General features: G+C 33.2%; 2 protein-coding genes across 8 annotated transcripts in view; both read right to left on the bottom strand.

Moving 5' to 3' along the window:
* The window catches only part of LOC118185705 (uncharacterized), a 60,606-nt gene extending 6,541 nt beyond the window's left edge, over nucleotides 1-54,065 (bottom strand). The window contains exons 1-3 of one of the 6 annotated variants that reach the window (XM_035355595.2): nucleotides 53,939-54,010; nucleotides 52,196-52,263; nucleotides 11,567-11,689 (exon numbers count right to left, since the gene is read on the bottom strand). In XM_035355595.2, the coding sequence (XP_035211486.2) occupies nucleotides 11,567-11,646 (80 nt within the window). In that variant the 5' untranslated portion in view covers nucleotides 11,647-11,689; nucleotides 52,196-52,263; nucleotides 53,939-54,010. Of the gene's footprint in view, nucleotides 1-11,566; nucleotides 11,690-13,544; nucleotides 13,871-31,879; nucleotides 32,145-52,195; nucleotides 52,264-53,938 lie in introns of those variants that run through there. The other 5 variants (XR_004757629.2, XM_035355598.2, XM_035355594.2 and 2 more) reach the window with 5 other exon arrangements.
* Nucleotides 54,066-70,796: 16,731 nt separating this feature from the next.
* On the bottom strand, nucleotides 70,797-143,279 carry LOC118185706 (serine/threonine-protein kinase 32B). 2 transcript variants are annotated; one of them, XM_035355601.2, is made up of 13 exons: nucleotides 142,698-143,279; nucleotides 141,309-141,419; nucleotides 128,020-128,075; nucleotides 119,894-120,058; nucleotides 117,213-117,376; nucleotides 107,350-107,387; nucleotides 104,334-104,423; nucleotides 101,466-101,569; nucleotides 86,379-86,495; nucleotides 82,886-83,011; nucleotides 76,153-76,287; nucleotides 75,352-75,419; nucleotides 70,797-74,286 (listed from the first exon to the last, which is right to left on the bottom strand). In XM_035355601.2, the coding sequence occupies exons 2-13, from the start codon at nucleotides 141,379-141,381 to the stop codon at nucleotides 74,214-74,216; spliced, it is 1,209 nt and encodes a 402-aa protein (XP_035211492.1). In that variant the 5' UTR covers nucleotides 141,382-141,419; nucleotides 142,698-143,279; the 3' UTR covers nucleotides 70,797-74,213. The 2 variants fall into 2 exon arrangements, with proteins under 2 accessions (XP_035211492.1, XP_035211490.1); XM_035355599.2 differs by having other exon boundaries at nucleotides 141,309-143,279.
* Nucleotides 143,280-144,179: the final 900 nt, after the last annotated feature.

Here is a 144,179-nt window from a genome sequence, read left to right as displayed (position 1 = left end):
TTATTATCTTTTAAAACACAGTTTACTCTTTTTGGCATGGATTTAGCTAGATATCTGTTATTCATCTTCGATAAATAACTTCAGCTGCTGTTTTAAAAAAGTACGTTTTGAAATTGAACATTCTTTTTCTTACTAATTATGCTTGGTAGGTTTAAAGCTAATAACGAAACGGCGCTTTGAGTATTTTAGGACCATGAGCAGGTATGCGAAATATGGTGGCTCACCTTACTTGAACGTTCAGAAATATCTAAACTAAAGAAAAATATGATTTCAATATCAAATTAAATGCATATAATATTTAAATAAATGTAATTAGCTTTAATATGGGAGTCTCTTGGTGAGCGGTCCCACTTGCGGTTGCCACTTGTGCCACTTCGTAAGTCACCCCTACTTAGGATAATCAAACAGCAAGTAGATTCGCATATTCATAGCAGCAATTTGGAAGTCAAGAATCTGGAATTATTTTATTGGTCAAATGTTTTTGATATCAAAACATCAGTATGTTTTCAATGATCTCCTGTATCATAAGTAAACTTAACTGTTTCAATGGACTACACGCCTTTTCGTCTCCTACATGTTCTACTAATGGTTTCAACGGTGACACGCCGTCCCGTCTCCTACATGCTCTACTAAGTTCTGTTTATGAAAGTTAGACAAGTTGTAAATTAACCATTCTAACCAAAGGTGTTACATTAACTTCCATTAGAAGATTTCACCTCATACAAATCGGAGTTCTTGCTCCGTTTAGATTTTAAAACGAATGTTGAAATTTCTTATCCTTTCACAAAACATAGATTATTTTCCACCCCATCTGCCCTTTATATAAAGCAGATCGAGTTATTCATTTAATAACCACTGGGTTAACAGATATTCAGTATGATTATAAAATGGTCTGCTGCAAGTTTTTGAGGACTTAATTTTCGATTGTTATAATGTTTATAAAAATATTGCGTTATGCTTTACAAAACAGCTTTGATGGTATCTCAAGTCTTTCATTTAGAATTCTATAATATTTTGAATAATGTTCATCGAAAAATTCTTAACTTCTTCAGATTAACCATTCATTAGCTATTATTCAAGCATTTCTAACAGGATTTTATATACGCAAATTGAGAATTAATTTACGATCTAGCAACTTCCTATGATCTCTTGAAAGTCATAAAGGGGAACGTAAAAACAACACGGATAGTACCGAAGAAGTAAAGATCATTTTCCACATAATGCTTATTACTATGATTCAAAATAATGTCATAAATCTACATGTTATACTTACTGCAGACGATTGTTTAACAGTCTCAGTAGTCTTCGTTGACTTTCCAAATATGATCTTCTCGGTTAAAATAGATTATATAAATTTTGAAATTCAACATTTTATTTCTTTAAACGTTCTTAGTAAAAACGAAAGAGTATGTAAGCGTATTCTTCAAGGAATATTCTTTCTTTTTATTCTTTCAATTTTATGTATTAATTTTTTTACGTTGCTTTCAGAAAGTAAAAGAATTCAGTCATATCTTTGTGATACTGTAAAAATATGAATGATATTCTGGCTTGCATTCTTGCACTGCATCTTTGAAAGCTTTTTATGAAAGTGAAAAAGTGGCGGTGTAAAAGAACATTTGACGTGCCATCAAAAAAGCTTAGTAAGGGTTGGCAAAAAAGCACTTTCTTCTAACTTGCAAAGGTCTTAAAAAATTCGGAAAGGAGAATTTCTGAAATATTTTCTAACCCATTTCCTTCTTTTACATTTTACGCAAACAGAAAGAAAAAGGAAAAGAAATAATAATAATAATAATAAAGAACAATTAATTTGAAGTGAACATCTGTTATGATTATTATAATGGTGTATATGTTTATAAAAATTATCAGTTGAATATATTGTGAAAGATGGCACTTGGTTATAGTTCTAAAATGAAATTAATGTGTAAATTGTTGAGAAATTTACACGTTTGTTAATTGCTCAGTTTGTTAAGCTGAGCAGTTACAGTTAGAATCTGGGAGGTAAATTCAGATTTTAAGTTACGACTTGTGGAAACACACTGAAAGCTAGCCGTATTGCGCGGAATTTAAAGTTCTTATATTTCTTGGAATGGCAACACTTACCTCTTGAATAATAAATACCATAGTAACCAGTCAATTAAATGTAAATCACATAAATACGTTTCATCAATCAAAGAAATTATGAATCATATGAACAAATTATATCAATTCGATACCTTATTGAAAATGAATTTAAGCTATACATTATTGAGAAGACGATTACTGCTTTTAAATTGATCTTTTATTTAAACAATATACTGTTTTAATATAAAAGATCAAGTGTTTATTGAACGTGGAATAGCAACAGCTCATAGAAATGACATGCCAGACTGCGAGTACTAAATACTGATAGCGTAACATAGCATAAAGCAACGACTAAATTAAGAACTAAGAAATAGAAATTCTAAGCTATAGACTCAATTGCTAACGCCAAAAGAATTTTTGTAAGTTTGTGTCTTTTGATTCTTCTTTTACATCTTATTTTAGTTTGCTTAATTTCCTTTTGCATTTAAAAAAATTTTTATTGCTTATTTTGTTTCCTTCTGAGTTACTTTTATTTACATTGTTATTGCAAGCAAGGTTTTAGTTACTTTTTTTTTATTTGAGGAGCTCTGCAATAAATAAAATAAACTCATAGCCGAAACCAGCAAGTAGTTTTTGCTGGTTTTCTAAGCAAAAACATTTTAATTTCATGTATAAATTTTAAAATAAACTATTTTTTTTCAAGCCAATAGGATTTCTTTTCACTATTAACATGCAAAATGTTTTCTTTTCCTCTAAATATTTTCCATGTTACTGCATGAAAAAATTGCGAAGTAACAACTATTTCCACTAAAACATATTTGTACTATTAATTTATTTCGAATCGTGTTCGTGTGCGAAGTTTGCAGTCTATTCATTCGCTATGAGTTCCTCGAAACTGCTAATATTATTTAGTGTATATACATACATGCTATTTTATGAAAGGATCATCTTTAATAATAACATTATTTAGAATAACTAACTAAACGGCAAAGCACATTTGGTTCTCACATTACCTAACTTCTGAATAAAGTTATCTCTTAATTAAATCAACTTAACCCGAAAATATTAATCCATTTCATATCAAATTAGTTTTTTACAATTACATATTTATGGAAAACTATAAATAACTGTTAAATTTAAAAATCTCCCAGTTCGCTCGTCTAATGAAGAACAGTGGTAGATAGCTAGAAAAATCTAATAAATCGAATTACTCTTTCCTGCCTTGCTGATTTATTTATTGTTACAGATTTGGTATTTAAATAGCTAATGTTAGTAGAATTAAAAATTAAATTGTTTTATTCGCAGCGCGTGACGAATATTAAGAGAAAGCTAAGCCGGAAAATTAAAAGTACAAGAGCGCGTGAATTTAACATTTAATAAATAAATATCTCTTTTTGATTTCAAAAAATTGCTAGAACAATCTAGTGAGGCCGATTTAAAAAGCTATAAAAGCCAGAGAAAGAACACCACAGCTCAGTTTTGTTTAGAAAACTGCTGTTGTTTACTGTAGCGAATTCGCGAGGAGATTGGATTAGCTTTCTTTCTCTACGTTTCTCTGTTTTGAAATAAGCTCTGTTGAACGTTACAGTAGTTTAAAAGATAACTACTGTGAGATATTGTACTATTATCTCTGAAGAAATTTTAAGCATTTTGTTTTATTTGTTCTGATAATAATAAATTTTTATTCACTTTTCATCGGACTTGTGTATTCAATTTATTACGAACCCCTACGCATGCAACATTATTTAACATTCCTTCTTAATATACATGTCCTCTGTATTTTTTTCTTAGAATGAGGAGACTAACATTTCCTAAAAATATAAACAAAACGTAGACGTAAAAGTAAAGAAAGCTGAAGAGACTGAGTAGTTAAGGACATTAAAAATACTTCACATGTTTAGATTTAAAAAAAAAAAAAAAAAAAAAAAAAAAAGAATTTCTATGCAAAATAGCCTTGCTTCTGGAGTAGATATAAATGAATAATGTTTAGTTTTGCGATTAAAATATAATTGTGATGCCTTAAAACTAATTAGACGACAAGCTACTCTTGTTTACCTTCTTGTGCTTTTGAAGAGTTTTTAGCTTCGTACTGAATCTAAAACTCCAGAAACGCAGATAAGAAGTAAAACTTAACTAAGAGGATAATTAAAAGCTATGTTTTGCAATACAATTAAAATTAAACTAAACTAAGCTACCTCTATTTTCGGAAGAACAAAAATGCAGACACCGAAGATAACGTATGCCTTACTGATCTTGTTCGAGCAATTGCGGCTTCGAACCCTGGGAGCTAACAAGTACTATTGAGTGAGTATAGTTTCGTAACAGGTTGAATGCACACAGCTTGATAAAATTTATTTTACCAAAAGTAACATTTCACAATTCTTAAATTTTCTACAAAAATAGTCGTACAACTCTTCACAGTACCACAAAGTACAATCAGTAGTTACAGTTCAAACTAAAGAACATTAAGCAAAACGCAATGCAAAGCGCATCTAAAGAGCGAAGCTAACCCAGAGGTATCTCACGCTTAAGTAACAACTTATAGCTGAGAGTAGATGCGCTCTCCAGTTTTATATAATTTTTATCCGGCCGCAGAGATATTTCTAATACTTTCTGCTTCTCGAAATAACTGGAAGGTATAGGGGGGCCGAATTTCGGTTACAGCTACATTGAGGAACAATTACAGTTATTCAATTACAATACTCATTTCAGTTATACAGGAATCGGAACAAATGACGAACAAGTTTGGCGATTTTTGGCGATTTCTCGCCAAACTTGGAGACAAAAATTAGTGGCCGAAACTGTTGCCAGCTTGATAATATCTCGCCAAATTAGCGAGATAGCCATCTACTCATTATTAAATAGACCTGCCTCTGTATTCTTATTCTTACAGAACATCGCCTCTCTCAGCTTTTCACGTTCCCTTATACAGAAATATGCAATTTCACATATAACTGTACTGAAATTATCTATCAATGTACAAAATTCGTAACAGAACTAAAACCACATCAGCACCAAGGAAAAAACTGCTTTCTGAAGTGGACACCGCTCTCTCTCTCTTTAAACACTTGTAGAGCCATTAGGTTATTTTGAAGCAAGAGACATGAAAAAATGAGTAATGCCGTCGCCGGGACTCAAACCTGGACCTCTCGAATACGCGCCGAGTGTGCTACCGTTACACTACGAATGCACGCAGACCATCGCCTGTCATGACCATAAGACCAATGTGTTTGGTTACGCGAGCCGGGCTGCGCCCACTACTGATACCTTATACTGTGAATTCACTCCCCATTTAAACTCAACTTAATTCGCATTCTGGTGAAGGCTGACTGAAGAAATAGATGTTACAGAAATACAGAAAAGATTTAACACTCAAATAACGAGATAGCTAAATAAACCTTGCAAGTAAACCTCAGTACTTTTTAACCGGTAAAGGAACCGGATTGTTTGGTTAATAATCTCTCTTGTACTTGATTCGAAGTGCATGCTTTACAATTTTCTAAGAAGTCTAGTAGATTTGCAAGAAGAGAAATAAGTCTAATTTATAATTAGTATTAATTAAATAACTAAGAAGCATTGTAAAAACTTTATGTGAATCTTTAATAAAACGTTTTGATTTCGTTTTTCTTTCCAATTATGTGACCGCTCTAGCGCTGTGCTACCGATGACGAATTTCAGCATCGCGTCATTTGTACTTCAGGATTTAAACTTGAAAGCAGTGTTTTCCCTAGAATTTCATTTAAATTAAGTGCGATTTTCTGTTTAGGTTTGTGTATGAGTAGGCCCGAAGCAATTCTATTAGTAGTTTTCTTCAACTGGTATTCGAATCAAGGACTCCTTTCCCAGAGTCATTTTTATTATTTCTATTTAAACTCTTGAAAATTCTTGAAATGCATTCAACAATGTGAGCAAATACACTTTTCATGTGCTTATGATATTTAATGACTTGTAGCGAGTTTAACACCTTCAGTAAGAGAATACACGCTAACTGAAAGATTCTAAGGAAGATTTCATTTCATTGATGATCACTTAAGAAGGTATTATTCTCTACCCTGGATTAAATCTACAGCATCTCAAGTACTTTCCTAAGGAGGTGCAATCATTTAAAATTCCATTTGATACTTTGTTTTCTAAATTTTATTTTCCGGTAAGTTTTGGTATTTGATTTTTCCTTTTATATTTTAGTTTACGTTTTTAAATTACCTTTTGCATTTAAAATGTTTTCATTGTTTTTTGTTTTGATTCTATTTGAATTAGTTTTTTTATAACGTCACTGGGAGCAAACGTTTTTGTAAATTTTGTGTTAAATGTATGAAATTTTTGGACAGTTTCGAAATTTCTCTTAAAGCCAGTGGACAAATAAATATTTGCTATCGCAGCAATAAATTTACTTCTACAGAAAACAAACTTTGGTCTGGAATCCGAAATGCTTATCAAAGACAAAACATTTTTTTGCTTTTAAAATACAAACTGTTAATTCAGATGATCAGAAGACTATATTTATTTTCATAGCCTTCCAAATTCTCTGTTCAAGACAGAATATTCGGATCGAATTTTGCAGAGAAAGATAAACCAGTTCTGGGTGAGATTCCGTCAGACCATCATGCTGTTATCTCCAAAGCTGATGAAAGGGGACGAATTGTTTCTATATGCAAAATTATACTAATTCTGTCGAAATCTCATGAATTTTAAACGGAGGCGTGCAGTTCTCTTTCCTTAAACACTTACTTCAGCTTCTAATCTCTCTAAAGTTTAAATCGATATTAAATCGTCTCATAGTCTTCCACATACTTTTTTTAAAATGATTAATGTTCCTTATTGTTAAATCTGACTAACTTTATATCTTTCAGACTTCATAAATTTAGCAGTCTACCAAATTCTATTACGTCTGCTCCATTTATACAGGGCGATCCACAAGTAACAAAGTAAAAAGATCAATAATTCGAAAAGCATGGACAGTAGCACGATGCGGTTTCCACAGAAATGCACAGTTAACAGTTAAAAGCAGAGTCTGAACACCCGTGCGGCTTACTTAAACTATTCGGGTCTAGTCCAGGCTCCGAAACTATCCGGGGCAACACCTTATGGGCCCCATAAGGGCATACATTAATCCTGTATCATAATACATGCTTACATAGTTCATACATACACATGCTTACATAGTTCATAATATATGCTTACATAGTTCATACTATATGCTTACATAGTTACACAGTTCATGACAGACATAGTACATAGTACATGCTTATATACAAGTAGTTCATAATACATGCTTGCAATACAAGTAGTTCATAATACATGCTTACATAGTTCATACATACACATGCTTACATAGTTCATAATACACTGAGCCTGTTACATAATACATGCTTACATAGTTCATAATAATTTTCATTGGCCATAATACATACATGTTTCATAGTATATACAATACTTAGGCTATATTTTTTAAGTAATGAAAATTTTACTGCTAGAATGAGCACATTTCTGTTTGAAGTCACAGATATAAGAGGTTGGCCTACGTTGGCCATGCTGGAAGAAACGGTTATGCGCCATATGACAGGACTTGAAGCTGAACCTTTTCGATACTGGGTAGTGTCATGTCACGTCTGACAGCCATTCTTATAAATGATAGCCGTGACACTGAACATTTGTAATCTTAGCTGAATTCAGATTGGGCTTTGCCATTGAACGAAATTCTTACATATTAGAAGTACCATCTGTCTGGAGTTACTATTCTGGCGATAAAACTTTCCATTATAAAAAACCCGTGTCTCTCTCTGCCTTTCTGAAAACCTCAGCTTGCTACTGTCTATAATTTTCGTAATGTTGAAGTTTTAATTTTTCTGCCAAGTTTGGATGATCCTATATATAATACCATATTTTCTCTATTACTTTCAACCAATATTTATATTACGAAAGTTCCAACGCTCATTTCAGTTTGTCTTCGAACTCTGACCGAGTGGTTAAAAATGAGAAACACTGACAACTCTTCCTGGGTTATGTTTCGGTCTACTAAGCGAGCTGCGAGGTGTGATTTTGGTTTCTTCTTTCAAGTGTAAGTACGAGGAAATTTTCGCAAAAGACAGCCCTTTGCTTCGAAAACTGTCTTCTCGTGCTTTGTCTTAATTAATAAATTCAAGTTATTTGAAATTTACCCTAAACTATAGAATATTATTCTCTAGATTTCACCTGTAGTCTCTTTTGATGTTAGATCATTATTTACTGACGCTTTAGTAAAAGAACCGATATATCTTGAAAGCAAATTTTAGGTATTCATATCTCTTCTAAAGAAATCCACAAAAATATCTCCATTTCTATTTGTTCCATATCAAGGGATATACTATGAGAAACATCCTAGTACACGTAAATACTCGTCATGTAAATAAAATAGTGAGCGGAACTATCTGTAAATAAAATAGTGAGCGGAAGTGATTACCTTGTAGAGACATTAGGTATTTTTTTCGAAGCAGGAAAGATGAAAAATTAGCAACGCCTTCGCCGGGAATCGAACCGCGAACCTCGGGAATACGGGCAAACCAGCGTGCAGACCACCACACCAAAAAGGCGGGAGAAATACCTTATATACTTCCACATTTAAAGGGCGACTGGTTTTTTAGGGGACCGAATCGCCAAATCCTGGAAAAATTAGCAACGCCTGCGCCGGGAATCGAGCCGCGGACCTCTGGAATACGCGCCCAGCGTGCAGATCACCAGACCACAAAGGCATGCCAAGAATGTGGGGGGAAATACGTTATAACCTTATGAGTTATAAACTACACTGACGCTGCTAATCAACTCAATTTTAATTTTAAAACTCTTTATTCCCTTGCGTTCTTTCACATTCTAACTGCACGCAGTAAATTTAACTTTAGCGATTAGAATTACAGAAAATTTGTTTCTTATTTCCCCCCTTCATCTCAAAATTTTATCAGCTTTCTAAAAAGATAGTTCTTTCCTGTTCTTTATTTTTCATGCTTTTAACATGTAATCTTTACTTCTTTTCTTTATTGAGGAATTTAATTATTCGAAAGCTGTTACTTTATGTGCAGACTTTGCCCCATTTTCCCTTTCTGTTAGTTTTAAAATTGTGTATCCTTTTACATTCGACTTCGAAATTCATTTCTCTCCTGTAACTAAAATTCGTTGTCTGCTCCTTAAAAGTTCTGTGCAAGATTTTAGTTCTTGGAAAATTTATAACATTCCCTGGAAAAGCGGTTAATTAAATAAATTTTCTAAAGTCTAAAAAAATTTAATTGAAAAACATTCCTCTTTTATCAAAAAAAAAAAAAAAAAAGTAATGAACCTTGCCTTCGCTATAGTTACAATTTGTCTCTTAACTTTAGTTCCGTAAGGATTATCCTAAAGAAGTTCTAATTTGATATTAGGAAGGTTAACACCAAATTAAGAATGATATTACATGTTAATATAAAAAGATTAAAAGAAAAAAGTATGAAGATATAATCTGAACAAAATGAGAATAAGAATTAAAACATTTATACCCAAAAACAAAACAATATAATGACTGTGTTTTGTCTAACTTTATGAGTTTCAGTTTTTAATTTGATACCTCTGAGAAACGTGCTGCTAAACTGCAGAAGACAAGCTCGGTTTCGAAATCTGTTGCAATATGATTCTTCTGAATTACTTGTTTAGAATTACGCAAATAACAAACTTGACCGCTTTTCTGAATTAAGCTAGTAGCAATTAGTTTCAACCTATATACGTATTCGAAAACAGGAACAAAAGAAAAAATATGTAATCACATGATTTAAAATTTAGATATGAAAGTTTTCTCCTCTCGCAGTATTTAAACAAATCTAACTAAATTTCCTTAATAAATCTTTTCTTAATTCTCTAATTCCTAATCTCAGAATGACTGACTTAAATTAAAGAGTGGTCTATTATGCAAATACGAAATTAAAATAAAAAATGTAGCATTATTGATATCATAGTGTTATTGATATGATTATTTTTATTATAATCTAGTTAGATCATAAAAAGCCACTTTTCAAAACGCAGGATTTCCTCTACCGTAAAGGTTATGATCGTGGTAAGCTTTCGATTTGGTATGCTAAGCAGGTATGCTACAATAATTCTCTGATATATAGAATATTTTAATATATAGAATAGAGAAGCATTGTCTCCTAGCGTGAACACACTGTTTGCTATTAAAATTGCTATCGAATGAAGGAAGGCGTAACAAGCTTGACATTTGCATGGAAGTTAGAATATGCTGGGATTTGCAGATGATTAGCATTTCACGACATGCGTGCTAGGATGGGTAGAACCCCCTTTTTTTTTCTTTCAGTCGCTATACCCGAAAAGGTTGCCTATTGCCTAACAATGCAAAATGAAAAGGAAAAAAAAAAGAGTGTTTCATATAAAAGTTTATCGTCCATTCGCGCATCATACTCAAAGTCTTGAAAAATAGCGAACTTTTGTTGTTTTTTCTATAATTACTAAACTCACTATTGTGGAAATTCAATCGTTCTTAATGTGACTTTTGGGAATAAGGAAGATGAAAAGCGTTTAAAACCTGTAATTCCAAATTATGTATTTTTTGGGCTTAAAAAGTTATAGTTATTATTTGTGAAAAAAGACGACAACATCTTGCCCACATTGCTGTTAATGCGCATACAGCCCCACCACACAGCTTGGATCAAATAACAAATAACTGTGTATCTTACACAGCATCAATCATCCGCATATGCAGTCAGACAACGTGTACGACACCAACATGTCCACATGACCATTGCTTTAGCTTCCATTGGAATTAAAGCAGAGTATCATAGCCTCGAATGGTGCTTTTAACGATGCAACACTCAAGGCGATGATACTCTGGACAAGTGGACACTTCATTAACATTTAATGGTATTTTTAGACGAGTTATGCTTTTTCTGACAGCATCATACTAATCGCATCCATAGGCGGAAGCAGCAAAAGTAAGAAATTTTGGAAGCTTGCATTCTTTATCGTCATAGCGGCCAGCACGTAGATCGATGATATGGGTGCCATTCGGTATACATCCCTTTCACCTCTAGTCCGTTTGACCAACATCTGTACGTTGCTAAGGTTTTAATGCCTATGGCTAGACCGTATCTTCCTGGCCTCCGCCTCCCAACCTTTCAACAAGACAATTCGAGACTACATGTTGCGCACGCTTATTTTCTTTCCTCAATACATAACGTTTTTGAATCCATCCTCGGCTACCGCGTACTCCAGAACTCTCAGCATTTGAAAACGTATGGTTAATTGGGGCATGGAAACATCCACATATTACTACTGATGAACTCTGGCACAGAAATGGAGCTGCATGGAGTATAATATCTACAACTGCCATCAAATATCTGTTTGAATCCATACACAGCCGTACAATAATTGCCTTATTGTCAGAGGCGGACGTCCGAAACTCTATTTTCGGGATTTTCTTATGACATTATCTGAAATATTAATCATTTAACCTTTTTATTATAATAAATTTGTACAACAAATATATTTTTACCACCGCTTTTCATCACGGTGCAGCAATTTTAATGGCCAGGAGTATGGCTTGCTAATAACTCCTAGTGTGATAGTGGACATTCTTTCTTCTTCAAATCGAGCATCTTTTAAGTCGTAGTGAGGGCTGTAAAAATAGAAATGAAATAAGTGGAAATATTCTATAAATTAAACCAAATGTCTATATGTAAAACTAGAAATTAATGCTAAGTTTCCTTTTTAAACCGAATTTTCTTTTACTCCATTTTTACTCCTATTCCTTTCAAATTAGGCTTATTGAAAGTTTGGGCATATAGTTTATTTTTTGTAGACACTATACAGACTGCTTTGTTAAGCTTAAAGAAACAGACTGCACAGCGCCGATATTAAGTTTGTAAAGTTTGGTTTGTTTCGTAAACATCAGGTTACTGTCCAAACGCTTGGCAGATGTTAAGCGAATTATCGCCAAGTCTAAAATAAATAAAAAATAATGCTACAGCATGCGTAAGTAGAGCACAGATTATCATATTAATATTGTATTCAGTGAAAAATTTTATTCATATACAGATTATCTCAGTAACATTTAAAACATCATTACAGTGAAAGTGCAATGTTATGATATTTTGACCATCGTGATTAAGAATTTTTTTCTTACTTGTACTGACTTGTACTTATTTACTGAGCTTTGAGACAGGTATAAAAGACTTTTTATTTAAAACTAAGGAATAACAGATGGCACACCTAGCTCAGCCAGCATTTTTAGCGAGATAACTTAAAGTAACAATCACGTGTAGTAGCCGAAGGCTAGAAAAATCAGTTTAACGAGAAGTTGGCTTACAAATCTAATTGGCGTGGAGATTCAGTGTCGGCAGTTATAATGCAAGACCGAAGACTAAAAGTTTTATCTGAGCTAGCAGCAACTTAGTAACGTGGCCTCAAGCGGCAGAACATGCTCTGTCCTACAATCTCAAGACCTCATCTTAAATACACGCTAAGTCATTTGCATTCTGATGTAGAAACGGAGAAAAAGTAACAGCAGAGGTCTAAATCATAACTGGTTAATTGAAATAATAAAAATCCTACAAGTTTAACAAAAACGAGTTCGTTTTGTTACTTGGGAGATTTTTGCCACTAAAAGTTAGTTTCTTGAGGGAAATATCAACTGCTCAAAATGCATTGTTTCGTAGTAAAGTTTCCTTCAGTATTTCTACTGTTAAATATGTAAAATTATTTTATATTGCTATATTCAATCTTTGGTGAATTTATTGTTCTCCTGATCTTTCTCTTTACAAAAATAAAGAATTTTGAGCAGAATTCTAATTCTGCTTTCAAAATTTTTTATGTTGCAGAAGCAGTACTGATTTGAAAAGTTCTATGAACGTTTACTTCTACTCTTTAAACGTAAGGAATAAAGGATGAATTCTGATTCACCATCTTGGGGCAGGGTTAGGTAACGTTTTAGAACTCCCCTTTTTAGTTTTATAATGTCATATACAGGTCTCATCCTCTCCCAAAAATGTATCGCCTTTTGCTGTCATATAGCAAAACATACATACAGAACTCCGATTGTTAGAACTCAAGTATACACAGCCATTTCGGATAACAGTTTTTTCAGTTAACATGTGAGAAATAATTTTAACGGTTAATAGGAGAAATAAATACATGTTAAGATTATTATATTAAAATACGTAATATGATAAATTTTTATATCTTAAAATTATTAATTAAAGAATTAAACAATTATTAATTAATAAAAGCAAACAACTTAAAATTAACATCGTGACTGGTGTTTATTTGTTGACGAGTAATATATTTAAGTACTAAATTTCTTGGACTGAGATTTCAGAATTGATTAGTTTATAAATGCAATATAACCATCAATAATTTTAATTGGAAAAATAATTTTCCGTTATAAAATAAAATTTTACTTCCAAACAATAATAATGATAATAATAATGTTAAAACTGATTTAAAAAATGAAAAGTATTAGTTACAAGACTCACTGCTTTTATGTTAACTTTTCGGTTAAATGTATTTTAATGTATTATATAACGAATATTTGCTGCCTTACAAGTAGGTTTTCATCTGTAAGGTACATTTCGGAAAGAAATTCATTTGTATTCCACCCTTTCTCGAAATAGAATTCTCGGAATATGATGAATATGAAGAGCTTTAAAAGAAAGTGCATTTCTCCAAAATCCTCAATAGTCATTTTTAAAATACTCCATTTTATATCAGCTTTTAAACTTTGAGGCTTCATTTTCTCAAAGAAATGGCTTTAGTCTGATTAACACAAAGAAGTGACCCCAAATGAAGCAGTGTAAAGACACACCCAGGTGTTATCGGGTTTAACTGATACTGTGTAACATCCGCAGCTTACATTCATGAAATCTACTTTTCTTTATTGTTTTCCTTTGGGTGGAGTGTGATCTAAACGGTAGGAAATGAATAGATAAGTGTAACTCGAAATCTGAGCATATTTATTTTCATTTTCCCTTCAGTTAACTTTAGTTAAAAGAGAAAAATGTACATTTAGCATATTTATGCATATAAATTAAGATTACATTATTATATTTACTACGATCGAAATATCTTGATGACATGACAATAAACCTAAGTTCCCCAAAACCCAACTTTCACACGATCATAAGCAACTTAAAAGTTTATTCCAAGTTAGTTTCATCTACAAAATAGAAGCTAAGTATGGAAAAATAATGTTGCAGCATGCGTAAGTAGAGCACATATTATCATAGTAATATTGCATTCAGTGAAAAATTTAATTCATATACAGATTATCTCAGTAGCATTTGAAACATCGTTACAGTGAAAGTGCAATGTTATGATATTTTGACCATGGCGATTAAGAATTTGTTTTTATACTTGTACTTTACTGGATATCAAAGCCGGGCCAAGGCTGAGGCAAGTGCGTTGCCACAGCTGAACAAATAAAAGCGGTGCCAAATTCACTACGAAAATTTAGAAATTCATTTTAGAAAATAAATTATGATTTTAAGTTAAATTCCGGAATACCCCAATGAATATGAAAAAGCTCTCTATAAAAACAACCAAACTCAAAAGAATAATTAACGACATTCATTTATCCCCAGATAAGATTTCAGAGTAGTGCATGTATTATTTTCTAACTTTAAAATGCATTATTGGAAGTTAATGTACACTTATTGTAGGGAGCTGCATACTAAACTTGCATAGAAAATATAATACGACCGGCATTAGTAATTCTTTACTCTCTTTGTCTCCCATTAATATACACTGCTGCTGATCGACAAAACAAGCTTTCTAGAGTCGACTAACTACTAAGCATAGAACGGTGACGCAATTGCTGACAATTTTCTACAGCATGACTCTCAAAGGCCCATTAAATAGCATTGGGAGACTCAGTGAGAGTGTTTAAAAATGAAATGTAATTTATTATTAATCTCTGATCTAATTTTTGTGTCAAGCTTGCCAATGAAAGAGATTTGTCTTCTTCTATCCATGTTTAATTTGCGCGGGAATTGTACATATGGTTTCATTTACTGTTATTTCTTAAAACTGCTAGACGGCTTATATTGCTAGACGGATTAAACGAATCGGTACATTAGTTTGTCTCATTCTTTGTAGACTGGAACTTAAATATATAAAGTAAAAATATAACTTCCCCCCTCTCTCTGTGTGTGCGTAATATATAGTGAAACAATAAAATGTTTTTTCTTTCCCTTCAAAAAATTAAAAAGGAGATTAAAATTTTGAATATTTTGTGAAGATTTAAGGAAAACTGTTCTGGTTAATTTTAATGAAATTGACTTAAGACATAAAAGAACATAATTTAAAAAAATCTAGTTTTGTTCCTTGATTCTAAGGTTATCGATATAAAAAGAAGAAACTGCTACTACATTTTACAAAAGAAACTTTTAAAATACAGTTTAGGAAACACTGAGGAAAGAATACAAATCAGTACTATGAACTGTTGATTTAAGATTTAAAAAATTAAACTTGTTATTAAGATTTAATAATTAAACGACAAACTTGTTCATTGCTGGCGAATAGAAATTGCTGGCAAACTCTTATCATATTCGCGAAATGCAATACATTCGAGCCCACTAAGTTTACTAAAAACGCGGGGTAAAAGATGTCATTGGTCTTAGGTTAAAGACGCTAAGTTTTGTTTAAACAAGAGATGTGAAAAATGTGTAGTTCCCTCGCCTGGGCTCGAACCTGGACCTCTCGAAATACGCGGCGAATGTGCTACCGTTACACCACGAAGGCATGCTGGAAGGTATGAAATACCTTTTATACTCCGCTTTTAAAGGGTTAGAGTATTAGAGGACCCAGTCGCGAAATGCTGGTGGTGACTAATTATTGTTCACCACTGTTTAGTTCGGGCGCCATTGTAGACTCATTAGTTTTTTTTTTTTTTTTTTTTTTTTTTTTAAGGAGGAGACATGAAAAATATTCAATGCCTTCTCCGGGACTCGAAACGGATATGCACCGAGTGTGCTATCGTTACACCACGAAGCCATGCCGAAAGGAGGGAGAAAATACTTTATATACTCAGCTTCGAAGCAACAGACTACGTCAACATGATTTGGTGGAATAGTTGCAATATCTCTGCTCTTTCGATATTAAGGAGTATTACGGATGAGGACGTCAAAAATCTTCTTCTGAGCGGAAAGCTCGTATTTACCGCCTAGAATATTTTTGTGACATCTTAAAGATAGTATATATATAGTTGCACTTTGAAATATATCTGAGAAATTAACGCAACAAATTAAAGAAACATGCGGAAAGGAGGAAAAAAATAGTTTATAAAGTAATGCTAAATTATGAAGCATCATTAAATTTAAAAATATTTCTTATGTTACGGTGTTAACTTGTTAATTTTAAAATTATGCATACATTTTAAAAAAATTTTACAAACAGTAATAAATACATATTGTACTGTAAAAGTATACTTATACATACTTATTTTGAAATTATACAAACTGTAGATATAGCATTGTTTTTAATAATAAGAACACACATATTCGTATAAATCCCTAACAGATACATTTTCTCTTCACTTTAGAGAATGTATACAGAAATTCCTTACAGAATATGTCTCATCTGTTTGAGTACTCAGGCATTTAATAAAGTTTATTTTGTTTGAGAGAATTCGAAGCTACTTGATTTGAAGTTAAATCTTCTCTAACTGAGTCTTTACATTTTTCTTCAAATGTTGCATTATACTATGCTTTTCACAGAATTAATCCTCCAATGGTCTAGCAGAAGCTAGTTTTCACACCTTTTAACAACACCGAGGCAAATAATCTTCAATTTATCTGTTGCGACAAACTGCCAGTTCTAAGCATAGTGGTAGTCTTGGCACAAGAGCTATTTAATTTAGCTTTCAAATTTTAAGGGCACATCGTATGAAATAGGAACTGGGTGATTTAGATTCCTTACACACAGTACAGAAATATTTTGAAGTCAGACAGACCAGTAGATTAATTTTCCTATTTTCAAGTTCCGTTGCTTTTACGTTGCATTTCACTACCCGGGCATTTATCATCCAATCGGCCTGGAAAATTTTGATTTCACAAAGGTGTTGACGTTTTAATAGGGCATAAGTACTTAACTTAGTTTTCAAATTAAAGCAGCTCTTTCCTTAACGGACTGAGAAATTAAAAGGTAATATACATGCTTGTTAAAATTGGCATCTTTATTCTATTTTTACAGAATACCTTCAATAGGTGTAATTTAAAACGTACCTATTCTTATGCTTGTATTTATGTACCTCCGAAAAGGATAATATTTTGCGAGACGTCTAACAGTGCACCACTTAATTTATTTTCCTATTATTGTAGAATTATTTAAGTTGCTTTACCCCCCCACACATATAATGTATGTTATGTTTGCATATATATATATATATACACATCATGTATATGCATGTTTGCCTGGATATGAGTAAATATTCCCATACACACATACAGACCTTCATACATGTACCTGGTATTCAGTAGAAAAAGGTCAGACACAAAACAGTAAAATATTTGGTTTTCGTGAATTTTTTCTTTCACCAAAATGCTTAAATATATTATCATCTCGAGCCGACTGAAAGAACTGAGTATAGAAAAGGGTACCTCACGCTCAGTTTTTTTCTTTTCAAAAATACGTTAAAAAGTTATTCATATTCTGATGTCTATAGCCTCATGGTATATACATGCGAAATAAGTCTTTAGCTCACGTATGGTCTGTTTTCAGATTCACACATATGGCATTATGTAAGTACAACATTACTTCGAATTTTCTAATCATGTTTATTCAATGCTCTTGAATGCGGAAATATGGAACATCGTCAAATATTCTGAAGAAATCACGGAAAAAAGTAAATGGCACACCTTGAAGTGCCATAAAGATTTTTACAAATTTCCTTCCCCCCTTTTTTGTGTAAAGATCTCTTCCAATTTTACATATACTCTTCGTATACTCTAGCAATACACATAAGTAAATTGGATTAGTTAAATTAATTCCTGTGATGCAAATTATTTATTTATTAAGTTTTTACAATTGAAACGCTATATTTCAGTTTAGGTTTTTGACTTATACAATTCCAATAGTCTCAAATGACCAGGGATTAACTTATAAAATTAGAAGTGCCATAGCCCTATAGAAGGCTATCAGGAAAAAAAGAGGAAAATAAATAATTAAATAAAATGACTAGTAAAATCATTAATAATCAAACAATTAAATAATTACTTATTAAAATCAAATAATGAATGATTAGAATAATTAAACATTTCATATTAAAATTTAATAAAATGTAAAGAGATAAATAAAAAATAAAAGTTATTAAATAAATGGTAAATAAATAGTAAAATACAGTACTGGATGACTTATTTGAGATTTCGACTGGAGTTACAATTTCACACAAAAAATAAGAAATAGCTCAACCGGTCTGCGGTTAAATTTAAGCTCTGAATATAATGTACTACTTCAAAGGATGATAGATATCTTTTTCCAGCACATCAATTAAAAATTAAAATGGTCAAAGCGTCAGTAATGAAAATAAAGAGAATGCGATAAACAGTAAGAGAGCATAGAGAAAATTTTAATGGATGACCTGCAGTTATGAAAACAAAAAGAGAAGAATCCAACATTTTAACATTTTCTGACCACGATCTCCTCTCAGTATAATTCTAGCTGTCAAGCAGAATTATATTGAGAGGGGAGCAAATTTTCATCGACAGGATGGACTGAGAGGGAAGCAAATACATGACAAGGGAGCAAATTTTCATCGAATCCGAGAGTTAGCTGAAAAAAAAGTAACAAGTGACAATTCTGACCCCCCCCCCCCGTCTTTGATTACATCGCTTCAGGAAGTGTGCAGGTGCTCTTTTCAGCGGGAAAACAATAGCGTTAGAACGAACTATTTAACCCGCTGTCATAAATTCATTGTACTTTCTGGAGGATATGTCTCTGACAGGTGGGGGGAGGCTTTTCTTTCCTTAAACGTCTCGACCTTCATCCAAGGTTTTGTTTCCCAAGAAAAGAGAAACATGCATTCAGAAGTTAGAATCAATTTTTAATATAATTTTATTATTAAAAATAAAATTTCCGAGATCGTATTTCTGCTGAAATTGCTGTACAATTACATTAAAGAAGTGCAGGAGCCTTCTTATTTAGGGCTCTGGTGCGCTCCGGCTAGAATTGTGATTTATCCCCAAAAGTAAGAATGACCGGAGCTGGGCTCCGGCGCAATTTAAGCTCTGAAAATGACACATTTTGAACTTCGACAGAAAAGGACATCCTCTGATTTTAAGAATGAAGTAAACATCTTATACCAAATTTCTATTTATTATCAAAGATTTGTGAAGAAGCGTGTTTTGTATTTGCACAAAAATAAAAAAAGAGAAGGGAAAGCACATTTGCCGTAATATCGGGCCAGAATTATGGCAAACTCTTATCTGAATTTACGGCGAATAAATCCGTAAAATCCACAAAGGTAAATTCGTAAATCCCTAAATCCACAAATTCCAATGACTGAGAGATAAGACCACTAAACTCTGACAGTTCAATATAGGTTCAAGTCCTACCGAACGGACTGATTATATAGGACATTTCGTAGTTTTTCTTTATGTGTAATGTGAATAAAAGCTGGTTTCCCCTCCTTGGAAGCAGATAGTCCTTATGAACTTAGGTTACATCTTCATGAACAGATAGTCCTAAACTGTCCAGTGTAATCGTGGGCAAACTAATGGAAAAATGAAGTGCATTTGCCATAAATTCAGACAAAATGTTACTAATTAAGACACAATAACACGCCGAATAAATACTAATTCAGAAGTCAAACAACAAAAACTTCAGTACAAACTTCAGTACTACGGTTTACCGTAAACCTTCATCGGTTTGCCTTCCACCACACTTTAAATAATGTCATCCGACTAAACAAAAGTTAGCTTCATTTTATTTCTATGTTTTCCGTGCTCTTCAAGTTTGCTCCTCCAAACTAGCCCTTGAGGAAGAACTAAATTATTTAAAAGCAATAGCTATTGACAGGGGCTTTTCACCCAACATCATTAATTTAGCTTTGGATTATTATTATGAATGATCTCTTACAGAAACTTTCTGATCTCTTCAGTTGTGAAGTCATTGCCTTTGCAGATGATTTGTTAATTTGTATTCAAGGAAAAGAAATGCAAAAAGCTTTTCGTCTCAAGATGTTTTAGATTTCATTTATCATTGGTCAATAGATTTTAAGTTAAACTTTAACCATGCAAAATCCAAGACTATGTTTATTGATAGAAAAAATACTACTTATGAAGGATATCAATTGCTTTTAAATGACAATCCCCTTGAGAGGGTGAATGAAATTAAATATCTAGGTGCTTTGTTGAACAGCAAATTTAACTGGAAAAAGCATATTTCCTACATTTCTAATAAATGTGAGAGACTTCAGCGTGGGCTGAATCGAATTGCATGTAATAGGTTTGGTGTTAAATCGAATGTTAGCGCAATTATTTATAAACAAGGCATTGTACCCTTTATTTCATATGGATGTAGAGCTTGGGGATTGTCTCTAAAAAAGAAAATTAACTCTAAACGAGTTCAAAGACGAATTTTGCTGCGAGTTATGAGCGGTTACCAAACTATTAGTTACAATGCTGTTTCCTCTCTTGCCGGATTTCCACCACTGGATTTGTTTATTCTGACCTTTATCGATTACAAGAATAGTCCTGCAAATTACTCCAATTCTCACTTTGATCGTTTATTGCCCTTGTCTGTTCTACCACATCCTTCTGTAAAACAGCCAGTACAGATTCTGGATAGTATGGACACTGATGTAAATTCATTCTCATTTGTGTTGAATACGGATGGTAGTAGGATTGATGATAAAGTTGGTTTTGCTTATGTTATTTTTGAAGATGATATTGAAATTGAGTGTCAGCAATTTCGCAGTAGAAATGAATGTACTGTATATATTTCTGAGCTTCTGTGTATTAATTTTGCAATCAAGTGGATAATTAGCCAGAATGGACGTGGTTCCAGCTACTTAATCTGTACGGATTCACTCTCTTCCCTGTAATCTCTCAAAAATACCTCTTTATGTAATGATATTATTGTCAATATACAGCAGTCTCTCGGAGATCTGGAGAAGAGGGGTATTTCAGTGTTTTTTACATTTGTCCGTAGTCATTCGGGTAATTATGGAAACGAGAGAGCTGATTGGCTTGCTAAGAATGCAACTAAGAATGATATTAACGTTGATGTAAATATTCCAAAATCTTATTTAAAAAAACATTCAAAGCTAAAATGATTGAGCGGTGGAACTGTGATTATATCTCTTCTGATAAGGGATCTGTTACAAAAACATTCTTTCCAACTATTTTTGAAAGACTGAAAAGTAAGGACTTGTTGCTCAATTTTAAAGTTACGCAATTTTTGTCTGGACATGGTAAGTTTAATGTTTATCTTGAACGATTTAAGCTGATGTCTTCCAATTTGTGTAATTGCAATCTTAGCGTTCAGCAAAGTGTTTTCCACCTGCTTTTTGATTGCCCACTGCTTGATAAAGCAAGAAATCTTTTGAAATGTAGATTGAAATTCATTGAAATTCATTGGCCGCCGAAATGTTATGATTTTGTATCTTCGACTTCGGCCTACCGAGCTTTCAATGATTTTGTTGACTTTTATTTTAAACACTGTTAATGATTTCTTTATACATTTTTATACTTTTGTATTTATTTTTTTCCTTGTTATTATTTCATTGTATTGTTGAAAACTGATGATATTACTTACTATTTTGCCCCTTTTTTACTTACGATTTGTAAGTCACGTGTGATACTTTGTGGTGCACGAGGATTTCTTTCTCTTAAAAAAAAAAAAAAAAAAAAAAAAAAAAAAAACATCATTAATCAAGCAGTTAAAAAATTCTCATCTCAACACACCAAAAGACACACTCTTGTTTTAGAAGATTATAAGAATTCTGTGCTCGTTCCTTTCTTTCCATCAATTAGATATAAAATTGCACACATTTTACAGAAATTTAACTTTTGAGTCTTTTATTTTGCTGTCAATAAAATTCTGATTTCAATACTTAAGGACCCCATTCCAGATATGAATTCCTGGGGTATTTACAAAATTCCTTGCCAGTGTGGTTTAATTTACATTGGCCAAACTAAGAGAGCCTTAAAATTTCGCGTCAAGGAACATGAGGCATATGTTAGAAAAAAGGAAACACAGAAGTCTTCTGTTGCTCAACATTGTTGGTCCGAAAATCACACTTTCAATTTTTCTGCTGCCAAAATTATTCAAAAAACATCTTCCATTGGAGAACTGGATTTTCTAGAGGCATTTCACATTCATAAAAATCTTTCTGTTCTAGTTAACGATCCTAATTCCAATCCAAATTTGCCTTCGGTCTTTAAAGAAATTATGTTTTAGTTCTGGTTTCGCAAACAGATGGCGCCACTTGCTTATTCTTGTCGAGGCTTTCTTATCTTATCTAATCATTATTTCCTATCTTGTTCATTTGCGGTTTTGCAGCTGAGGATGGTGGTTCAGTAAAACCATCGAAACTAGTCCTATGAAAATTTTGTAAATATAACCCTGATTTTTGTTGTTTGACTTCTGAATTAGTAAAATGTTAGTTGTAACGTTTGAAGAAAAACAGGGAGAGAGAGAATTTTATTGCAGGAAATTGTTTTGACTTTGGATTACTGGCGTTATTTTTTATTATTTTTATTTATTTATTTATTTGCTTAAGTAATTTTTCCCTTTTCTTTAAAATGATGTGATAACTCGGAGTTAAGGTATCATACGTAAAATTCTATAGATACTGGAAAAGTCAAACAACAAGAATCGGCATAATGTCTGTAAATTTTTGCTGGACTAGTTTCGATAGTTTAAATACAGAACCATTCAGCTAAGTGAAACAGAAAGATTAATAACTTTAAATATTTTTCTGTAATCCCCTTAGGTCAATCAGTTGCACACAAAAATTATCAATGAAATTCATTTTAGGACAAAATACCCCTGTATCTCCACTAAAAATTATAAAATAGTGCGACAAGCATGGTATTTCATAGGTAAACAAATTAAGGTAGCAGTAAAGCTTCTAATACCCGTACCATACCTGAAGTTTAAATATTTCGATATGAAAATAATAGTTCAGGTTTCTTTTACAATTATTCCTACAGATTTCAGAATCACCTCATTATTTCTCCCTTCTGACTTTCATATTGCATATAATTATGATACATTGAGAACATTTGTGTTCTAGAGTGGAATGTATTATAAGGTATTTCTCCCGCCTTCTTAGCACGCCTTTGTTGCGTAATGGTAAGCAACCTCGGCGCGTATTCGAGAGGTCCGAGGTTCGAGTCCCGGCGAGGGCAATGCTCATATCTTCAGTTTTCTGACATTGAAAAATTCTAATGTCTCTACAGTGGCGCCCGAACTAAGAAAACAGGTGGTGGATGACGATTCTCCACCACCAGGATTTGGCAATTGGGTCCCCTAATCCTTATTCGCCCTTTAAAAGAGGGAGTACATAAGGTATTTCTCCCGCCTTATTAGCATGCCTTCGTGGTGTAGTGGTCAGCTCCTTCGGCGCGTATTCGAGAGGTCAGTGGTTCGAGTCTCAGCGAGGGCATTGCTCGTTTTTCAAGTCTCCGGCATAAAAATAATTACCTAATGTCTCTACAGTATAATAATTACTTACTGTAATGCAGCCATTACGGAGAGAGACTAAACTGCAGGTGTTCATTATATGCCTTTAGCTTCCATGCATCTATAATTTTATGGGAACCTATCGTGTTGTGTTGTGACTTATCTCACTTGTCTAATAGTAACATCAGAACAAACCCAAAAAATTTATCTTGGCAAGGACAGCAAGATTACGCCTGACGTTGGCAACAGCCTTGAGCACCATACAGATGCAAGTACGACTTCACTCAGTTCCGTCCCCAGTTTTGATGGAGAGCACACCGGGGGGGGGACAGGTCCGAGGGTCTCCCACCATTCTTCCCTTACCATCAACCTCTCGAGAGGACTTTCGGCTCCACATATATTTAGAATGCCTCCATGCCGCATGGACACTTATATTTCAGGTGTATTTAATTGCGGCAAAGCACACAAGGGCTATCTGCCTAAGGGGAAGGATGCCTTCGTGGAAGACTTTCTAAGGGAAACTGGCTCGTATACACGTTACACATGGGAAAAACCACGAAAACGCCCATGCAGCCAGACCGTTCGCGGGATTCGAACTTCGAACCGAACTACCAGTGTTCAGCGACTTTACCGCTCGGCCGCTGGTGGGCCACTTATATTTCTATTCCATAACATTTAAAAACATGTATACCTTCTCCGGGGTTTGAACCCGACCTCTTTCAGTACTGCAGTAGGCTACCCTAACCACCGTCTGGGCTCCACTGGAACCTAGTTTATCATTAATTTAGACGAAGATTGCCGAAAATGCCTCTTTTAAATGCCAAAGAAAAAGTTTCTACAGAACTCAAGGGTCAAAACTTGATTCATGTTTCGCAAAAAAATGATAAAAATAAAAAAATTAAATTAAATTAAATTTAAATTTAAAAAATAAATGGACTGTAAAATTAGAGATTACAAATTTGCATACTAATTTAATTTATTTTTCTTAATAAACACAATAAAATAAAAAAATTATATAATCTGTCGATATAAATGTACTCGAATGTAAGAAAAAAACTGTTTCCACGTTAATTCATGTCTAATCATTCGTGCAGGTTTTCCTTATTGCTAAAGATTTTATCTTTTTGCGAGTTTTTTTTTAATTTATTGGTCATGGAATTCTTTTAGTTCCAAAAAAAAGTAATTTTGTCACATTAAAAACTTTTCTGCTTTGACTGTGTCGTACGAGCAGTATGTTGGAGAAGTCTAATTTAGATTAATAATTTTTCTGATACGTTTTAACATATAAAACGAAAACTTCTTATTGTAATAGATTTGAAGGAGAAACTAGAGAAAAGCATGGAAATACATAACATAAATGCACTAAAGTTTCATCCTAAAATGATAGATTTCTATTGTGAAGATACGCATTGCTCTAAATATTTCAGGGCAAACCAGAAAATAGCATTCAGCTATTAAATGCGACGATAAAGACTGATTCATATTGTGTAGAAACTGGAGCCAGTTACATCAGATCATAGAGAACGATGGGAAGCTTATTATTTTGTTAAGTATGATGGTATTTATAGCATTAGTGGTAAAGAATCTGATGCTATTTACAAAAAAAAAAAAAAAAAAAAAAAAAAAAAATGATAGCTGTTTCAAATACGGAGCGATATGATAGCAGCAAAATCTATGCACAGCAGTTTTTTTAAATAAATTATATTATACAGGTTAAAAAAATAAACTCGCCACTTGCTTTCTTAAAAAAAATTAATGTAATTGAGATTAAATCATGTGCTCGATTACATTAGTTTTATCATACGATAGAAAGCCATAGTGTCAATTTCATTTTTAAATAAGAAAACACCATACAAAATTTGGAACTATAATATACTTCTTTTACATCTCCCTCGTCTCTAATTTTTCTGTTGCAAACGATTTTTAATTCTTATTACATATTTCGTTACTCGTTTTTGGAAAACTTCCAATGAAAGTCATATTTCTCGAATACTGAGAACTTGAGAATTGTTGTACTGCGAGATTCTGAAGTCATGGGCGTTTAATTAAGAGTAATTTACAGTTCTTGCGTTTCTGGGTTGTATGGATAAGCCCTCTGAAATGCATTATTTATTCGCAGTTACATTACCCTGCCCCTTCTTCCTGCAGCCAGATGAAAAGCGGATATGACTTAGAGATTGGTGTTGAAAATCATTTCCGCTTAAAGTAAAAACGTACAACTTCATTAAGTCGAAAAATTCTCAGGATCGAATGATTTTAGGATCTGAAAGCTGTTGAATTACGATTTAAAGAAATCATAGATTCTTTCTATCGATCTGTTTGGTCAATGCTCGTTGTCATTCTGATGACAGACACTTTTATTTGTATGCTAATCAGTTTTCATCAGAACACTTACTTGTATTTTCATAATTTAAAAAAGTATTCGCATGATATAACTTTTGAAATTTTTCTGTGTGTCACTGAATATAAATTATTTTTTCAAATTCTGTTTCTTTAATTGCGGCATTTAAAACGTTTTCAGCTCTTAGATACCGTTTCCTTGTTTTTAGTTTTAAATTTATTTCTTAGATATTTTTCTTCGTAAAAGTATACTATCTTTCTCAAAGAAAGAGGTTAATCTTTCATTTTTCTTTATTTCCATAAAACGTCATTTAGTGTTTTAATTAGGAAATAAACAAAAATTCCGAAAAAAACTGGAAAACGTCATCATTTACTCATTTTTAAAAAACAATTTTGCATTCATAATCCACTTCCTGCTTTATAATTTCTTATTTGGGTTACGGTTAAGATGGATTAGAGTTATTACATTTAGCTTGCATTCCATAATGTGATTAATACCTTTGAACCTTTTAAACGGTTGTTAAAATTAAACCAAACTTTCTGTTTGCTTCTATTGAAATGGATCTCTCTTTCTACGGTTACACTTACATCAAAGGTCTGTTAACAACTTGTTTAAAGCATGCAAACACGTATGACAGTTATCACTTTCGAAATGCATTTCCTGTTGAGCGCATTCAAAGACGTTTTGAAGATTACCATTAGATGAAAAAGGTACGGTCATCGAAAATTGACATTTCGTTCCGAGGTCAGTTCTCATTAAGAGAATGAGCAAATTTCATCACATTTTCCTTGTTTCCTCCCACGATAAGTGACTATGGACTACTTTCTATTAAAATGACCACAAAGGTGTCATTCATAAGATCTTTAACCTTGGCGTATTTTGCTGTTTGGTACTGTCTAATGTGGTCTGGCCATGAAGGAATGTAGTTCCATTAAAAATCGTAATAAAACTAGTTCACTTCGCATTTAACTGCGACTGTCTACACAGCTGGAGTATTTCAAATAACAGGTGTTACAGAATATTCTGTTAAAAATTTGTCACATGGACAATTTATCATATGCAGCATATTTATTGTCCAACAAATGCGATATATTTATGACTTGTTATAAGGACCACATGTATCTTTACTGTTTTATTATTAACTGTGAGTAAGTATAATTGAAGGTACCATAAATTAACCATTACTTTCATTATCGCACACGCACTTTGCTGTTACATTTCAGGTCTCGCCGGAGCCATCTTCTTTTCAGGACGTAGAAGATTTACAGAAATGATATTAAGGAAATCAAAGACAGAGAGAACAATGATTGTTCACTTGAATATAAATAGAGCACAGTAATGTTTTTCAATTTGCAGGTAACTGCTAATATTCAAAAAGAAAATTATTGGATACATTCTGATACCTTTAAGATGTTACCAAAAGGTACGGAATGGATATACAGCCTCCAATAGTGGTAAACACTCAGTTTCCGGTATGTCTCGTGTTAATACCTAAGATATTATTGTAATAAAAGGATAGATAGTGTCTTTAATGTGTTAAGTTGAAAGGAGAGAAAAAATTTAAAGATTTACTTGAATACAATTACGTACCGTACTACTGTAAGACTCGGCTGAAATAAACTTATAAATGCAGGCTTCCAAGCCTGAAAGCTCTGTTCTGTTTAAAGCAAGGTTCATTAGTTTGCATCACAATTGTAGGCTAACATACTTGAAATTTGAAGTAAATAGAAAATTTCCTTTTGTAAAATTTCTAGAATGAGATAGTAGCTACATGCGTAGTGAGCTGTAATTTAAATTCAGGACAAATTGCAGATATTCTTTCATTTCAAGCACATAAGAGACCGAGCTGTAAAACAACTGAACACTGGTAGTTCGACCAGGGATCAAATCCCTGTGAACTTGCTGGCTACATGAGAATTTTTGTGGTTTCCCTATATGTAATATGAATATGAGCCAGTTGTCCTTAAAATTTCCTCCACTAAGGCATCCCTTCCCAAAGGCAAGTGGCTGCCGTGTGCATCGCTATAATCTAAGCAATCCAATCCAAATTTTCATTTCAAACGCGAGATTTCAATTGCGGATCAAAAGCCTTGCTGAGTTGTTTACAGGTAAGAAAAATAGAGAAATTCACATACGATTCCACTTGCTGCTTTTATTTGCTTTTGTATCAATTTATCATTTTCTTTATGTGTTTGACATCATTAGAGACGAAGCTAAAGGCTTGAAGGTTATTTGAGACCAAGTCAAAGGTTATTTGATTACGGCAAACCGCCCAAGGCTGCCTGCCTAAGGGAAGGGATACCTCGAAGAGGGACGTTTTAAGGGAAAAAGTTCGTGCTCATGGTCATGCATAGGGAAAACCACGAAATCTCATGTGTAGCCAGCCCGTTCGCCTGGGTTCGAACACGAATCCCGTGTTTAGCTATCTCAACCATTCGCCCACTCGTGGACTTTGTTGCCACTACCTAAGATAAATATTGGTAGAAAACATCAAGAAAGAGACCAACAAGCACCAGTTTTCTCTTCGGTATGCTGAAATTGCACGTGTAACATTTATAAATTAGCAAATTGCGAACAACAGAATTAATATTAGGTATTCAGTATCGTGTGAATGGCAACAGTTTGGATGTATGTAAAAATAAAAAGTGTGGCAGTATTGTAGTTCTGTATCATGCTTAAAATTCTATGTGTATAAATAAATAGTTATCACAGTTAAAAGTGCTCACTCTTTATTTTATATTGTTGTCATGAACATATTGTTTCCGAAATGGAAAGTTGCCAATGAAACCAATGAAATTTAATGAAAATTTTGCTTCCAGCTGGCAAAGTGGCTAAGATCCTTCGAAATTTGTGAAGTAGCCCGTGGATTATGTAATAAAGAAAAGGAGGTGAGAGTTATCTTCTATTAATGGAAATCCGCTACATTAAAATACGTGACACATTTAATGCAGAAGAAGGTAAGGAAGATGAAATTAATACAACATTTACAGAATATTGTACACATAAGAAAATATTATCCATGACTGACACTTATTCTTTACTGGTAATCAAACCACACCCGAAACCATCGATGAGTATGAAACTGGCCTTCGAAAAGAAAGCTAAAATATATAGTTGTCCGATTAACGGATAGTTTGATAAAGGGTAAAATTGCTTGGGGCGTTAGAGATGATCTGTCGAGAGAAAGATTATTGCATGAAACGGAATTAACGTTAATAAAAGCTCTATATATATGACGATCTGCAGAAATAACTGTGCATCAAATGAAAATAATAAAAGGTGAAAATACTGTTGTAAACGTAGTGGAAAAGAAACAAAGTAAACATAATAAGAATATATCCATAGAGGTACATATTGAGAAAAGAGGGGACAAAGTTCTTCTAAATGCGGAACATCTCATGAAGGTCGTAAGATTTGGCATAAGTGTAAAAAGGCAAATCATTTTGAGAATGACTATAAAAGTTATAAAAAAAAAACGAAACTGGTACATGTATTGAATATTACTTTGTTTCTTTGGCATTTTTTATGCATTACAATGACGCATCATATTCCTTATGTCGTGTAATATGTTATTATACGAATTTTGAAATTATGTCACGAGTAAAATAATATATTACTCTTAACTTAACTGGCATCGGATACTTTCGCTAGTACGAGATAAAGTGAAGAAAGAGCTATAAAGAATGGAATTTAAATGTCATTGTGAAAGGAAGCTAACCAACAGAATGGGTTAAATTCCATGGTCACTCTTATCAAACTTAAAAAAATTTGTTTAGATCATAGAAATTTAAATAAAGCAATGAAAAGAGAGTATTAGTCTACGCTAACGGAAGACGAAGTTTCATTAGAATGCCAACGGCAAAAAAAATTTCTGTTTTAGATGTTAATAAAGTTTTTTGTGAAATCCAGTTTGATGAAAAAAGTAGTAATTTGTGGACATTCAATACTTCTTTGGCAGATACACATTAAAAAAATTACCATCGCTTAAGGCGTTATGAAGTGAGCACGAGAAAATAATCTGAAATTCAGTAAAAATAAGTGTAAGATAAAAGTTAATCGTGTGAATTAATATAGAACATAGGTCAAGAGTAAACGGGTTAAAATCCCTCTAAAACAGATGCAATTAATAAAAGGCCTCAACCCAAAGATGAACCATCTAAAAAAAAAAAAAAAAAAATTAGAGCTGAAAATCATGAAAAAAAACCAGCTCGTCGAAAATTAATCCAGCATAGTGTTTATATTAAATGTGATTTAATCAATGTTTTGAAGGTACGTTCCAAATCATTTCAACTAAGCATTCTCAGCGCTTTTGAAGGTCATTAATCTTTGTTTAAAGAATGTACTTCACATTTGTGTGCCATAAATTTATTTTCACCTCCTCTCTTAGTCATTAATGGTATGTTTGTCAATCGATAAACTCAACATTCTGATCTCCAACAGATATTATCCGTACGAGAACTTCATAATAATTTTTGTTCAGTCATAATGTGTTAAATTACAGTCATTTCAGTGAAATAAAACTCAGTGTAATGGGTTGTAAAATTTCACATGAGTGCTTTTATGAATGAAGTAAATTAGTAAATAGTGTAGCTAGAAAAGTTTTAGTATCATCATATAGAAAGAGCTAACAATTTATGGTACTTGAAAATTTAATTACGTGATGTTGTTTTCTTGTTATATTGGATATTAGCATTGTTTTATGAAAATGATTAAAATTTTATGGTATCAAAAGATTTAATTTTTTAGAGTTATGTTTAATTAGTAACATATTTAAAGGCATTGTAATTATTTTATTTAGGGAAAGTGTAGAGACATTAGGTATACTTTTGGAAACAGGAAAGATGAAAAATAGCAACCGCCTTCGCCGGGAATCGAACCACGGACCTCTGGAATACCGGACCAGCGTGCAGAAGCACTACGCCACGAAGGCACCCTAGGAAAGTGGGAACACCTTACATACTCCCCCTTTTAAAGGACGACTGGGGTTTCTAGGGGACCCAATCGCCAAATCCTGGGTGTGGGGAGAATCATCCACAACCCTTTTAGTTCGGGCGCCACTGTAGAGACATTAGGCATACTTTTGGAAGCAGGAAAGATGAAAAATAGCAACCGCCTTCGCCGGAAATCGAACCACGGATTTCTGGAATACCGGCTCAGCGTGCAGAACCACTACACCACGAAGGCACTCGTGGAAGGTGGGAGAACTACCTTATAAAGGTTGTTAACGCTTAACGCGATTACTGTATTTTTGAATTATTGTTAAAATTTTTGAATTAATATTAAGAATTTAGGAATTATTTTGTGAACAAGCTAGTTGCTTAAAAATTTGAATATTAAGAATTTCTTAATTATTTCGAGAATGAAGTGAATATGAAAATTATTGGAACTAATTTGAATATGTGTATAGATAGTGATATAAAACTGCGTTTTGAGTATAATGTAGGAATAGTTTTGATACTGAATAGTATTGTGACGAATATCAATAATTTAAAAATATTAATAATTTCAGAATTTGAATATTTATAATAAAACTGATTATGAGTAATGTAATTAAAAGTAAAATGTGTAAAAAAGTAGTTTGGAATTATGATAAATAATGTTTAAATTGATGGATAATTGTGTTTTAAGCATGCTAAGGGAGTACGGTTTCGGAAACAAAGGCCTTCTATTACCTATGTACATTTTTTCCTTTTACCGTCCTCATACAAGCTAATATAGAAGGCTCTTTTTTTGATTGTGCGTAATTTTGTATATATAATTCTTATTTTATATTTTTATTGGAATGTATTTATGCAGTTCTCTAAAAGTTCAGTAAAAAAGGTATTTTTCAACTTTGCATTATTTGAATTGAAACTGAATTTTTTGAAATGTACAGATAATCCATCTAAGACAAAATTTCTAGTATCACTTCTTTTAGTTTATAAAAAAACCATGAAGTCTAAGTAACATAGGAAACAATAACGCTTTTTTCCGGCGATTCCAGACTCGTAAGCCAAAGGACTTGTGTCAAAGGCTGAATTCAAGGACAAACAGCTTTCAATGCATCATTTCTCTTCAGTTTTACTTTATATTTCATCATTCTCTATGAAATAAGGAAACGTTTATGCCTTTCCTAAAACAGAAATAGCAGATATTAGACTCTGTCAAAACATTTATTCAGATTTACATTTATGAAGGAAGAAATAGCTTTTCTTTCCCAAGAAAAATGCATTTGTGAACAAGGGCTCAGATAACTTTCTTTAAGTTAATGATGTTCTAAATTGTTGGATGAATTTCATTATAGCAATGGAAATATGCAGTGAGTAATTATTTAAAAATGAAACGTATTAATGTGTGTTTCGTTTGTATGCAAAATATAAATTTAAAGCAAAGTGAGAACAAATTCAGCTTAGTATAACCCAGACAGTAGGTGCAGTATAAATAACATTTGCTGTGCAGACGGAATGACGAAACCTCGTACGGGCCCTACACATAAGGAGAGCGTTCTACTTACTTTTTTTCCGTTTTGATTGTAAGTCAAACTTTCTGCAATTCGCGTGAATGAAGCGGTCAATGTATTGATCGCAGCAATGAACAGTTCACATTGTGACCAGATAAAATACGAACTTTCGCGACTCATTCAGAATGTCAAGATATTTCAGCACATACTTCATGTTTAATGTAAACGAATTCACATATATGTAACGCCTTTTTTCTTCTTATAGTTAAAATTTTATGCGATTTTGTTTGAGAACTTACCTTCTATTGCGCCTAAATTTTTTTATTCATATGTAAATGTATAAGCGATAAAACATATGTAAGTGAAGGATTTGGGTCGGTCGAGTTACTCAGGCGTTGAAAAGAGAAAGCGCTGTATGCCAAAAAGGAATCACCTTAGACAGTTCTAGTGATTTTATCAAAATAGGAAATTAAAATTTTGGGCAATTAGATAAATAAAAGAGACAATTTTTTAACTTAATTTTCATTGCACGACGTTAAAAATTAATATAGAGGAATTTGTATGCAATATTTTTGTACTTCAGCTCTCTCTAAATTTCTAAAATCATTTAAATCAATTTATAATATCTATTCAGACTTTTTAAAATTAAAATATATAGAAACGCTTAATTGACAACTGAAATATAAACTTGCCCAATGAACTGCAATTAAAAATGTTACATATCTTTAAAAGTTTATAAGGGCTAGGTTGGAATCAGGTAGGTTAGACTGGAACGGTTAGGTTGGAAGATGGTTATTGGAATATGGCAAAGCAGGTGAAAGCAGTCTGCCTAAGGGGATGCATGCCTTCATGGAGAACCTTCTAAGAGAAACTGACTCTTATTCACGTTGTACTCGGGGAAAACCAGAAGAACCATCCACATGCAATCAGCTTGTTCACTTGGGTTCAAGCCCGAATCAAACTACCAGGATTCAGCGGTTTTTACAACTCGGCCTCCGCTCATAACGTTCAAACAGCGTTTGGCATAGATGGGTTGAAACGAAAAAATAAATTCAAAAAAGCGTTTTATAAATTTCCTTTAATTGAATGACTCAAATATAATTCAAATGCATTCAGAAATATACACTTAAAATTCGGAAAACTGATAACGATATGACATGAATGAATTATCTGCTTAAAAAACATAAACTACCTTAATCCCAACAATATATTTTATTCAAATTGATGATTGGCAGGGAACTGAGAAATCAGTTTGTAAGTATTTATTTTAGACAAAGTTAACAATAAACTAAAGCACCATTTTTTTTTTCTTTCAAACAACATATTCCTGAAGGAAATGCACTAGCTCTGCTAGCTTTAGTCAGTAAATTACGAAATAATTTTAGTTCCTTTTTTGAGTTTTGTGACTGTATTGCATCTAATAACCACACATAACGTAAAATAACGCTCAAGTTTATTTAGCGAGGAAAACATATTTTTTTTTTTTTTTTTTTTTTGCACAATGATAGTAAATTTATTACTTTTGCTATGCGCAGATAGGGAGAAACTTTAATTAGGTTTTAGATCATGAATTTAATTCCCATTTGTGTTAATTTTTTTATTTAAAAAGAAAAATTCAATTCACGGACGTTGAGAATTATAAATTAAAGACCCCACGAATGACTGAGTGGACAAGAGTGCTGATTAGTGCTAGTTCGACCCGGTTTCGAATCGGGGAGGTAAAAGACGGCTGCATTGCCACATTTTACGATTTTTCTCAGACGTGACATGAATACTTTCCAGTTCGCTTTAGAAACCTTTTCACAAAATATCTCTCCGTTTAGGCAGAAAACATTCATGGGCATGTCTGTATTCGATTAAACATAAAGCAGACACGTCTATAAAAGCTTAAAGAAGTTTTCGCTTTTCATTTCCTAAAGTACATGCGAATTACAATAATTTCAGAAAAATAATATCCTGTTCTTTATAGAGTAAAAAACGCATTACTTAAAAAATTAAATATAATGTTTCTAAATTTTTTTGAGCCACACATTTGAAAAAGTATCCACGTTTGTTATTTTTTGTTTGTAATAAATATGAATCACACACACAAAAAAAAAAAAAAAAAGATTCACGACAACTTTTCTATATGAATTTAGAAATAATATCTAAAGATATTATAATTCGTTTTTGACTGTGTTGCTGAAGAAAAAATTCTTCAGTTCTTAATTTTTGGAATGATAATATTTTAGCAACCTTACGCAGGCCTTATTCATATTTCCTCTTTTAAAGGATTCTGAGAGGGGAAAAATATCAAAATATATTATTTTGCAATTTTTATTCACATGAGTTCAATGACTGTAGTCCGTACGAATGCTTAAAAGTCCTTAATGCGGACTACTTAACAACTAAGGGTGTTATTTTTTAATTCCGAAAATGACATCAAATTTGCCGTTTAGGCATTTAACGGGAATTATGGCCAAAGTCATCGATCATTACCCATCTCATGATTGGCAACGTTACTCAGTGTACACATTCAAAGTTTGTAGGGTTAAGCAACGGGGGGGGGATAAATCTCTGATGCGATTTAGTTGCGATCGTGTTGACTTAAATATCTATCAACCATTCACTGACTAAAGTAGTTAATATAAAATATCTTTATCACACTAAATATTATTAGAACGGAAACTAGCTCTACTTCCGCAACTATTCTCGTATCAGTTCTGATTATTTCAAATACGTAACGAAATAAAAAATAATAAAAATTTTATCGAGATAATGAGTTCAAAAATTCCTCTTTGAGATTCTCTGAATATGAACAAGAATTGTTTTTTGAATTTAGGTTTTTACGTATAGAAAGATTCCCGGTTTGCTTTCGTATGTATACAGGCATTAAACAATTTTTTTAATGGCGAACACTGGCCATTTTAAGCTTTTGACATTACTGCGGCCAAAAGTGGTGATCATTTCATTATGGAGGCAACTAATAGGCGACAACCGTGAGGAGACACACAAATTACATACCGTTTCCAAGATTCGAGCCCAGTTCCTTCGGCATTGAACATAAATTTATGAAAAAAACTCATAAATGAATTTTTAAATGATTATTTAATTAAACTTTCATCTATATTAAGATATTTCAGGGCGAGCAACTCATACATTACTCATTTCACGCCAAATAATAAATTTGTGTACCCACGTTTCTTTCATAAAATATTTATGCAGATGCTTTTTTATTGTGTAAACTTCACACCATGATATGTTATTTTCTTGTTTTCCTATAATAAGAATATATATATATATATATAATCGTATATATCCTACTCTGTCCTTTAAGGTTCATGTCTCAATATTAACCCAGTGAGAATTTAAGAGTTAGGTAAATTTAACGGCATGCTGCATAGTTTAAAAGAGAATCTTAACTATAGCCCACTGGAGCGTTCGCTGCGTCGCTTTTTTGTCACTGAGAATAACCTGACATGATAAGAGTTACCAGTAGTTGAACCTTTGGTAAGGCCTTTAGAAATAGCATACATGACCAGGTATTTAGTTTTGAATTTAGAACACTGTTTTGTAAATAAGTGACATCTTAGCTACCAGGGCAAGTAGCCTCATTTTGAAATACGTAAATACCAAAAGCCGTAGTTTTAGTTTTTTTTTTTTTTTTTTTTTTTTTTTTTTTTAAATTTCAGTTATAACCATCTAGGAGTGTTAAATAAATTTTGGCAATCCTCATCGTTACAGTAGTTAGCGTTGCTAGCTGCCGTATATCTGGACGAGGGTTCGAATACTGGAGAAGATTCGTAAGCATATAGTATTTTGTGGCATGGGGGCACTTAAATACACGGCGAGTCAAAAATCCTTTCAAGTGGTTTGGTGGTAAGTGAAGAGGGGTTTGACACCCTTAGACCCATCCTATGGGGAATTCCTCTTTAAAATTGGCACGTAACTGCTCAAAGTCGTACAGTCGCCTATAACGTGTCTAAGGTGACAGATGAAATCCTGGCTAAATTTATTGAACTTGTTCTGATGTTGCTATCAGACAAGTGAGATAAGTCATAAGAATAAATTTTGACTTAAATTTGATTTGTGTTTGGCGTTGACAGAAAATAGACGTTAAGGGTGATAACTCGCCAAGAGGATAAGATAATTTTAAATGACATTAAGTAGAAAGTTAAATTACTGTTAAATTAATTATAAAATTTCACACTAGTGAAATTATAATGTAATAAATACTAATAATGAACAATATTAATAAAATTTAATAAAATTAATTTTTTCGGTTTCTTTTTGCTATTCTAATCAAAATTTGTTTCAGGTTAAATTCCTTTTTAATGCGCTATATGGGCGTTTCTTCTAAATTGCTGGAAGAAAACATTGTAATTTAGTGTGTCAGGCTACTTGGTGCATACATACTTGGTGAGAAAACATCGAATGAAATTCTTTAGCACAAGTAGCTTTCGTAACATATCTTTTCTTGATTCTTTTAGTAATTCAGAGAAAATATTAGGAGTATTTCAGAAGAAAACATTACTTATCGGTATATTTTAGCAAGCATATTTCTGATTCTAAAACATTTTTTTTCTAGTGGCAGGATCTAGCCGTTTATAGGCGTTGGGCACTACTCAGGCCGGAAGCAGTGGTCGCTTTATTATGGAGGCATCTAATAGCTGGGCCACCGTTGCCTCCTAAGAAGGGGCAGACAAATTACATCCATGGCTTCTCCGGGATTTGAGCCAGAGTCCTTCTATATGGGAGTCAGAGTCACTAATCACTTTCGGTTTCATCAGCGGCCGAGCGGCAAAGTCGCTGAACACTGGTAGTTCGGTCCGAGGTTCGAATCCCACGAACGAGCTGGCTGCATGGGCGTTTTCATGGCTTTCCCCATGTGTAACGTGTATACGAGCCAGTTTTTCTTAGAAAGTCCTCCACAAAGCATCCTTTCCCTTAGGCAGATAGCTCTCGAGACTTTACCGTAATCACATGAACCAAAACCATTAACCAATTTCCTCTCTAGAAGGTTGATTTTAAAACTTATAGAAGCATTTATTGTATTATTTCATTGACTTTCATGTTATGCATCGTTTTCTCAAACGTGCCCTTGAATGCTCGCTCCTTTATACTTGTCAGGACCCTTTTGACTTCTTTATAAGTAAACTTAACAAATGCAATCATTAGTAGCCTAAACCTTTTCCTTTTCCTGAATAATACTGTTACCTTTTGAACTAATATCAAATTTATATTACAGTAGATTGCAATTCAAATTTAAATGAACAGAAAGTAAAAAGTTTCAGCATATGTTAATATTAATCACGTGAAGAAATGATAGAAAAATACATCAACTAATTAGGCTTAACATAATCAAAAACTGTTATGTTTTGGCTCCTGCACTGTAATCATGGTTTATTTTACGGGAAAAGCTTGTGAATTCCTTGAAAGTTTCGAACCTGTAAATTGTTTTGAGAACTCTGATTTTGTCAATCCCTTCATGGGGTCGTGCACGACCTTTCTGGATGAAACTGCAGCATTTTTAGTCTTCGAATGCAAAATCTGCTTCTCCTTATTTCATGTCATGATATTAATTCAGAATATTTAAGATAAATTTCTGTTAACTTGGCCATTATTTTTCTGATATATTCAGATTATGATTTATTCCTTCTTATAGAATTTAATTATATTTTAATAAACAAAGAAGCATTATCGTGAGGAATAAAGACATCTACCCAATATGTCCTTATAATGAAGTGATCGGTAAATCCAGCTAGAATTCAGCTTTATTTTCCAGTGATAGCACAATTGACTTTACAAAATATTTGCTCACAACTAACACAATGACGCTATAATGGCTCTCAATCTAGAATTGTGGTGGGAGATAACTCGTAACAGCTTTGTTTTGGCTCAATGGATCTCGCTTCTGCAGCCAGTCTCCATTTAAGTGAGAGATTAAGTTATTTAATATAGCAAAGCAGAGGAATACTATTTGTCTAAGAGCGTGGATATCCTCATGGTTGACTCATTGAAGAAAATTGACTCTTTACTTTAGATATAGGAAAAATCACGAAAACCAACCATGAAGCCAGCCTGTTCGCCTGGGATCGAAAACGTGTCGCATTTATGTGAGACAGAATGTAAGAAAGGTATTCCACTCATGATTCGAGCGGTGGGGTGATCAGCACAGCAAGTTTTAGGAAGCAGACAATTTCTGAAATGCGATTACCGTCTGTAATATCTTTATTGCACATTTTAAGTTTGTACTTAACATGGAAAAGGATATTTTTAAATGGCAACACGCTAGTCGAATGCATTCTTATTTTCAATCACCCATTGCTATAAAGTAGCATTTTCATAACAAAAGAGCAGAATGAGTTCTCGAATGATAGATATTCACTTATAATTTGAAATAAAATTAGGAAATTAAAATTAAATTAAATTTAAATATAGCATACTAGAGAATAAGATAATGGTCCAATAAAAACGTCTTCAAACTGTTTAAAGTTTTTATTCTGTAAAGCACTCAGCTTTGATTTGAATTATTAATTTTTTAATTACCTTTGCTTAAGCAAATAAATGCCTTCAATGATTTCTTACAGTAAACTCATTATACGGGCTGGCATTTAAATTGGAAGTTTATACATATATTGTGTAACGTTTACAGCATGTAGCCTTTTATTAGTTTCGTCAAAGGTTAATTTCTGAAACTAAAAATACCAGAGTCTAACAGAAGATTGTAAGGAACAGTAAAAGTAACATAATGATAATAAAAATTAGTAACAAGGTTAATGAAAATTAAATACATTAAACTGTAATTTACGATAGGTTACGATTTAATCTCGTCTGATTTGGAACTCCAGTTTGTTTGAACTGCAATTAAGAATTTTTTTAAATTGAAGCTATTTGATTATGGAAAAGCATACGAGAGCTACCTGTCCAAGGGGAGATTACCGTCTTCGTGGAGGAATTTCTAAGGAAAATTGACGCGTATTTGCATTACACGTGGGAGAAATCGCGGAACCGACCATGTATCCAGCCCCTTCGCCAGGGTTTAACGCGAGTCGAAATTTCAGTATTTAATCGCTCGGCAGTAACATATCAGATTGATTTGGAATAAAAACATAAAAGCCTTTAAAAACATGGAATACAAATAGTTTCAGATGTTTGGTTGCTCATGTTTTTTCATTTGTGGTCGGCCTTTCAAAAGTGAATGTTTGCTTTTGTTATTTCCCCAACTATCGGTCATTATTAAAGCTAGTTGTAGTAGACAGAATTTATTTAATACTATTTAGTGTAATGTGGTGTCAGTAGTAATACGGGTTAATGATGCTATATCATATACAATTTTTTGGAATGTCTAAGTAACTGCTGATAATCATGCATGTCAACTATAGAGATAATTTATTTCGCTTTTCTTTGTTGGATATTATTATTTTAAAAAAAAGAGGGGGAGGGAAAGGGAAAAAACATCTTGCCCTTTTTTTTAATGTTACTTTATATATATGTGGGAACTGTAACTGTAACTAAGATTATATAAGAGCGCTATCTAGATTAGGGTGTGGTCAGATGAGATGAGACGTGAACGATAGTGAGGACAGACGTGTCCAAAAATGTTTTGACGATAATTCTTTTTACTTTTCTTTTCATTCTAATGTAAATAAATAAATCCTAGTTTAACTTCATGAGTTGTAGTTATGCTTATCATCAATCTTTCCCCATATATATAGCTCAAAAATGTTCACGATCACATAAATCTGATTTTTGAAACCTTTTTTCATATTTCGGTACCATCGCTAATCAAGAATTTTTGTCAGTATTTTGTGAAAATTGTAGTTTGTGGCTGAAGTATGTGACAAATATTATATCAATGAAAGAATCTTAAAAAGTAAATTTACGATAGCAAAGTATTCATATCCTGTAACTGTTTATGAATCGCTAGGAAGATAAAGCGGTAATTTTTACATGCCTAAAAATGGCCATACTTCCAAGTTAGGACATTTGTTTGTTACAAAATATCATTAATAATTTCTTTTGAATTTTCGGAAAAAAATCTTCCGATATAATCTCCTAACTTCGAAAGCATTTAATGTTTTTGGCTAGTATAATGTGAAAAGGGAAATTTAAAAAAAAATTTAAAAAAAAGATAATAATAGTTTTTATCTAAAATAAGAATAAAACGGACAATTGACCTCATTTCCAAAAATATACAGAATGAAACTCATCCTAAGCAGGAAATTGGGAAATTTTCACTTTTCTTAGAAAAACTGTTTGGTAATGCAGTTAATGTTCATTTAATGTTCCTTGCACAGCTGAAATATGATTAAAATTGCGATGAAAACTTTTAGATCCAACTTCATCTAAAAGAGAACTGAAAATATCTATCCAATAGCTTGAACAATTCTTTTTTAAAGATGCATATAATCTATTGAAAATACAGTTGATAATCATATCCATTAATTGACAGCTCTGCCCACAGAATACTCTTGCGAAAGTTAAAATATGTCTCCGAATATTATTAAACGATACCACTCCAAAAGTTAAAAAAAATAAGTAGAAATAACTTAAACTTATTCTTACGAAATAACATTATTTCTTACAAACTATACTCACAAGTATTCTTACGAAAGCTAGAATTCTTATATTCTAATAAAAGTTCAACCATTTCTGAGAAAATTGCTACAGCTATATTGTTTCAAAAGTAAAAAATAAGTAGAAATAATTTAAGTTTCCGTGTCATCTATAGTCATAATGCTCAAAATGTTTGATTTTGCTAATAGTTATAATTTCGAATGCACTAAGTTATACTCCAATTGAGTATTAATGTTTGTGAGCTTATTTATCATAAATGAGAGTTATTCAGAGTACTATCTGATGGCGAAAATAGTTTCCGAAGTGGTGCTACTAACCAAACCTTAAGGAAGGCTTTTTAAACTTACAGGTATGACGAACGTGAGTCATGACCGTGGCAAGAAAGATAGAATGCTGCTAATAGGAAAATTACGTTGTATAAGATAAATCTGAAGAAGCACTGAGAAACTTTCTGCCGAAAGAAAATGTATTAGTAAAGTACGTTCTAAGACCAATATCCTTATATTTACACTTACGTATAAAACTTCAGAAACATCCACGTATCTATTACATGAACGGAAAAATGCACTCGAAGATTCTTCGCCTTTAATAGCTTTGTCGCAGGTGGACGATTACTGGGAGAAACATATATTGCATGAATGAAAGTATTATTTAACCATTTCATTCCCCCTCCCCTCTAAATTTTGTTTTTCTTTTGTTTCTCATCTGGTCTTAATGTACAGATATTGAGATTAAGAATCTAAATTATTTTAAACATATGGTAACTTAATATCTGATTATATTGCCTGTTAAATGGTATGCCATATGTCAACCGATGTCCCCGAGGTCACTCAAAAAATGGGGAAATCACAATGATACTCATTGCATTAGCCTCACTTTTAGAAGACACGCCTCTAAATTAAATTTCTCTCCTTTGCTCTATAAGAAATGAACTGATAACTACAGCATAGCTTGCTATTCATCTGTGGACTATGATTTGCAGTTGAAAATGGGATGATTTGAACAAAACATGCAAGCTTCAAAGCTTTTTTATGATGGGTGCCATTAAAAACACATTTCGAAAAAGGACAATACTACATCCGACTAAATCACATGTGGAGACTAGAAGGTCAAAGTTCGATAATGAGAGCTGCTCTAGAACCAAAGACGATTCGAACCGGGAAGACACTCCTTTGCATTCTATGCTATTGCGCAAGAATCGGTGGGATCCATAAGGAAAGGGTGGATCCGATAATTTGCTCAAGCAACATAGTTTGATTTCTATTGCAATAAGATTACATTGTAAAGAGTAAAAGTTTTATTACAGCAATAAAATATTAAAACATGCGATAGCATTTTGGTTCTTCAATAATCGGTTGTTGCACTAACAGTTAATTCGTACTCAAAAGAAAATTTCAATTTGGTATACATATTTAGCCTTATTCCGCGATAAAATCACATTTGAAATTTCATATACTTCGAAAGAATTTTGAGTAAGAATAAATAATAATTGAGGTAGATTAATACTATCTTATTCTTTTAGAGACGAAAAGATTGGAAATCCTGTTTTACATCATACAGAAATAAGAATCTCATTACCAGGAAATGTTTTGATAAAACACTTCCTGTTAAACTGCTTCAGTTCAGAATTTCGATTGTCATCTTTAAATGAGCACCAGAAAAATTCCAATAAATAAATACCAAAAAATAATGTCTTCTTAAAGTGCTATTCAAGGTAACAAGTGAAAAATTATACAGCTTAAGATTAAAAGAACCGATTACTGCGTTTAAAATTTATTTTGAACATAATATTTGTTTTCAAATTTTGTATATATATGTATATAATCTATATTCGCTCTCCGTTTAAAGCTGATGCCTATAATAACTACTCAAGTTTAGTATTCACATTCATAGCTACTGCCCAGTTTGAAGAAGTGAAAAAAAAAACGAAGTAGTAGTATATTAACGATTTTATGTTAATTTAAATGATTTATTGTGTTTCATTTATTTTTACAAATCAGACTAAATGTAAAGCCCTTTTTTGTGTATTTGCTAAATACACAAGCAAGCGTTTGCAGCATAAAAAATTCTTATACCGTTTTATAATTTGCATATTCAAAGATAAAAATATGCAATACACTTATATTTAAATACGAAGATTAATAAGATGTAAATACATTTCTATAATGTTGAATAATTATATCTGTCGGTAGCTAAAATTTTATTTTATTTTTATTAACAGATAAATCTTAAGATAAACTCATTCTATTTTTAAAAAATTTTTCCGTGCTCATTTCTTTCAGGAAATATAATTTATGTAAGTAAAAAAGGATAAATAAATCACAACGCATTTACTGACAGAATAGTTGCCTGCTTCTTAGCAAAAGGCTGTGTTGTTCCCAAACTGCAACCAATGCACATTCTTACTCTTAAATTCTGTTTAATTAAGTTATTTATTACAGCAAAACGCTAGATGTCTATTTGCTTTGAAGGATGTACCTCCTTGAAAGATGTTTATGGAGAAAAAGGCCTCATTTACTTTGCAGTTTAGGAAAACCCCGAAAACACCATTAGTCAGCTTGCTCAGTTATCGGATTTGGTTCTAGATCGCATAACACCGAGTGCAATGATCCATTCAGTAGTTGAACGTGTCATAACTGTTTGAATTTAAAATTTATATAGTTACTACAGTTGTACTTTATATTGCTGTTGAAAGATTCACTTGCAGAGTCACAGAATCATCAACAATATGAGACACACCTTTAATTTAATCGCTCAAGGTAGTAGGGAATTCAAAGAGCGACTCTAAATATTTTAAATGTTTTATTTTAAATGCGACTATTTTAATTTAGAATCACTTAACGAAAGCATCGCTTCTATCTTATTGCCTTACTATATTATTGTATTCCTAGATAATACCTTATCTAGTGTGAAGCTGTAATAAATCCTATTATTTCAGGAACTATAGATATACTTTACTTCTTTTTGCAACCGAAATATTTGGAATAATTTTAAAATTTGCCTACTTGAATTCTTTTTATTATGGAATCATCGACATTCAACGTTGACCGTCTAACCTCGTAAAGGATGGGTTTTGATTTAAGTTAGATTGGAAGAAAATAGGGCTCTTTACAAGTAATGTTCTTTGTCGTAAACTGAATATGCTAAAGAGTGCCCTCGGCATAGTGCCATAGGAAAAGGGATGCAGATCTGAGAGATTTCGCAGGAATTTTTCATCCATTTCAGTGTCGTGATCCTTTATAATAAGAAAGAGTGCGTCTGTCCATTGTTCTGTTGAGAAACAATCGCGAAATAATGCCATCAAGTTATTCAGCAGTCTACATCCAATTACACACAATCACATTGTGAATGAAATGCATCACATATAACTGCAATATAAGGTTACTTGGATTTTGCAATTTTGAATATGTCGGAAAATTTACGAATACCTGATGTAATTATAGAGGCTGTTTAAACGAAGTGACGACTGAAGCTTATTCCATCGCAAATCGCCCTCTTTTATTTAAGAAAGCATTGTTAATCGTTGGGGATTTCCTTGCTTGCGAACTCCCGTGCTGTTATATATTGCTTTTCTTCTTTCTTTACCTAAAGGCTACTAAACAATTATTTACTTGCCTCTCCGCATTCGTTATTTCTCTCTCTCATTCTCCTTGTCTCTTGCTGTGTATATCCCAAGATCGTTATTTCTTTCACTTGCCGTTTGTAAACATGTTATTTTAACTAAAAGGGATGAAATAATTACAAACGTTGTTACTGTATATGCTGCTAAGAGAGATAAGAAAAGAGATTATCAGCTAAAATCGATATTTATTTGCGTTACACTTAAAAAATGTAAACACGGATTTAAATAAAATGCAAAAATTTATTTACACATGGATTTAAATAAAATGCAAAAATTTATTTACACATGGATTTAAATAAATTTAAATGAAAAATAATATTAAATGATTTAAACGAGCAGCAGACAGGTGACTATATTATACAAATATAATATTCATTTGTTTTTTAACATATGCGCATATTTTCTATCTAAGAAATTTCATAACTGAAATTTTATAAAATAAAACGTGGACGATTAATATACAGAAGATCTTGCAACAGAAAAATATTGCATTCAATTACATTTAAATACATTAGCACGTAACCCTAAATTAATCAAAATAATCAAATAAAAAAGCTACAAATTCTGGGAATGTTAGCCGTGGCTACCGTATTGCGAAACAGCACTCTGCGGCTATCTCTACCTTAAGGAGAGAAATGCCTCCATAAGAGAAGGGATTTATCAACTAAAAATGACATTTATTTGCGTTACACTTAAAAAATTTCAGTTTTGGGGGGGGGGGAATGAAACAAGATAACTCTTTTCCAAAATTATGGAAAAGCGACTAGTAATGAAAATAGAAATACTATATTCTCTCTTCCATAATAATTCGTATCATTTTGTTCAAAGGCAGTCTTATATAAGATCGATACCAATTTAATGAATTTCTTCTAAAAATCTGCTAGAATAATGGAATTTCTTTCTAACGTTACCATTTCCTAATTCGCATTCGGATTCGGATTTTTGTTTCAGATGCGAAGACTGCGCAAATTAACCTCATTAATGAAATTTAAGTACTTTATTATGCATAGCAGAATTAAAATTTCTATCTTTACTTCTAAAATATTTGTATTAGCACTTAACTTGTTTTATAGCTTGTAGTTTAAAAGCTAGATAATGTGAAACCTTATGTGCGAAAGAATGTCTGAGATAAATAAAAAATCGGAATGCCTGTTACGTAGAAATGTTCGCTTGTGTAGTAAGCAAAAAAAATAGTTATTTACAGGTGTTCAAATTACACATTATACAAGTTTCTTTTAGAAAATTATTTATTGCGTGTTACGAACTACAAACCTGGGGCAAACGAATAAACATAGATTTTAAGACAGAAATCTGCTCATAGTTAGACGTTTTCGGCGAATTAAGCATTGAGTACTTTTCGCTAAAATTGAATACTAATAAGAAATTTTATTTATTTATTTTATTTATTTAAGTCATTTGAAAACCCTTCAAGCTGACGCTAGCTGTTGTTTGTTGTGGCTAGAAAAGACTAAGAGACGCACATTCCGGCACAGATAGCAAGCATTAACGCCGCTTTACGGGCAGTTGATACACAGAAATGCTTACAGTTTAACACAAATATAATATTGTGATTTCATTACATTCGCAGTGATCATTTTATTTTTATAGCTATAAGCAAGATATTGTGGAAATTATCGTTAAATTGCATTCTTCGGAATGACTGAGATAACTAAAATAAGCCAAACAGTAGTCTAGGTAAAAGATTTAAAATCAATTAACCTCATTTCATACGGACAAGGAACAGAAAAGTTTGGATCATAAGAAAGTTGGATGTATTAAAAATACACCCCAGTTCTTAGGTACTATTAGCAACAAATGGTAAATAGCGTTTATGAACAAACAGTGTCTTATTGAATCCGGTGACGAAGAAAAAATTATCCATTAAGAAGTTCAGTTTTCTTCTACTTATTTTATTTATAAATGCTAATTTGAGTTCTTCTTTTGAGACTTTCCTGACCTAACGATCATTCATAGCTAAGTAAAAGTAAATGCAAGTTACCACCTACCCAATAAATAAAGAGCTTACAACTTAGAAATAATTAAATATGAAAAACTAAATGTTTATCGGTACCACCGGTTGTGGCTGAACTTAAATACACTGCCCAAAACCCAAAGTTAGCCATATAGCTTTTTTCATTATGCACAAATAGTTTATGGCCTCTCACCATTCAAATGCTCATGCAGCTTTTCTAACTATTCAGCTGTTTAGTATGTCTACTCAAACATTTAGATCTCTGGAAGCCTTTAACAATTATTTTAAATTTTCACTTATATAGCAGAGTATCTATGAACTACTGGCCGACAGCAATGTAGGCAGGATTTTACAACAAAGTGAGAAATTTCTCCAACAGTCAATAATTTCCAATGATTCAGCGTGAAAGCAGTAAAGAAACCTCTGTATTTACTCTTCTTCTCATGCAACTAAGAATTGCATAAAATTCTGGATTGAGCAAACTAATGCTACTGAAGCTAAGGAGAAATATAAAAGTGTGAAAATTTTAACTTAATTATTAATAGCCTAATATAATTTTCGCAGATTCATGTACAGAAGATGATATGTATCTGTACAGAAGGCAGAACCCATTTCTGATTGTATAACTTTTGAGATCGGGAAGTATTATAAACCTGTCCCGAAACTATTTTAGAAAACATTATTACCAGTGGGTCAAAATCTCCAAAAAATATTTTCATCGACCAGTTTACCATAATTAATTCTAAAGATTCTGAAAATAAAGATTAATAATGCTGTCATGAAAAGCAGGCTTCTTGACCAAGCCTTTCCTCTATGAGTTTATATCGAAAACAGACAGCATTTTGGCAGGTGTTTGGCAGCTGAACTGCGGAGAAACGACAGTTTTATTAAGAATTAAATTGGTTTTGAAACTTGACTGGCATTTAGATGGGATTCTATCCTTCTACAAATAATATCAACGTTATTTAATTAATAATAATTGTCATTACTATCATTATATCTACTTTTTTATTTTACAGTGTCTTTAATTACATTGGTCTAAGGTATGCAAAATTTATTCCTTATTTTAAGCGCAATTATATGCAATATCAAGTAAAAAGTTTGATTAACCTGTTTACTGTTCTTAGAAACAATAAATAATTAAAGATTTCAAAATCATTAATACAGCTATATTTATAGCTTTTTAGGCAATACAAATGTATCAATACGTCTTCACAAATCCTCTAACAGAAAAGAAATAAAAATCTTAAGTATGACAATTAAGACAGCTTTCTTAGAACTGCGCTAAGTATACAACCGCAATTATAACATGTTTTAGTGCATTAAGGATAAGAGCAAATTATACTAACAATTAGTTTAAAAAGTACCTCAGATTTCAATTAAGATTCGTGAAAACACAGTAGCTAACTAGGAGCAATAGAGTATAGAAAAAGCACTCAAATTTTCTATAAAATTGAGAAAGAAAAAGAATTAATAATGATATTGAAAGAAACATGGAAGTTTTTGAAAATATTCATGTTATCATAATAGACACATTTCATATAATTCCGCAGCGGTTGAAAGTAATCAATTTTCAAATATTGCAGTTATATTTGGATCATACATATAACTTTCATATTAAAAAAATGGTTTTTTATTGAAACTGCCAAATATTAATCTAATGTCTTTTTTAATCCAAACAATTAATAACCAGTCTACACTATTTTAGTTTCTTATTTATTGTGAATAATTTATTAATGATTAACTTATGCTTTTTTATGTCTTCGGTTTTATTGTAAATGCTTCGTTTTGGTAAATTATTATCATTTTTATTTGGATAGTTTAATAATATTTTATTCGTACTTTGATTCTGTTTTATACGTCTTTGTATAAAGCTGTTTACTTACTTTTCTACGTAGGTATATAAAAGAGATATATGAGACCTTTTGATTTTATATCCCTGGATGTCTTTTGTCAAACCTGAGATCGCAGTTAAATATATAGTCCTCTCGTGCTTTGCTTTAATTTACTAAATACTCCTACAAAAAGTGTGTAAGTTAAAATAAACAAATTATTTCGAATTATATATTTTATATTTAGAATATGGAATTATTATCAGGCAAATTACACATATGCTAAAAGAAGTAGCATATATAATCCTTTGTTGATTTCAAATGACTCGACAAAAATCAGCAAATTTCAAATGACTCAACAAAATCAGAGTAAGCTCTGAGTCTGTCATTACTCACTCTCCCGCTTAGTAAACTATGCTTAACATATTTATAGTATTTGAATTTACAGTACACAAATTAAAAAGAAATTGAAAGAGCCTATGACCGACTATTAACAATTAAATAATGAAAAACAATTAATTTTCTAACTAAAGCAAATTAGAGCAATTTCTTTACTCTTATCATTCCTTTCAATGCAATCTCCGATAGAGCAAAGCATTTCTTGAGCGCAGTTATAAATATTATCTTCCAGGTATTTATATTTATTTTAACTAATATTTTAAAGTTTTATTTGAAACTTTCTCATAAGCCTTCATTCCTCTAATTGTCAGTGCCAGAATAGTTAAATGTTGTAGCGCGCGTGAACGAATGCAAATTTTCTACTCTGAAGGAAGTAGTTAAAAGCCGAGTTTCGGTAGGAGAAAGAGACTTTAGCTGCCGTCTCTGCCATAGGTACGTTTGCTCATTGCTGGTTCAAGTGGCTTAATTGCATTGTTTTGCTGCTACTAGCTTAGAATGGGGTTGAAGTTCGGGATCTCTCTGAGCCCTGTAGGCTAGTTTATCACTTGTTAAACATTTCAGCTTTTAATTTCAATTATCTGACTTTCAGTTACCGCCCAAGTAGAGGCGAAGTTTATTAGCGTAGAGTTGACGCATTGTAAATTTTAAAGAGTTAATAAAGGGTACGTGAACCCTTCTCCTGTGTAGTTTCTACTCCAGTATACAGATAGAAGTTAACCCACTTGGACTCTACAATCTTATAAAAGAATTAATTTGAAAAACTGATCTGTTTCAGCATATATAATAAACAGCAAAATAAAATCTTTGAAATAACACATTGGTAAATCTAAATTATTCTCTAAACGGTAAATGCAATACATCTAAAAATTTGTTGAATCATGCATACACTAGAAAATACTTTAAAAAGGATAAAAAAATATTAATTTTACCATGATTATTTCATTAGGAGCAGCAACTGTAATTTTTATCTGTATTTTATCAAATATAGTATAATGAATATAGATATATTTATCTATATTTATTATATTACATTTAGATAATAAATATACGCTAATATAGATATATTTATTAGCCTGCTATGTTTTTATAATAATGAGGAGTTAGATTTAACGAATGATAACCCATATGTTTTCAAAGCGATCATAGTCTACCACTGTGTCTATTTGCATCCATTACGGAAGGAAGGGGGTATGTTAGCTAAGTACTTTTATTAGCACAGCTGTTTTAACCTTTAAGAGAATTTTTAACTAGAGCTTGAGCAGGAATAGGCAACAAGGCCTTCTGATGAAGCAGGTAACTATTTTAGTGACTACAGAGAACTTTTAAATAGAATAGCTCAAATACGTCTAATACTATTATTTTCCTACATAAATCACGGACATCTCCATGCTCATTTCGGATCAAGGCAACTGCAAATGAGGAATGAAAATGATTGTTGTAGTACCTCATGTGTCTTCTCAGCTTATAAGTAACTTGTAAGAGTTACACATTTCTTTGCCAACACTTTGCCATTGCCTGTAATTATAATGGCAAGGGATCATAACTATCGGTTGCCAAAAAGTATTTAATTTCCCTTCCGTACCCACATTTCCATGCTAAATTGTTTCACTCTGTTTCTAGCTTTCTTCTTACTCTTATCAGTGCTGCGTAAACAATGTACTCTTTTTCATTGCTTTGCAGCGAAAAGTATGATTTTTTTTTATATTTCTGTTAGCCTTTGAAACAGTGCATAACACAGTACAGAAACTGGTTTCCCTCCTTTTTTATTTCTTATTTATCTTCCGTGTATCAAGCTAAACTGTTTGAATCTCTTACTTTCATACGTACAAGAAAGAGGATGGATTTTGAATATTAGAATATTACATTTTTTTACTGAACAGTAGCGTATTTATTCCGTTGTACAATATTTGTAGTGTTTCGTTGTATTTTATAACTACGTATTCAACATTAATGTCTTACAGTACATAATTCATCAATTACACTTGACTCTATTCATGTACGTTGCGTAAACATCCTGATTTGAATCCTCGGTAATACGAAATCTGTCCTCCTTGGTTACATTTTAGTCTTGGAACGTCTTACGGGTGAATAGGAGGTTAAGACAGTAAGATACATGGTATAAGCTGTTGGAGTTCTGCATCTGAGTTGAATTCCATTGTAGAGATATTAGATTATTTCGATGCCGGAGAGATAAAAAATGAGCAACGCCTTCACCGGGAATCAAACCATGGACCTCTGGATACGCGTCCAACGTGCAAACCAAAACACCACGAAGACATGCCAAGAAGGCGGGAGAAATACCTTATACCATAACTTTATTTGTCTGTATTTTTCTCGTCTAATTTGTATTACTTCATTGATCATTAAGATATATGAAAGGTACAGAATATTTATAAGAAAGATAAAATTCTAAACATTTCTAATGAAGGAATATTTTTTACGTGCTCTAAGGTATTTTAAAAGAATTCGGAATCGATACAACTTATTAAGGGGAAAATCCAGACCATCATTAACCTCGAAATATGTTATTTTTAGAAATAAACTTAAAAAATTCTTGCACATTTTTTTTTAATTCTCACAATTCGAGCTGAGATTTCAATAATGTTAAGCACTGAAGTAAAAAAGAACTTTATAGGCTTCGAAAATTTTTTGAATTTTTTTATAATATTATTACCAATCGTAATGGAATGAGTATCTGTCATTCAAGGAAGGTATCATACCGGTGAAATCACAGCCACATAAAAACATCTGCTTAGTTCTAAAAAATATATCTTTTCGCAATTTTTCTCATCTTCTACAACTTACGCGGTTTATTGTGTTCTTTGCCTGTGCTTCTTTTTCTTAGTTTTCTAACAGCAATTCCTATGTTTAGTAATGGAAATTAATCTTATCTCGTGTCTGTGATATGTAATGTAAAATACGAATGAAGAACGTGGGTTTTTTTTTTTTTTTTTTTTTTTTTTTTTTTTTTTTAAATGTTGAAAGCAGCATGACTATTTTCCCCTTTCCTTTGTGAATGCAGGATTGTGTGATATTTCTTGGGCAATACTCCGGATGCAAAGATGAAGTTGTGTGTTGCGTCCGTGAACATGCCTAATTAGATGATACCCAACTACTATTAAACTATTAACCAAGGTAAAGAACCAAGGGAAATTAACCAAGGGAAAACTATTAAAGGTAAAGATGACCACATTAAGGTAATTTTGTTTAAAAAACGTTTAATGTAAGTTTACAGTTCTAATTATAAACTATAGCTGTCCGAGGAATTAAAGCAAAAAATTAAGGAAAACATTTATTTGTTTATCAAATATGTTAAAGAAACTGAAATGAATGAACTTACTTATCAGTCAGGGTGTATGTTATATGTCTTATATTGGGTTCTAACTCCACTGAGTGCAGTTTTACTTCCTGAAATTTAAAGGTAAAAAAATCTACTATTAAAAATGTGTGCTATTATTATTTATATCTTATATGAAAATGTTAATGTACACAGTAAGCTATTCGAAAACACGAAAGCATTCGACGAGTATATTGATATAAACGTGCATAAGTGAGCAATAAGCATAGAAACTTTATACGCTTCGCTAATATTAAGAAACTTTTTTGTAATTTCAGTACCAGTCATAATCAAATGAGTATCGGTCATTCAAAGAAGATTCTATATCAGTGAAATCATAGGCACAGCAGATTGTTCGCTTAGCTCTACCAGATTTATCTTATCACATTTATTCTCGTTTTCTACATTTTATGCGTTTAAAATTAATCTCCAAGGATTTCTGAGCTTTTCTTTTCCTAGGTTTTTCAATAGCAAAGAACAGAAATTTTAATATTTGCGAAGATTCATTTTCGCAAATAAGAACTCTGTTAGCTACAAAAAGGTCAAACGTAGTCATTATCAAGTTACCAGTAGAATGAATGAAGTATTTTTTAAAAGTATTTTTCATTCTGAAATTGGATTTCTCAAGATACATAAATAATTTTCATAATATTTATTCCGAAATATCTTTCGTATCATATATACATAGTTTTTTTTTGCATACTTTTCAATAATTATTATTCTTAGTTCAAGACACACTTCAGCTGAAAGTTCTCATCGAATAATCAAGCTTACAAATGAAATCAAGCCTCTTTCAAAATGCAAATATCTGAAGTCCCCTTATGTCAGTGTTTGTTTATTAAGAGACAGCAAAGTTAAACTGAAAGGCTAGTAACTGGAAATCTAAGTGAGACTCAACCTTAAAATATTTTAATACTGTATCCTAACAAGAAATAAACAGTGCGATTTTGTATTTAAGAGAAAGCCATAACAAGCCACAACCGGCACAGAAGTGCCGACTTTAAAACCGGGCGCACCTTCCTCCGCTTTGTTCTACATCACCGTTACCCAGCTCTCTATTCTAATAACCAATCTTCTGCTAACGAAATTTTACAATTTCCTAATATTCACAACTTACAAAAATTTTGAAGAGGCAAGGAAAATGTTTGTAGATTCTTGAAGATTTAAGAAGAGGAAAATTATTTTGCACTTAAAATTAATTTTGAATTAGTGAATTGATCTCTGAGTAAATAGATATAGAATAAAAAAGGGTCTGCAATATTTATTATTAAGGTTCTTTATATTTCCTGTGTTCAGTCACTTTTATGAGAATAATACATATTATACGAAGATTACTCCATTTCCCAATACTGTACATTAAGATACAAGAAAGGTGCCGGTGTTATATTCAGGCAAGTATGTCTAAAATATGTATGTTGAAGGAATTTGATTGTTCATTGAATAACTCCTGTTGTGCAAAATAAATTTTAATAGTTATTTTAGGCAACTTATGAAAACATGATAAATTTATTAGACTTCGACTTGCTAACTACAGTGTAAAGCCATACTCTTAATTCCATGAGGAGGAAAAAAATACCTCGTAGGAATATCAAATATATCAATGAATACAATAAGGGTTCAACATTTTACTGTCAGTTGTTTTCAGATGCACTCCTGCTTTCTTTTCTTACATTTTCGGTCTGTTATTTAAAAAAAGAAAATATGAGCACGATATCAAGTGAAAGTAACGGTGGTTCAATCACTTACCTTCGCGTGACCTGGAAGTTCAGCACGTTTGTCTGTTCTGCTTTAAAGTTAAGCAAGGCACAAGCAAGTGTGGAACATGTCTGTCCTCCAGGCCTATATATAAGAACACTTTTCTGCCTCCCTCCCAACCACAGCGCCACTCCCCCGTTTATTTCAACCAGTTTGTTGTGGTCTTGTCGTACATCACAACCACGTGGTTGCTTCCCAACGTCAAATTTCTCCTCGTTATTTATGAGTTTTTTTCTTTTTCTTAAAGATGCTGCTAGATTCCTTTGTTCCCTTAATTATCCCCTTATATTTTTCACTCGAGGTTGGCTTGAAAATCTTACGGAATGTGGAGTACGACCTATTTGATAAACCTTAAAAAAGTAAGATGTTGTATAATCGTCAAATTTTAAGTCAAGAAGCTTTTTAATTCATAATTGAAGCTTCAGGATTCATAATTTTAGAATTTCAAAGGAGCATTCAAAGAGTTAATGAACGTGAGGCAAATGAATGATAAAATATAATGATTTTTTGGTTTATAAACCACGTCTAGTTTATACTTAACATACACGACTTAACAGATCAGGATATATTTTGAAATTCTCTTGTTTGATAGAAAGGCTTCAGTTTACATAGCTTAACCTTAGAAGCTTAATTTCATAGATTGAAATTACATACTTTTAAAAAGGCTTCTTTGCACTAGACTAAATTTCTGGCCATGTTTATGGAAGCTGAGGAAATATTTGGTTCATAATGATGCCTTTCTAATAGACTGCTTTAAGACTTTAAAAGATAGTTTATCTTTCCTGAGCTCATTATTCATACTATAAACCGTTTAAAGAGCAAGGTTTTGAGTCACTTACGCAAAATGATTGATTGTATGATTTTTATATAAAACTGATGAATGATGACGGGGAATTTTTTTTTCTGTTCTCAACAGTTTTAAATGAATACAGATAAAGGGGGAGAAGGGAAAAGTTGCAACCCCCCTCTAATCCGGCCTTTCTTAGGAAGCCTTCAGCGTCTAAGAGGCGAATGCAATCGGATTTATGAATATTGATTTATTTTGATTGATGAGTACTTTTTTCCTGCGGTGGCCAAAATTTACTTCAAAAGTATTTGTCATAATCATAGGATATTTATTCGTCACTTTGAACTACACTCATAATGATCCAAGCATAAGCTACCGTATCTCCTTTGTTTAACAGTATCATTAACTTAAAAAAGACGATTGATCCTTCTCATTCTCCTCCTGAGGTTAAAAAAAAGGAGTTGCAGCATGGCAGTTCATTTATAGTTTACGCTAGTGATACATAGCTGAAAATTCATTAATGCTTTATAATGATGAAGTCAGACGACATTACTGATGTTCAATATCATTCATTGATAAGAAACTCGTTTAAATTGCTTTAAGAGAATTCACTTAAAGAACCTTGAGGTAAGGTTAATAAATTCATTTTGAAAACTCCGTCTTCACACATATTGAGTCTATTTGAGCATCTTTGTTCTTGAATATTTCAGATTAGCTTCAGACAGCATATTTAGGTTGTCAGCTTCTTCTTTGATGAGAATGGCTCTTTTTAAGTCTTTAATGGTAAGTTTCAGTAAAAGAAGTTATAAATATGATAACTTAAAGGAATTTAATCATCCCAGAGACATACGCTTAAAAGTACCCCTATAGCAAGTAAAAATATATTTCAGGACATTAAGCACCTGAAAATGTTTTGAAATTTTCTAAAAATTATCACATTATTGCAATATTAGAGACTCAGTCAGAAATACTGTTTCGTTATTTATCAGGCATTTGAATATTTAAAAATACAATGGAGTCAATATTTTAAAATAAAATATAGCAAAGTGTTTTTTCCTATGCTAGAATACACTGCTGAAAACTTCGCTTAGGTCAAGATTAATTAACTTTATTTTCGTCTTTTTTTTTTTAGCTCTGATGGCCTTAATCTCGAATCTTAGAGAAATCATGGAGGTTTGAGACTATAGTGGCTTCGTTAGATAACGTAAATTAAGTCCGTTGATGTGATAGTGCTCTTGAGAGTCTACAGGCAGGTAAAGATGGCTATGAAATTATCAGATTCCAAGCTCGGAGAAGCTTTAGTTAACTCTACTTCTAGCCTGTCAGCCCTTCAAGATAAACACTGAAGGAGTCTTTTAGTCGAAGACATTTAATATTCCTTATTATATATCCAAGATCATAGAAGTTGTGAAGACATAATTTATGGTCATTAACTCAGCGTGTACTCTAGAAAATATAAAATGTATCACCTATGATTCATTACTAACATTGTGTAGAACAAACGCAACTTATAATTTTCCATGTTAATTCTAGAAGTTCTACCTGAAAAACCAATGTAATAACAATTCAAGTTAAAAGTAGACAGTTTCATATCAAAAAATCGTTCAGTAAATAGCGACCAAAAAGTTATTAATCATGCAGGTTTGAGACATGATCAATATTTGAATAATAGATTCAAATTTTACCTCCCTGAGCCAAACATATGATCAGTCACTTTCAGAAATTTTTAATATAGGATGTAAAAATTTTGGTACAACCTATATATTACATCTGCAACTAATATTCTATCTGCATGCTTAATATGTGAGCACACCATATCTCAATAATCTTCAAATCTTAAGTTGGTTACTTTGTTCAAAATCTTCAGTCAGCATATATGTATGAGCATTTCAAAACTTTTTACCTCGCAGTAACCTATATACATAATTCAGAAATGTTTTCGGTCCAAAAATTTGATATTGAGTTTTCAGTGAATAAGCATTAATTAAGTGCTTTACTGCGCGTTTTTACTATTTTTACAGTGATGTGTGTCTGTGTGTGTAAGTGAGTGACGATTGTTTTCGTCTACGATAACTCTTGTATCAAATTTCCAAAAATTTGTATTTCTGTATTTAAGATTTCTGCATTCATGTAAAGAACTGATTAGATTTTCGGTTAAACTGGACAGCGGGAAGTAGTACTTTACGTGAAGTTCATAACAGTTTTTAATGGAAAATCCAAAATGATATTTTATTTGAAACCCATAATTGATTTTAAAGAAAAACTATATTAAAATATAATTTTAAACTTTACATATTTAATATTTAAAACTTTCATAGCAATGGAAACAATATATTACATTTTGACTAAAATATAAAACGGAAGTGATACTTTACTTGAAACTCTAAACAGACTTTTGTGAAAAATATATTATGATATAATTCAAAATTTCTCACCTTTGGTATTTAAAAATATCTCTTCATACACGATGCATATTCAGTCATGATTTAGAATAACATATTAGATTTTAATTATATGTGATAAACCGAAAGTGGTACTTTACTTGAACTCTTAACAGATTTTCATGAGAAAATACAGAGTCACTATAAGGGAGTTTAATCTAAAATAATGCAGAACATACTAAGGCTATTTGTATTATGCCTTGACAGGATATTTATTTATATCAAGCGGTAGAAGGAGTTTTATAGCAGGGTTTCATTTTCAGAACTTCAAAACTCTGGTTATATAGGAATTTTACCAAAAAATGCACTTGTTGTTTTCTTGCATTGTTGATTTGTTGCATTTCTTGCATGATTTCTTGCATTGTTGATTGACGAGGCAAAAAAGTAAATAGCAGATTCGAAAATACCTATCGCTTTCCTTCTTATTGAATCGCGATGCTATATAGACAAATCAAAATGAATTCAGATTTGCTGATAATATAGAAATGACATATTAGAAAATTAAATTATGGTATTCGTTTCAAAGTATTTATATTAAATACATTATAAACACTCAATTTTCTTTAATTAAAAACGAATTAAATTATATGTTATGCAATTTCCTAATAAAATACAACTTTTAACAAAAACAAATAAAGAGGAAAATATTGTATTGTATTGTTTTAAGTTTAGAAAAGCCAGTTTTTCAACATGGGTAATCATGCCTAATAAAATGTAATCCGAATTTCATATTACAGACCTATTAAATTGGATTGGCGGAAGGTCATGTGCTGGACACATCAATTCAATTTTTTTTATATATCTTCAGAAATGTGATGAAATTTGATGCATTTTCCAGTTTTCTGGATAAAATATTCGATTTAATGAAGTGCCAGAGGAGAAGAAATCCTATGAGGTTAAATCGTGAGACCATATCGCGCATGAACAAGGTCTTTCACACCCTATTCACCCATTGTGAAAATAATTTTGAAGCAATCTAGAATAACGTTTGCATAATGTCATGTTTAACCAACCTGTTGAAAGAGGATAATAGTTCCGAAAATATTGTATTCTTGAAACTGGGATTCAAGGAATTCTTAAAGAATGTGAAAATAAATTATTTCTGTAACTGCAGCCTCTGAAAAAATATTTCATCTGCAGATTTTTAATTTAATCTGCAGATTTTTTAATTTAATCTGCCGATTTTTAATTTAATCACATCATGTCCCGCAGTTACATCGGTGCCAGTTTTATGATTTCACTACAAAATTCTAACTTATTTTTTACTTCATTTGTTTCATTGCAGAAAAGATTATCTTATAAAAAGAGCTATTTTTTATTTCATTAAGTTGGAATGATTGATAAATAAACAGAAAAATCAGAAAGTCAATTTTAAGACTAGTAAAATATATTACAGCACTAGTTTTTAAGCAACAACTTGCTGAATGATACTACATTTCTTCAAATGTTATGATAAATATGTGAATAAATTTTTAACATTATAAAATTCTTTATCAATATTATTTTAAAAAATAGCCCAATGATTAAAATTTTGTGACTGAACAAATATTATTATTTGATTTTTTTAATAATATTTCCATTTTGAGCCATCACTGTTAGAAAAATGAAGAGATATAGTAAGCTTAGACGAGAATAAAACAGATATTTAAAAACAAAGAATAATAGGAAGCAGTAGTGTAATGCTAGAAATATTTTCTGTAAGTGAAATCATTGTTATAGTTCTAAAGAGACAACAGCAGATGGAGTGACAGATGGTTATAAGAAGTGGTACATGAAGCAACTGTATTGCATCATTGTAAGCAGTATCATTTATTATTTTTCATTAGATGCTGAATGGCATCATCCAGAAATCTCAGACACTAAAACTGCTGTGACTACATTGCTGAAGGCATTTGTAAATTTAATAATTAACGGTAATTAGAATTTTTGTTTAGATTTTGCAGGCCAAAAAAAATCCTATTGCTTTCTGATTATCTGCCCCCTTTTCTCCGGTTTCAACATTTGGTAAAACTACCGCGCATATTTTTGACATACACGTGACTACAGCCAACTCACGCAGGCTGGCTCATACCACACATGTGCTTGAATGCATGTAGATTTATATGCTTTATTTTTTACCGTCATTTCGCTGAACAGTAATCAGTGGCTGTAAAAACATAAACATCAGCAACATAGACTTTTGCTTTTCCTCATAAAACTTCACATTTCTTAGAAAAGGCTTCTCTTTATAATTATTTACGTACAGAGCAGTGCCTATTGGTCTAAAGATAACTAAACAAACATTTTTCACCGATTCACAGTGTAACCAAATGAGTTGAAAACTTAACGTAGGAGTGCAGATGATCTGAAAGTACCAAAATCATTTATAAGCTAACACTTCTAGTTAGACATGATAATTTTAATTTTTCATCTAAAAAGATTAAATATTAAACAAATTATCCTTAAAATTCTCTTTCTTATTCTACAGATTAAACTGTTGTATCAATCAATAAACACTTTCATAAAATATGATCCTAAAATACAGGCTAAAATTTTAATCTATAATTAGCCATTTCCTATTAGTTCATAATGTCTTCGTTATTTAAGAACGTATGATTGGCGAAAGGCAATCAGCGGAACAAATTCGTATCGATGGGAAATAACGCCTAATTATTTGTGAGAAATGTGATTTGAATCACGATGCAAATGATTAATATCAAACATGACTTTATTATGTAACAATTATTCTTAAGTCTCATAAATAATTATATTGTTACGAATTTGGTATTTAAAAAGCTAATGTTAGTTCAATTATAAATTAAATAGTTTTATTTCTCGCGCAGTGCAGCGCGTGACGAATATTAAAAGAAAGCTAAGCCGAAAAATTGAAAATACGAGAGCACGTGCATTAAATAAATAAATATCTCTTTGTTATTTGGAGAAAGTACTAGAAAATTCTAGCGCGTGATTTTAAAATCTTATAAAAGGAGGAAAACATCTCAGTTTGTAGTAGTTGCTTAGTTTGTTGTTGTTTAGAAAATTGCTCTTGTTGATTGTAGTGAATTCGCGGATTAGCTTTCTTTAGCTGTGTTGAATTAAGTTCTTTTGAACGTTTGAGTAGTTAAAAGATAACTACTGTGAGATTTTGTAATACTACATGAATATTTGAGGAAATTTAAGCATATTTCTTGTGATAATAATAAAATTTTGTTCATTTTTTTTCATCGGACTTGTGCATTCATTTCAAACGAACCCGTACGCACGGAACAATATTTTTAGCCAAATCTTATTTTTTGGCTGACATTTCAGTTTTCACTTAGACAAGAACGTTATGCAAATTTGAAGGCATGCGGCGTAGATTAAAATTAGGAGTTCAGCTTTAACCTACTGAAGCGTCACCGCATCAAATTGTCTTGGTGAGAACTAGTTGCAGCAGAATCCGTATAAGTGAGATAAATGTTTACCTATGGGGTTGACCATTGTAGTGTTTAATTTAAAGTAGACTTTGCTTTATGAATATCCGAACTGTAAAAAGAAAAATAGCTTCATATTTGCAATAGTTTGTAAGGTTTATTTTGTAGTTTTCCTGCCTTTTATCTGATAACTAAGTGTGCAGGAATCTAGTGAACGCGCAAAGCGAATAATCGCTTAAGTTCAGTAACAGAAACGTAAAACTCAAGAAGGGTTAATTACCCTTTATTGCTCAAAATAAGGATTAACAGATGGTCCCTTCCACAGGACATAGAACAAAGCCTCCACTTGGGCTTAAACTCAGAATTATAAGAAATAAGAACTTAACTAAAGCCTAACTAAAGAGATGTAGCCCAAGCTAACACAATTCTAAGTAGTTGGCCCCTGAATATCGAATTAGCTAGCGAAGCTATCAAGGGCCCGTAATACGGGCGAGCGTAGTAACAGCTTAGAGAGATGTGGCCAAAAGTCAGTGGAACTTCGACTTAAATACTACTCCTTCTCATCTGCATTAAACGCGATTTCAAACACACATTCTGGTAGGGAATTTGTAAGCTGAAATTAGGAGAGATAGGAAAGGAGTTTTAAGTTAAAAATAACTGTTATAAACTTAGGATAAACATTACACTTAAATTTGTTTAACCAGTTATTTTATGTTTTGAAACTTTACTGACACTTCTCTCTTTCGATTTTCCAGCAAGAATGTATATTATTTCGTAAGTGTATAAGTGAAGGTTTGATATTGTTTATAAGACAGAGAGTGTTCTGCCGCTTGAACGCCACGTTGCTAGTTTTGCTATTCTAGTTCCTGTCTTCGATGTTGCATTACTACTGGCCGAAAGTTAAATTCTTGCCAATGAATTCCGAGACAACTTCGCGATAAATTACTTCATGTAGCCTTTGGCTATTAGTTACTTAAATTTAGCTTTACATTTGAATTTCTACTTTGAGTTTCAAGCCATAAGTGCTGGAGGATTTTGTTAAGAACCAGGACTGCCTTCTATTCACTTTATTGAATTAAATAAAAAGAGTTTTTTACTCCTTTCGCAAGTTTTTGTACTTACTTCTAGACATAAGTCGCTTAACGGCTACTAAAATGTTTAGTAACATTTTACAATAGTGAAAGATCTTAGACCTTATAGTGGAGCCGAAGACAGAAACTATTATCTAGAATAGTAAAACTAGTAACATGGCCTTCAAGCGCAAGAACACACTCTGCCTTAAAACAATCTCAAACCCTCACTTACATACATGCGAACTAATTTTCAATTTGAGTTCTTGTGGGAAAACCGAAAGAGAGCAGTGACAGTAGTTTCCAAACATAAAATAGCTGATTAAACAAATTAAATAAACCTGAAAAGTTGTATACGACGAGTTGAAAGTTCATTTTAAGTTACCCCATGTGTAAATAATTCGAAACACACTCTAGTCAGAATGTCCTTTACATAGGGTGCCCAAGAATGGTGTCTTCGAATGCCAGGAGAGCATTTTCCGGGCTAAGCAAAAAGAATGAGCAAAAATAATCGTATGAACATTTAGCAAGCTATGTGTAGTTCATGAGTCGAGGGACAAGATAATACGTAAGCAACATACGGAATTTTAATATTAAGCAAGATGGAAAAAATGACAGGATATATAAACGCGTAGACTTTGAGTAAGTATACTAAATACGACATATACGAGTAAGCAGCACGCGACGTGCCATAGCTTGACCAACACCTTTAAGAGAGTCAGGAGGGTTGCGGATAAGGTATGGTAGCATTCTTCACCCGCTTTCGGAGTTCATATGGTATATAGATGGGAGAAGATAAATTTCGGCCTTGGTATATTCCAAAAACGTACACTGAACTCATATCGGGAGAATCGGTACTCTATGCGATGGAGCCATTTCGCCAATCCATCTGCTGCCGCACGTACGCCTAAAATGTGTTCTAATAGTCCTTGCACAAGGCTAATGCAAACGCTGAAGCTGCACTAGGAGCCGTAATTTAGGGAATCAAAATTTTTAGAATTTATGCAGATACAGGTCTGTAGAATACAGGAAACACAGAGATTGCATCGGGCGGCCAAATGTCCTAGCGCTATTTTTGATCACATGTGATGACGTGCGGTTGTGTGAATCTTCCAGTGCCTTAGTACAAGTCACTGAGACCATACACATTCAAATGCTTGATATAACTAGATGCGTACCTGAGGTCAGTTCTCTATGAGGGCTTGGAGATTTAAATGGTTATTATCAATACCTATTGTGAAATTTAATGATACTCTCCTGATGAAGGGTGCCATTTATTTTCCTGGTGAGTCTTTATTACTAAATGACTTATCAAAGACAAGTTACTCTAGTTTTTTCACAGAGTACCCATTGTGAAAATGGCAATCAACTGGTGATAATATCCGTAAGCGTTGTTTGTACTTAGGAATGCAGTTTTTTAAAGTTTCAATTTTATTAAAAAAGTTTATTCAATCGCAAATTGAAAATAAAATTTTAGATTGAGTCTGGTTCATTTCTGGATATGAAACTAAATTAGTTCATCTCTGGATGTCAAGTTTAAAGAATGCATTTCTTATGCGTTTTTGAATAGCAGTTTTCTCATAAACAGTTTCAGACCTTGATAGCAAACAATATAGAAAATTAGACATTTTCTCCTCTCTTTTCGACCCTCTTGAAAACTTTGTAAAATACGTATATATCCTAAAATTAAGTCTTTAACTTCATAAAAACCGCACTGACTGTAAAGGTTTTGTAATTTTCTCTGAAGTTTCTGCGATCGCGAAGTGAAATATCGTAGTACTCTATTTCGCAACAGATGCTAATCTCGCGTACTAGATTACATACTTGGTAATAGCTGGGAACATCACACGTCATACGGAAGTTCGGGCTTTAGAATGGTACATGAATCATTACCAAAGAGAATTATATTTTAAGTTTCCCAGTGACGGAATGCAGAAAAATTCAGTGATCACTTTCAAAAGGCTGTCTAAGACATTGCTTATTTATATGAATTAATTATTTTATGTGAAGCTATTGAGAGAAAAAAACATAACCAGCAAAAAATTTTTAATCACTTCGCATCAAATTTTTAAAACGGCGTGATAATCCTTTTCGCTTTCTAAATCTATAATTTCTTCACAACGCTCTGTTTATAACAGGGTTGTGGAAGTTAACGTGTTTTACTCTTTAGAAGTGTCAGCCTCCTTAAAAATTTATCTTGATTTAAAAACCGCAAGTATTTCACAATAAAGGAAAGAAACTCCATTTCTAACAATGTGCTGCCATCATAATCGTTGAGTAGTAGAAATGGAATGATTGGCACTAGTAAACAGTCACACTCTAAGAACAGCTGGAGTTTCCGAAATCAATAAACGCTTCATTTCCTTTACGATAAGGATTAACCTCCTTCAGGCAAACTGAAAACAAAATTTCTTATAGAGTCTGGTTCATTTTTGAATGTCAGATGAGAGGATCCAAATCTCTTTAGCCGACGTAACCTCAACCTGTCTGAGCTCCTTATCAGAATGAACATTTTCACTCGCGAAACGTATTGCTCTTGCTGTGGTTTCTGAGGCGATTATGTCCTTGTAATTGTTTCTTAATTATTATGTAACAGCAAATTATCAGCAGCTCTTTTGTAAAAATATTTATTACCATTTTAAGCGTCCTAAATGCGCTTCATTCTTCTTATTATTATTATAATTATTTAAGAGCTAATCATAATGAATGGATTTGAATCGAATATTACATATTACCTTCGTGCATTTTAACTTCATTAAAGAGAAAAAAGTGCCTGAAGTTTGATAGATTCTCCTGCTTAGTTTTCAATTTTAACATCTCAACGAAATTTGTTTATTCCTTGATTTCATATGAGAAGTAATTATATGGTACAGCTTTTATTAAGATTATTAAATATAAAGCTAATAAAATACAGAACTTTGGAAATAGTTTCTGAGTCCATTTTTTAAATTTTACACCAAATTAGCATGTTTGCAGATTCGATATGCAAGACTAATTTTTTTTTCTTGTAATGAGTATTTTGAGATTATATTTGATATTTCACAACCCTGTGAAACTAATTAATAAACAAGACTAATTTTTTTCTTGTAATGAGGATTTTGAGATTATATTGGATATTTCACAACCCTAGGTGGATTCTAAACATGTAGTTGATGACATTTAAACAAATCAGGTGCTGCAAAATGCGCCAAAACTCCCATCGACCTCCCAAATGTTTTGCGACTTTTAATGACAGAAAGGTTACTGAGACTACATCTAAATACCAGGAAGACATCTAAGTTAGTTCAAGCGTTTTTTCAACAGATAATGAACCAAACCTTTCTAAAGATTGCATCTGATTGTATGGATATCATATCGATGAAGGAATACGTATGGTTCCACCTAATGTAGAGACATTAGACATCTCGAGGCAGGAAACATTACATATATAATACGTTCTCACTGGAATTTGAACCACGTATCTTACAAATGCTACCAGTTACACTATGGGGGAATGCTTGAGGATCTGCAATTCCCTACATTCTTCCCCTCATAGAGCGACTGAAGAGAGTATGAGACTCTAGTGAGCAAAATCAGGTGGTGATAAATCCATTTCTTCTACCACATGTTAGCTCGGCTATTACTGTAGAGGGTTTTAGGTTTCTTCAGAACAGGAAAAATGAGAAACCAGTCCTACTGCCGCCGAGATTCAAACTACGTATATTTAGATACTTAGCGGGACATATTGCTCTTTATACTACCACCACGCACGTGGTAATGAGATAATTCTTTGTACTGCGTACTGAATTTATCAGATGTAAATAAGAATTATTATACTCGTCGTTTTAAAAATCTGAAGGAATTTTAAGTAAATTATACTTTTTCTACCGGTAAATTAATTATAAAACGACTACCTCATCACGGGTTTTTCTACTTTATATAATAGTTCTAGAATTGATTTATTTAGAATGTAGAAGGAAGCATTTTAAGATGAAGGCCATTAGAGTAAATGTAATATAATAATAATGTATGAAAAGTTAACACATATACTTTCCACTTATATTTACTAAACACGTAAACATTTAAAATTATCCAAAATATATACTTAGAGTACAATGAACATGACTTTGCCCAATTTTTAAAAATGACAACCGATTTGCGAAGGTAAAAGGAAAGATAAGTTACGTATTAGGCATTCTTAAAAAAAAACTGCATAAAAATTCCGAATTTTTAAGTATGGGTATAGTTAAGATATAAACAATGTATTATTAGACTTTAGAAATAAATTTTTGTTCGATTTAATCCTTCTGTTTGCTCAAATATCGTACACGTTCAACCCGTTTTTAGAATGGTTGGTTCATGAGACAGCTATTTGCTTGGCTTCCTATATAGAGTATTTCCCAAATTTTCTAGCAACACGAACCACCAACACTTAGATGCAATTTATTCCACATATGCTGAGCTGTTCTGAAGGGAAAAAGAAAGAGAAATTTTTTTAACATTGTTATGTAATAATATATATATGTGATTATAATTATTGTTAACAATTAATTAGTAGCTATAAATTAATTAATAATTATAAATAACTGTACACAATATTTGCAAAAGGTTTGGACGCTAAAAGAAAATAAAACCAAACCTTCAAAACTTTTTGCGACCCACCAAAAGGGCATGACCATGCTTTGAGAAACACTGACCATATAAACACTCAATTGATTAATGATTTCAGAGTTAAGAATATTAAACAACGTACATTCAATAGGCCAATAATTTAGAAGGAAAAAAAAGCCTCGAAAATAAATCTTATCGAAAAAAGCATTATGATTACGCTGACTAAGCTAAGACGAATGAATACATTGAATTATTAATCAAAATAATTTTAAATCTCATCAGACTGAGGCTTTTATAAGCGAATCAAACAAGTCGCTAAGACAAATGCATATAAACGCACATAGAAAGCTCGAATATTAAAACATTTGATCTCGATAATTATTCAAATTGATATTAAGATTTGTTGTTATTAGGTATTTAATTGTAAGAATCTTTTTTGCTCTGAAATATAGGTAAGATGCTTAATTGAATGCGCTTATTTTGACAAAGAAATAAATGACAGATGTTTTTTAATAGGAGTGCATGTAACCCATGAACTAGTAACATTAGAAAAGTTAACTAAAAAACTTTTACTATATTTTACAAAACAATCAATCGTTCTTCATGGATTAGCAGTAATAATGACTGTATTAAAAACTTTTTTTTAAAGCTTTATAACAGAAGACTATTCATCTGCCAATACTAAACCATCTATAATCGAATTTTGTTTAAGAAGCTTGGACATAAATTTATAAGGTATTTTCTCCCATCCTCCCAGCAAGCCTTCGTGTTGTAACGGCAGCACACACGGTGCGTATTCGAGAGATCCAGGTTCGAGTCCCAGCTAAGGCATTGCATATTTTTCAAGACTCCTGCTTCAAAAAAAACTATTGACTCTACAGTGGCGCCCAAAGTAAAAGGTGGTGAACAATAATTCGTCACCAGCACGATTTTGCGATTGAATCCCTTAATCCCCAGTCGCCCTTTTAAAGTTGGAGTCTGTAAGGTATTTGCTCCCTTCCAGCATGCTTTCGTGGTGTAACGGTAGCACAGTCGGCACGAAATCGAGAGGTTCAGGTTCGAGTTTCGGTGAGGGCAATGTTTTCATGTCTCCTGCTTCAAAGTAACCTAATCATACTGTATCTGTACCTATTCCTTATCTTTTATTTTCTGAAAAATTTCAAGATGCATATCAAAACTATGAATTTATTTTTCTCTCTGTTTCCTACATTCGAGAATTTAGAAAAGAAGTATTACTTTTTTCCATTTTCCTACAACAAATAAGGAATTTCCGGAACTTGACGTTACGTCTAGCTACTCAGAAAGTAATAGTGCAAGAAAACTAGTATGCAGCAAGCAAGTAGTGCAAGAAAACTAGTATGCAGCAAGCAAAATGACAAGCAAGTGCAGAAGTGCACGCAATAGTACTAAAATGCTTAAAAGTCTATTGCAAAAGCCTCGCGTATACATGTTATAATTTTTTTAACAAGAAATTAATTTCAGTTAATTTCTTTATCTGATGGCTATCTTGTTATGTATCATTTGCCATTGGACATAGAAAATTTGTAACAAAATTTCATGTGTGCATAAAACATGGCAGCAAAACATGTCAAGGGAGCAAAATAATAAGGTTTATTGAAGCTGCTGATAATCGCTGCAATAAGATGGATATTACTACAGAAGTCACTATTTTCGAATGTTTTCGTGCCATGAAAGGATCAGGATCAAGAAATATTTCGTAAATTTAGACATGCTAACATTGAAAATGCATTATCTTTAAAGCCGCCAGACTTCGAAATATGGCCATCAAAGGGTGTTCTTTTATTGTTTTGCATCAATGTGTGTGTGTGTGTGTGTGATCATGGCAAAGCCTCGTGGGCTATCTGCCTAAGGGGAGGGATGCCTTCGTGGAGGACTTTCTAAGGTAAACTGGCTCGTATACACGTTACACATGGGGAAAACCACGAAAACGCCCATGCAGCCAGCCCGTTCGCGGGATTCGAACCTCGGACCGAACTACCAGTGTTCAGCGACTTTACCGCTCGGCCGCTGGTGGGCCCGTTTTGCATCAATGAGGAATCTGCTTGTATTTTCGAGGCGACTCTTGATGCAATGAAGATATAATCATGTTATAACTTTTACAAAGTGGTAGATAAAATATGCTATAAATTTGCCAGTCCGTAAAATGTGATGCACGAGATACTCACAGACTTGATCAGAATGGCTTATTTTCTTGAAAATGCAACATAACTTGAGTTCATAAGCAGAAAAATAGTGAAGATCACCGAACATTTCTTCTTACCAGTAATTCGGGCATACGCCTGGCTTGCCTCATGTGTATACTGAATACGAACCTGTTTACTTTAATCTTTACGCAGGCATCCTTCTTCTTAGGGTAATAGCGCTTGAGTGTTTTGCTTAATCAGTTAAAAAAAAGGCGAATCAAACTTACCTGTAAGAAAGATGATACAAATAAAAGAAAAATTGTTTTGATTAGTAAATCTAAGAAACCTCAGAACTTTAAACAGATTTTTTATAAACCAGTAGATCATTTGCATAATAAAAATTTTGTTTACCTTCTTCTGCATTTAGAGTTTGGACGAAAAAGTAGAGAAAAAAGGAAGAAAGAAACGGAAAATTTATATTTTTTATGAACAACTTTTCAACTATAAAATTTATGTAAAATTACATTTAATTGAGCCATCTCTATTTACCATTAAAGCCCAGCAGCGGCCGAGCGGTAAAGTCGCTGAACACTGGTAGTTCGGTCCGAGGTTCGAATCCCGCGAACGGGCTGGCTGCATGGGTGGTTTCGTGGTTTTCCCCATGTGTAACGTGTATAAGAGCCAGTTTCCCTTAGAAAGTCCTCCCCGAAGGCATCCCTCCCCTTAGGCAGATAGCCCTAGTGTGCTTTGCTATAATTAAATACATCACCACAACTATTTACCATTAATTGCAATTTTCCAATTGAAGACGTTAGACCGAATCATCATTTAATAGTGTAAAGCCTAGGCTCATAAGAATGAAACTTTTTAACTTAAATTCAATCAAAAAAACAAAAGTTAACTTGAAAATGTTTTGCTAACTTTATCCATGCTCTTTATAAATCGGTGGAGTCTATTGTAATTAAAAGGTATTTTTAGAAAGCTGGACTTTATGATCAAGAGAATTCTGAAATGAAATCGAAGTATCAGGAAGGGGTTTTTAAACAATAAGGTCAATTTGATTGACAAAATATATGATTCGAAGATATTTATCAGTATAGATATAGAGGAGTTAACATCATCTGAACTTTCAGGTGGTTCAAATGCATCCCACTAAAACAGCGAAGGCAATTCCAAAAAAGGTTTCCTGAGCTCCTTACAGGAGTAGAGGCTCTCTAGGTAATTAAAAAATATCAAAATCTTTTGCACAATGCACATATACGCCCTAGTACGCCAGAAATCTAAAAAAGATAAAAAGATAAATACCTAATTACAATAAGCAGAAAAGCGAAACATTCGTAAAGGCAACTAAAACAAAGTATCAGTTATACCAATTAAGATTATTTTGGCACAAAATGTATGTTTCACTCTAATTCGATCAATAGAATAATCATAAAGGTTTGTCCATTTTTGTGCCAGTTTCAGATTTTAATTAGATTTTTCTTATTTATTAAAATATTATAAAAATAATAACAAGAAATGAAACTTCATTTCCAGCGCTCACAATGATAAGAGTAACGAGTAATACTAATGTAACCCATTCTTATGTGCTTAAGGATCTATCTTTTTAAGGAAGATTAAATTATGAGTTTTTTTAATCTTTCATAATAATAGAATGTAGGCCCTGATTACTACATACGACTAGGAAGGACCCAATTCTATCCTGTAATTACTTACATTCCTGTTTTTACCACACAAACCAAGAAAATAGGCATGGAAGGGATGTAAAGAATACTTTGCTTAGGACCTCAGATACTTCTGTAGGGTTCTACCTAAACTGCAGAAAATCGAAATGAAAACTTCATAATTCCTTCAAGAATAAAATCAGCAAAAGTTTGTACAATACTCTAAAACTCAGAAATTAAGATAGGCCTTATTATGTGTTTAAATTGCACAAAACATTTCTACGTATGTAAACGATCACACTCAGATACAGTATAGGAAATACAAGTAAAATATGTTATTATTTAAATAAAACACAGCTGAAGTCAAAATAAAGAACACAGCTTCTTCGAGTTTATTAATCAATCCCAGTCCTTGCAATTTTATTCATTTTTGGCGAAGTATAAATGACTTAATATAATGAGGAACCCAACCGATATCTAAAGCGATGGAATTTCAGACATACGAATTCCAATTATCTGCGACCCTGGATAAAACGGATCTTTTCTTTCTCATTTCTATGGTCTGTAAAATTCAGCTAGTTGTTATATCATTTAAAAGTTTATAACTTTTTCATTGTTTTAAATATTGCAAAATGATGATTTAACAGAGTACATAATTTTAAGCATGTCAAAGGGTATCTAATATTTCTCAATTCAAAATAATGAATCGACAATTAAAAGAGCAAGATATCGAAATATTCTAAAATAAATAAAGCTACAAGTCTTATACTATAAGCACAGTTTATTTATTTACACTGGAAGCCGATGATGTACAATTTGATTTACAAAATTCAAACTGACGCTTATTTTTGGTTCGTCTTCTAACAGTCAGAATCCTGCTTTCCTCTTGCTGCCAGTTCCAAAAATATTATATTTTCAAACAAATCGTAAGAAAGAGGGGTAAAGTAAAGTACGTTTTCGCAACAAAGAAGTTATTTAATTTATACTGATGAATGTGTATGGCATTTGTGATAGGCTGGCTGACACCGTTAAGAAATAAGAAAATAATACGTCGATAACCCCTACCTCTCGTTAGGGTAAAAGCAATTATGTACTAAATGCAGAGCTTCTACTACTAAATACTAAAGTACTAAATGCAGAGCTTCTTCTTACTACTTGAGATATGTATTTTATTTTACTAAAAAAAATTTCTTTGCTTAATTTTAACACAGTACACAAATTCAAAATTATGTTTAATTAAAGTTGATTTCACCGTTTTCAATTATTTGAAATAGAAAATTTTCAGTTTAAGCAAATAAATGCAATTTCATACTTTGCAAGAAAACGTTTGTGAATGTGTTTCGTAATTTGTTTTACGAAAATAAATATATTTAACTATGTAATATTTTTTTGCAATAAAACTGGATAAACAAAAAAAAAAAAAATTCTCTTATGATTTATTTTACTAAAATAGATATATTAAATTTTTCTAACTGAGTAAGTAATCTCGATTGCAATAAAACACGATAAAAGAATAAAAGTTCTCTCACGTAAGTAAATAAGTGCTTAGTCTATGAAAAGTCAACTCAATTAACCGTTTTTTTCGAACTCAATTAACCGAATTAACGGGATATCCAGGCAGATCAAGTTCGCGTGGATTTTTGGAATTCTAATGTTGCAATGTAAAGCTTTTGTAGTTCCTCTAAGCAATTATAATCCTTAGTCGTTCTTTTTTTTATCGGTTTTTCCTCTTCATTTTTATCGCCTTTTCTAGAAATAAGCAAATCTTAGGGGAAAAAAAAAGAAAAAAGAATATGAAGCTACGCTACTGCTACAAAAATGCAGTGATTATTTCTTATCGATTGGTAGTCGATACGCATTTACATGGAAACTTGTGGTGGCCGATTTCATTTTCAGCGATTACTCTTTTGGTAAGTGAATTTTAAGATAGATTTATTTTAGTTAAAAAAAGTTATAGGCGAGAACGTTTATTAAAAATTGGTTTCCTTCCAGAATCTGAATTTAAGTATTATTTGCTGTGCATAGTTACCTTGTATGCAAGAGGTGCATAGTTACCTTGTATGTAAGAGGTGATCAAAACATTTCTTTGTAGTTGACGCAAAATATTACTTTATAGGAGCTTGTCAGGTTTACACTATTTTTAAGTAACTGCCACTAAACTTTTAGGCAATTATGCCACTGATCAGTCAGTTTGAAGATGTTAAACTGGTGCACGCATATCACGTGATGCAAAAAGTGTCTGTTTTATGACTTCGTTCACTGGAAATATTGCCTTTGCAGGAACGGAAAAATGAGGGTGAAAAATACCGCACAACCAGAAATCTGGATTTTAAGTAAAAGATTTCCCATTCAGAGACGTCCAGTTCTGTTTCATTGCACTGGCAACATCAGAATGAGGACTGACACGGGGTAAGATGACAGCTTTAAAAAGGGACGTTGAGTCTTACTTATCGTAATCGCCCCAAGTACATCGCGTTACCGTTATATGATGCACAGAAACGCAGTTTTTCCTCCTTGCACAGCCAAATAAAAAATGGTAAAATTTCTTTGGCAAATTTAGATGCATTTGGGTAGCTATGATGCTGTTAATATGTGCACAACACGTTTCTCTCACATATATTTTCTAAATGACATGAATATACCTAATTAGTTGCACGGCTCGATCATGGCTTTTAAATTGGTTCTTACTTCAACAGTCAAAGTTAGCATTATTCCCGTGGATGTTGCACTATCAAACACGACATTTAGATCCCCATTCGAAAAGGCTACAGGTTAGCAACATTGTAGTTTGTATCGTTTCTTGTAGGCACTACTGTGGTTTAATATTTTTGGAGATTTTAATTCCTTTGGATTTCTTTCAGGAGTTTATTTTTCAGTTGGTTGAAATAGTTGTCTTGGCGATACTGGAATCAAAAACTGGAATTAAAACGTCGGCTGGTATTTAAACTCCAAACTAGAATTCCGAACTTTATAGTAGTAAATCGAGCCGACAAAGGTCATCGAGCTATTTCTGTTGCACGGATCCTCTTTATTGGGTTAATATCATTATGATCTTCTGATGAGGTCTAAGAAATAATTGACGTCCACCAGCACATTACATAAAAAGCATCTTACCCTGTAAGCTTGGAATTCATCGGAAGAACGTGCTGTCCTTCTTCAAGCATTTGATATCTTTTGTTGCCAGGCATTAATCTTTTAAGTCACTTTTATTCAGGCTTGTGTTTTCTTTCATAAGCAAGCATTCATATCTAAATGGGGTGAGGGGTTACATCACGGTAATCTTGAATTTTAATATTCTTTCTTTGAACTCATGATAGAGAATCCAAAATTATGCAGTTCTTGAATCACAATTATTTAGGTCTTATAAGTACTTAACTCACTACAATTCCTTTCAAATAATAATAATAATAATGTTTATAACCTTCAATCATTCCGAGTTTTTTTATCATGTTCGTCTATGGATAAATACTGCTAAGTCCAAAAACAGTTAACCAGAACTCTATGCCAAGCTGCAATAAGCAGCGCCTAAACTTCGATGGAGTTCTAACTAATCTATAATGCTCACATTTTTCGAATTTCAGAACAAATTAAACCGTTTTCATTTACGCTAAATTAGCAAGCTTTAGTTCAATCAACTCGCTCACTAAATTTTTATCCTCAAAGCGGTAACTGTAAGGCACCATAAAATCGTAATAGACAGCAGTATAAAAGAGAAAGTAATCAGAAATCGAATGTTGCATTTAGAGCTCTTCTTCTTCGTCTTTTATACAGGCAGGACTCACAGAAGCCAAAGCAGATTTTAATTAATTATAACTGGTTATTTAAAATTAAAATAAGGTTATACAAGCATTATTTGCTAATCATAATATATTTTTTCTTTCCAACTGTGGAATTAGCTTACTTATGTCTGAAAAACTGTAAACTAATAAAGTGCAGGAGAATAAGCTTCCTCTGAAAATTGTAAGAAATTGTCCATACTTTTGAAGAAAATTCTTTATTTTCTCTTTCCATTAAAATTTATAAATTTTATTTTAATTAGAAATTGTATCCTCCAAAAAGTGTCTTTTATAGCTTTCATTAGAGATCGTTGTTAAATCGCGATCAACTGCGTGTTCATTTTTCAGTTGCTTTTCTCATTATTATTCCACATCAGTAACAGCTGGCCTGCTGGAAATAAGTCAGCTGACGACTTTAGCTAGTTCTTCTTCCCATAATTTTCTTTTTTCTTCCATTACTTGATGCTCCAATTCACTATACAAAAATGAAAATTTATTATGCATTGGTGTTTGAAAAAAGACTGTATAACAATATCTAAAAGAAATATTGAAATAGTGCAAAAAATGAAATATATATATATATATATTATGTAATATTCTTGTCCAGTATTCGATATGACATAGAGTATTCAGACTAAAAGCACCATTCAACTGTTAACGCTATGGCATTGTATAAATTGTTGAATAAATTAACTTCAGAACATGTTAATTGACCAAATTTATTCAGTTCAATATTTCGTGAGGTTTTTAAATTTTTTATATTATTTTCTTCTTTGTTTAATTTGTGAATTTCTTTTATTTAAATAACCTGCTTTTATTTAAATACTACCGTCCTCAGTAATTTCAAGCTTTTGGCACGAAACCAGCTTAAAACTCGCGACGAAAACTTTCAAAATTTTAATCTTAGCTAGAACTGAATAGAATGCATGTAGCTTACTAACATACACTTCCGTTCAAAAGTGGATGCCTTCAAATAAAGAATTCTGAATGTTAAAACCACCACACGATGTGTATTGCAGAAGCAACAAGCAAAATTTAAAATGCAGAGGTTGTAGTTATTATATTATAAGGTATCTTCTTCCAGCATGCCTTTACGGTGTAACTGTAGCACATTCGGCGCGTATTCGAGAGGTTCAGGGTTCGAGTCCCGGCGAAAGCATTGCAGATTTTTCACATTTCCTGACATCGAAAATTCCTGAATGACTATGTAAGTGGGTGCCCGAACTAAAAGGTGATGCACAATAATTCGTCACCGGCAGGATTTGGCGATTAGATCCTCTAATCCCCAGTCGTCGTTTAAAAAGTTATAATAAAAAGGGGGAGAATGTGAGGTATTTTCTCTCTCTTTCTAGCACGCTTCGTAATGTAACTGTAGCAAACTCGGCACGTATTCGAGAGGTCCCGGCAAGGGCACTACACATTTTTCCCACCTCCTGCTTCAAAATAAACTAATGGCTCTACAGTACAAATAATATATATTTGATAGCAGTTGAATCGCAATTGAAATAATCTAAAATAAATCAAAGCAAATTTTAAATACCTTTCGCGGTTATAAACTATGAATTCATTCTGTATTGAGCCGAGGCATATCTGCATTGCTTCTTCATCCTAAAAAAAATAATATATATATATATATATATATATATATATATATATACACACATAGCTGAATGGGAATTTCAAAGAATAAATCTTAATGGGAAAGAACATTGTAGGTAATCATATTGTTCTGATTTTTTAACTGAATCTGACAGAAATTTAAAAACAGCTAAATTTTGAAACAGCTATCTCGTCCAGTAGTATTAGTTACTATTTAACATTTAAATGTATGTTATTCGTTAGACGAAGAGCTTAAAATTAATTTCATAATAGTTTAATATTATTCAGTGGTTTTATGATTTTGCACGTATTATGAAAATGTATTTTGTAATTAATTGTCTAATAATACTTTTAAATAACGTATTTGATTACTTATTTTTGTTGACCAAAACAAAGAAATCCCACAAGTAGCTCTAAGAACGAGCTGAAGAGGATATGAATAATACCAATAAATCACGAGAGCTCATAATAGTTGCCTTTCTATGCCCATTATTGCTAGAAGGCAATATACTCAGTATTGCTCTCAGACTGGCTTAGTTTTGCAAAAGTACTTCTATTACTCATTGCTCTGATACTGAGTTAGCTTCAGAGTTTCAAATTCCTGCCTAGCCTCTTTGAAAATCCAGATAGGAAATCAACGTCTTTTAACTAGAAACAATAAACCTGCGACACATTTATTGCTCCTACTTCTTCATTAAAATATAATAATAGAAACAGCGAATATTGACCAAACAGTACTCACTTTGCTTATCTGGCTTGTTAGGATACTTTTAGTCTTGTTTCGTTTCGATAGTCTCTTTTTCTTTTTATGAAGAGGTTTGGATTCAATAATCATTTCTTCGAGTTCAAAGGTTGGATCGCAGTTAAGTTGATCTTTCTAAGGAAGAATATTTAATATTATACACATATACACATACGCAAATATATATATATATATATAATTTCGAAATAAAAAATGTGTATCTTCCTTCAGATTTTACTTTCAAACTTCTGAGTTTGCTTTAGAAGGTTTCGTTCTACATAGCTACTTATATATATACAAATGCACATAAATACACATAATTCCTGTCTCATTGTTTATTCATGATTAAACAGCATTACGGATTTATAGTTTAAGCGTTGTTGAATAGTACATGATTAAATTTTTAAATATAAAATACTTTCAGTAGACAATAGCAAGTACCGATAATTAAAATTAAGAATGCAATTTAAGAAGTTAATTAAATTATTAATTAAGAAATGTTTTCGTTTTACTTCCTTATGTGAAGCAAAGGAAGTACTGTAATCGCGAAAACTTTCGCGCATCATATTTAAACGAAAATATTTATTTTGACCACTCTCGAATACACTTAAACGATGTTTTTGAGTAACATCTGTACGTACGGACAGAATAAAACACTATTGTTTCCAATACGGACTGTAAAATGAATTCAGATTTCTTCGGTGACGTCTGTACCTACTTCTGTATTCATCTCTCATAACTCAAAAACTAGCAGTCGTAGAATGCTGGAATTTTGCGTATGGGACTGCTATAATATCTAGCTGTACACCTCCTGTTTTCGTTGCAATTGGCCGAACCAAACGTATCCGGCTGAATGAGTTCGGTTTTTTATACTTATAGCTTAGGAAATTGTACATTTTTTCCCTTTAAAAGTGATTGAATTATGCTGTTCTTATTTTCTGATTAAGCGTTTCATACCTTTAGTTAATCTGCATGCAGTAGTTGTAGAATTATTAATAATTTAAAAGTTTAGGTGGCAGTAGAACTAAAGACACTCCAATTGCTTACATTTGAAACTATTAGTACAGAAGTGAATTAAGTCAGTTGTTGCACCAACTTCAGTGTTGTTTTGCCCAGTGAGATCAAACGTTAACTTTCAGTTTTGAGCTGCAACTTCTGTTTTCCTACCCCCCTAGCCGAATCGCTTGCTTTTGCGCAGAAACCTCTAATTTTAATTGTAATTTTTTTTTAACTGTATTAATGTTTTAGGTTTTTCTGTATATTACAGGTTTTACTAAAGATGTTTTGAGTGTCTATGTATTTTTGCCTTGTAGCGAAGTGAGAAATGAACTGAATTAATCAAAATGTCTCTCAAATGAAATTCAAGGAAATCAGTTTAAATGAAGAGCTGCAAAAACGTGTGTATAGTTCAATAGCCCGTACAAGGAAGTCATGAGGTGCCCACATCAAATATTTTGATTATTATTATATCAAATTATTTTCAATTTGTGACTGAAAGAGAAGCGTGCCAGTGTAAAATGGTTTCCATCTAATATAACTGTGCATAACTCGAACCAAAATTTAGAAAGGTAAGTAATTTAAATATGTTAGCTAACTTGCAAAGTCACAGTTTTTAGATCATTTCATTCATATCATTTTAGAGCATTTCATTCAGTTCATAATTTTTTAGTCATTTAGAGAATTTCATTTCATTGTAGAATCCTTCAAATTTATTTGCAAGTTAGTGTACGGAATGATTTCTGAAATATGCATGAGAAACATCTGATTGAGCAATTTGGGCTGATATTTTGGAGTGGCACTGATGATTTAGTAGATTGCGAATTAACACGTGGACCAGTGGGGACATGTAATGGAGTGATAAATAAAAATTGAACGAAGACACGTGAGTGATTCTTTATTCTGAACAGAACTGAAAGTCTATAAAATCAGTATTGTTGTGTAAATGTTGTTGTGACTAATCTCACTTTTCTGACCTAATCAGAACATGTGTAGAGACATTAGGTTGTTTTGGGAGCAAAAGAGATGAAAAATGAGCAATGCCCATGCCGGGATCGAACCACGGACCTCTCGAATACGCGTCGATCGTGCTGACCACTACGTTACGAAGTCATGCTAAGGAGGCGGGAGAAATTCCTTATATACTCCCCCTTTTAAAAGGCGACTGGGGATTAGGGGACCCAATCGCCAAATCCTGGTGGTGGAGAATCATCATCCACCACCCTTTTAGTTCGGGCGCCAATGTAAAGACATTAGGTTATTTTGCAGCAGGAAAGATGAAAAATGAGCAATGCCCTCTCCGGGATTCGAACCATGGACCTCTCGAATACGCGTCGAGCGTGCTGACCACTACACAACGAAGGCGAGAGAAAAATCTTATATATGTTCACACATTTTATCGATCTAACGAGCGCAAGAGTGCGTTTGTCATTATTATGAACCTTGAGCACCATATAGGTGACAATATGACTTTGCGTAGCTCAGTGCAATTTTGAAGAACAGCAGCCCTGGAAACGGGTCCAATTCTTTCACCTCTCTTCCAAACTATCATCAACCCACTATAAACTAACAGGCTGGTCGTCTATTTAAGTGTCTCCTATTCTGCACAGACACTATATGTTTACAAACATCCATACCTTCTCCCGACTGAGTTCCGGCCCGACGGTACGGCACTCAGTGCCATATAAAATAAGTATAAATAAGCAGGTGACCTAAAACAATCAATCCGAGTATTTTCACTTTACTCTTCTGTCATCGTAAATGCCAGCCAATGTAAAAAGTTTTAATCTGAAGTAATTCTTTTACGTTAAATGATTGCTATTAAAATCTATATAAATGCCTGATATTGAAGAGAAAAAAAGCTGCAAACGTTAAAAGACGTTATGACAGCCATGAAAAATGCAGTTATACCATTTATTTATGAGAAGCTTTCTTTTTAGCTAATCAAAGGTTATAAAATATGCTAAGCGTGTTTTCTATGTTTTAGGGGAATTGGGTCAAACGAGTTTAAAATTTTAATTGTTTGGAGCACCGGTAGAGGAAAATTATGAAGTTATGATTTAGCTTTGAAAGTTCCATTGTGAAGAAGGCATACTTTTGCAATATCAGTCACATGTGATGTACAAGTAAATACTAACGATCCAGTAAAGCCGCCGATGAAAACACATTCTGCAAATTTTACACCCAAATCTGTTTCATCAGTTCGTTTTAAATGTTATTTTCTGTATCCCATTAAATATAACATTTACAGTAAATGAAATTAAAGCACTGATTCTTAACTTTCGTCTTTAAGATGATACAATCAGAGAATCAGAAATCTCATGTATTGTTTGTATTCGGATGAAATTAAAATAAAACTCATCATTTATCTTATTAAACGAAACTTTCCAGTCACATTTAACAGAGTAGTTCTTCTTCTATATAATTTTACTTTTATTATTACTCCTCAGACATATCCAAACACTTCAGTATTTCAAGTGAAATTTCTAAACTTAATACAAATGCGGAGTTATTTTTTATCAGAAAACATCATTATATATAAGCAAATGATATTTGTTGATTTTATTATCGATTTCCTTTCTTACAACTTATATTATCCCATTTAACCAACACCAAAAAAAAAAAAAAAAGGGGGGGGAAATGATTTCAAGATAGTATACATGTTATGAATGGCGGGGAAATACTGATTTAGAAGATCTAGAATCATCATTATTCGGTCTACTCTTATCAAGCGTTAAGAAAAATCTTGAATTACGAGCCAAATGCCCTTGGTAATGAAAGCTACTCAACTGTATGAAATTATTGCCGACCTTCGATTGGTCACACGCAAAGCAACTTTTGATTTGACTATGATAAATCTTAAGAATTCTTCAGACTGTCTGATGTCAAGAAATAAATTCCTTGGCTGAAAATAGATAAGAAAAAATAGTTTTATTTCTAAATTAATTTAGTTATATCTTCGAAATTGTCACCTTAAAATCGCGTTTATTACTTATTATATAAAAAAACATATTTATATAAAAATAAATATTTTCTGAACAAACAAAATATCAGAAGATTTGTTCACAAATCGAATAATGAAATATAAAAATTGCTTGACAAATGAAAGCTTTGTTAAATGAAAGGACATGTCTAATATTCGTTGGGTTCTATAAGATTACCGGATTCATTATTTTGACAATTTTTCCTTTTTCTTTCAGTGGCAAAGAGAAAAGGTATGTCAATTAGATACATAATAAGTGATTATTAAAAGGCAGCAGAGAAGTTATTCGTATCATCATTTGTCCTTAGATATATAAAATAGTTCATTATTACTGTTTTCAAAATTTAAACTCACTGCTGACGGCACTTGGAATTAATGATATATAGTTTACATGTTTCTGAATTTTTGCAGAGCTTTAAGGATTATTTTTTGGCCACTATTATATAATTAACTCAAATTTCAAACTAAAAGCATTAGATTCGTTTCGAGAGAAACCTGGTCTTTCGTCATCACTTGCTATAAGACATACACAAAAACAAAATGTGAAAATGGGGAAAGTGATTCATAACGCCATCTGCTGAGAGAAGAGAAGAACAAGGTCAAAAAATTGTTACAAGAGAAGCTTGATCTATCGTTTCCACAACAATATTTTCCCTCATGTATCGTTCATCATACGTGCCTTAGTGGTGTAAATGGAAGCACGGCTGACTGGCACTCCGACGGTTCGGAGCTCAAATCCCGGAGAGGGCACTGTTCATTTTTCATCCTTCCTGCTCCAAAATTTTCCAATGACTCTACAAAGTATGGATTAATTATTTGCATAACTTTTCTGTGAACTGTAAATCTAGCAACACAGTATTATAGTAACGCTTGGTACGTGGCCTTCAGCTTGGAGCCCACGTTATTAGTGTCATTTACAAATGCCAAATCATCAAAAGTTATAATACATTTGTTCACATTATTTTCTTTAGTTTATTGCTATTAATTTTCAATGGTTTCATGGTTAGTTTTCCCTTTGGATCTAATACAAGAAATATGGAAGAAAAAAGGAAAAGAAGATAAAAAAGAACAATAGATGTTTAAGCCTGACTTACAAAGCTCAGAATTTAAAATGTTTTTCTGTGCCCTAAGTGGAAGATACATAGACTTAAGTCTGGGAATATAGTTTCAGTTGAGGCAAAATTCAGCTAAGATGCCAAGGAAACATACCCCTTTTCGTTAAAAATATTATTTTTAAGTGGTGTTCTCAAGTGAAAAGAAATAAATGTTATTTTTCCATAATATGTATAATGTGTAAACAGTTCCTTGGATTAATCATTTACCCGCCCACGTCGTTTTTCCTTTCGGCCTCGCTTCCGAAAAACTATAGATTGTGGTTTCACTATATGATTTAATAAATTAAATTCTGGATAACAATGAATTAACTATTTCAAGAATTATGTGAAATGTTGCTTTTTCATTATTTAAGAAGTCGAGAATATAATTAAAAGTAGAAATTAATTATCGTAAAACAATTTACAGCTCCTTTCAGCTTTCCTGGACATTTTTTGCACAGACACTAATTTTTTGAAACAATTAAAAGTCTTATAATTTTGAACTGTTTAATTTGGAGTTTATACTACTTACATGCATTCATACTATATAGTTTAGATATAGTTTTAAATTAATCTAAAGTTTTAAATTTAATTTTAAATTAATGCAAAATGAATTTTGTTGGAATCAACCACTTGGGACTGCCCTAGTACTGTACGCATGCCAATGATGAAGTTGCTACCCGATTTCCATGAGATATTCCTGGTTTGACAGGGCCACATGAGGCATGGCATTGTAGGGATGGACCATTACGATGTGACTTATTTGGTCGGGACCTTTCTGGCGACTTGATTTAATGTTGCCCGAAGCTACATAATTTCATCGAAATATGACGCAGCACTCACGTTCACTCCTCGATCCTGGACATCTTCTAGCAACATGAAAAATGTATCATAGAAAACTACTGCTGTAATGAACATTCCTGTAATATGATAGCCATTTTCACACTGCCCTCATACGTCATCAACGATGTGTAGTGCTGCTCACTCATTCAACAGGAAGTGTGAAATTGTTGTTACCTGGTAACATGTTCTGATACGTTGATACGAATGTGTTTATATTGGGATTCTACTGCCTAAGTAGTACTTCCTAGTAACCTCAGATAATTCCTCAATGGTTCTTCACAAAGCCTTATATCTCATCACATAAGAATTCTCTGAATAAAATTCTCCAAGCGCATGGACGTGAAGGTAATACGTTCTGCAACCTTATGCAATATATTCACTGATTTTCCGTTATAAAAACACCGGGTTTTAGAAATTTATTTTATATTTTTCACTCAGAATTGATATAAATATTGAATATAATCAGCTACACAGTTTGTACCCGAAATGTAATCAATCAGCAATCAAGTACACAGTAATCAGGTAATCAGTACCCGAAATGTAATCAAGTACACAGTTTTAGTTTTTTATACTGTTATCAGAGAATAGGACAAAAACGCAAAATATTTTAAATGCTGCACAGACACACGATGCGTTTGGTTAACTTTTATAGAACAGCATTATTATGAGGAATCTTTATTATGATGATACAAATTTTCACTTTGTTATCTACTTACGTTTTAATGAAAAGCAGCTTCTGAAAACTTAGCTCTTTTTACTTTTTTTGAAACTAAGTTAATGCCACACTTTATGAAATTAAACTGTATATAGAACTTACACTTGGTATGAAATGTGGTTTTATCTGACGGTTGTACACGGCCGAAATATCCACAGATTCCATGTAGCTATGCTTCTTTATTTCTTTGATCGAAGATATTCTGGTTTTGGGATCCAAGCTTAGTAACTGAAAGTAGAAATAACACATTCAAACCGGAAAGCTCTTTTACTTCATAAATGTGTAATAAGAACGTATGCTTTAATAATTTAAGAGTGCAATAATTTAAAAAAAACCTAAGCTATGTTCTAATAGAGTATTGAAGATCACACATTTATATACCATGGAGGCAAGATCAGAATTAAAAACTCTTTTTCCCGCCCAATTGAAGTACTGCTTTGCGAGTTGTACAGCACAAAGAGTGTCTTTATTTTTATACTTATATTCACTACATGTTACGTGTGCCGTTTGTCGCCTTGGACTGTATGATAATTAACGGTAATTGCTAGCCCGAAACGAAGAGTGTATGTTCGACTCTCGTGTAAGAGTTTTGAATCCGCATATGAATTTCTCGGCCTTCTCGCTATGTAATATGGCAATAACCCCTGTGATGCACCCTGAGAAATGCTGCCAGTGATGAGAGAGAGAAATGTTTGTTTCAGGATAAAAAGCTAGCCTATCAGCTACGAATAAATCTGACATGAAATTAGTATATTATTAATAATTATTAAACAAATTCTCTCGGAAATAAAGCAGGTCATCTATGGAGGCCTATGAGAAGAATGCTACATCCCTCGATGTTTTTAAAAAGATATTTAAAAGATTAAAATGCATGAAACTGACGAAATTTATATCTATAACAAACTGCATCAAAAGAAAAGAAACCCTATAAAAAGGGTGTAGAGACATTAGGTATTTTTTGGGGAGCAGGCAAGATGAAAAACGAGCAATCGCCTTCGCCGGGAATCGAACCACGGACCTCTGGAATACCGGCCCAGCGTGCATAACCACTACACCAGGAAGGCACGCTAGGAAGAGGGGAGAAATATCTTATAAGGGATTAACGTTAAGAATATTTTGATCAGATACTAGAGGACTTAGATAACTGGCTAATTAATAAAGCCAAAGCAAACGAAGGCTACCTAAAATAAAATAGTCTTCGTGACAGACTTTCGTTGGGAAATTTGCTCTTATTTACGTTACGCACTATAAACGGTAGATAACTCTCAAATGCTGACTTTAATTACTTTAAGCTAAGAGTTAGCACTTTGTACTGTGTCTGTGTAACCCACAGGAAAATCATAAACATTTTTAGGCGGCCAGCTCATTCCGCTAGATATAACAGCTTACCTAAAATTAACTGTATTCAGTTATCATAGCCATTCGGTCGCTAAATGAGGATATATGCTTTTCAAATTGAGAGAAAGCCTAAATGATATATTTCTATTAAAATATTTTGTTATGAAAGTATTTATACAATGGAAATATCATTAAATTCCAACCGACCATAATGCCGAATGCTAAAGCCAAATATCTCTAGTAGTTTATCCGAGATTATGTTCACAGCAAATAAAGGATATGGATGAACTGGGTTTTTGTGCTGTTCCTCGTGTTTAACATAAACATTAGCCATTCATTGTCTTATGTATATTTTTTGTATAATTTTAATTTAATGATGCTTGTATTCAGAAACATCTATCAACTCTAAAATTTGTAACTTGATGCCTAAATATAAATATAAAATTGTGCGGGTTAAAATATTTGTTATTTTGCACACATACTGATTTATGAAACACAGTTTTTTACTCTAAATTAGAAAAATGCATGTAAGTTTCATTGTTTCTATGCACTGAAAAGACAAATTATTATACGCACAATTAAATACCCCCCCCCATACTCTCTGCGTGGGTAATAGCAACAGTACGCTTTTCATTCAGTTTTTCTGTACTGAAAAGACAAATCATTATTCGTACAGTTAAATACTGTCCCCTCTCTCTTTTACGAGGATAACAACAGCGGTACAATTTAGTAAAGATTAGATGAGGTGCGGAAAGCGAGAAAGAGTACTGTCGGCCAGCAATCCTGCAGTTTCCATTGTAAATACATCACAGAGCATTATAGTTAGTCCAGAGAGAGAAGATACTGTTACAGCTCGTCTTACAGATACGCGAGAGGAGTATCTGGGACTTTTGGAAGTCAGGTCAGTATTCAGCCTTACTGCTACACTGCTTCTGTGGAATATGTGACCATGTGGGGTGGCCCATTATCAGTTTGAAAGAGCGCATCGTGTTATGGGAACAACAAGCGTATGAAGCGTATGATCAGCCAGGAGGTTGAATAGCCCAAGCTCGTAAAGGTTCTATCCAGCGTGATGAAGAGAGCCAATAAGAACCATGTAAAAATGCTCGATACATTTTCACCGGCGACACCGGTCTGTCTGATACGAGGTAAGAAGTGCTTCGTGCAGTTTACGCCACACACGAACTATGCCACCAAACTGCAGCAGCTTGAATCTTGATTCATCGGCCCAGATGACACTTTCTACGTTCGTCCACCTTTCAGTGGCAATACGATTTGGCAATTTGTAGCCACAGCAATCCGGCCCTCCAGTAGCTGAAAGGTAAAAATTGCTGCACATTGGCCGCGTCACATGCATTCGATTCCAGGTGAAATGGCTGCTGCATGGTCGTTATCGGGTTTTTGGCATGTTAGCATGGATACGAGCAAGTTTTACTTAGAAATTCCTCCATAAAGGCATCCATTCCTTTAGACAGATAGCTTTCGCGTGCTTTACCATAATCAAATAAACCAAACAAAACTACAGCAACTGATATTTTACCGTCAGCGGTGGAAACCGAGTTGGCCGTCGGAGGTTTTAACCATGAAGGTAAAAAGAAACTGGAGTTGCTACAAGCAACGCTTCCCTATACGACTGGATGAAGCCTCTCCTCTAATAATTTTTCCTGCTCCGCCCGTTTTTGTTGACCACTCAGACTGGTATTTACGTGTAATTAATTGTTTGCGTTTTCACCGTTTAAAAGCCATAATAAAACTGCAAATAAATCCCTCTTTGTAAGAAAATGAAAAAATTTTGCCATGCTATTAAAATGCTTTTTAAACTTATTCTAATTAAATTTAGAAGCATTATCAACTTGCAACAAGCATAAAATAGGCTATTAATAAATATCTCTAAAGAGGTATGGTAGGCATGGGAATATAATTTCGAAGCAATTAGTTCTACTTTACTTAAACAAAGATAGATAAGATGTTACGCATTATGTGTAATTTCTTGTGTTTTATTTCACTTGCTATAGCAGTTCCCGTTTTGAGATATATTTCAGTCGTCCAGAAGTAGTTAATACATAAAAACTTATGCTACTAGTATTTTTTCTTTTTAAGTCTAAATTCTCCCCAATTGGACGAATTAACAGAATATTTTTAAAGTGCAAACAATGCGTTAAAAATCTCTTCATAGACAAGACAAGCTTTCATGAGTCATTAATATCCAGAAGCAAATTATAAATTTTATAGCCTTTCTATTCCGCAAATGACTCACCTGTTGAATAAGATTTGCAAATCTCCGGTCAACGTGCTTGGGAAAGTGCAAGCATGTGTTATGCATTAAACCGTGAATTTCTTCCATGCTCGTTGAAGAATGAACGTCGTACGGCCTCTGAAATGAGGAAGATTAGAAATTTTATAATTTTTGCTATGGTTCAAAGCAAAATGCTTTTAGTACTTTCATCAAAGAACTAAAGATTCTGAAAATTTCAATTATTGGTTGTTTAATTACAGCTTATTAATAATGAATACTGATTAGAATTTTTTATCATTATTTATATCAAACAAGAACTTTTTCCATGCTGTTACAGTATATAACTTAAATAAGTAAATATTTTAGGCCTACATTTTAAATTTCCGACTTAAATAAGAAAGCAAAAAAGTTTTGTTGACATACATACAGTTTTCTTCAAGGTCAATATATCTTTTGAAAATTTTTTAAGTGTCTGTGTTATTTGTTTTACAACTGCAGAATTTGATAGTTTTACATTTGAATTTCTCGCCATAAATGCCATTTGAGTTCTCGCAATGAATGCTGGCTGATATATGTATCAGGTATGATGTCTGTTTGTATCTATTTTAGTTTAAAATGAAAAGTCTCTGTAGTACTTCTAATACATAGCGATAACTCGCTTAAAGTCTTATTGAGGTTTGGTGACAAGTTACAATAGAGAAAGACCAAATATCTTACATCGTAATACATTTAATTAAAGAAATACACACTAATAAAATTTTAATGTGGACTTGAAAGAAAAAAAGACAGTAAGATATTGTTTCTTGTTGCTGGATGACATCAATCAAAACTATCCATCTTCTTATAGTCAAAATATCTTGAGATATCTTTCATTGAAAGTTCTGGGAGCAGTATACAAATATTGCTAAAAACAGTTGCATCTTAAACCTTCTGAAAGAAATATCTAAATACCTATTGTGTCAGAAAAGTATTAATGCAGAAGCGTGGGTTTCAATGAACAACTTCCTGAATTGGAATTTTTACTGTAAAGAATTCATCTTAAATTTCATATTTCGTATTGTTTTACTCAAGGATGCCATGTGATCGAAATTGCCTTAGTCTGAAAATTTACCTTATCTGATTCAATTCATAAATTGAAAACCGTACGTCTACAAGCAAGAAGTATACAGTCAAAAGTCGTTAATTCCGACACCCATAATACGGAATGATCTATAATCCGGACCTCAAAGCTACAAACTTTCTGCGCATGCGTCGCGTTGACACATGCGCATAGGCGTTTACGCGTGCTCGGAAGACCTTTACGGCTGCGCATATGCGTGTGCGCATGCGCGTTTAATGTATAACGGACGGTATAAGCTAAGCTAAAATTATCTAATTCAGTTAATATTGCAGATTGCGTTGTTCCTTAATCTTCGAATTGGATCCGGCTTATTATTTTTTGCAGACTGTTAGAGCAATTTTATAAAAGTAAACTTGAACTTTCGATTATGTCAAATAGAATTTCCGATATATATTTACTAATATGTAAAAGCAAAAGTATGTTTCGAAGTCCATTAAACAGAAAGTGGAATTGCTGCAAAAAATGGATAAAGGCATATCCTTTGATTATCTAATCATTCCGAAATATGTTTATCAATTTCACGCTGCTCTGCGGGGGGAGGAAAACGACGCGGCGCGCAATGAGTTGGAACTTGATCTGTCAGCACTATCCTTATCTTCAGGGCAGATGTTTATATTTTATTTGGCTTATAATTCCTTACTAAATGTAGTATTTCATCTCGATGTATTCCGTCTTTGATATGATTTAAATCAAGTTCCTCGTCATTATAATTCGCTTCCGATAGTGAAGAAAGTGACGCAGGGTTATTGAAAACGAAAAAATTTCGATCGACAAATTAGTCGGTATTCTCGACACAGCAATTATAGGACTTGAATAGCGGAACTTTGTAACTAAAGAAGAAATTATGCTGTTTAATAGAATTAAAGAGAAAGTATTATCACATGAAACGAAGCAACTTAAACAAATTACATTGAAAGAAATGTTTAATAAAGTAAACAAATAAATATTAAGCTTTTTCTTTTTGTAAATTTTGATGCCCTTTAGATCATAATTGTTCTTTATTTCATAAATCACGGTTTCATATTTTTATATTTATAATTTCTGCATGCCATCTTACCAGATTTAAACTGATGATCTATAATGCGGAAAAATTGATAATCCGGAATCGCCGAAGTCCCGACGAGTTCGGATTAGCGACTTTTGACTGTATAAGGTATTTTCTCCTCTTTTCCGCATACTTTCGTGTTGTAATTCGAAGCATACTCGACGCGTATTGAAAAGGTCCAGGGTTAGAGTCCCGGCGAGGGCGCTGCACATTTTTCCCGTCTCCTACTTCAAAATAACTTAATGATTCTACAAATGGCGCCCGAACTAAAAAGTGGTGACGATAATTCGATCCATTGGGGCAGTTAGCATATCCGCCAGGTAGCCCCGCTGACGTAATTAACTTGGTCCACATAACACACTTTGTCGCATATTGTGCTCAAGACGAGTGCTGGGAATGAAAACAAATGCTGGACGAGTCAGTGGTGCAGTGATGGAAGAAGGGTGTAATGTGGGTGAGGAGATTAATTTCAGTTTCACATTTACAGAGTTATAGAAAGATGTTAATAGTTATAATACAGGTATAACTGAGTTATAGTCAGCTGAATAGTACATTAATTATTAATATGAGCACTTAACAGAATGACTGATAAAATGTAAAAATAATACATAAAATAAGGCAACATGCATTATTCAAGGTTGACGATTCAAGGAAATAAGTATAAACAGAAAAAGGACAGAAAAAAGTAACTTAAAATAAAATAAATTAACCACAAATACAGAACATACGGGGCTGCGCTGGTGACAAGGATGGCAGCTGAAAATTATTCCAGCCTGCCTGAGATATTACGTGCAATATTAGCACAGTCGCATATACGTTTCAATGCATAGCGATTTATCGAAGTAGCTTCGGCCCATGCATGGACATGATCCGCTACTAGCTGCCTAGAAGATGATGTTTTGCACTCTCTCTGCAAGCGAACACATAGTGGTCCGGATCTCCTGCCATCCCGCATGATCACTGGTCATTTTCACGCTGTCTGAAGCGATAAAAGTAAGTCATGAAGGGACTATGCACTGTTAGAAACTGGGTAAAATGAGGCGAGCCTCTTCTTAGAAGCCGACTGACTTTGGGGAAAAATCTGTAAACTCTTTTGCCAGTAGTCTCTGTCTCCCACAGATATTGCCAACGCTTCAATAATTCTCTCTCGATCTCGGCTTTTAAGAATGAGCCCGGAAAAGGCACATCAAGTGTACGAACGTGGGGTTCACATGCTGCTCTTTTGGGTCTTGCATCTGCAGTTTCATTACGCAGTATTCCGATGTGGGCAGGCACCCACTGAAGTTTGGGCCTATAGTATTTTGGTGTATTTATTAAAAGTTTTCTATGGCCCTGACGAGTGGATTTTTACTGCATATGTCTTACAGTGTCTTGGATTGCCTGAAGGCTAGAGGCTGAGTCTGAATAAATATTGGACTAATTATTTTCCAATGCATAGACAAGTGCAGCTTTTAATGAAATCAGTTCAGCCTGAAAAACTGAGTTATGGTGCCTGAGCTTTCTTTTCCAGGTCTTCAAGATCTGGTTTCCATGTAGAACACAATATCCGCTACCGGTGCCACATTCTCCTTTGGACCCATCGGTGTAGCTTGCAGTAGCTTTGAACCACGAAAATGACTTACAGTTAATCGAAATACTGTATTCGGCCGGGTGACACGGTGGCTCTAGAATGCTTTGCTCATAGTCAGTATATGTACCTAAGTCTTATCCCACAAACTTGTTGTCTCTTTGAGTCGGAGCATACGCACTATTGCACTCTCGCGCTGGGCTGAGTTACAGAAGCGGCAGTCCTGAAATGACACTTAGTGCATTAGTAGGCGAGGTTTTGTATCCTTGGCAAATGCTTACGAATGGTCTTTGTGCTGAGGCGTAGCAGATCCTCCATTTTAGTAATAACCGTTATGCCTTACATGGAGGCCCCATACAGTGCAATACACTCAGCAACTATTGAGTACCACATCTTAAGCATCTGCGAAAAAACTTCCCATGTTGGTGCTGCTGTTCTGAGCATGGAATGAAATATCCTGTGAAGCCATCCCTTGATCTCCTTTAAATGTGGCATCCAAGTGAGAGTGTCGTCAATTATAACCACAAGGTATGTCAGGTTTCTAACCATTCTAATATTTTTGCCATGAAAAATTGATGCACATGGTTCTTCGATGGCGTTTACCTTAGCAAATAAGCATACCTTGGGTTTTTTTAATTGGCAATTATTAACTTATGGTCATTGGCCCATTTGGCCATCTTGTCCATTGTTTTTTAGGCACTAGTCTCATACGCGTTGCGGCTGTGACCTTTGGTTACCAGCAAAAAGTCATCAGCATAAGCCAGTATTTCCGTGTGAAGATCTGTGTTAAAGAGATTCAGCGCTGTGTCGGATACAAGATTCCAGAGAGGACCCATACAGGATCCTTGAGAACAGCCTCTATTGATTGAACGTGAGTGCACACCTGAATGATTAAGTCGGTTGTTAAGGTTAAAAATTAGGTCAAATAGGATCTTAGGGCAACCCATGTCCTGCAATCTCTTGAGTACGTCGGGTCTCCACAACGAATCGAAGACGTCCTGTATGTCCACAGAGATAATGAGACTGTGCTGGTTATTTCTTCTGTTATTTACTGTCATTTTTCGTAAGTGTTACAGCACGTGATCCACTGATCTGCCCAGGGATGAAACCTTATTGCTTTTCACTTACACTTTGTCCACTTATTGTATTCGGCCGGGTGCAATAAGGATACAGTGTTCAAGTCTTTGAAAGACGACTCTCTCTAGTATTTTACCCAAGGCAGGCAGGAGGCAAATGGGTTGATAAGACGTCGGTACATTAGGGTCTTTTGTCGCTTTCAGGAAGAGCACCACTTCACGTGCCGGCTGGAAATGTCTGTTGCGCCAACACGCAGTTATGTGGGCGTACAGTAACACCAGATGCGTAATGTTAATGGCTTGCAGAATGCCATTATCTGCTCCATCAGGCCCTGGGGCCTTTATTGATGTTTAATGCTTTAACAATGTCGCCCACTTCTTTGGAGGTTGACAGCGGTTCTATATCTGTTTTCTTGGTTTTGTAATATTGCTCAACACTGCTCTGATATTTCTTTGTGCTGGATTATCTGTGTCTGTGTTATCAGATCTGAAGATATTGTCCAGAATGTGGGCGACTACGTCTGTGCTAGTTGCTGCTCCGAAGCTTATTGTGGCCGTAAGATTAGAAGGTATAAACATCTTATGTCCGATACAGTAGACAGTTCCCAAATTATTCGCAGTGTTCCTGCAGTACTCTTTCCAGGATGAAAACTTCGCTTTTTCAATCTGTGTTTTGTAAGTAGCTCTGTGCTTCCTAAAAATTAGCGAGTGTGTATCTCTTTCAATGGAATTCTTGCATGCTTGCTTCTACGCCTTAGGGCACGGACTTTGCTTAGTTCTGCAGTCAGCGTGGAGTTCCACCAAGGGGTGCATTTCGGGGTAGCATAAGTTTTTCTTTTCAAGACGTTTTCACACACTATGAACAGTGTTTGAATAAGACGTTCATGCATTGCGTCGATGTCTTCTCCACTACTGCAGCTGTTACATTGTGCGATGAGACTTTCAATATGGGGTGACAGCGCATTTTAAAATTTATTGAGGTTTATGTACTTCGTTTTGCAATCTGTACATAAGACCCTTCCAGCTGTACAGTAACTGTGTAATCTCCTTTATACATTTGCATTAGCAGGAGCGTAAATGGATCATTGCAGGTGATGACTGCTTGATTGCCTTACTGATTGGTAAGTTTTAATGTTGCTGAATCCCGTGATCCTGTTGTTTCTGGAATGATACTTTTGTAGTGCAGCTAGATCTACGTTATTTTCTAGAATGGCATGTGCTGCATGAACAGTTGCAGCTTGGAAGCGCTGCAAGTCGCCTTGAAGGACTGCAAAACCATGCACTGTTCTTGAATATGCTAAAACCTGCTGTTCAACTACCACTGCTGTACTGTTTTCATTCTGAGCAATTCCGCCTTGTAGTCTTGAGATTGTCTTGCACTTGCCGGGTGTGCGGTGTCGAAGTTAGTCCCTTTGGATTTATTATGAGTTGCACAATTGACGCAGTGTGTAATCTTTGCTTTGCAGTTATCCTGGCTACAAACTTGTCCACAGTTATCGCAGGTCAATGCCGCTTTACAGGTGTCCCAGTCGCTGATAGGTAAAACACCTCACATCTTTTAAATATTTTCTGAAAGCACAAGAGCTAAATCCTATGAGAATGCTATTATGGTCCTTAATATCCTCGTACATATTCTGCTGTAGGTCGACGCTCCATGCGCATGAGCCAAAAACATTTGCCCTTTCCAGAAACTATGCTTAAAACCAGTTGTGGTCATAACATCGAGAATCTCAAGAATTACAAAAAATATGAAGGATTTTTATTTTTGTTTAACTAGCCAGAACCCGTATTTTTTAAATGTAGGGTTATCAGGTTCAATGTTCCTTCTAACCTTCTTCGGGAACATACAAGGACCTGACTAGGAACAGAGAGCTTACTAAAGCTATGTTCACTAATTGTAGTAAGTAGACAGGATACAGACGAAGGGTATACAAAAACCTTTATTTTTCTCTATATACAATAACTTCCGTACTTCGGAATACAATGACCCGCCACTCGGGGTCTAACGTAAAAGTAAAAAAATAAAACTAAACTCTAATTTAACTTTAGAATAATACACGTGGAAGATTGGCCTTATAATAACAGGAAGCGTATGTAGCACAGAGACTGTGAACACTACAATACGTTTAATTTATCAAGAGGATTAAAACCTCTGGCCTGGAAGGCAAATAGCAACTGCGTAACTTCTAAGGTAAGCGGCCTGCTTCGAACTCACTGCTTCCTCCCTTTCGCTTGGCAAAAAGGCCACACTTAAATACTTGGCGTTCGCCAGACAAACTTTGCATAAAAACCTTCACGCTTATAATTCTGGCCGGAAGTAGAAAATAAGAAGTGATAGTAAAGATTTAAAATAAAATAAACGTTAGTAAAACTTAAGATCCTTACATACTTCCCGCCAGAGTTAATTAGTTTGAAACTGAGGTCTAAAACGACCTTGTTGAAAACTTTTAGCTCTAGAATCTAACGCGAGGCCAACCTTTTACAACCATAACTTAGCTAGAAACTAGAAATTTAAAAGAAAGAAATTTGTTACAATAGCAGCTCCCAGGATATACAACAATCTTTTTTTCATCTGTACTGCATCTAACCAGGAGCTTTTATTCAATTCTGGTTGCTTCCAGAGATCTGGAAGGAAAACTAGTTTAATGAAATGTTACACAATGACATGGCAAGTAACATATAGAATTATACTGCTCTTAACATTCTTATTTCATTCATGACTATTTTAATTATCTCTCCCCGTGCTCTCTGACATGTGTTGTAAAAGAACACCAAACACGAATGTGTTTCTGTCTACGTGTGCCACACTTCCTCCTACAATCAAAACACTAACGTGTTAAAATTCAACATAACGAGACCTCTTAACACACCCTACTTTCAACTCTAAACCCTGAGGTACTATTCTAAAAGTGGCTAACTCTAAAGTGTAGCGTCAGAGAGCCTAACTACATCATTCAACCTTTACCACATATTCGCCATGATTTAATCTTTACAGTCAGTCACACGAATAACAAATTTTTAACATTACTTTCACTTTTACCATATCACGGTATTTCTTAACATTTAAAATAACAGTTCACATGTATATAAGAACATATCAACATGCCGTTAATTTTACACATTTGAAAACATACATTAGTAGTACATTGTTAACTTCTATTCTTTTCAAAGCAAGTGCCAATTCTTTCTACATTGAAATAATACTACATTTCAAAAAGTCTTTCAGACTAAAACTTCTTTCTTGCTAGAATGTTTTAAATAAAATTTATACAATAACTTTTTACAATATTTAAGTCTTTATACAACGCTATTATACATCAACTTTAGTTTTACGCGCGAGTAATTGAAAAACATAATAAGAAAATCGGTCACAACTCATTTCTCGCCCTTTTGGCGATAAAGGTAGACCTCGCATGAGGTAAAACTTCTTGAAATCTGCCACTTGCAGTAAGAATGAAAGATTAACTTAAGTTTGCAAAGTAACATAAAATTTTACTTATCTTTGTAATATTCGGACATCCTTTTCTGGGCCCAGTCTTTAAAGGTACTGCAGATAGTAGCTTGGTTTATCCTCCTTCTTGTACGGGCTCGCCCTTCAGTGCTTTCCTCTGGAAGCTTCCTTTTTTCACCAGTACGGCCACCCTTGAATACTTTCCTTTTCTCCTCTGCTTGTGGTCTTTGCCGTTTGATGGCAGCTGGTCTTGGCGGATCCGGGAAACTTCTGTCGTGATCCTGCTTGGACCTCGTTGTTGGCCATTCAAATTTTTCTTGTACTTTTTCCTCCGCCGCTGATGGCCCTTCCGCAGTTCGGCGACTTTTGCTGCGGAGAGTTCTGTCGGATGAGTAGATCTTCAGTTTTAAAGCCGGGTTATAGTTGCCGTCATTTCTCCTGGTCCTCTTCACATACGTCGTCCTTCTCCCTTCTTCATTCTGGGGGTGTTCGTGAACTCTGTTTTCTGGACGGTGGAACGGCTTCTTTTTCTTGTTACTTTCCATTTTTCCGCGGGGCAATTTTCTTTTCACTTGCTTCTGTCTCTCATTGGCTTGCCCTTGTACTTGTCGTTTTTTCACCTCTGGAACTTGTACCTGCGGTGTCTGCCGTGCCGGATCCTGCAAAAGATCTGAAAAGATTTGCATTTTATTACGATCGAAGTAGGGCTTGATTTGATCAATGTTTGCGGAGCAGGTTTCACCATTTCTGGCTTTTAACACTACAACAGCGTGAGTTATTTTTTCTATAACATATGGTCCTTCAAATCGTGGAAAAAATTTGGCAGTTTTATCTTCTGGTGCTGAAGAAAGTGAATGCTTAATTTTTAAAACTTCATCCCCTACTTTATAAGTTACTCCCCGTCGTTTCAAATCATAATATAATTTCTGTTTTCTTTGTGCTACTTCCGTATTCTTTTCTGCTTCTTTTATTAGTTTTTCTATATCACCCATTTTAAATTCTGGGGCTCTTTGTTGCACATAAAATAGTTTATCTAACGGTGTTATAATCTTTCTGCCTAGAAATAACTCAGCAGGAGTTTTGCCCGTTGTATCATGTTTTGCGGTCCTAAGGGCGAAAGCAAATTCATTGACATAGTTATCCCAGCTTTTATGAAAATTTTTAACAAAACTACGGATAATTTTCACTATATTTCTGTTGACCCGTTCCGCTATATTTGATTGCGGCCGATACGGGACCATTTTTAAATGACGTATGCCCAGTTTTTGGCACATGTCTTCAAATATATTACTTACAAATTGAGGACCATTATCCGATATAACTTTTAGGGGCGCCCCGTATTTTAAAATATATTTATTTAAAATATAATCGGTAACCAATTTCGCGGAGGCTCGTTTTAAGGGAACAATTTCGGTCCATTTACTAAAATGATCAACCATAACAAGGAGATAGCGACTTTTATTTAACTGACTTTTTGGGAAAGGGCCCAATAAATCGATGCCAATTATTTCATTTGGAAATTCGAATTTAATACTATTTAGAAACCCGGCCGGGCGGAAATTAATATAATTAACGGCTTGACATGTTGGGCAGGACTGGACATACGCCCTTGTTAACTTTTGCAGTTCAGGAAAGTAGACTGCCTCGCGTACGCGTTGGATAGTTTTTCGAATACCAGCATGAGAAGCTAAAGGGCTGTCATGGAGCTCATGAAGGATATTTAATCTAAGACTAGCTGGGATAACAGGTCGAAATTCGTTGTTGGAATTCGTAGTTTTTGTGTAGAATAATAGACCATCTATTAGTTCGTAATGGGCCGCCCTATTTCTTATCGCCACAATATCTTGGTGGCTAAAATTTTCAGGATCCTTCAAATACTCATAAATACTTCCAAACTCAGGATCCTTACCCAGTTCTGTTATTACAGTTTCTCGGGAATTTATTGTACACGCTGTAAGCATTGCAACTTTTAAGGTATTACCTTGTTCGTCTAATTTAAGTCGTGATAGGGCATCTGCTACGATATTTTCCTTTCCGGGGGTATGCTTGATTACCAGATTATATTCTTGCAGCTTGAGTGCCCATCTTATTAACCTTGGGGATAAATTTTTCCCTGAGTACAATCTAGTTACCGCCGCATGATCAGAGTATACTGTTATCGGCGCCTTTCCAAAATAGACTCGGAACTTTTGCACTGCTAACAGAACTGCAAGTGCCTCTCTCTCGGTCGCGGAATAGTTTCTTTGTGTTTGATTTAAAGTTCGGCTAAAAATGCCACGGGCTGCTGATTTTGCGAAAGTACCGCTCCTACCGCATAATCCGAAGCATCCGCTGAAATTTCTAAATTTTCATCCTTTTCAGGAAATTTTAACACAGAGGCTTGCGTTAATGCTTGTTTTAATTTTTCGAAAGCACTATTGGCTTCGGCCGTCCACGAGAATCTTGCCTTTTTCCTTTTTAATTTTAACAATGGCTCAGCGATAGCCGCAAAATCTTTTATAAAGGACCTATAATATGAACAAAGTCCTAGAAAAGAAGAGAGCTTCTTTGCCGTGTTTGGAGTCGGATACTTTTGTACAGCGATTATTTTTGATTGATCTGTCTCGATCCCTTTTTGCGATATTTTGTAACCTAAATATTTTAATTCGGGGGCTGCAAATTTGCACTTTTCGACATTAACTTTTAGACCAGCCTCATTTAATAAAGAAAACACCTGTCTTAAATCCTGTACATGTTGGTCTAGATTATCACTAGTAATAATGATATCGTCTAAATAGATAAATGTGGACTTTCCAAGAACAGGTCTTAACACAATGTCCATGCATCGCTGAAATGTTGCTGGGGCCCCTGAAAGGCCAAACGGCATACGCAAAAATGCATAAGTGCCAGACTTGGTTATAAAAGCAGTCTTAGGCACGTCCTCAGGCCTCACCCCTATTTGAAAATAACCAGTCGTTAAGTCTAAAGTCGTCATAAATTTGGTTGATTTTATGTTCCTTAAAATTTCTTCTATGATCGGCAACGGATATACCGGATATTTCGTTATGGAATTTAATTTACGGTAATCAATAGCGAATCTCCACCTTTTTGGATGCTCCAAAGGATAATCATTATTTTTCTTACATAAAACCACCGGGCTAGCATAACTACTTGAGATGGGCGTTATGATCTTTTTACGTAGCATATCGGTAATATGCCATTCTATAATTTTTTCCTTATTCTTATCATACCGGTATGGTTTTTGACGAACTGGCAATGCATCTCCGGTGTCAATACTATGGTTAGTAACCTGAGTAAATCCTGGAATATCACTAAATAACGAAGCAAATTCACTTACCACTTGTCGGATTCTATCTTGCTCGTCATTAGGCAGGTGGTCAAGATTTAACCTTGGCGGTTCAACCTTTTCTACACGCACTGGTTTCATTGTCAGCTTAAGGGACGCTTCATTAAAATCCAGTGTAGCTTGTGCGTCTGAAAGAAAGTCTATCCCTAAGATTAAATGTGCTTGCAGATTCTTTACTATAAAAAACATCACCTTTACTTGTTCGTCCTTGATACGGATATACAAAGGTACTTTACCTACGCACTTACATTGTTCTCCTTGCGCCGCTAATACTGTCGTATTATCCGCATTATATATGCGGTATTTGCGAAAATACTTTCTAAAAAAGACTTCTGCCACACAGGAACACTGCGCGCCGGTATCCAGGAGTGCGGTGGCCGGGATATTATTCACCAAGACTTCAATCTTCGGAAGAGTCAAATTTTTCACCATTACTGTATTTAACTTGTAGGAAGAGGGGTTTTCGTGGCCTTCGGATTTCCGCACCCTCTCGTGAGCAGAAATCCGTTTTAGTTTAAATTATTTTTCCTTTCCGTGCTTTCCTTCTTTTTCCCCTGGCCTTGAGACTTTTTTCCTGGGTTGCTATTGAACTGTCGACGTTCGCCGGCTGTTTTTGAATGCTCGGGTTTCCTTGCCCACTGATTCGCTTTTTCTCCGTAGCCGTATGCTTGAGTTTGCTGTAGTCTTGGCGTACCAAATTGGTTTCGCTGTTGATATTGGCGTCTTCTTTCGACGTCCGCCGTTCTTCTACTTTCAAACTGGATTGCTAGCTCAAATAACTTTTCCAGTGTAGTCGGATTTCTTAATTCAATAAAGTCTTGCACTTGGGGTAGTAACCTCGGCAAAATCACTTGAATTATTTCAGGATCCGGACGGTTTCCATACAAGAGCTTGAAAACGTGAATTTTTCTTAAAATAAAGCTCGAGAGGTTTTCGATTCTTTGTTGATATATACTAAAAAGTTCCGTTTCTAATTTCGCACGATCCCTTACAACAGGGAAGGCTTTTAGTAGGGCAGTCTTGAAATTTTCGTAAGTATAGGTGGGACTTCCTGCTTGACCCAAGAGACTTCTGCCGATACATTTGAACCAGTTAAGCGCTTGGCCCCTCAAAGCGCTGGTAGCTAAGGTAACTTTTTGAAACTCGTGCACGGGGTAGAGCATGAAGTGGTCATCCAATTTTTCCAAAAAACTGGTTACCGGTGAGTTTCCATTAAACGTTGCTTCTGGTTTCATCGAAGCGCGCATGGTCTGGACGATGTAACCGAATCCTTCCAGAGCGGCAGCTGGCATTTCTGGATTCTGAGCCGTTTCTGCAGGCAGCACAGGTTCTTCTTGAAACTCGGCCATGGTTATTCTTCTTCGTTGGGCGCCACTATCAGGTTCAATGTTCCTTCTAACCTTCTTCGGGAACATACAAGGACCTGACTAGGAACAGAGAGCTTACTAAAGCTATGTTCACTAATTGTAGTAAGTAGACAGGATACAGACGAAGGGTATACAAAACCCTTTATTTTTCTCTATATACAATAACTTCCGTACTTCGGAATACAATGACCCGCCACTCGGGGTCTAACGTAAAAGTAAAAAAATAAAACTAAACTCTAATTTAACTTTAGAATAATACACGTGGAAGATTGGCCTTATAATAACAGGAAGCGTATGTAGCACAGAGACTGTGAACACTACAATACGTTTAATTTATCAAGAGGATTAAAACCTCTGGCCTGGAAGGCAAATAGCAACTGCGTAACTTCTAAGGTAAGCGGCCTGCTTCGAACTCACTGCTTCCTCCCTTTCGCTTGGCAAAAAGGCCACACTTAAATACTTGGCGTTCGCCAGACAAACTTTGCATAAAAACCTTCACGCTTATAATTCTGGCCGGAAGTAGAAAATAAGAAGTGATAGTAAAGATTTAAAATAAAATAAACGTTAGTAAAACTTAAGATCCTTACAGGGTTACCTAATGTTTGAGAAGATTTCTTAGAAAACTCAGGAGTTGGGGGGAAAATTATTCTTTCATTTGTCGGTTTATGGTTTTCAAAAACTGATATGCTTATTTTCAGACTATGCAGGTAAGTTTGAAAATTCTGAAAAATGCATTTCATTACATAGAACAAATGTTATCGCAAACAAAAGCAGCTTTCTTATTTCTGAAACTTCTTTGACAAACACAGCAACCATTCAGCGGATAAATCGATTGCTTGTGCGTATTTAGTAGTTATTAAGTAAAACTCCCCCTAAATTTAAAGCAAATGCTATTATTTGTTTCAATTTAATTAAAAAAATTAAATGAAAAGACGTAAAATAGCGAACTATTTTCTGCTTTTTATTTTACAGGATTATTTTAACTCATGTTTTTTTCCTTATTAAAACAGATTTTTTTAACTAAACTTTTTTAGGCTCTTGAGATTTTCAAGAACTTCAGAAGAATATGGTCAAAAAATAAATCAGTCATTAATCCAAGAATGCCTGATTCTCGTAAACAAAAGTTTAAAAGACTAAAAATAAAATAATTATTAATATAAAGATTTTTTTTAATCTCGAGAAAACAAAAAGTTTAAACGCCCAGTCACTTGTCTGTTTGCAATGACAGCTGTATCAACATGGGGCATTGTATGCAAATATGTAATATTACTATAAAATTATAAAACTGTTGTAAATATATATTTCCTTTCCTGACACAGTGCATGCTTTGATAGTGTAGGCGGTTAGTGCGTCCAACCAGTAATTGGATATCTGTGGTTCGAATCCTGGTGAGGCATAGTTGATTTTTCATGTTTCCTATTTTGGAAAACATAATGGTCTCTGCTGTAGCGCCCGAACTAAAATGATATACCTGATAATTCGTCACGTCTGGAATTGGTCGACTGGATCTCGTACTTCTCCTTAGTAATCCATTTAATAAAGAAAAATGTGAGGAATTATGACATTACTTCCTGCATTCTCTCCGGATGAAAGTGGTTATCACGTCCATCTAGCAGCTGAAAATTTCGTGGTTTGAATCCGTGAGAGAACATAGTTAATTTTGTAAGTTCCCTCCTTCTACAATCTAATGATCTCTACAAATAAATTATTGTCCGCATTTCCTTTTGACAGCACGTAACTAATTTACGTACTGACAAATATTCTCTAGTACCAAAGACACACACCCTGAAGACATACACTAATAAACGAAGAAGTTTTGATTTAGTTGTCCCTGTTTCCCGTAGTTGTGGTGTAGATAATTTTGAATCGCCTTTTATATGTATGTGGTCGTACAAAGAAATAATTTTTCCGTTACTAAAAAAAGACAACAGGGTAACTTAACAGTTGTGTTGTTACGTAATTAACTTCCACTTAATGTTACTGAAGAAAAATTACAGAAGTATGCAGATAAATGTAATTTCACTTATACATAAATATTTAATGATTTATCTTAATTGAATAACAGTGCACAACATGAAACCACGAAAAATTTCCAATCTTTGTAAGCAAGCAAATTGCAAAAAAAGAAATACAAACCATGCGGCAGATCATTTCGTACGTTGTTACTCCTAGGGACCACCAGTCAGCAGGAAATGAGTAGCCATGAGTATGATCTAAGGCACAAAGTACGACTTCGGGAGCTGAAGCAAACAATAGTATGTAACTTTGAAAGCAAAAGAAAAGAAACTCCAGCTTAGTGGAATTCAGAAACATTTCTGTTTACCATATGAACTTAAATGTATAGATATAAATCAAAGATTCACATACATGTACTATAATGCGCATAATGATCAAAATAAGAGAAAATGATTTTTTTTTTTGTTTTTTTTTTTTTTTTTTTTTTTTTTTTTTTTTTGTTGTTGTTTCTTCTTTGATAACGACAATTTATTGTTCTATTGGTTTAAATAAATACCTTCAGAATAATAGATCCATTCCCTTTATATATCAGGATTGCATAACATCGAGAAGTAGCATGCTCCTCGATATATTTTAAGCAGCACACATAAATACGTACATACATATAGACAGATAAATGGATAGGTAGGTAGATAGACATACTAATAAATAAACAGGGTGATTCTAAAATATCTGGCAAAAACGTAAAGACAGTTAGAGAAGGACAAAATAGGCACATTTTTTTATGGAACGCATGTACCGAAATGGCGCGTAATGAAAGTATGAATGACAAGTAAGCAACAAAAATACGTTAAAGTCAGCTGTCCACTCGAGAATCGATTTATGTGTATTCTTTGGATTGTTGCTCAGTTCCGCCAAAACCTTCATAGATAAAATGCTTGTCAGCAAGCTGTGCTTTCCTGTAACAATGCATATCAGCCAAAATCTGCATGGAAAACGATGATTTACGCCAACTAACCGCTTTTGTCTACTCATTTATTTCAACAACGTCATCTCAGTGTGCAGTTTTCGCATACATATACCGTTACAAATCTCCTATTTCGGTGGCTTCCACCTGCCTTTATAATTTTGCCAGGTATTTTAGAATCATTCTGTATTTATCTACTAATTTTACTACTATCTGTATCTACGTATATGGTTTCGTAATCATTGTTCTTTTACACGTTATCATTTCTCAAAGTTCCATTTTGCTATTTATGGATATGCTGAATGTAATGGTCTTTTTCTATTATTTTTTACGTTTGCACAGTCTAAATTACTAGGAACTTGCTTTTATATATATATATATATATATTGGTATATCGCTTTAGCCTTTTGCTTCGCATTTCAAAATACTGCGTTTTCCTTTAAATTTAGGTCATGCTATTTTAATGTGTAATTGTATGTTTTTCGTCTTTATTTCGGTTTGCACGTGTAATTTATTCTTTCTTGTTCCGGTGAAGTAAAATTCATTGCATTAAATACTTACATTTTCTGCATACATTACAAACTTGCATTTGTACATGAATTTCTTTTTAATTGCTTAATACAGCTTTAAAAAAAATTTATTATTTTTATTTTTTCTTAATCTTTATTTTTTCTTCATCGTGTATTTTTTATCCATTCTCTATTTTTTATTCGCGTATTTTTTCTTCATCATTTGTATTTATATCTCTTTATATAGATAAGTAGATAAATAGATATAGATATAAGTTATAAATATATACATAAATAATATATAAATAAATGAAGTGTTTAGATTAAAATAACACAATTTTCACATGCAAATATAACGCTGATTTTTGTTATTTGACTTCTAAATTAATAGATGAAGTATATTAATATATGGGTTTTTAAATTATCAGCGAAAATTTGTTTTCAGTTTAACTTCGAATGGCATTTAATTCCATAATATTAGTTCTCTTCACAACTCACCACTTTCCCATATCTTTTGTATCATTTCTTGTTTTCTTTTAAGCATTTCGTACCTAGAATTCTTCTCTACGTATGATTTGATTGCATATTTAAAGCGCCAAATGTTTTGCAACATCCACAAAATGGTTTATTAATGTTTGAGTTAAACTGGATAAATATATTGATCACTGCTTACTGCTTTTTTTTTTTTTTTTTTTTTTTTGCTTCCATCCAAATGAAAGCTTACTCTCGTAACTAGATAATATTAATAAGACGTTCACATCATATTTTTATACTTACTCGAAGTTGTCCGTTCTAATAATACTCAAATGATAATTAGATAAAAAAAAACTTAGTTTTACGACACGCCAGTTTGCATTTAAATGCTGATATATTATTGCAAAGTTCGAAATAAAATATTTCACACATTTGCTCGTCGAAGAAAACAAACTTAACGGTCACCGTCTAATGGCAATGAAGAAGGATTTCCTTTCATAATTATATACCTTATTATATGCTAAGAAATAAAAAATTAACATCTGCAAACTTGAAAATAAAAAAGTTACATAGCTACAGTCTGACAACATTCATTCGCACTTGAGAATTACACAAGAAAAAAAAAACAGCTCTGAAAAAAATGATTTCGCCGCTTCTAAGAAACTGAAAATTCTGAAGCCTTACCTTTAAAAGTAAGTTTATTAAGTTTTCCCCCTTAATTTGTGCAAAACAATATTAACTTCTAAATTTAATTTAGTATAGATAGTTAATTTACAAGTAATATGAAAAATTTATATGTTATTTTATTTAGGAATGTTAAATTAAGAATGCCACATTACAGGTATTTCAAACAGACAGTTATAAGAGCATCTTAAAAATTCTAGAGCTTTTTGAGCACATGATTTTTTAACGTTTCGGAATTAGAGTTTACAGTTTAACTATGAGAAAATGATATTCTTAACGTTACTTTAAATTTTAGGATTGCAAAAATTCCTTACTAAGTGAATTGATGCTTAACTATAGCTTAAACTATAGCGAATCTTTGGTTAATTGTTTCAGTTGATAAATGATGCAGTTGTTTGACACTACACAACTTACCCATGTAAGGTTTCGTCCCTGAAACAGAAGTAACTACTTCTCCATCTCTAATAAATGTAGCAATGTTAAAATCGGTTACATGTGCATGTCCTGAAACAAAGATTTAATTTTAGATGCATTTTGCATAATATGAATTAAGTTGCAATGATGAAAAATGCGGGAAATACATATAAATACTGAAAGGAAAATCTGAACCACGAAACAAACAAAAGCGTACGTGCATGTAAAAAATATCCATACCAAGGGCACACTAAATATTTAAAATATACACACACAACATACACCCAAGGATTTCAAAACGATTGCATGACTAAGTTCGTGAACAGTTGACCGTAGACACTCACATAAATCGAACAAAACAGATTTTCATACTACGACGGTTCTAGACATGTGATAATTTAACAAAAATGAGCAAATTTTTATTATTATACGGTCCCCAAAAAACATCAGCGAGGAAACACTTTTCTGCATTAATCAAACACATATATATCGAAAAACATGAGTTGCTCCCTATATAGCCAAAATTATTGGAGATATCTTTAATTAAAATTGTAGGATGTTAAATAGATCTACTTTCTCGATTAGAAATTACTAAAAGATACGCCTTTTTACAGAGATGAGAGTCTAAATGTTACTTTTAATTCTCATCTGCAGAAATGCTTAAACTTGAAAAATTTTACTGAACATAGTTCAATTTTTATATGTTCCGTAAAATCTGTTTTGACCATGGAAAGCGATTTAAGTCAAACAATTCTGACAATTTTTTCCAAACTAATTTTGTATATTACAGAAATGGGTTCTCTTTTAAAGAAAATCTTCAATAGAATAAGGAATGATTTGTAAATAAACTTGCGAATTTGTTACTTTCTCTGGAGAGGACAAGTGTAAAAATTTTAATTTTATATAAGTTTGCGGAAAAGCATCAGCTGATCAAAACTATTTATGGTTTCCGAAAGCAAACAAAGCGTACCTTCTCTCATTCAGTTTTATAATCTGAGCCACTATTTAGCACATTATATTAGCAAGGTGTGATGTGTTCAAGTAATATCACGGTCAAGTGTTCAAGATTTACTTATCTGCAAAATATTTTTGAGACACCTGTACCCAAATTAATCAAAATAAGTTATAATTATCCAACAATTTTAAATATTTATAATTATTCACTAGACGAAATTTTCCAAATTACGTATTCAATCATGATTTGAATTAATTTGACGTCATAACTATTCTAACAAAGGGAAGAAAAATGGACATAGCAGCGCAGGGATTTGTAACAGCAATAGCAAGAAGCAGTCTGACGAAAAATGGCGCGAACTCTGTATTTATACTAGCTGTTACATAACAAGACAGAATGTTCTCGAAAATACTGGTCCTAAAATCTAATGCTGGTAAAAAGGGTCCTAATACTGGTAAAAAGGGGAAGGTCCTAAAATTGCGGAAAGTTAATTGTAGGTTGCCTGTTCGCGCAGAGCAAAGCCATCGTATTTTTTATATTTCAAATATATATATATATGTGCAGAAAAGTAAATAAAGATAAGCATTTAACTGGTTTTTTTAACTCTTCATTAACGCTCATAAAGCTGCTAGAGGAAAAATGTTAATAACTAAATAGAAATAAATATAGCAAATGCTTTATATTTAAATTATTTATGTTTTTTATATTTAAATTATTTATGTTAATTCGCCCAAAGGGGCAATTTGCCCTGAAGTACTATTGTTTTCGTTTTGGGATTTTGCGTTGAAATTTTTAAAAGGCTGTATCACTTTTCAAATCATTGCCATGAAATATTATCGTCCTGTATTATATATGAAGAAATTATATAATGAAGAATCTGCATAACTGTATATATGTTTCTCGCGCTGTGATAAAGCAACGGTACTTAAGAGCCATCAAAATTTGACTAACGTAATCTTCCCCAGAATATGGGCATGTAAGAGCCCTAATTTGAATTTGAAATTTGTTTTATTATCGGTTTCATATTTTGTAACACTGTAACTAATTTTTGATTAAAAAGCTAAACGATTTCAAAGCGAGAAACGGCAACATTGTACAGAAAAAAACATTTTTATCTCCAGCACGTGAGATTGCATATCGGAAATTCTAAAGATATGCTGAAATTAAAATTATTTTGCGATATTGCTCTTGAACTGAATTTTATGGTTTAAGCGCGAAGAACATGATATTTAATAAATATAGGTAAGACACAAAATGCTAAAAAAAAAACGCCCCTTTGGATGTACTTTAAAAACTTTCAGATTTTTTTGTTTTGTTTTTGGAGTTTTTAATTAATATCTCAGCTGATTAAAGTCGTACGAAGATGGGAACAGTCGAAATGGCTTCCCACGAATTTTTGGAATCGGGAATAATGTATTTAATGCTTGGCAATACTATTTTTATTTATGTTTGTTTTTAATTTTTTATCATTTTATGTCTTTCTGTTCATCGTCTAGCTGCTCAAGTTGATCATTTTAATCTTTCTGATCTGGAAGTTACAAATATAAATATTATGAAATAATGCTTCCATTTACATGTTCGCTTTTAATGATTTATATACTGGTATGTATTTTTAACAGATTCTTCATAAATATTTAAAAGCAGAGAGAGATTGCAAGATATGGTTCACTTTTTTAATATGGCTTCTTTAAAATCCTCATTTAGGTTTTTTTAATTGCTTAGATTTTGGTAAAAGTTCAACTTTTGTTTTGAATTACCACTGATATAAATGCTCAATTCTTTTGATAAGCAAACGGCACCGTCTGCTTTAGCCAGTGGAAATTAAAACAGTTGCACTATATTTGGATAATGCGTATCATAATATGTTAGACTTGCCAATATTGTAACATAATTATGTTGCTCACATTACGTATTTCTAAATATCTAGTTTAAAATAAAATTTATTAATAAATTACAATATTATATCGTGACATCCGTTTTTCAAATACCGGATGTTCTCTCAAATTCTGCAGGGAAGGTTTTGCACAAAGTCGTTTTTATTATTATTAAAGTATAACTTACCAGCTTCATCTATTAAGATGTTATCAGGCTTGATATCCCTGAAAACAGAAATAATTTACTAGACATTAAATCAAATTATTTTTCATAAACAAATTTTAATATTTTAAATATGAAATTTAAATATAGTTTTTAAAAACCGGATTTGCATGCTTTTACCATAAAATTCATTTATTTAAGTATAAATTACTGAATCTGCAAATTTACTTCATATATTAGGAAGAGATTTGTTTTAAATTGAAAAAAAGGAAAAATCAACAAGTATCTTTAAATTCTCGTTTACGAAAAGACTATTTATACCATATTTCATAATTCAACTAGGAAAGGAGAATAATTCTGAAAGTTGCATTCAAAAGTAGAAAAAGAGTTATTTTGCGTATACTATAAAGACAGGAAATATGCTAGAAAAACTTACGATATCTAGCTTGTATTAATGGAGATTACTTAAATTATCCTGAAAATTAGAGAGAAAAAAATATATTTGAAGTTTAGTTTAAATTAAGGGATGCATTTAAAAACTAGTAATTAACATTTGAAATTTATTATAGAACTTCTACATAATTATTTTAATATTATAAAACTTACGAATTTTTACTGTGTTCAAAACTGGTTGTCAAAAGTATTCAAAATCCGCATTCTTAGCCAGTTTTGAAAAGCATAAAAAATGCTATAAAGGATCTCTTTTACACGATGACCCTGTCATAAAAAAATTTAATCTAAAATAAGGTCTCATGTAAATGTTCCACTTAATTATGATGATTATGACTATTACTTTAATTATTACGTAAATTCAGTCTGCGTTAAGGCTTCTCATTCTAACTTATATATGAGTATCTTGATTAAAGTTCACGAATTAATGCGTAGTTGAGTTTCAATAATTCACAACAATTTAAAACAATAACAGGGATTTACTGAAAAGCTCTGACTGAAGATTTAAAATTGCTTTTCTCAGCATTCGAACTTTAAATGGTAACACAGACTTGATGTAAAAGATTAAACCAAGGGAACCGGACATACGCTCTTTCCACGATTTAAAACAACAGCAGTTCACAAACATAGTGAATCCCTTCTAAGATAACCACCCACGGTTCCAGACCATTTTAATATTTTGTGAAGGTAGCCGGTTTCAAGAAGATGATCATTGGTGATGATGATGATTGATTCTTATTATGAGTTTGTCCTGTTCAAGGCTTCTGGTTTAAAAAATACTAAAATAGAAGTGCAATTTATGGCTTTATTAGTATAATTACGAATTCCGTGTCAGAGTTAAATACTGGATATTATATACTAGAAGACTAAGAAATATTTACTTTAATTTTCAAAAGTAATATAAATGAGTACCACTTTAAATTATGGGAATCAGATCACGCGGGTAAAGCAAACAATGATATTATTGTAGAACTTATAGTATTATAGAACTTTGCATTATTAATTTTCTTTACTAGCATTAGCAACACTTACTGTGTACAGTTTGAACTCCATAAAGTAACCCATCCACTTTACTATGTTCTACATTACCATTACAACTTAATTGCTCTAACTCGTTCATAGGATACAGAACTTCAGTTAAAGAAACAGCCGTAAGTTTATAATTGTCTTCTTCTAGCAGAATTTTCCGAGTTTTTTAGAAGAAAAGATATTTATTTTATTTTTTTATTTGTTACGTACTCCACCATTTGGGATCACACAGTAAGGGAGGGATGCCCCATGAAGAAGTTCATAAGGAAAACTGGCTCGTAGCCACTTTCCACATGGGAAAAACCATGAAAATCCCTGGAAGTCAGCCCGTTCGCCTGGACTTGAACCGAACTACCAGTGTTATAATGGTTTTTACCGCTCGGCCACTGGTGAGTCGAATCAAAGGTATTGGCATGCGTTTCAAGAATATCTTTTTCCCACTCTCTCAAGCACGCATAATGCGTTGAACTGCGAAATTTGAATTAGGAACACACATGATTGATTGCACTAATGTCAAATACTGAAGTGACTATCTTTGATCCAATTTTAATACTGATTTGTAACTTGATTTGTAGTTTGATAGATTTGGAGTTTAGGAATGCAATCATTTCGAGTACGCTGCATCATAACTGCCTAATCAAGGCTGTATGATAAATTACACCACGTTGAGAAAGTACAAAAAATAATTAATCAGGAATGACTATTTAAAATTTTTTCATAAAAATAGTTTTTGCATTATAGAAAGAGTTGGAAATGTAATTGCCGGATTCATTTAGTATATAATATGTATATTTCAGTTTGGAGCCCACAAGCAGCCGAGTGGTAAAGTTGCTGAACACCGGTAGTTCAGTAAATGGTTCAAATTACGGCTAACGGGCTGGCTGCATAGGCGTTTTCGTGCTTTTCCTCATTGGTAACGTGTATAGGAGCCATTTTTCATTAAAAAGTCCTCCACGAAGGCATCTATTCTCTTAAATAGCCCTTAAATCAAACCATATTTTTGCTTGATAACGAAACAGACATTTTAGTGATAGCCTTAATAAATATTTGAGGTCTGGGTCAGATAGGGAATGGTCATTTTAAAGAATCATATTATAATTCTCAATACTGAAGTTCATTTAAGTTTATAGAAATAATAATCACTTTCACAGGTAGTAATTTAAGGGAGGTAATCGTCATGAAAAGGCTGACTATTCTTCCCTCTTCAATTAAAAAAAAATCCTGGTACGAACTCTTTTAGAACGCCTCCTTCTAGGTTATGGTGTTCAAAATTATAAGCTAATTGACCAAATTATTTGGAGGCTTACTCTCTTCTGCCGCCAATCATGCTGCTGAAACAAGTTCCGTTACCTAATTATGTTTCTGCAATACATTTAGATTCTCTCATCATAGACTGGGAGTGATGGCTTCAAGTAAAATAAAGCTAAAACTAAAACAAACTTTTAAATCAAACAAAAATAAGAAGAACATTATTATAGAAAGAAAATTACCAATAATGAATACAAATATGTGGTTCTAAGTCGTTAAATAACCACTGAAATTAAATTAAGAAATTAACTTCTTGTTATTACCAATCTCACTTACCTGACAATTGTCAGCACAAGCATAAGACATTCATTGTGGGAAGGAGTTAAATGCGCCTGTCTTTGGCATAAACCTCGAGAAGCATATAAGTGACAGTCCAACATTGGCTCAGTTCCGCCCCCCCCCAATTTTGAGGGAGAGAACCGCGGGGGGACAAGTCTGAAGGTCTCCTACTCTCCTACCCGCTCTTCCCCTAATAACAACCTCTCGAAAGTACATTCAGCTCGCCGCATATTTAGAGTTCTCCAATACCGCACAGGCACTGTACATTTACAAACATCCATGCCTTCTCTGGAATTCGAACCCAGACCCTTTGGCATATGGCAGTCCGAGACACTGATCACTATCCCTGTTATGTGGCAGAAATTAACTTAAACCAGATATAGTTATAGATGAGGAAGTTTCTTCACATTTTATTAATCAACAACACCTCGATCTTCAGAAAAACATACCTAATGTTTTGGATAGTATGCTCAATTCGAGACACAATACAAAACTAAATTCTTCTATTACATTTTGGGAAAGTATAATAGTTTTATAAGATATTTCTCCCTCCTTCCAGCATGCCTTCGTAGTGTAACTTTAGCACACTCGGCGCGTATTCGAGAGGTCCATGTTCGAGTCCCGGCGAGGGCACTTCTTATTTTTCCCGTACACCTGTAGAGACATTAGGTGTTTTATGGAAGCAGAAGAAATGAAAAATGAGCCACGCCTTCGCCAGGAATCGAACCACGGACCTCTGAAATACGCGCCCAGCGTGCGAACCGCCACACTACGAAGGCATGCTAAAAAGGCGGAGCGACTAGGTTCCCTAATTCTCAGTAGCCGTTTAAAAGGAAGAGTATATAAGATATTTCCTCCCTCTTTCCAGCATGGCTTCCTGATATAACGATAGCACGCTCGGCGCTTATTCAAGAGGTCCAGGCGAGGGCATTGCTCATTTTTCATGTACTCCTGCTTCAAAAACACCTAATGACTTTTCAATATGAAAATGCAGTAAATCGAACAATATAAAAATGTTAGAAAATGTTATTTATATAAAACGCTTTGATAACCCTTGAACCATCTTAGTAATAACACACTGGTGTGCAAAAGTTAAGAACGAGACGGTTTTTTCAATATAACTTTGTACAAAAACTTTCCAAATCAACACATTTAATACCGTAAGATCCCCAATACGTAAGAACATGAGTAATGTAAGCAACACTTACTAAAAGAGAAATCAGAGGGATAAAAAGAAGCTTTATTGAAAAAGTAGCATGGAGCGCAATGCGACGGAAGGCCGAAACATCCCTGTGATGGGTGTCTAGCAAGAAACATCCGGTCTTTAATAGGGGATATGATCTTCCCTGACTGCTAGGCAAGTTTCACAGCGTCTGCCCATGCTGAGAATGAGGGTGTCAATGAGTTGTTGAGGCATTGCTGCCCATTCGTCTTGCAGCGCCAATCGAAGCTCCGGAATCGTTACTGGTGGTAAGGTACGAGCTGCCAAGCGTCTGCCTAGAAAATCCCATACATGCTCGATGGGATTGAGATCCGGAGATCGTGCCGGTCAATCCATACGTTCAATATCCTCACTCTCTAAGAGCTGTTCGGCAGCTACTGTGCGATGACATGGTGCATTGTCGTCCATGAAAAGGAACTGCGGACCCATAGCGCCTCTAAAAAGACGCACATATGGAAAAAGAATCTCGTTACAATAACGGGTCCCTTTGACTGAACCTGCGTCGAAGATGTGAAGGTCTGTACGACTACCAAGCATGATGCCTCCCCAAACGAGAACACCGCCACCTCCGTACCTGTCCCTTTCAATGATGTTCGACGGATGATTGCGGCTTCCCCGCTCTCTCCAGATGAGTATGCGATGAGAATCGCTACTCAGACTGAATCTGCTCTCATCTGTAAAGAGTACTCGTCCCCATTCATTGTCTCTCCAATTCCGGTGTTCTCGGCACCACAGAGAACGCCTTCTCCGATGGGCAGGCGTTAGAGGTACACACCGTACAGGGCGTCGTGCAAACAGACCACCACCGTGCAGTCTTCTGGCCACGGTAAAACGCGATATCGGTCGTCCAGTCGCCTGTGTCGTGTGTCTAGCGATTTCTCCCGCTGTCTGCTGCCTGTTTCTTCTGGCCTGTAAGGCAATATACCGGTCATCTGTGGGTGTGGTTCCTCGTGGACGACCGCTACTAAATCCCCGGATAACTGTTCCTGTAGTTTGAAATTGTCTCCAAAGTCGTGAAACGATGCTGTGAGCAATTCCGAACTCTGCAGTCACACTTGTCACACTGCGGCCTTCCTCCAACTTCCCAATGATTCGACCTCGGGTAAAAGCATCCAGATGTCGTCTAACAGATTGATTATTCGCCATTTCTCGCTGAGGCAGCAACTCGGTGTGATTTCAACTGCTATACGGCGCGCAATCTCTTTGCCAGAAATACTGATCTTACACCGACATGCATTATACTACTCAGACACTCCCCCATTACGTCTACCTGCATATCTGCGCATGTGCTACCGTACATCACCTTACTTAATCTCCTGATTGGTCTTTCTGTCCACTCTGCCTCTTCGTTCAGCTGATATGCTAATTTTTCGACTTCGTCCTTAATTTTTGCACACCAGTGTATAATACACTATGCCGAAAATTCCATTCGTTAAAAAGTCAACCGACAGTTGTCTGTTCGAAACTTAACTCACAAGATCTCTTAACTAGGTATGCAAATGATAAAAAAGCACAATCAATGAACGCATAGTCGCGCATTAAGTGTACGAAAAACGCATGCTCTAAAATGCATTTAAGTTACATCACTCGTTAAGATGAAAGTGATTTGGATATCATGCGTAAAGGTCAGTTTATTAGAATTCGCTTAATTTAAAATTTTACGTAACTGCAATGATAACTAAAGTTTTGCTTTCGTCTTCAATAATACCTTTAGCGAAGTTATATGTATATCTAATCATAAGTAGATCGCTTGGTAGATAAGATAAGCATAAGGCTAATGATAAAATTTAAAAATAATGGTTCAGAAAAGTTAATCTTCAAAGTCACTCATTTCCAGTCCTAACAACTGATCTCTGGCAGACGGATGGAGCCCGAAATCAAATAAAAATTCATCTCTTATGCAGTTTTCAGAATCCAGGAGAAAATACCCTTCTTCTTTGAAAATATCGATTCTTCTTTCATAACGCTGCAGTTCGTCAAACTGTTGAAAGCACTTCTCTCGATTACTTTTTAAGGCGTTTGATAATAAATGTGAGTGTCATTTTAATTTTCCTACCTTAGTATATTATAAATGGCTTAACTACTATTTACAGCAAAGTGAAATTAAGATAGTGTTGAAAATCAAAACAATTTTACACTATTTTTCTGCAGATTAAAGCAGTAAGCTTAGTTTAAAAAACAGTAGGGTAAACTTATAAAAAGAGTAAACTTAATTTAAATAAATGTAATAAATAAATAATAAAGTAGCAAACTTAGTTTAAATAAAATAGTAAATTTCCATCCTCATATCGCAGGAGTGTACTAATCATAAATATAACTTTAATAAACTCAACTAATTTTCGATACGAAAAGTAATTGCATCCTCTTTTGCCAATTTCGCTGCAAGAAAATTTTAAATGAATATATCATTGCAAAATACAGTGTAAGATTATAATTATTTTAAATAACACCTTTACTTTTTACATCAAACTTCTTTTCCTTCACTGATTTCAAAACAGTATTTGCCAGTAAATTAGAAACGAACTACGTGAATGAATCTAAGCAAAATGAGTGTTTACAGGGAAAGGAGTAAAGCATATTAATTCATTAATCCGTACTTCAGTAAGAGCAACTTCAAAGCAGTATTCTATAAAAATTGTATCCCAGAGTTTTACAAACGAGATGTCTAAGATAAGTGAACTATGGCAACTGATTTGTTTTTACTTAGTCCCTTTAGTTTGCTATCATAAGCCACTCTGTCTGAATTGAGTCTGTTAAGTTTAGGATTGTGTATCCATAGATCGCCAATAGATGGCGGTAGTGTTTGTTTGTAAAAAGAAACTGTGATGTCAATTATGTATATGTATTCAGTTCGTCTTTGGTGTTCGTGAATAAATGTTGTGTGGAAGAACGCTCCTCTGTTTATTACTTTAACTGCGATCCAGTCTGATTTATTAGAGATTTACACATATTTTGTTTAGAGTCAATTATCAGTTACGCATTTTGGTTTTGACCTAGTCATGTGAAACACCTCGAAAAAGGCAATTTGTGTTTTATCCTTTAATACAGTCAAGGTTCTAATAAATTATCATTTATTACAACAAATTTCAGAGGGTTTTTTTTTTTTTTTTTTTTTTTAATAATCAGTTGTTGTGATTTAGTGCCAGAGAGATAATCTTGCTCCAAAATTCATAATGATTAGTACTGGATGAAAACCTTGCTGGTTGCTTAATTATATATACAATGGTTATAATTAAAGTTCCACTTTGAAATGGTCACAAAAGGAAAAATACTGGACCAAATGTTATCAAACTTGGCAATCGTGTAAAACCGGACATAGGAATTTATTTTCTGCAAAAAAAAAAAAAGAGTTCAAACACTCACCACTAGTGGGGAAATGACGCTGTATGCAATACTGTTAAACAAAATAAGGGGCGGCATCTAACTTAACCTTTTGTTATACGGGTTTAACATGTTCTGTAACAACATGTTCATGTAATAACATGTTCCTTATGACCTAAACAAAACTACCAATTAAAGGCGATAAAATTAGAGTGAGCCATCCGTGTAAGTGAGAAATCCGTCCGTGAAAACCACAAATTAGAGATTGTGAGATCACAAATCTCTCGCAAAAGATTGCGCATTCCGGAAATCGGTTTCTTACAAATCGCTCGTGTTATTGTTGCGTGTGTACGGGTTCGTAATGAAATGAATGCACAAGTCCGATGAAAAGTGAATAAAATTTATTCTTATCACAACAGATAAAAACAAAATGCTTAAATTTGCTTAGAGATATTGGTACAGTATCGCAATATCTTACAGTAGTTATCTTTTAAACTACTAAAACGTTCAACAGAACTTAATTCAAAACAGAGAAAGCTAATCTGATTTCACCGCGAATTCGCTACAGTAAACACAACAGTTATAAAAGCAACAACTGAATTAAGATGTTTTCCTCCATATTTTATAAACGTTTTAATTATGCACGAGCACATTCTCGTACTTTCTCGATTTTTCTGGATAGCAAAAGCAATTACGAGCTACGTATTTATTAAATGCGCGTGCTCCTGTATTTTTAATTTTTCCGGCTCTTCAAATTTGTCGCGCGCAGCTTAATAATTCTATTAAAAATAGCAAACTAAATAAATACAAAATCCGTAACATTATCTACCCAGTTCCATTGCATTCTCCTAAAGTCACCGTTTGGTATGATATGACAGCTAGTTTCATAATTGGACCATTTTTCTTTGAAGAGCAATCGACAACTGGGTCCGTTACATGCACTGTGACTGAAGCCCGCTTAGCGTCAATGCTAAGACGTTTCGTGATACCTGAACTGCAGCAACGTGGCATTGTATACACCACGATTTTTATGCAGGACGGGGCCCCACTGCACATTGGTACATGTGTCACATAGCTATTTAGGCAACATTTCACGAATGAACGGATTATAGGCCGACACCTCCCCACTTCTTCTGTCAGCCCGGTCACCAAACCTCAATCCCTGTGACTTTTGTTATGGGGTTATCTCAAAAGCACTGTTTATGGTTATAATCTAAGCAATTTGGCGGAATTGAAAGATGCGATACAAAGACATGTCCGTTGCTATTAAGAATGCAGTAATACGGTTTAACTTGCTTTCAAAAAATGGTGGACGCCACACTGAACATGCTTTTAAAACATGTTTCAGAAACGATTAAACACGTTGTAGGATTCCCCACTGTGTAATTCTAAGATACAGTTAAAAGTGAAGAATCTTAAGAACTGATAAGCGAATAATCGCTTGAGTTCGTGTGACAAGAAACAACAAGATGGAAGGGTAAATAACCCTTTATTATTCAAATAAGATTTAACAGAACTCCGTCTTCGAGTGTACAATAAAAGCCGAAATTTGGGCTTGAATTTAAGAGGCTAAGAAGTAAATTAAAACTAATCTAAACTAAAGAGATATAGCCGAAACTATCAAGATTCTAACCGAGTTAGCCCCTTAACACTAATTCACTGCGAAGCTATCAAGGGCCTAAGTACGGCCGAGCGTAATAATAGCTTACGAGAAAGTAGCCTAAAAAAAGGCGGAAGCGTGCAGCCAGGATATCTGGTAACTCTCTCATTAAGACAGTAGAACTTTGCGGTTAAACACCGCTCTTCCTCATTAGCATTCAGACGTGATTCTAAAACTACATTCTGGAAGTGGTAAGTTGAAATTAAGAAGCGATAGGAAAGGAAGTTTAACTCAAAATTTAACTGTTCATAAAATTAACATAATCCTTACAATGTTTTAAACCGATATCTTCATGTCTTATTTCGTTTAACAATATTGCATACAGTGCCATTTTCCCCCTGGTGCTGAGTTTTTTCTCTCTGAAAATAAATTTCCATGACCTCCTTTACACGATTATTAAGTTTGATAACATTTGTTCCAGTAGTTTTTCTTTTATGACCATTTTAAAGCGGAACTTTAATTATAACCATCCTGTATATTTCATAGTTAAAATAAACAATTATTAGACATACGTCACAAAGATACAATAATTAAACACATAACATTTAGTTATGTCAAATTAAAACATCTTGTGCACATGATATGGAAAAATTCTTTTATGCTTATTTAAATCCTTACCTGTGCAAGATCCTCTTAGATCGTAGGTAATCGAGAGCCAACGCAATTTCGCAAAGATAAAGTCTTACGCTTTCTGCACCTAATGTAAAATTGCTTTGCTGCAAATGGTATCGTAGATCTCCTCCCAGGAGTAAATCTACGACCATAAACATATCTTCTTCATCCTTAAAATATAACAGAAACAAAATATAATGGTAAAAACAAAAATATAATAGTCATTAAACAGAATTTTTAATTATTCTAAGAATTCAGAATATATTATTATGTAGCTTTTAACACTAATTATTTTTACTTTTGTTGGCAGCTTTCTGTAATAAAGCAATTACTTGATTAAGATATCTTCTAATAAATGTTAAATTAGAACTGAAGTTATCGTTAACGTTCAGATAAAATTCTCAAAACCTAAAAAATAAAAAGCAGTTTTTTTCCTATTATTGAAGTAGCATATGGATTATACGTCGCTTTGTATTCATTACTACTGATAACTTTTATACATATTTACATTTCCTGTCTTGTGAACAAAAGTATAACTGCATGGGGAAAAGGAGAAAGCAAGCTAATGAATACTATATCTTTGCAAGATACAGGAATTTAGGTTATCAAAAACGATTAATAAGATAAAAATTAGATCGGTAACCAAAGCTTGTAATAGTAGTTTATGCATTGAGGAAAAAAGTAAGGGAAGTTTTGTTTAAGAGAAACTACTTGAAACAGGAATTTATTAATTCTGAAAATTTCTTCATTCTATTAAATTTGAATTAGGATATGTATGTCATTATAAACAGTAATGCTTTGTTATTGCGCCCGAGGAATAACTTTTATATATCTTAAGTACGTTAGTTATTTTCTGCCGAATTAGATAGATCTGAAAAAACATTATATTGGAAGGAAATTTGTAAATGATGGCTTGCGAAGGTGAAATGTACTCCAATTTGGTTTTTGATATTAACGTAGTGTGATTCATATTTTTTTCGGCATCTTTAGTAAACTTTTTAACCAGGGACACAGTTTTTAAGAACAGAGTTCCCAAAGCCAAATTCAGGGAATGTATCTTTTATGATTCCCAAATCAGGGATCTAGTGAATGATCCTGAAACTGAACGGGCACTGAATAAGGCTGAATCTGAAATATCTGTAAAAAGAGCGTGGTTACTTCTTAAATAACCAACAGACAGAAAATTACGAAACAAAAAATTGTTCAGTGAGCTTTTGAAAAATTATTGTGTGGGTCTAATATGTAGTATAATTCTTAATTTTTTAATTGAGATGGAAAACATTTCCTTCAGGACACGTGGGCAATGAAAAAAATGTTATAAAGGAAAATGAACCTCCTAATGATATTTACTGAAGTTGGACTGAAAAAAGGGATACAGAGAGATATATAACGAAAACATCAATTAGAATTTTTGCACTGAGTAAATATTTGTAAAATGTTACACAAAAATAATAATATTTTTGTTAAAAATATGGAATTTAATTTTTTTTTTCGAAAACGATGTCTGATTAAAAATTAAACGATTGAAAATGTGATGCAATCAGCGTGGGAAAAAAAGAACACCCTGCAATGTTTAGTAACTAAAGGGTTTTTAATAATATATATGTTAATTTTTTATCAAATGTTCTATGTATTCCGCTAAGTTCAGCACGCTATAATCTCTAAATAAAGCTAATATCTGGAGTAAATAAGGTTTTAGCGGTATCTTGGATAATCGAAGATCAAATTATCGTGATTCTATTGCTCATCACATTAAAAATATGAATTAAATATAAATAAATAATAAAAATGAAAGCAACAACCACAATGACATCTACTGTACTAAACAGAACGGAAGGAGAAAATTATTAAGAAAGGCTTTTAAATAACTTTGGAAAAGATAGAATATGAAGTTACAGACCTTAACTGAAGATGATACATTTCGATAAATGTTGGGGTTTTTTAAAGAAATCTTATTCGCCAATTAAAGAAATTTCTTGGATAATTTTAGTGAAACTGAGGTTAAAGAATTAGCTAAGTAATCAAAGAGTGAAAATTTCCTAATTTTTCCTTGATGTGTGAGATGTGATATTATAGACTCTTCTCGAATTAAAATCGAACAATCATTTCAAGAGCCAAGCAACTAGTGTTTTAAGTAGGAGAGAAAGTAACTTCAATGTTAACTTACGGGGAATCAGGGAAATTGCGTTACTAATACAAAGTAAAATGGAATGGTAACAATCTTACTGTGATTTTTCCAGCAAGGAAATATTAGTTGAATAAAACAGAAAGTTAAAACTTTATCAAAACGCTAGAAACCTTGTCAACGGAAACAGTTTTGAAAGTATAAATTTCTCGAGCAAAAACAATTCGTGAAAAGCGGTAATTCAAGATTCGAAAAGCATAAGATTAGAAAGAAGCCTCTTTATTAAGCAATGTGGTAAGATTTATCAAGGGAAATTCTTCCCATGCTAAATAATTTCAGAATATAAAAAATAGCATCTGTAGGTTCTTCTTATTACATAGCTTAAACAAGAACATCTAGCATATTTTTAATATCATACGTAAATGAAATATTACCCCCTTTGTCATTATTTCAATACATGCTTCCTTGGATCAACTCAATAGATTTATACTTTTTAACTGTTGAAACAGTGACTATATGTTGGTTTTACAATTTCGTTGGATTTTAAGAAACAATTACTAACCTGGAATGTGAACCATAAATTAACTAAGAAAGGATGCTCCAAATCAGCCAAGATTTCAATTTCTCTCAAGACATTCTTGAAAGCACCTTTCTCCACGCATTGTCTCTTATTCATGTACTTCATTGCGTACATCTTCTTTGTATCATTTTTCTGAACGATGCAGACCTTTAAAAATGCAAAATTTATTATGTTTCTTCTATTCGTTGATAGTTAAACTTTCATATTTACATTAAATAATCTCCTTACGTATTCTTTCATTTACATGTAAAGTAGCTAATGTAGCTTTTTAAATGAGGAAAAAAAATATTGGAGATACATGGGAAATTACATTTTCACTGTATGAAATGGAAACGTTTATTATACTTTAAGCTAGGTACTATAATATTCTACAGAATATTAAATTCCGTGCTTTTAATACTTTTAACAAAGGCCCAAAATTGTTAATGCAGTTTTGACTTTCCAGCAAATAACTAATTAACGCCATATACAGTAATCACATTTCTGACAGGTAAGAGAATTACTTCTGAGATAATAAAGAAAAGAATGCCGTAAAGCTCGCGTCTAGGCTCCCCTTTATTCAATATTTAAGGAATTATTTCCAAGACTTTCCACATTATGTTGTTGCTAAATGTGAATATAATACATTTAAATTTAAATAAACTAAATAGCTTCACAGTTTCTTGCATAGGCAACCAGAAGTTGTACATGGAGTGTACATTTTGTGCATATTTAGGAAACCTATCCTCGGTGGATATTATGTCCATCGAATTTTACTCTTTAATAAGTTAAGGCAAACTGCACGGTTTAACAAAAAATAGTTTTAAAAATGTTTCAGTAAAAAGCATGTCCCTCCAAAAAAATATCACGTCTAAATATCGTTCAAAAGGCAGATAATATGTTTCCAGTTTAAGAACTAAATTCAGTAAGCAATGAAATAACCCTTGAAATTGCGATAATATTGTTCACGTGACAGCTTTTAGTAAAAATATACCAAACTTCGATTTTTGTGCTGCTCCGTTTGAAAAACGTATTTTCCGTTGCCAAATTTGAAAAAAAAAAGTTACCTCGCACAAAGAAAATTACCCGAGGCCATAAATTTAAATTTTCCAGATTTTCGAATGTTGTAATGATAAATGATGCTTTGCCTTCATAGAAGCACAAAGGCAACAAGAGACAGAGCAATAAACATAAATTTACAGGACAAGTTTCGAATGTTTAAACATAAAATCTCCTTCTTCAGCTGCAGAAGTGCATTAACCTCGCATCTAAGCTTCGCTTTATTCAGTATTTAATGAGTTATTTCCAAGACTTTCCGCATTATATTGTTGCTAAATATAAAGATAATGCACTGAAATGTAATCAAACTAAATTGCCTCACAGTTTCTTGCAAAGACTACCAGAAGTTGTATATACAGCGAATTATTTGCGCACATTTTGCGTATTATTTAGGAGATTAAACCTTATCCTATGTACTTCTGCAGCCGAAGCAGGAGGTTTTTATATTTAAAGCTTCGAAGCTAGTCCTACAAATGTGTGTTTATTGCGCTGATTTTTGTTGTCAGTGATCAGCATCTCCAATAATCGTAATTTGCCGTATTATTTTAACTCAGATATGCTTTATGCGTCAGAAATAATCTGTGAAAATATAAACTCAGAGGCGTTTTTCTCAAATTACCATTTATAGATGAATTAAAATTTAATTTAAAATTTTGTATTTAAATGAATTCCGATTTTCCCGCTGCTCAAAATTCGAAGCTTCCGCTTCATCGTTTCTTCCAGTGTTTTAGTTACTTAGCTCTGAGTGCATAAGTGAATTAATAAGATTATTATTAATAAACAGATTAATATTGATAAGATTAATAACAATTTACCGTTAATTATTTTCATTTAGGTCAATAAGTGATTTTAGTTACATACTTCCAACAATTGTTTCCAGAGTCAATTTTTCATTTAAGTTCCATTTCTTTCATTTTAAAGATCTTCATAAATTAAGAGGCAACTTATTATTTGGGATCTTCTTCGTCAAACGTCCCGCAAGAAATTTCACATTTCTTGGATTTTTAATAAAAGAAATCATGTGATCAAAATTATCTATCTAATAAAAACTGAAAGTCTTCGTTTTTGGTTCATTTCTTAAACTGGAGCTACAGGCCTACCACAAACTGCTGAAGAGATATTTAATCACACAATATTTTAAAAATATTCTACATGTTAACTAAATTTTTACATTTGGCATTTCAGATTTTTATGCAAATAGATGTAATTTCGTATCACTTATTTTTTATTTCAAAATTTAGTTCATAAATATAATTTCAATTACTTTAAAACAACTGCCATCGTTTAGTTTTCGTTACTTAACCTAGCAGATTAGTTAGAATTTCATTTTGATTTAAGGGTGCTTTTTCTTACAGTAAAGAGATGAAGAAATTTAATATAAAATTTAGTATAGATAAGCTTAAAATTTATCGCATCTGCAATTCCTTAAGAGCTAAGTCCTATCTTAAAAAACCATTGTTGGATTAATGGCATTTAATGAAAGTGCAGTTAGTAACAAATTGTATGTTTATGTGTTGTAGAGTATACATTTAGTTTTACTAATCAGTTATTTTATATTAATGGGCTTTCTGTCCTTCTCATTTTCCATTTTCCTGTCAGAGTTTAAATGCCTAGTTCGTGCATATTCAAATCTGGTAGAAAAGAGAAAGTATTTAAAAGAAGGTTTTGGAGAGTAGAATCAAAGCGTGCTCCGCCTGCTGAAAGCCACGTTGCTAATTTGATTCTCTTGAGAGTGGTGTTCTGCGGCGTTGCGCTATTCTTGCCATTAGGCTTGTCACGCCGACTTGTTGGCATGGATGTTTGTAAATATACTGCATTGTCTTTACCGCATGGGGCACTATAAATGAACGGAGAGCCGAAAGACCTCTCGTGTGGTTTGGTGGAAGGGGAGAGGAGGAAGAGACCCTCGGATCACCCTCACCTAGGTACTCTTCCTCAAAATTGGGGTAGAAGTAGAAGTCCAACCACCTTGAGGCTCTGACAACCATTCCCCTATGAATTAGCAGAAGACAATATATAGACACAGACAACAGCAACTGAAAGTTGTTATAAGTTCCACTTTACGCCAGAAATATCGCACATTTGGTACAATGAGAGATAAAGCCTATAGGACACGTAACAGTAAAGTGTTCGTAAAACGTGGATCTCCGGAGAGCAGCGATGAGGGAAAGAAGGGGGAACGCAGAGCATTCACAGGCCTAGAAAAGCATTTCTTGGTGCTTACATGTTAACGCCACCGCAGCTGCAGATTTTGCGGTTTTTAAGCACCGCCAATCTACACCTAAAATTTTTGCGACAAATCATAAATTAAAATACTTTATTTAAAATCAAAACACTTTACTTAAAATCAAAGTAATCATTCGGATTTCGCTGGAAAATGGGCCGATATAGAGTTTAACATAGATTCAAAACAGTCTCTATTTTCTTTGACCTGATGCTGTCGCCATATGAACTCTGCTAAAAAAGATTCTAAATGATGTCTCGCTGTCCCACTATGTCTCTTGTTCCTCCATTTAGTACTGCCCTACATTATCTTAACTGTTTGTGTAGGAACTCCTGCATCAGGATCAATAAAATTGTATTTATGCTTAAATTTAGCATGCAGAAATCCTTCTTTTTCTATTCTAATTATTTGGTAACCTTTCCAACTGTCAGAATAAATTATGCTTTCATCTGCAATGTTTTTAATAATTTTATTAAGAAGGGCAGAGCCAGTTCTATTAGGAACAGTGACAACAAACGAATCTTTTGTTTCTCCATATATACCACCAAACACCCGCTGTTCGGGTAATACTCGACCACAATTATTTTTACGCTTAGTAAACAAACTTCCATCAATTTCCACAATGCAATCTGGTCCACCTACCTTCTTGTTTGGTTTACTCTCCATATCCAAGACACATAATTCACGCATGTAATTGTTCCAATCTATAACAGTTTTCTCCGATAAATCAAGTTGCTTTTCACAAAATTTAATCGACGTCAACTCCTAGCACCAGCAGTATCTCAAAGCTGAACAAAATGGAATTCTGCTTCCTTCAAAGCAGTTGTTTTTTCTAAGTCCCACTTGCTGATCACACTTTCTTAAATTACATTTCGAAAATGTACGTTTACCAAAATAAACTTTTATATTCAAGAACTTTGTCATATGTACTTCACTCCAAATTGCAATCTAAAGACTGAATTCAATCAGTCGAGCTATTGAGAGGTCTAAGACGAGATGCACTGAAACTATAGAATCAATAACTTCCCTAGCAGCGTCGCCACTTGACATTACAAAAGTGGTTATTTCATTACTAGTGTCAGAGGATCTCAACAGCCTGTAATGTGTCTGTCAACGAGATAGTCTGATTTCACCAACGATTCCGCAGCTAGTTTGATAGCGTTTTCATTCATGACGAATTGAGGAACTTAAAAAAAAAAACTTGAAGGAAATGATAAATTCAGCCTTCAAGTTGAACCAGACGAAACAAACAACCAGAAGCATCTAAAACTCTCATGCAAAGTAAAATCCTAAAGGTTTGCAATAAATTAAAACTAACTCTATTTTAATGACATTATCTAACTTAAAATGGAGCATAATGTACAGCTGTGTTGATGCAAACAATAGTGATTGTTAATTTATGTTGTTGATATCGTCTAAATATTGCTAGCAATTCCTGAGTTTTCTTAATATATGTCAGAAATTAAATATTAGTTCATGATGTAGAACATACAACCAGTACATCAACTACCTATAAAACATTATTATTTCAGTGTTAATGAGAAACGCTATCAATTTCTGGTACCAGTAAGATAACGTATTTAATTCTATGAAAAAAATACGTAAATTATGCATTTCCGAATGTCTCTGACACCAGTTATTAGTGCGGATTTCTTTTTTCTTTATTTATTTTGTAAAGTCTCTAAACTTTATCCAAATAACATGGTAATATTTTTTTATATCTTCTAAATATAACTAGAAATTCTTGAGTTTTCGCAGATTATAATTAAATACGTTTATGCTTAGTGTTATAGTTGTTCATGATCAAAAACACGCAACCAGTGCAACACCACACGGCACATCCTTAAAACACTCTTAACTAACGAAAGGGTGTTTTAGCGGCAATGATCAAAAGCTGTTTATTTCTCATATCAAGTAAGATATTTGCTTTAATTCTCTGAGAGAAAAATACGTAAATTTTATTTTCCAGATGTCTTCGGACGCCGATTATTAGAGTTTTTTATATATTTGTTTTATAAAGCCCTAACTTTATCCAAAAAACACATGAATTGAACACTTTTTTCCTTTGTATTTACTTCCGTACAGTGGAAAATTACCCAGCGACAGTAATCATCCAAAAGTTGGAAAAATTAAAGTGTATGTGGTAAAGCATTTTAATGAAATCTGCATACCTGAAAGTCGAAGCTATTAAGAAGCATAATTTAATAATTTCTATATCACACGAAATTCTGAAATTTAGAAAAATTTAACTATTGTCTATTTATTAATTTCAGTTTAGTTTACTTTTACCTTTCTAGGATCTAAATCCTCAATCATACAGAAACGATGACAAAATTCATTTGAGTGAAAAAACGGGAAATTAAAGTAACAGACAATATTAAAACAAAATGTAAACAAAGCAGAAAGAAAAAAATACACTTTATAAAAACTTCAATCTTTTAACACCTTATCGTGCGTAAAAATGTTGAAAAACTTATTTATACCTCCCTAATACTTTCTTATTATTAAAGTTAAATGTTTTAAAAAATGGCACATAGCAATGTCAGTCCATAAAAATTTCTCTGATAAACAAAATTGAATTTAGAAAATGTTAGAAAATAAAGCTGAATACTATAAAAGCGCCGGCCTGCGGCCGAGCGGTAAAAGCAACTGAATGCTGGTATATCGGTCTCAGGTTCGAGTCCTGGCGACTAGGCTGCCTCTATGAGCGTTTTCGTAGTTTTTCCCATATGTAATGACGGCCCACCAGCGGCCGAGCGGTAAAGTCGCTGAACACTGGTAGTTCGGTCCGAGGTTCGAATCCCGCGAACGGGCTGGCTGCATGGGCGTTTTCGTGGTTTTCCCCATGTGTAACGTGTATACGAGCCAGTTTCCCTTAGAAAGTCCTTCACGAAGGCATCCCTCATCTTAGGCAGATAGCCCTCGAGGCTTTGTCATAATCACACACACACACACCCATATGTAATGTGAATGAAAACCAGGTTTCCTTCAGAAGCCTCCCGGGTCCGCCCTTCCCTTCCATAACCTAATGACGGAGCACGTAATTAAAAAATACTACAAAAGCACGAGGTTCACTTCTGGCACATTTTCACTTATAATTTTATGCCGAATGTAACTCATCATCAAAAAGTTTTATATTGTTGCGTGCGTACGGGCTCATAATAGATTGCACGTACAAGTCTGATTAAAAAGTTAATAAAATGTATTCTTATCACAAGAAATAAAACAAAATACTGAAATGTTTCCTCAGAGATATTCGTATAGTATCACAGTATCACGCAATATAATCAGTAGCTATATTTTTAAACTACTAAGGCGTTAAAAAGAACGCAATACAAATCGCAGAGAAAGCTAATCAGTTCAACAAAATTTACCGCAGCTAAGTAAACAACAACTAATAAACAACTCAACTAAACGACTGAACTGAGCTGTTTCTCTCCGGCTTTCTAAAGCTTTTTAATCGTGCACGAGAATGTTCTGGTAATTTCCGTTTTGTCGAGATTTCTGGAAAGCAAAAGAGAAAAATTACGAGATATCTATTTATTAAATGTTAAATGCGAGTGCTCCTGTATTTTTACTTTTCCGGAGTAGCTTTCACTTAAAATAAGTCTCGTGTTGCATTGCACGGAGATATAAAACAATTTTAATTATAATTCTATTAAAAATAGCAAACTAAATACAAAATCCGTAACAATATTTTTAAAGATATATGTCTCAAATTTTTAAATGAAAACTCTGACTTTCTAGGAAGAGGTATAAAAAAATTTTACTTTAAGACAGTACGCAATTTTTTACACATTACATGACAAAGATGTTTTCAAAGTTTCATCAAATCTATTTCAAGTTTTAATATTTTAAAAATGCCTTAACTTTGCATGCGTTAAAATTAAACTTCAGATTATGTAGAAAGAAAGCAAATAATAATAATAATAATAATAAAATAATAATAATGAAAGAGATATTATCGAATATAAACCAAATTCAATTAACTTTAATAAACTAAAATTTTGAATACTACTAAAAACATTCTTAGTGTGATTTTACAAAACTTAAATTCTAAGCCTAAATTAAGTCATAACTTTAGGCTTAAAATCGCCCTATTTTATGAAAAAAGTAGCATTTTTTTATCGATTTTATTACACAGTGTTTACACGTGTCAAAAAAAGTTTGTTGATCGGTCGACTAGAGTTACAGAACTACCCACTCCCTCTCACCATAATTACCTGAGTATTATTACAGAGTAATATAGGTTCTTTAAGGCAACTAAGAGCAGATGATGTTCAAACACCACCCAAATTCATGTGATTCAAGTGCAAATACTTCTGTGAAAAGAAAATTCAAAGTGTATTTTCAAAACTTTTGCAGTTTAGCCTTTATTTTGCATTTTGCATAAGATTTTATCGTTCCAAAACTAAATAAGCAATATACATTGAATTTAAATAATGTTTTGCGTATATATTCATTCACAGGTTTGCAAAAATGTAATAAACGCATATATCCAACTGTCTGATTCTTTGTAAACTACTAATAGTAAAACAACAGTACATTTGGCCTCGTTTGTAACAAAATTCGTTTTTAACGCTCACCATTTATTGTCCTTTAAGTGAGAGATGCCAGTCTCTGGAGGAGGAAAAAGTCAGTAGTGCTAAATACTTTCAAATGGGGTTTCTGTTGCTGATGAAAACCTTTGAAACTTTGAGACCCCTGCTCAGTTCTGTATTGTACTTTATGTAATTTAAAGCTGTTTATTTTGGTGAGCTCTTCGAGCGCACAAACATAAGCCTGCGTACGAATAACACTTTTCAAATGTTATTTGTGATCGAATATAAAAAGCAAAATAACTCACCTTCCCAAAACTTCCTTTTCCTATTGCTCGTAGAATTTGAAAATCTTCAAGGGACACTGTAAAAGCAGAAAACATACTCTTTGAATATCTAACATAATTATAAATACTTAATTTCAGTGTCACTAAAAACGATGTGTTTTCGCTCATTTATTAATTTTTACTTCCTTGTACGAAGTAAAAAGGAAGTATTGTAATCGCGAAAAACTTCAGGCATCATATTTCAAAGAAAATATACATTTTGACTGCTATCGAATGCAATTTAACGATATTTTTGGGTGACATCCGTACGTAAGGACAGAATAAAGAACTCTTTTCCCCCAAAAAAATTATAAAACTTATTTAAAATGAATTCTGAAGAGAAATTTTCGTAGCGTCTGGGCGTACGTATGTACATATCTAGCATAACTCAAAAACGAGTAGCTTCAGAACATCGCAATTTTGTATATAGGATTGCTATAGCATGTAGATGTGCACCTCGTATTTTAGTTGCAATTGGCCGCACCAAAAGTATATATATATATATATATACTTCCCGGATATATATATATCCACTCTGTTACTCGGCTCAGTAATCTGTTTCTTTATTCATATATATTTGTAAATTGGGCACATTTTGCTTAAAAAATGACTGAATTATGTTGCTCTTATCTTCCGGTTAAGGTTTTTATGCCTTTAGTAAATCTGCATGCGATATTTTTAGAATTATTAACAATTTAAAAGTTGTTTAAGTGCCGCTAAAGTTGTTTAAGCCTTTTGCAATGGCGGCAATGGCAATATTTGTTTACATTTGAAACAGCAGAATAGTAGATTTGTTGCCAATCTAGAGAAAGTAAGCTTCGCAAAAACAAAGATAACGCCTTCTTTTATTATTGTGAATTAAATCATGCTTAATCCATTCTAGAATTTATTCCAGGAAATAAGTGTTTAAGATTTACTTCATAATTTTCAATACAGATATTTTGAGTTTTTATGTATTTTTGCCTTGTTGCGAAGTCAAAACTAAATTAATTGAATGAGAAATACTGAATCGTCTGTGAAAAACTTTTTTTTTTTTGGTTGTTGTTGTTTGCTTAATTTCTTTTATACATCGTTTTAGGGGCTGGCTGCACGGGTGTTTTCGTGGTTTTCCCCATGTGTAACGTGTATACGAACCAGTTTCCCTTAGAAAGTCTTCCACGAAGGAATCCTTAGGCAGATAGCCCTCGAGGCTTTGCCATAATCACACACACATCGTTTTAGATTTATTACAGTTTTCGAATAGAATATGTGGCAACGATTAGATAATTCTTACGATTATATAAACTTTGTGCATTCTGAGTTAAAAAAATGAATGAAATTTAACGCGGTTAAGCGAATCTAGCTCCAGAGTGTCGCTATGGTAAACAAATATAGTGAACTTTAAAGAGTGCATTTATTCTATTGTGGTTTATGCGCTAATGACGAAATAAATTTAATTCAATCCAATAATTTAAGTGAAATGCAAGAAAAAATGCGTATAATTTAATATTCCATACAAGGAAGTCATGTGGTATACGCATCAGATTTTTTTATTTTACTAAACTATGGCAATGACTTTTTAAATGACATATTTTCTCCCTCTTCCCAGAATGCCTTCGTGGTGTAACGGTAGCATGCTCGGTGCGTATTCGAGATATCAAAACTCGAGTCTCTTTCTTGACGGTACTGAGGTTTGAAAATGTGGGATACCTACGTAAAGCTTCCCAAGCTTTTCTACCTCACCTACTGGGAGAGTTAAATTTAAAGTTTCACAACACAAAAGTATTAATCGCTTGAAGCTGACTGTAAGCATAAAGTTTTTCTTTGCACTTCTCGAAATGACAACATATTTACTTCCTTTTAATAGAGGCTACAAGTTTCACTGATGACTAAAAGCAGCGATTCAAAATTTTGAACTTATCAGTTAAGTCTATTTAGAGATTTATCACTCTTATGCAGCCTACTAGCGGTGGAGCGGTAAAGTGAACGCTGGTAGTTCGACCTGGTTTCGATTCGAGGCTAACGGGCTTGCTGCAAGAGCATTTTCGTAGCTTTCCCCATGTGTAAGGTGGATATGAGTTAGTTTCTCTTACGATGCCCTCCACAAAGGTATCCCTTCCCTTAGGGAAATATCCATGGCGTGCTTTGCTGTAATCAAATAAACCAAACCACTCTGACTCTAGGCAGCAGTTTATCGCAAAATGACATGCTAAACAGCAGACGACGCTAAAGCCCAAACTCTAGCATGCGGTTACGAGCTATTCCTCTAGCTTTATACCAAACTGCTTCCTGCTCAAATCTGCATAAACGTTGGCGTATGCGAGCTTCGATGCGAAATGAGGCAATAAAAAAGATGGACTTTTTAAGTTAAAATGAATTTATTAATATAACTGAAACATAAATTCCATTATATAGCTAGGTATGTTGATGAAAATAGTGGAAGTAATTTTTATTATAGGCCAGTGAAGAATTAAACTTGCGAAAACGAAAATACACGATTTCTTAAAAATAATAAACTAAAATAAATACTCTGAGCAATAGGTTATTAAATATTAAATAATAACTCCAAAGTAAATTTATGTAACCCAAAGTAGACTGTAGCCTAATTTGAAAGAAATTTTTGGAAGCGAAATTCAAATGTCTGAACGTTAAAGCCAAAACAAACAAAAAAAAAAAAAATTTCCAAATGTAAGTCAAAATTTAAAAGTAAAATTCGGAAAATACATGAAATAGTAGAACAGCAAATAATACAAAAATGTAACCCCGGGTAAAGAAAATTCCACGCAAATCCGTGGAATATAATTCCAAATCGATACAAAAAGGATAATAGAATTTTTTTTTTTTTTCTGAGATAACTGAACATGTCCTTTTATTAGCATTTTTGCATCTTCCCACTTTGCTTTTTCAGGTTTTTGTATAGCATTTCTTTCAAATTTTATATTTTATTGGCTAGCTGTTTACATCGGCACAAGAATTCAGTTCGGTTATTACGCAATGCAGTTTCCCTCCCCGCAAGTGCAGTTCTTTCCATTGATCCATAACAATTTACGTTTGACTAACGCAGTTTTAATTCCTCAATTTATATATTCAAGTGTGGCTTATACCGCAACTAGAGTATATATTCTTACTTTCAATTCTTGCTTCATATATATATATATATATATGTACAATAAAAAAAAAACAGAAAAAGGTGTAGTAATGTTGATGGCGTAGAATGTAGATACATATTGAAAAGGAAGAATTCTGATTGCAGAGAATGCTAAAATGTGAAATCCGTAATGACTAGAAAATATGGCAGCCGAATAAGATTAAATATACATTTTTATTCCAACTGACATTTATGGCCACAATTTATTTGGCACTCTAAGCGTGCCTAATCAAGAAACACTTACATTTTTTATACTGTTGCGATAGGGAAAGAGTACAGCGAAATAACGTCCAAGCAACACAGAGGTTGAAGCTAAAGTGCGCAATTATCCAGTAGGGAAAGTCACCAAGAGAAGGTTTTGACTTAGGTTAGAAAGGTTTCAGTTCGCTGAATTTTGTATTCAAGCTCCGAATTAGCTACGTCATTAGCATTAAGCAAGCCATGTGGCATAGATTAATCTAGGAATGCCGCAGGCCAAAAATGTTACTCCTGTTTTTGAATACTAAGAGGAAATACCCAAATTAGAAAAAGAGGAATTTAGGTATTAGGTTACTTCGAGCCGGAGACATAAAAAATTAGCAACGCCTTCGCCGAGAATCGAACCACGGACTTCTGGAATACGCGCCCAGCGTGCAGACCACCACACCATGAAGGCATGCTAAGAAGGCGGGAGAAATACCTTATTAGTTTACTAAGAATATTTACAAGTTTATTATATTAATTATAATACTAAGAACCACCTTATTCTTGCCCCTTTGAAAGCAGTTTTTTTAATATGTTACTACCAGTATACTCATATTTTAAAATAAAATTGATTAAAATTAATTAGATTTTACATTGGTATCAAGCAATAAAGTTAACAGAAAAATATATATATTTGTTTTTAATAATTCAAGGCTATTATAATTTGGATAGTCTTGGTCTTAGTTATTAAATATTAAATTAATGTTGATACTCATATTAATGAGATGGATAAGCCTGTCAATTCATGCATAGCACTTCTGTGTTTGGGTGTATGCTGGTAAGAAGCATTGCAGTCATAATACTTTAAATCCCTCTTTTGTTGCTAAGACTAGAGTTTGAAATCCGTAAGTAAGGGAACCGGTAATAAATTTCAATACATATGAGTCTTGGAGGGGCTGATAGACGTTGCCAAGTGTAAGCTATATGCAGTTAGTTAATTTGAATTTTATTGATTTATTTATATTTTTTTGTAAATTTAGGAGAAATATTGAGAAACGCTATACTAACAGTCTTTGCAGGTTGCGCCATCTAGTAGAGAGTTCACGATTTCTTACACCCTTTTTATTGAAAGTTTAAGTTATCACAACGGCTGACTAATATATTAAAAATTCGGGTAAAATGAGGGCAAAATGCAAGAATGTTTTAAAAATATGTAATAATCGGTTATATTAGCCATTTCTGAAATAAAATAACAGCACATATAATAAAATCTAACAGATTATATCATGAGAAACATGATGGAAATATTTTTCTATAATTCTATCTGAACATTTAATTTTAAAGTAGTGAGAATTCCTGGATAAAGATTTAAAACCTGTGAGGTTTTTTGTCTCTTTAAACTTACTTTAATATATTCAGCTAAGAAACTAGAAAAATCCCACAAAAGTATTCTAGATGGTTGGTAGTCTTTTTCCCCGAATAGAACTCTTGAAAAATCAGTTATACGCTCAGGTACAACATCAAAGTTAGCGCAACCAAATGCGGCGGCACCGGACGGAGGAATTTAACAGCGGCAATTTTTCTTTAATTAAGAAAACAATAAGCGGCAGAAAGTCTGAGATACTAGGCGGCACAAAGCAGGAGCCACAGAGACTGCACGTGTTGGCAAAGCCTGGCTCCGGCCCTGCATATACTTGATTATGATTTCAGAGATCATTGTGCTGCTACTGGATGTACGGACAAGGAAGTCATGTAATTCCTTATAGTGCAAAGCAAGTAAATTCAAAGTATATGTATTAGATAGTACTTAAGAAGCAAAAAAAAAAAAAAAAGCTTAAGTATATTCTGGCACTATTAAGGTTAACCTTTATTTGTAGAGTCATTAGGTTAATTGGAAGCAGAAAAGATGGAAAATATGCAACCGCCTTCGCCAGGAATCGAACCACGGACCTCTGGAATACCGGCCCAGCGTGCTACCGTTACACCCCGAAGGCACGCTAGGGAAGTGGGAGAAATACCTTATAAATTAACCATCTAAATATACATACTTAACGTTCCTGCCTACGATGAATTACTATCTTCACAGCTAAATCAAGTCAAAAACACAGGAAAGAGGTATAACTTGACGAAAATGTTTATTAGATTACAACTTGTAAATAAAAAGATCTCATTTTAACATGACGAGAAACGCTTTTATAAAATTATTCATGATCAGTTCTATGAGTGTACCATTTGCGTTGTAGGGATTTATATTTATTGCAAATAACCAATTTTATTTATTTTGTTATTCTTTCCTGTAAGCCTTCATTCCCCTAATTGTCAGCGCCAGAATAATTAAATTTTGTAGCGCGCGTGAAGGAATGCAAATTCTACGTTGAAGAAAGAGTTTAAAAACCGAGTTTCAGTAGGAAAGAAAAGAAGTTAGGCTATTTGCCGTCACCTTTCCCGCTTAACCAGTTAACTGTGGCGCTCTCATCTAAAAGTGCGCACCGTTTTGTGTCGCCAGAATCGAGCCATGACGAGTATATTCGTCAGTCACAGAGTAAGTTGCGCTGGTAAGATATTGGATGAAAAAGATGGGTTTATTTTATAAAATTGAAAATTTTATTACTAATATTTACTTAATTGGTTAACATAAGCATATATTACATACATATTAAACTAAAAACGCAATAAATTAAACTAAATATTATACATATAAAAGTAAGAATTAAAATTCCTGCTGTGGAGTGATATTCAGCGAAACAGGGTACTAGTATACACAATGGGACTTTGCAAACTGAACACCAGTAACGAATCAGAACTTCCTGATCTTACGTTTGTAGCAATGCGAACACCTTCGCGTAGGGTTGCTTTTCTTTGATGTTCAGGTATATAATCCGGAACATGATTCCCACCTAATTGACTTATATTAGGTCTAAATGGCCGAGTTCGTGTCGATTTATTTTTTTCTATTGGATACGTCGTAAAAGTGTCTTCAGTAAATTTGAGCAAAAAGTTGATACGCGATAATGTTCCATTATTTTTTTTATATAATATGAATGCATTCAGACACATAATGTCTATGAAATGGAGAAATATCTTTTTGTAGTACTTTTTGAGTCGTTTTCTTGCTGTGGAGTACGCTATGATAATTCCATTGCTCATATCCACTCCACCCATTTTTTTATTATAATCAATCACTAGCTCCGGTTTCTTTGTTATTATTTTTCTTTTCTCTGTTTCTATTACGTTGCCATTATGTACAGCACTTACTAAATAAACCTCCCTCTTACCTTTCCATTTCATTAACATAATATACGCATGACGAGTATAGTCGTCAATATATCGTGTCGCTTCTCCATAACGAGTATACTTGTCAATCACAGTTAACTGGTTAAGCGTCTGCTCCCAGAGTTATTGCTGGTTCGCGTGGCTCAATTGCATTTGCCTGCTGCCATTAGTTTTCGACGGCGTTTTAATATACAGGAATTATTCTGAGCCCTGTAGTTTAGTTCGATGACTTGTACATATCTTAAATCAATAGTTAATTCTTTTTGATTTCAGTTACCGCCCAAGCAGAGGTGTAGTTTGTTAGCATCGAATTGGCGCATTGTAAATTTAAAAGAGTTAATAAAGGGTACTTTTATCCCTTCTTCTGTGAAGTTACTACTCTTACAGTTCTCATACAGGAGTTATTTTAGTGGACTCTACAACGTTAATTTATATTAATGTTTAAATGAAATTGTTTCGTAAACTGATGTGTTTTATAATAATATATATTTATGTATATTATGTGCATTATTCATTCTCCAGCAATAAATTTGTTTTGAGAATATGAATTGTCCGTTACCGCACTGAAGGTAGTTGTGAATACACATCATGGTACAAAAGACAGGAGATCACTGTTTACAGCGTGGGTAATTAAAATCTGTATCTGTTATACAGAAGTACTGTCTAAGAGACTACATTTGAAACGCCCACAAACAGTGTATCAAATTGCAGGAAAATTAGTTCGAATTTGTGTTGCATCTAATTCAAGCTAAATATTTAGAACAGAAGATCATCGATCCTAACAAATAATTCTAAGCAAGACTCTTTACTATGATCTACAATTTATTGAATTAAATTAATCAGAATACTTCTAAAAATCAGAAATAAAACTACGAATACTCTCAGTTTAATGTATACCCGAGTATTATGAAAACTAATCTAGTTAGAATCTGTCGTTAATTTTCACCATTGTGTAATTCAGGCAGTTTATCTTTAACTTTAATTAAAGCATACATATATATTCGTTTATCTAACTTTAATTAAAGCATACATAGAGTTACTTAGATTCAAAAAACGTTTTGCATTAAACAGGAAGATTATCATCGAAATGTTTCTCTAGCATATTATTAATACTAATATCTAGATTATCTACTATAACTTTTCAAATTGATGTTTTGTGAGTGATTTTCTTAGCGTGCCCAAATCTCATTAACTAAATTAGAGAACAGTTATAAATTTTAAGCGGAACGTAAATCGGTTTTCACAAAGAAAAACAGTGTATCCTTTCACAATTTATTAGATATTTTGCATTATGCGCACGGAACTAACTTCCTGCAGCCTTTTTCTTTCAGATTTAGCTAATATAAGGACAGGAAATCAGCACTTTTAGTGGTTTAGTTTTTATCTGTATATCATAGGTTGTTCCACCGGTAGCCTGTGTCACGCAAAACTTCTGTCGCTAGTTGAATATTTAATATGATATGTATGTTTATGTTTTGGCAGGATAAAAGGATTCTAAGCTACAATTTCGACTGTTGAATGAAGAAAACGAAATAGAAATGACAGCAATGCTCTAATAGAGAGTTTCTTAAACTTGGAATAATTCCCACAGTTAAAGAAAATGACGACCAAAATGGGTCCGGCGACCCCAAAGCAGGAGGTCGCCAAAAATTTTAGCAATTTTGATATTTCTTTAAAAACTAAACTTAGTGACCAACAGCCCTAGTGGACCACGGCCTGCAGTGCCCCGAAATCTGCTTTCTTGACCTTGGGCCCCGGAGTGCATCAGCATATGCCCTGGGCAAGTGGTCAGTTTATCGCTGGAGCGCCGGTGTTTAGTCCTCAAGCGAACTTGGTACATTTTATTGCCCCACTCAAGGAATGAAAGGCTGAGTCAACCTTGCCCAACCCGGGGATCGAACCCTGGCCCTGTGGTGTAGCTGCGCGACGGGCTAGCCACTTCTCCACCGAGCCGTCTGATATTTTTTTAACTTATAATAATTTTACAATTACCAAATATTTTTGCATAATGTGTCAGAAAATGAACAAAAATAAGGCAATACAGACAATTAAAAACCAAACCGTTTCAACGCATTTTTTTATTATAGAAATGTTCATGTTACTTTAAAAATTAAAATTAATGACCTAAAATTGCAGTAGTATACAACAGTATATTACAGTATAAGTGAAGAAACTGACAGTTTCACTCACGCGTGAGTCGAACTTGCTCAATTTTCTTGCTGTCGTAAATATTATGGGGTCCCCACAGCGAAAGATTTAAGAAACTCTGCTCTAATACAAATGAACAAATACAAAGTTTCTCTTTAAATACTTAGTAATGCATTTGGTGAAATGTTCTGAAATTTTAAAATTATTCGCATAATTTTCCCTTTCCTCACTGTGTTCAGAGAACGAGCTCCCTAGATTTTAAAATAGATTCGTCGATGTAGTTACTGATTCGTTTTACTAATAAAAACAAACCTTCGCAAAGTACCTACAAAGGTCACGTCGAACCTTCCCCTTCTAACTATAGAGCTTTATGCCAGACTGCCGATCGTAGCGAAGATAACAGACCTGACATTCAGTCTACGATTTCCTGAATCAACTGCACATTTCCCTTCTCTAATTATTTATGGATGGTTTGAGACATAAGGAATAGCAGGGACAGCAATAAGAACGAGCGAGATTTAAGTTTCAGGGAAATAGAAATGAAGATATCTTATTAGATATTGGAATGTTAATACCGCTATATATTCTAACTGGAATATAGGTTTATTATGATAGTTACTTGTAGTTTATTCATGACTACTTTTCGTTTGTTATGTTCTTGCTGCAACCGCGTCCTTCGGAAATTAAAATTATACATATAAATTTTCTCCTCTCTATTTTCGGAAGATAAGTAAAAAGAAAAGAAGAAAAAATAGCAGGAAATTACGGTAATTATGATTTTCTGCCGGCAAGAAATAGAACGCTATTAATATTTATCTACATTATTGTTTTTATTCTTGGATATTTTAGACGAATTACAAGATAATAACAGCTCAAACTTCCTTGGAAACGTATCCCCTGATACGTGTACAGACATTCGCATAAAACAATCATATATTTTAGGAAATAGGTATAAAAACATGTAACGACGTCTCTATGCAACCACACACATATGCACTGTGACGAGTGCAAGATCAAATTACTCGAGTCTTCTGGTTAATTCGAAATTCTTCGTAGCTGGTTAATGGCTTCGATCCCGGAATGGAGCCCAAACACTCACGTTGTAGCCCACATTGTAGGACAAGATAGCTAAAAAACTTGCCTTTAATCGAAAAATTAAATCCGGCAAATACATTTGTTGTTATAAAAGTTACACAGTGAATACTTTGAAGTATAAAAGAATGCATTTGATTCCATAACCCGATTACCTTTTCTATGCCTTAGAATGCTTTTAGAAAGCTACGGCTGTTCTCGCGACTGTCGCGTAGAAACTCGAAGCTTTTGTGAGGCGACTTTTGAGCTTGTTTATTTTATTTTGACATAATTTAATTTTCTTTTATGGTGGTTAAAGTTAGGTATGTATATTTTAGGACATATTTTATATTTTGGAAAGTGAATATCTTAAAAATCACAGTTGTAGTTAATTTTTGAACAACGCGCAAAAAATGAAAAGCCTTTTAGTTTAGTTCCGGGTCTGATCGGACACTTTTGTTCTCATGGTGATAATCTCAGTGTATAACAGAAATATAATAAGCTTTATTTTGCCGAGATTTTTTGTGAATGCAACAGATTTGTTTTGGGGGGCGGAGGTCAAAAAGTGCGGTATTCACTAAATGGTCGTATATTTTAAAGCATGCGTATTTAAATGTTTATATACTTAGAAGCCTACTCTAGCAAGCTATTAATAATATGGAAAACATTTCTTAGCATCTCAAAAAAGTTTAGTCGGAATAAACATGAAATATAATTGTTTTTTTTTTTTTTTTTTTTTTTTTTTAATATGTGATAAATGCATCTGGTTCCGTTGACATTCAAATTAAACGACAAAAACTGCTGATTATCCTGTTTTTAGTCTGAATTCAAATATAGATAGCTGGTTATAGGAAGATTAAAAGATAGAATACTAGGAAGAAGGATCGCAATTGACTGAAAATTTTTAAGACTAAATTTTTTATCACTATGTGTCTTTAAAAGTGGATCGGTGTACGACTGTAGATTTTCAAGATTGGTGTGAACAAACCAAGTTATGAAAGGAAGAGGAGTATAAAAATAAACACAGAAATAAATTCTTGAAATACTAGGTTTAATTAGGGACTTGAGAATGCCTGGAAACACCAAGGCTTCAAAACATTTTCAGGGAATTACCACCACGGAGCAAGCAAGTACAGAAAGACTTTTTAAAGAGACACAGAAATGCCATGTCTCCAAATGTCAGGCGAAAGAGCTACACTTTAATCTTGGCTAAAAGGCGGGCTTTGATGTTAAGTTACTAGGCAATAATACAGTCTAACTGGAATTAGCAGTCTTCACAGCTAGAAAGTTCTGTTAGTTCTGTTATAGTAGAAGAAAAGCTAATGCGTCTTTAATAAAGAGGAAATTAAGATAACTTTGATTTCAGCAGAGGTTCAGTTATAAGTGTCTCTGAGTTATGTGATTAAATTTTGCATTATTATGCTGGAAAGTATAAGAAACTTCACTGAAAAGGAAAAAATGTATTTATTTACGAATTACGGATTCGATGGCTCCTCAAAACACAGTTTCTGCAAACACGTTTCTAATTCTTTTAAATATAAAACATTATATATATTATTTTCTTGCACATGCTAAAAACCTAGTATTAAAATGTTTTATGACCTAAAGAAAAATGATTAAAAGTTTATTTAATAAAAAGGAGCACGATCCATAGTATTGTAGTATGTATGAGGAGTGGGGGGATGACTATGCACGGATCTTTAGGTAGTTGAAAAGAAAAATTGGTTGGAAAACAAACGGAAAACAAAATTAATTCATTGAAGGAAAAAATAGTGTGCCATAGAATTAACCAAACAAAAAAGTAATAAAGGTTTAAAAAAACAGAGAAAAGCTTAATATAAATGTGACTGCTATATAAAATTATTCAAAGTTATAAAGCTAAAAATATAAATGAAAACTAAGATTAAAAATATTTCTGTCCTTCAGGTCCATTTTTGTCTTTCAGAAAAGGTGTTTTGGGTATTTTTCCCAGGAGTTTGGGTTTTTTTTTTCCAGAGGTATTTTGGCGTTTTCGGGTTTCTAGCAAGATTTTGTTTGTCTTATAATTTAACGCCCACCAATAGATCAGTGTAAAACCACTGAACAGCGAAAGTTTGGAGCGAGTTATAAACCCATGTGAATGCCCTGGTTTTCATTAACTTCCGTGTGTAACATCAATACGAGCCAGCTTTCCTTATAAAGCCTTCAACGAAGGCATTTCTCTCCTCGAGTGCTTTGACACCATCGATTAAACAAGCTAAATTTGGTTAACTGATGCTGTAAAATTTTTTTGGGGAATTTTGTTTAATTCAGAAATACTTTCAATTTTAATTTTCATTCGCTTTTTAGTCTTAAATTTAATATATGACTAGGTAGCTGTCATTTTTTGTCCTATTTACCTAATTTTGTTTTAACATTTATCACTTTATGTTTGTTTAATATTGGCGAGTCACATTCACTATTATTTGCATTTAATTTTTTTACTCGATGCGCTTGTTAAATCTCTGGGTTGAACAATCCCCTTTCATTTTAATTCCTTTCATAATTTATCTGCAGTCTGTCAATTTTGGTTTATCTATTGTTCTTTCAGTAAACCTTATTTATTTATCTTCACATACAAATATATATATATATAAGGTTAGAGCCAATATATATCAATAAATTTAGAACAGTGCATAAAAGTTGGATATTAATAACAATAAAAGTGTATTCGCTCATATAATAATATCTTTACACACCAAGTTCACTTACACCAGTAATTCCCCTTAAGTTTTATTCTAGATGATTGAAAGGGCTACTTTGCAATCAAATTTCGCGATCTGCCTCGCAAGCTTTCTTGCCTAGTTTTTCTTAAGAATTCCTCTACGAAGACTTTCTTTCCCATCAGGAAAATAGCCCTAATGTGTTTTGCCATAAGTAAGTAATCCAATTCAATCCAAGCCTGACAAAGACACTAATGTCCGTGCCTATTCAGAATTAACTTCATATAGAAATTGCTGTTTAAATTCACCTTCGTGTGTAAAACATGATTGCTCTGTCAACAAATTAATTGCGGAATAACACGATTGTCAGTAATTCTAAAACTTTCTTGCCGACCTAAATACTTTATTTTCAGTTATGTTTAAGATATGTTCCAGGAGATAATTTTCTTTCCAGAAATATTTTAAAACCCCACACTCTTAAAAAATTAAGTTTCAAAACTTTTTTCTATCAAGCTGAAACGCAGACATTAGTTTGCTTATCACAATGTACTGAAACCTCCAATACTGAAAAGTCATATATCCTACATTTTTTCCCAAATTCAGTTTTCCGTTATTTTCTACTAATCATTCATCTTTGAAAAGTACATTTAGTTGCAGAGCATCAATAATTATTTTTAAGTAAGACCTCACGTTTTAAACGTTATTATTTAACTCTTTACAATCATAATCACAGAAAGTACGCATTATATTAATTAAATTATAGCAAATTTATTTAGACTTATATTTACCTGGTTTCTTTTCTGTTTCACTGACTTGTTCAACGGTAAATTTCTTCTTTTTGCACGATTGTCCATGGCCCATTTTTTAATACTTGTCCTCAGTGCTAGTAAACAAACGTCCTTAAACGGACAATACTCTTTAGTTGTTATATGATAAATAGTACTTCTTCACTGTTCATAATAGATATCATACTTCAGTTTTTCACAAAATTTATGAAATTTGCTTCTGCATCGTAAAATAAAATAATGTATATGTCTTTCCTACAAAGCATAAATAAATACTTTTGAAGGAAACTATGAAATCTGTAGTACGTGACTAAACATTCTTTTATGATAAAACTGACATATTACAATGAAATTTCCGCTCTTGCATCGATACCACATGCGTAAACTAACACCTATTACTATTTCTTGAGGTTATACAAAATTATTTATCATACATGTAAAATTATTGTACTTATTTACTAAAATTATTTACGGCTTTGGGTTTTAATTTATTTAATCATTATGTAATTTATATAACTATCATATACATTATTTTTAGCTATCGCATTATTTGTTATTGTGATATATTTCATAATTTATTCTTTGATTCATTTTATTCCTTTGCCTTTAAAAAAAGAGCTTCATTTTCAAACTGACATATTCAAAAAATATTGAAAACAATGAATACTACTTGTTATAATGAAAAATAAATGGCTTCTTTTATAATTTGGCTTAAAATATGATTTTTATCTGACTTTAATATAAATTAGTCGAGCTGTAATTTCAAATAGAAATGATAACTCTTGAAATATAACAATAATTATTGTCTAAGTATGAATATAATGTTTGTGATATGCTGTCAGCGTGGAAGTATAAAATGTTCACATAATAATTTTACGCAGTTACTGTAAACTTTTCAGATTACTGTAAACATTTCAGACAATCTAAAAAATGTTATGAATTATGAGAAAGAAATCTTAGATAAATTTTGATAATTCAACGCACAAAACTATATAAATATGTCATCATTATTAAGTTGACCTAAAATACATTTCCAGAAAATAATACACTTTTTTAGCTTAGAAATACAGCTAAAATATACCATTTAGAAATTTATAACTTTTTTCTTCAAATTTTTACTTCAGATCAGTGGATTTGTTAATGCAAAAAATCTATGCTGATTTCACAAATGTAACGAGAATGTAAACACGTGCAATGCAAATAAAAAAAATCAGTTCGTACACACTGCACACTGTCTCTTTGAAATAGGCATGTTTTTCACGTAACACATTATAGTCTCATTTGCATATTCTCATGCTTACGATATCTGAACACTATAAGCCATAAATGAATAAAAACTTTTTCCATACTATACTGAAGTTCAATAGATTACGAAATCAACAGTTGTTTTACCAGTATATGGGACATGAAAGTCGCTGATTCTCAGTCACATGTTTTTTCTTTCCAGACTGTATGTAACAGAAAGCTTAGTGATTTAGTTTAATGCATTTAATACGTTGATTTTTTATACAAAAAGTATACAATTTACAAAAGATTATTTCGAATTCAATTATAAATCCTGCCACATAACCTGCAAACAAATAAATAAAATTCCGCAACAAATACTGACTGATAGCAGTGTCGCTTGATTTATTTTTAAATGTCTGACGGCATATTTCAGTAGTATTAGAAATAAACATAGAACATTTTAAACGAAATGAACCTTTGTAGTGCACAGATAGTCCTGAAACCAACTAATCGTTCACGTGAAAGGAAATCTAATCTCGGAACACCGATACAAACGGATGTCCGCAAAAGGCGATGAATCAATATCCTTTAGCCCCATTGTACCCATACTATATATCGCTGAAAATAACATTTTTGTATTCAGAGAGCATCAGAATTCTCTTTTAGTTTTTATAAAAATCATTCTGTGCGAACTCAGTCTAACCGAATCACCTGCAACATTCCTTGTCCCATCACTAAGTAAAACTGTGATACATCTTGCAATGTACTGCTCGAATTTCTTCGTGTCTTTCATTGGCTATAATCTGTGACGTCGCTGAGCATGCGCCTGCTTCTCATCTTCGATTTTTCAGACTTCTACATAAAAGAAAATATATCTCACAACATATGCTATTATTCTAGAATGGATAACTAGATCAGTGCTAGTTTATGAGAGAAAGATTATAATAATACAGTCAAATATGCATCAGTAAAACCCTTCTATAATGTTAAGTGTTTCAAAAGATGAAATAATTTCCCTAAACACAATGCATTGTTACTATCATTTTTGACTATTTAACTCACTCTTTTCACAGACTAATCAATCTCATTTAATCACTTTTTCTATCGTAGAGGAAAGCGGTTTTGAAAACGTAATGCTAATCTTAAAAGCAAATACCTAAACTCATTTGGATCATCTCCTTTTTACAACTTTTAACCATGGGCTGGGTGTTAAAAAAAGAAAAGCAGATGATGAAATTTTACTTATTAAAAAATTATGCACTCCTTGTTTTTTTTTCAGAAAATTGCTCTCCTTAAAATTGTTTTAAAATTATGCATTCCTTTTTTTTTTTTTTTTCCACAAAATTGCTCTCTTTAATTACGTCTCATTGGTGAATCAAATTAAAATCATTGGTGGGTCTAATGTTGGATTATCTTGCGCTAGAAGAATAATAGCGGAAGAAACAGAGCAGAATGGGGAAAAGAGAAAAAGAATTATCACTGTTTTAATATACAAGGCGCTCGAAAAATATCTGAAAAAAAATGAAATTGTGGTAAAAAGGGACCAAAATAAGCAGCTTTCATCGCAGAATGTGTGTTCGGAAAAGATACGTTCAAACAGCAGTTGGATCCACAAACGCCCGAGCAGTAGTTCACTGAATACTGGTA

The sequence above is a fragment of the Stegodyphus dumicola genome, chromosome X2, assembly GCF_044657685.1.
Source record: "Stegodyphus dumicola isolate Sdum_Otavi_A_Nest chromosome X2, ASM4465768v1".
Lineage (NCBI taxonomy): Eukaryota > Metazoa > Arthropoda > Arachnida > Araneae > Eresidae > Stegodyphus > Stegodyphus dumicola.
The sequence above is the reverse complement of the archived record's forward strand: the minus strand, read 5'-3'. Positions and strand labels throughout refer to the sequence as shown.

Coding starts and splice junctions, on each gene's coding strand:
- LOC118185706 (XM_035355599.2), bottom strand. CDS start 141,381: ATGGGCCATGGACAATCGTGCAAAAAGAAGAAATTTACCGTTGAACAA. Junction 86,496..101,465: donor ACGAAATGATCTGCCGCATG/GTTTGTATTTCT, acceptor TCCTCATTTCAG/AGGCCGTACGACGTTCATTC. Junction 83,012..86,378: donor TTGCAAATCTTATTCAACAG/GTGAGTCATTTG, acceptor TTCTACTTTCAG/TTACTAAGCTTGGATCCCAA.